This window comes from Carcharodon carcharias, chromosome 5 (genome assembly GCF_017639515.1).
Source record: "Carcharodon carcharias isolate sCarCar2 chromosome 5, sCarCar2.pri, whole genome shotgun sequence".
NCBI lineage: Eukaryota > Metazoa > Chordata > Chondrichthyes > Lamniformes > Lamnidae > Carcharodon > Carcharodon carcharias.
In genome coordinates this window covers 52,188,308-52,332,486 of record NC_054471.1, presented here as the reverse complement: position 1 = coordinate 52,332,486, position 144,179 = coordinate 52,188,308, and positions in this window count along the sequence as shown.

Here is a 144,179-nt window from a genome sequence, read left to right as displayed (position 1 = left end):
AAATATTTGAAGATATGTTCCCCAATTACTCTAGTGGAAACTTCCATGTCCACTTCCATTCTAACAGGTTTGCCATTTACTTTCACTGTGACAAATATTGGTTCTATCTTTCCAACTTTCAGATTAAACAATGAGTAAGTGTCGGTATTTGTTGTTTCAGGCTCTTCTACATTGTAGATTTCATTGGGCTTCTTCTTTTGTTTACAAGCCTGCTTGAACCTTTCCTTGCATTGCCTAACCATATTCCATTTCTGTGACAATAGTAGCATTCAAGTTTTTTAAACTGTCAGGACTGATTGTTTCCATCTCTATTAAAATTATTTTCCGATTTCACTGCTAAATTATTTTTCTTTATTCTTCAGCTAGCAGGGGCTGTTTCCTGCTTCTCAGCAGGGTCGCGCTTTATTGCACCTCTTTCGGCTGAGGTTTCCCACCTAATGTGGAGGATGGTTTCATTTTGCGCACCCTGTATTGCTTTTGAATCTCTTACTACATTTTTCATGACCAGAGCTATTTCTAGTGCTTTCTTGAAATCCAGATTCACTTCGGTCAATAAGCTTTTCTCAAAGTGTCGTCTTTCACACCACACACTAAACAAACTCTGAGCATGTTGTTCAGAGTCATACTGAACTCACAATGTTCCATTAGCTGCTTCAAATTTGCCATGTAGCAATTGTCTCACCCGTGGTTCTATTTTGTGAATTAAACCTAAACCTCTGCATCGTGACTGAGGGCTTTGGTTGAAAGAGACCCTTCACGAGGTCTACCAACTCATCAAAATTCTTTGAATCTGCGGCATAGGGTGCTGTGAAACTTTGAATCAGACTGTAGGTTTTGCTCCCCCAAGTACTCAAGAGGATCACTCGCCTCTTCTCTTCCCCTTTAATCTTGTCACTTAAAAAAAAAATGTGATGCATTCTATGTATTGAGACCAATCGTCTGTGGCAGGTTCAAAAGGATCAATTCTCCCAAACTGTGGCATTTTGAGAGAGGATAACTTGTTCAATTCTAATGGAGCTTGCTACTTACAATCACTGGGCTAGGTACAGTGCCGATTTTTCTCTAACTTGATTTCTTCTTTTCAATCCTGTTTTATCCTTGTTGCCAGTTTGTTGTAGGATGGCTGAATTGAACTATTAGTGATAGAGTTGGGCTGCAGACACTTCTTGGGTGGAAACTTCAGTTCATTTACAATTTACTCAGCAGCAACTACACATGGGCTTTAAACTCCAACTCCATCTCTACGCTGACTGCTGAGGTAGCCCCTGCTACACTCCTATTGGTTACTACAGACCATGTGACCTTGCCTAACAAGTATTATTATTAAAGGCACATTGCACACTAAATAAAACCATAATTACTACACGAACATGCATACAAACATATATATTAGGAGTGCGAGTAGGTCATTCGGACCCTCAAGCATGCTTGCCATTCATTAAGATCAGCCTTAAAATTATTCAATGACCCTGCCTCCTCCATTGTCTGGGGAAGAGAGTCCACACACTCACGACCTTCTGACAGAAAAAAATTTTCCTCATCTCCATCTTAAATGGGAGACCCCTGATTTTTGAACTGTGTCCCCCAATTCTAGTCTCTCCCACAAGGGGAAACATCCTTTCAGAATCCAACTTGTCAAGTCCCCTCAGGATCCTCTTTGGTTCAATAAGATTGCATCTCATTGCTCTAAACTCCAGTGGATAACAGGCCCAACCTGTCCAACCATTCCTCATAGGATAACCTCCTAATTCCCGGAATCAGTGGTAAACATTCTCTGAACTGCTGCTAATGCAATTATGTCCTTTCTTAAATAAAGAGTTCAAAACTGTACACAGCACTCTGCATGTGATCTCACCAATACCCTATACAACTGTAGCAAAGCATCCCAACTTTAATATTCCATTACCCTTGCAATAGACTACAACATTCCATCTGCCTTCCTACTCACTTGCTGTACCTGCATACTAACATTTTGTAATTCATGTACCAGGACCTCAGATCCTTCCGTACTTCAGAGTTCTGCAATCTCTCTCCATTTAAATAATATGCTGCTTTTCTATTCTTCCTGCCAAAGTGGGCGAGTTCACATTTTCCCACATTATACTTCATCTGCCAAATTTTTGCCCACCCACTTAACCTATCTGTATCCTTTTGCAGACACCCTATGTCCTCGGACAACTTACTTTCCTACCTGTGTCATCAGCAAATTTAGAAACCATACATTTGATCCTGTCATCCAAGTCATTAACATAGATTGTAAATAGTTGAGGCCCCCGCACTGATCTCTGTGGCACTCCACTTGTTACATCTTGCCAATCTGAAAATGACCCATTTATGCCTATTCCCTGTTTCCTGTTAGCTAAGCTAGTGAAAAAGTCAAACAGAGCATCTTATGAAAGGTCAGCGGCCTGAAATGTTAACTCTGTTTCGCTCTTCACAGATGCTGCCTGACCTGCTGAATATTTCCAGAGTTTTCTGTTTTTGTTTCGGATTTTCGGTATTCACAGTACTCAGCTTTTAACGCACAATGAAATGGCAGTATAGAGGATGATTCTGCCTACTACCACAAGGCACTGTATCCAAAGCTGATTCATGAAAGAATACTTGGAAGGAGGCAGATAAAGAGAACTTGATAGTGCTTTGATGGCGATGATGAAGGGGATGAGGCCCTCGCACTGGCCAGATGAGCCAGGCGTGCTCGGGAGGCCCTCATTAAGGCTAGATTTGTGGAGGATGATGACGACATGCAGTGAGGTGACCCCATTGATCCTCACTTCGCTTTGTGAATATTTGACTCCAGTCTGGCTTATGGCACCGCGAATACCCTCTGTCAGAATGCTCCTGTCATGGAGACACAGCGGAGGCCCAAATAGTCGCTCGATTGCAGGAGGATGATGATGACATGCAGTGAGGACACTCCATAGATCTTCACATAGCCTCTGAGAATGTCTAACTGCTGTCCGGCTTAGGGCAGCTTGCTTGCCCTCTATGATTAGGGTCATATCACATGGAGACGCAACCATGAAACTTTAGAAGTATCTGATCCTTTGTCTACATCCAGCATCTGAGCCCTTCAGGAGCACAACATCAGTGGTCACAGATGCGGAAGAGATGGGGGCCTGTCCCACCTTAAATGTACTGAGAGCACACAGAGAAAATGAGAGAAATTTGTGGCGCCTGCTCACTACATTCTGGCACAGGACCAGTCCAGACCATCGCCAGCTAGCTGAATGGTTGTTTTCATAGTCCATGAGGACCTTGATTTCTGGCATTCCTCCACCTGTCTGTGACCTCTCCCTGTTGTCGTGTGCCAGCTTGTCTGGCATGAACAGAGATAGAGAAAGTGTAAGCAGGATGCCTGCCAGGCCAGATGATGGTCTGTGTTGGTGCTGATGGGATGAGAATAATGACAGTAAGTGTAAGAGAATGAATGGTGATGTCCCATGAGCTGGCTTTGAATGAGATCCCTGTGGATGTGTGATGGGTTTAAGTGTGAGATGAGAGTGATGAGAAGAGTGAGTTACCCTGGAGGAACAGAGGAGATCATTCCTCCCCTTGCAGCACTGGGTGGCTGTCCTCTTTTGGTGCTGACCACTGCTGCCATCGCCTCCCAGCTGGACTAGTGAGGCTGCTTCCCATCCGGCGGCCAGAGCGGTAGAGGACATCCTGACAGGACTCCACAGCATTCAAAAGGCATTCCAGTGATGCGTCGCTGAACCTGGCAGCTGCAGTCTTGTTGCCTTTCAGGGCCATGTCTTCTTTGCAGAAGTCGGGGTCTGGAAACACTGAGATGTGTGTGCGCAGAAATAAAAGCCTTGGACCCGGGAGGAGTGAAAGACTAGGAGAAGTGTTAAGTGGGTCAACATCACTGTGAAGACACTGGGAGGAGCATGAAGCAGGTCAGCATCACTATGAAGACACTGGGAGGAATGTGAAGCAGGTCAGCATTACAGTGAAGGCACTGGGAGGAATGTGAAGCAGGTCATCCTCACTGTGAAGGCACTGGGAGGAGCATGAAGCAGGTCAGCATCACTGTAAAGACACTGGGAAGAATGTGAAGCAGGTCAGCAATACAATGAAGAGACCAGGACAAAATTAATAGTCACATGGACAAGTACGGATTAATTAAGGAAAGCCCGCACAGGTTTGTTAAGGGAAAATAGTGTTTAACTAACCTGCTGGTTAGTTAACAGATGAGGTAACAGAGAGGGTTAATGTGGGCAATGCTGTTGATGGGGTGTACATGGACTTCCAAAAGGCATTTGATACAGTGCCACGCAACAGACATGTGAGAAAAATTATTGCTCATGGAATAAAAGGGCCAGTTAGCAACATTATATGAAATTAGCTGAGTGACAGGAAACAGAGAGTAATGGTTAATTGATGTATTTTGGGCTGAAGAAAGGTTTGCAGTGGAGTTCCTCAGGGTTCAGTGTTGGGACCCTTGCTCTTCCTAGCAAATCTTAATGACCTAGACTTTGGTGAACAGGGCACAATTTCAACATTTATGGATGATATGAAACGTGGAAGCATTGCAAACTGTGAGGAGGATAGTGTAAAACTTCAAAAGGACATAGGCAAGTTAGTGGAATGGATGGACAAGTGACAGATGGGGTTCAATGCACAGAAATGTGAAGTGATTCATTTTGGTAGAAGAACATGGAGAGACAATATAAAATAAGGGTACAACTCTGAAAGGGGGTGCAGGAGCAGAGGGACCTGGGTGTATAAGTGCATAAGTCATTGAAGGTGGCAGGATAGGTTGAGAGTGTGGTTAATAAGGCATGCAGTATCCTAGGCTTTATTAATAGGGCCATAGAGTACAAGACAAGGAGCGTATGTTGAACTTGTATAGAACACTAGTTCGGCCTTGGCTAGAGTATTGTGTCCACTTAGGAAAGATGCGAAATCTTCGATGAGAGAATGTGGAAAAGATTTACGAGAATGGTTCCAAGGATGAGGAACTTCAGTTATGAAGATATATTGGAGAAGTTGGGACTGTTTTCCTTGGAGAAGAGCAGGTTGAGAGTAGATTTGATTGAGGTATTCAAAATGACAGGGTGGATATGAGAAACTGGTCCCATTCATGAAAGGATTGAGAGCGAGAGGGCACAGATTTAAAGTAAATGACAAAAGAAGCAAAAGCGACATGAGGAAAACGTTTCTCACACAGCGAGTGGTTGGAGTTTGGAATGCACTATCTGAAGAATGTGGTGGAGGCAGGTTCAATTGAAGCATTCAAAAGGGAATCGGACTATTGTCTGAAAAGGAAGAATATGCAGGATTAAAGTGAGAAAGTGGGGCAATGGCACAAAGGGAATTGTTCAATCGGAGAGCTGGTGCGGACACAATGGGCTGAATGGCCTCCTTCTGCACCGTAACAACTCTGTGATTCTGTGACCCGCTTTATGTGGTCAGGTAGATGACTGAACATTATATCAGATAGGAAGTATTGTGGACATCGAAATCGTGTCGCTGGGGCCGAATTTTATCATGATTATTATGAATTTTATTATGATTCTGACCATTTTCCTGATTGGTTAGATCTGCTTTGCACCTGTTAATTGAGTGAAGCAGATTGGGAAAACATTGCTATGGGCAGAATTTATCGCTTGGTGTGTGGGTGTGCGCCCGACCTGCCCGAGCGGGAAATAGCGCGTGATGATGTCGGGCGAGCATCCCGATGTCATCACGCACTCACTTGATATTTCCATCTGCGGGCGTGCACGAAAGTTGGCAGCGAGCCTGCCCACAATTAAGAGGCCTATTAAAGCTAATAACATAGTAATCAATGGTGATTTTTCATTGCCCATCCAATGTTACGGTTGGCGGGCGGGCCAATCTGCCAGGCGGCCTTTGACCTTTTGAGGAAATCTCACCCAAAGGTGGGATGAGGTTTCCAATATTAATTTGAAAAAAAAACGTTTGGACAGAATTTACATCAGCCATATGTTCAGGTGTCTGATTCTGACCAGTGGACATTTTTTTTTTGGCGTTTGAACATGTTTATTTATGGCTTTTGAATTCTTCAGCTCCCTGAGGCAGTATCCTCTGCCTTCAGGGAGCTTTCCTTGCATGTTCCCCCGCCCACGCTCACCCTCCTCCCGCCCCCACCCTGGCGGCGCTGAGCATTTCAGGGCGCCTTTCACACTGGCAGACCATTAACTGGCCAGCCAGCTTGAAATTGCGGCTGGGTGGGGGTGGGGGTGGGGGTGTGGGGGGTGGGGTGGGGGGGGCGGCGGGTGGGGGGGGGTTTGCGGGGTGTGGGGGGGGTGGTGGGGTGGGTGGGGGCTGATCGCGGATGGCGGCTCATTTCACGGCTGCTCCCGGTCCCGCTGACCGCCCCGGCCAGCCGAACTCAAAATCCTGCCCTTTGTTTTCTAGGGTCATGTGAACATGTGATCAGCAGAATGCTGCCTGTGCCTGTAAACTGCACTCAAGATGACTAAAATTAAACAGGAAAAATGCAGGGGTGGGATGGTGGAATATATTGTTACATTGTAATTTATTTTATTGGATTATATTTTTGCTGTATGCAAATTAGCAGCTGTGTTTCCAACATTATAGAAATGACAACGTTTTCAAAAATTACTTTATTGGCTGTAAAGCCTCCTGGAATGCTCTGAGGCCTTGAAAGCTGTTTTATACAAGTCTCCCTTCTTTTAAAGGGAAAAAAAATAAAAACTGCCTTCCAAAAGTGCATATAGTCCAGGAGCTGCAAAAATATTAAGAAAATAAACCTACAATTAAATATGTTGAATATCTAGGATACAATAAGTAATATTTTGCTTCCTTGTGCTTGCTGTTCAGCTAATTCATGGCTGCTCCCCTTCCCTCCAACCCTCTGCATTATCGCTGTGGGCTGAATTTGACGGACCACCCGTGGGTGAGGAAACAGGCAGGTGGACCCACAAATGAGGGTGCCTTGCCATCAGTGACGTACCTGCTGCAGGCCTGCAAGCTCTGCCATGATTTTATCAGTAGTGGGTGGGTTGCCCGCCCTTGGCCCAGTTGAGGCCCTTAAGTGGGTTGTTAAGGCCCAGTTAAGAACCCCATGCCGCCACTGCTCTGATTTAATGGGTAGCAGGGAAGGCCTGCAGCCCAATGTGTAGCCTGATAAGTTTAACCCTGGAGGCTGCTGGTCAGTGGGGATTGCATTTTGCCAGGCCCCCAGAAGCCCACACGAGAATTTTGGCTCCCCGTGCCCAAACTACACCACCCCCCACCCTGTCCAGCATGCCCCTGACCACCCCAACCAACATGGCCCCAGCGAGATCCCAAACTTAACTGGGTTTTAGGGCATCTAGTGGGGGAGACGGTGGCGTAGTGGTAATGTCACTGGACTGGTAATCAAGGAGCTCAGGGTTATGCTCTGGAGACAAGGGTTCAAATCCCACCATGGCAGCTGGTGGAATTTAAATTCAATTAATAATCCTGGAATGGTGACCATGAAGCCATTGCTGATTATTGTAAAAACCCACCTGGTTCACTAATGTCCTTTAGGGAAGGAAATCTGCCATCCATGCCATGTGACTCCAGACCCACAGCAATGTGGTTGACTCTTAATGGTCCACTTGGTTCAGGGGCAATTAGGGATGGACAACAAATGCCATCCTTGCCACGTCTCATGAAAAATAAATTTTTAAAAAGTGTTCCTCTTCCTCCTGGCCCTCCTGCACTACTAGCTGTGGCCAATGACCCTGGTGTGCCACAGAGCTGCTGGCGTCCGTCTGGCAGCTCTATGAGGTGGGACTTCTTCCTGGAGACTGACAGAAATCCTGCCTCATACTAATTAAAGGACTGCCATCCAAAAAAATTAAAGCAGGGTGAGCTCCCCCCCCTCGCCACCCCCTCCCGACATTGATGCTGGGGTGTGGAGAGCCTGCCCTCAGTGTATAATCTACCCCTATGTTGTGATTTCATATTCAAGCTTTGGGAGTGGTAAAAATGGGTACTTGCTGTGGAACTACACGGGCCTCCTTTACAGTAAAATGCTGAAAACCTTTGAACTTCTTGAGAAAGATGACAGGCTGGATAAGATCAGTTTCCCTCATTTGTTTTTTTTTTTAAACATAGGAACATTAGGCATTTTAATCCTGACTCAATATCTGGCTAATATTTCTGACTTCAGCTTTTGCACCCTCACCCCTCCCCCACTTTCCATGCGAGCATGGAATAATTTGGGGATCACAAAACTTTCATTTTAATAACATATTTAATTCAGAATTTTTCCACGTAAACAGAGTACTCAAAGCTGCACTAGGGCACAGTTCTTGGAAAATGACTCAGCCCCTGTTGCATGCACCATCTCCACCAGGAAGAGAGTCACAAACATCAAACCTAAACTACTCTTCTGGTATCATATTACCCAATTTGCTCAAATTTTCTTTATCGCCCTTCCCACTTTGTTCTTCGCATAAGTTTCACTGGGTCACGTATTTTTCTCATGTTGATTATGTTCTGGACTGTCCACTCAAAGATAGACCTGAGGTTCTGCCTAGCTGAATCTAAAGCCCTCTTTTGAATTTTCATTTAGTTAGGCCCAAGTAAATGTGCTGTTTTTGTTTCTTCTGCAGCTTTCCTCCTCAGACGCAAAGCAGTTGTGCCATAACCTTTGTAAATCACTGGTTAGGCCCCAGGTGAAGCATTGCACCCAATTCTGGGCACCACACTTTAGGAAGGAAGTCAAGACCTTAGAGAGGATGCAGAGGCGATTTACAAGAATTATACGAGGGATGAGAAAATTCAGTTATGCAGAAAGACTGGACAAGCCCGGATTGATCTCCTTTGAGCAGAGAGGGCTAATGAGCAATTGAATAGAAACCATGAAAGGTTTTGACAGAGTAAACAGGAATAATAAACAGTTTCCACTCCGAGGAGGATCGGCAACTGGAGGACACCGATTAAAGATGGTTGGCAAAGGAACCAGAGGGGAGGTGAGAAGACTTTCCTTTTGGAGTGAGTTGTTACGATCTGGAATCAATTGCATGAAAGGGTAATTGCAACAGATTCAATAATACAGTAACTTTCAAAATGTGATGGTATGTATATTTAAATAAGAACAACTTGCAGGGCTATGGGACAAGAGTAAGGAGGTGGGACTCACCACATAGCTCTTTCAAAGCCCTTTTGCTGGCACAATGGGCTGAAAGGTTCTCCTTCTGTGAGGTATCATTCTATAAATCTATTGCATGTTGAAATTCAACTTCGATGTCCCACGGCCTTACTCCCACCTACAAAACCTCCTGAAGAGTTACAACATTGGCCACCTTGGATCACTTCCCTCATCTGCTTAAACAACCTGAGAACAGTATATGTTAAAAGAACAGTATAAGTTGCAGCTAATGCGATGTGGGTGGGGGAATGGTGGAGTGAAGCAGTGCATGGGTTTAGCAGAGATTGGGGTGGGTGGTTTTTTAAAGTGGAAGGAAATGCATTCACGTCCAGAAGCCATCGCCAGCACCTAACTTGCCTGTTTGTGTGTAAATACCTCCGGAGAAGAGAGTTAAAAATTTGAATATGTTAATCGCTCAATTCTAACAATATTTCAACTACATTCAAAGTTAATAGAGCACCCATGGGTTTCCTGGGCTTTCTGAAGATTGCCATTGAAAACAAGAAAGAACACAATGGTTCGTCATTAAAAATCAAGAAAATGCAGCAATAAATACTCATTGCTCATTGCTACTCACTACCTAGTACTCGAAAAGAGTTCATTCAGAGTATTTGTGGTGATAAGTTCATTGCCGTGCTTTGGACGTTTTGAGACTCAGACCAGGATGGGTGCCATCTTGGTTACCTTATATTGAACCTTGAATGAGGAGCAAGATGACTATCACAAGCAGCAACAACCTGTTGTGGTGAGCAATGAAGGGAGCAACAGAGGGGTCGAACTCACAGGAGGCGTTGCCCATGTTACAGGGTGAACAAGTAGAGGCTCAGTTTCCTTCAGTTCTCTGAACTGCAGTGCTTCCAGAGGCTGAACGTGCTGCGCCAGGTGGTGGCAGACAGCTGTAACCTTCAGATCTGTAACGTCTACTCTTTGCTGGATCTGCTGACCGTGCATTAAAAGTGACCACCGCCATCAACCTTTTTGCTATGGGGCATATCCAGGATCTCTCAGTTGACTGCATATAACTACATAAAGCAGTTGACTGATCGCTTGTTCACCAGGGTTGGCAATTATGTCAACTTTGCCTGTGATGATGCTGATCAAAGGTTTGTATTGCAGGTTGGCTACCTATAGTTACAGGGCATTATCAGTTGCATGCCCAGATCACCCAGGAGTTCTCATAAACCACAAGGGATTTCATTCAATCAAAGTGCAGCTGGTGGCCAACCACAAGAAGAGGTTTATGCAGGTGTGTGCCATATTCCCAGATAGCTGCCATGATGCTTCCATTCCACAGCAGTCTAAGTTTCCTGACCTCTTTGTACCAGGAAGAAGACTTACAGTCACTTGGTAGTACAGAACAAATATGGCTGAAAAGAGAGACATGTTGTCAAAGCTTTCCATCTTGCACTCAACAGGACAAATGCAAGAATATCAAATTTCAAATTAACAGAACAATTATCCCACAGGTGAAAAGCGCACTGATGGGTTAGAAAGTTGACTCGGATTAGTGAGGTGTTGACATAGAGAAAGTAATGGGAACTACATGCTCGCCAAGCTTCCAAGTAGTTTGAAAAAGGTGCCATGCTCAACTTGTACTTCAGGTGCCTGAAAAGGTCTGGAGAAGCTTTTCAGTACCCACCAGCCAGGGTCTCCTGAATGATCATGGTACGCTGTGCTCTGCACAACTTTATGCAACAGTGAGGATTGGAACTGTAGGAGGAACATGGTGCTGAGTGTGCATCATCTGTGGATGAATCCGAGGTGGAAGAGCAGGAAGAGCAGGTTGATGGCCCCAATGTGGCACCAGCCATTCACATAGCTGCCTGGGATGCCAGGAATCCAGTTATAACTGTGATGTTCAGTTAGTTGCCACTATGAAACAACCAAATCCAACGGCTGCTCTCATTCCCGCCCTCCCCAGTCGCACTGACACAAAGCAGTTCTGCAACCAACCAACCCTATTGCTGCCAGTCAATTCATGTTTCCTCAGTCATTACCAAGCACCTGAACAGGTGATTAAGTACCCAGCAGCCAAGAATGGGAAAAGTGGTGCAAGATTATGGCTTTTATGTGGTTCTACTAAAGAATGGAAACTTAACAACATAACGTCTCTCAGACATCCATTTGTATGCCCTTGTGAAACTACTAAGCTTTACCCTTACTTTTCCTACTTCTCTTATGTGGTGCAGCCCCTGTGGCTTCAGCAGAGGCTGCTAACATTCCTGTTCTGATTTCTCGAGGGCCAATTAAACCAACTGGCCTATTAATGGCCACTTAATGTCCCTGCAGGCATCAGAATGGCCCCCATCACATGGGGAGACCAGCAGGTACATCGCTGCAGTCTCCCAGCGACTTCTCAGAGGGAGCCTTCCTTTCTGGATTCTCTTCTGTGAAGAGACTCCCAGTGGCAATATCCACCCTGATGGCTCTGATACCACCGCTGGGGAGTTCACCCCTTGGATCACCAGGACCTGCCTGCTTGCCCTGGCACATTAAGAATATTTCTTCTCTACCCTTTGAGGAGGTCTCCATAAAGAGGCGACCTCGCCTTCCTGCAGCCTCAGTCGTGACCATCTCTATTGGTGGTGCTGCTGAAGCTGCTGAGCTGCAGGCCCTCTGATTGGGCCAGCAGCTCAGAGAGGCAGGACACCATCCTTAATGGGATGGCAGCCCTGATGTTGACCTCTTAATTCACTGCCGCTGGTAAAATGCCTTCCGTGGTCCCGCCATTTGCCAGTGCGGACTTGGGAGCCACATTTGGTTGTGGCGGCGCGATTCATGGCACGCTGGTAAAATTCCAGTCTATGCCCAGCTAGACAGAGCTTGGAAAGGGTTATGCCCTCCTTGGTTGTCCCACCACCACCACGTGCTCTTGCTTACTTGTGAAACATGAGTTAACAATTGAAAACCCAACTATCAATGGAACCACCGAAGTGTGAGTATTTGAGCAAGTGCATGGTATGCATGAGTTCTGTTATAGTGCATTCTCAGAAGGAATCTGCTCCACCGAGAAGTTGGCATCCACGAGATCCAGGGACTTCCACTGCATTCATGAAGACCCTGGCAGAGAGGAAAGATATGGATTAATACAGGCAAGGTATGAAGATAATCATGTTTCATTTGTTTCTGAAATTCAGTCAAGATTACTGAGTATGACATGTGGGTCAATAATATTTAATACTGTCACCACGTAGCTGAGAAGTCCCCATCTCTCCATATCTGATGGCCAGGGCTGTTGATATGCCACTGATCTCCAATGTTTCAGCTGTGTCTTCTGTGGAGGGCCATCACAGGGCCTCCCCTTCTTCCTTGTGTCTTGTGCTCTCTTCTCCTGCAACATGGGAAAGAGCAAACATCTGAGTGACTGGAGTGGCATTTGAAGGATGGAATGCATTTGGTGAGGGTGATCATCAATGAGAGATATCAAATTGCATAAGGCTGAGGGTGTGTAGCAGTCATGGATGGATAGTTGGGATTTGAGGAAATGCTTAGAAAGAAATGGATGGTTGCACCAGCAAAGTAAGTTGATGTGAGGAGTGATGTGATGGGCTAAGCTTGACAATGCAGAGTGCAGAGTGTGGGGTGGGGTAAGGATGGTTGGGGGTGATTTGCACAACAAAATGTAGGTGAATGTGCAAGTGTAGTCACCTTTCCTGACCTGGTTAGGTTATTAAAGCACTTTATGCACTGAATCATCGCACAGCGCTGCCGATCTCCTTCAAATCCAGTTGCACCTTCTTTGTGGCAGCTACGGGTTTCTTCCTTCCATTGCTGGGGGAGGGTATCTCTTTCCAACTCTTCATTACCCCTAGCAGAACATTAGAGAGGTAAAAGTGGGGGTCTGGTTTTGAGCAGCCTGAGCTTTTCTTCCATGGTTGCTCTTTACATTCCAAACCTCCCAAACTTGTCTATATTTTACCTTTGAATTAGCTCTTTAAATTTTCAAATGGAGATCACACCACACCCACTACCACGCAGTCAATGCCAAACCTGGAAATAAAATTATAATGATGTGGCTGCATTAACATACCACAGACACACACACTGAAATTGCTCCTGGATTTCCTACCTGACATTAGGCCACCCTCCCTCGGACTTAATGCTGGGGCCATTAATTCTACAGCACAGAAATAGTCCAGTTGGCCCAACTGGTCTATGCCAGCACTTATATTCCCTGCAAACATCCTTGCACTTCTCTTCCACCTAATCCTATTGGCATATCCTTCGATTCCTTTCACTCTCATCCTATTATCCAGCTTCCTTTAAATCCATTTACGCTAGTTGCCTCAACTATTCCATGCGGAAGCGTGTGCCATATTTGTAGCACTCTTTGGGTAAAGTAATATGTGCAAATTTAAACAGGATTGCAGAGATTGAAGGCATTGGAATTTGACCTGGCTTGAATGAAGTATAGTTTCGGCATCAATTAATGCCTACTCTACAATCAGCTCTGGAAAAAAGAGAAAGAGACTGTTAATCTACAGATGCTAAGTTAAAACTCTGCGTTAAAGTGGAAATAAAACTGTGGCCAGGGTTTTCCACTGGACGATAAGTTACCAGCCAGTTCTGTAATTCATTAGTAATTTTGTACCATGCGCCCACGTAAGTGATGATAGCTCATAGCTTGTGTGGGTGAAGTATGTTGATCAGGGTTGGGTAGGTAGTACTGCCACCCACTCTTGATTCTGCCTGTTGAAAACATGAGCTGTGCTAAGGAGGGAAAAAAACTGCCCTTGTGATCTCAACAGGATGGAACAAGCCAGAAGGACACAAGAGTGGGTCACCAAGCCAAAATTCAAACCCGGTCACATGCTTCAATGTGTCAGGGATCCTAGCATCTGTAGAATTGAACTTGGAGCATTTTGATGAAAACGTTTAATGTTTGACTTTCAGTCCATAAATCACAGGTCTACTTTGTTAATGTTGCCTTGAATAGCTTAATGACATTTACCATCGAGAATCACAAATCATGAATAGCTGCTTGGGTGTATTATTGGAGAGGAACTGTCAGTGAAGGACACTATCAGTGACCATCTTCAGGAAATCAATAAGGGGAGAGAAAGAAATTTCAAAAAACTGAAGCCTCTTCGCCCATGCAATTCACACACAGCTGAAAAACAATATGAGTGTTTAATTTTGGCACTACTATTTTAGCACCTACTGCACTATTAGGGCGGTATTTTATGGGGCACGTAGGAGTGGGAAACGTGGCAGGCTAGGTGACTTAATTAGGCAGGAGCTGAAATTTTGTTTTCGACGTCAGATTGAGATGCAGAGATTAAGTCAGCAGCATGGCAATGGCGGGCCAGGCTTCATGCCATCCTGTGCGGGGTGGGTTCTTACATGTAATAAATTTGTGTACCATGAATTCGCAGCACATTAAAACATTTTGTAATTACATCCTTTCTTCAAGGTGAAGCCAGTGGTGCATGAAAATCTTGTGGCACCTGGTTCATTTGAAGCTAGACCGCAAGTTTACTTTGTGCAATTGCGTCTGAGGTCAGCAGGTTTCTTTGTCGAACTCCATGGCATAAGGAAGGCAGCAGGAGAATGGCAATTTGGGTGGAAGCTCGGGATAAGCAAGGGCCTGTCAGGGTTGAGCATTCGGGGAGGATGTGGAGTGGGGTAGGGGGCATGGAAGGGTGGAAATGGGAATCCAAGGGAGGACAGAGGATGGGGCTGGTCTCTGTCTAGTTTTAGGCATATGTTGGATGTGATGTGGGGGTTGTGAATGACTGTTGATAATAAGGTAGGGAGTGATGGGGGGTGAGAAACTTGAAGGGCGGATGAAGGTCATGATCTGTTGAACCGAAAAAAGTCAAGATTTCTGAGGCAATGGAATTTGGCAGGAAAGTTGTGGGGCTGTGAAGTAGAACCCTGTTTTTCCAGGAGGCTCTTTTATAGCCTGCATGGTACTGCTGACGGTGGGTTTCACTAATGAAAAGCTCCCCCCACCTGGTGACAACACGTATCTCCCATGCACATCACTGGCACTTTAAGTTTTAATTGAAATCGTGTGGGAGCTGGCTCCTGACATGAGAGCAGAGGTGCCGTCAACTTCTGGTTCCGCCATCAAGAACAGCGTGCCACAGATAAAATGCCTCACCTACCGCCTAATTAAGTCATCCCGCCAGCCACGGTCCCCGCTCTTACAAGCCCCATAAAATACCACCCTTAGTGCGCTGATCCCAGTTGATTTTAATTTACGTAGCGTAGGTGAGCTGCAGCCCCATTTTGAGAGCTTGCCAGAGATCAGTGAGAAATGTGATGTAAACATACAGGTAAGTGACTGATGGTCTGAGGATAAATTTAAGGGGTGTAACCACTTAAAAGTAAGTGACCACATACGGGATAAGAATGCTGGTAGCAGTTTCATATATATTTCAGCTTTCACAAAAATGGCCTGACAAAACTCAATGCTTGGCAGAGTAAATGCAGAGGTAGGAAACAGTGCCTGTTACCAAGTGATGGAGTGGAACAATCTTCCAACTTGTTGTATGGTGGTTGGGTGAAGGACAGGTGGCACACAGTGCGGTAGGAGCAAGGAGATGCTGATTTACTTTCCTGGATATTGTCCCCACAAGATACAACTTCCATGTGCCAGAGAGGAGGCAGGAAATGAAGATTTGAGGGTGCAGCTGATCACTTCGAGCAGGATCAGTTCTGTGGTGCCTGATAGCTGCAAATGTCCCTGCAACAAATAGCACAGCCTTGCTTCTAACCAGCTGCTGACCTGTAGCCCGTATAGCCCATTCTACATGCCCATTTCCAGGTACATAGGAACATAGGAAATAGGAGCAGGAGTAGACCATTTGGCCCGTTGAGCCTACTTCTCCATTCAAACAGATCATGGCCGTTTTCCCCCACTATCTCCCTATCCCTTGATGTCATTAGCGTCCAGAATCTATCAATTTCTGTCTTGAACATGCTCAATGATCGAGCTTCCACAGCCCTCTGGCGTAGAGAATTCCATAGATTCACGACCCTCGGAGTGAAGTAATTCCTCCTCATCTGAGTCTTAAAATGACGTATCACTTACTCTGAGACTGTGTCCTCTGGTTCTAGACTCACCAGCCAGGGGAATCATCCTATCCACATCTACCCTGTAAGAATTTTGTAAGTTTCAATTAAATCACCCCTCATCAGAGAATACAGATCCAGTTTCCTCAATCCATCCTCTTAAGACAATCCCGCCATCCCAAGAATTAGCCTCATGAACGTCCATTGTACACCCTCTATGGCAAATATATCCTTACTTAGATAAGGAGACCAAAACAGTACATAATATTCCAGGTGCGGTCTCACCAATGCTCCATACAATTGCAGCAAGGCGGCTTTGCTCCTGTACTCAAATCCCATTGCAATGAAAGCCAACATTTGCCTTCCTAATTGCTTGCTGTACCTGCATTCTAGCTTTTAGCTTCTAGCCTTTGCGACTGTTAAAAGTAAACATGATTGCGCGTAAAAAGTGTATACTATGAACAAGGACACCATCAACACTTCCTAACATCACACCATTGAAGGAAATACTCTGTTGTGTGTTTTTTCTACCAAAGTGGGTAACTTCACGCTAGTCACATTATGTTCCACCTGCCATGTTCTTGCCCATTCACTTAGCCTGTCCAAATCCCCTTGGAGGCTCCTTGCATCCTCCTCACAACTTACATTCCCACCCAATTTTGTGTCATCAGAAAATTTGGAAATATTACATTTGGTCCCCACATCCAGATCAATTATATAGATTGTGAAGAGCTGTGGCCCTGGCATGATGCTTGCGGTACCCCACTTGTAACAGCCTGCCATCCTGAGAATGACCTGTTCGTTCCTACTCTCTGCTTTCTGTCTGTTAACACATTTTCAACCCATAGCAGTCTATTACCCTTATCCCATGTGCTTTAATTTTGTTTACTAACCTTCTGTGTGGGACCTTATCAAAAGCCTTTTGAAAATCCAAATACACCACATCCACTGGTTCTCCTTTATCTATGCTACAAATAACATCCTCAAAAAAAACTCCAATAGGTTTGTCAAACATGATTTCCTTTTTATAAACCAATGTTGACTCTAAGTGTCCAGTTATCACATCCTTTATAATAGATTCTAACATTTTCCCTGCTACTGATGTCAAACTAACATGCCAGTAGTTCCCCATTTTCTCTCTTGCTCCCTTTGGTGCTGTAGCTCTCTCTGTAAAAGTAAGTAAGAAATCTCCAGCTGATGGGTGATGTCACCGGTACAGCCTGATAGACTGCTATTTTTAAAAATTAATGCATTCCTGTTAGAAAGGCCAGCACTTATTGCCAATTCCTAGATGCCCTTGAGAAGGTGATGGGTGCTGCAATCCGTGTGGAGAAGGTATTCCTTCTTGTTAGGTAGGGAGTTCCAGAATTGTGAGCCAGCAATGATGGCATATGACTTAAAGGGGACCTTGGAGATGGTGGTGTTCCCAATCACCTGTTCGCCTTGGCCTTGCTGCTGGTGGAGGTTTTGGATTTGGTAGATGCTGTTGAAGCAGGTTTGGAAAGTTGATGCAGTGCATTGTAAATAGGACACACTGTAGCTATGGTGTGTCAATGGTGGAGGGGGTAAATATTTAAGGTGATGGTGCCGATCAATTATGTTGCTTTGTCCAAAATGGTGTTGAGCTTCTTGAGTGCTCTTGATGCTGCACTCATCCAGGCAAGAGATTATTCAATTCCTGTTTTCATAAAATCATAAGAAATGTGACCTTAACTTCACTTTCCTGCCTGCCCTCCATCATAACCCTTGACTCCCTTGTCAATCAAAAATCTGTCTAACACAGCCTTGAATATTTTCAACTGCAAACCCTCCACTGCTCTCTGGAGGAAGAGAATTCCAAAGTCTAGCAACTCTCTGAGAGCAGAAATTCCTTTATATCTCAGTCTTAAATGGGAGACCTCTTATATTTAAACTGTGCCCCCTAGTTCTAGATTCCTCCACAATGGGAAACATCCTCCCAGCATCTGCTCTGTCAGGTCCTTTACCTGGGGCACCTTTGGGAGAGGGAAGGCACCCTTTGGGAGAGGTAAAGCATCCTTTGGGACTGTTAATGTGTGTAAAAAGTGTATAATCACTTTGGAACTGTCAATGCTATCAACTGACTGTCAAGCTGTCAAAGAACTGTCAGAGCTGTCAAAGAACTGTCAAGCTGTCAAAAACTGTGAAAGTTGACAAAGCTGTCAAATAACTGTCACAGGGTACTTGGTGTGTTTGCATGGAGAGAGAAAAGGGGAAGGATGGTAGGTGGGAGCATAGGTTGGCATGCATTGGCATAGGGGCTATAAAGGGCCATGGGTTGTGGGGGGCATGGGGGTATGAGGGGCCATGGGGGTGGGTATAGAGGCATGGGGTGACAAGGGTCCTGAGGGGCCATGGGGTGGGTGGCACATGAGGTGGCGCAGTTTGGCATGGATGGGGCATGGGGAGTGCGTGGGGCTGAGGCCTGGAGAGCTGTTTTCTGCTTTAATTTTTTTAAACATTTAATTCAACAAAGTGCAAGAGTCAGTCCTTCCTCCCAGCCCACCTCTGTACCCGGCAGCTCCACGCTCATCCCGGGGGCAGCAGGCCCAATTCCTAATCCAGCCTGCCCCACCAGAATGAAAATTGGAACTGTGGGCCACTATTTTTAAACATCAGGTTCACAGAGCTGGGAATTGTCCCACCTCTGCGCACCTGACCCAGAGCAATAATCTGGGTTTAAGTCTTACTAAGTCCATGTAAGGCTGTAGCAACACTTGCCTACTTTTATGCTCCATTCCCCTTGCAATGAAGGCCAACATTCCATTTGTCTCCCGAATCACTTGCTGCACTTGCAGACTAGCTTTTTCTGATTCATGCACCAGGACACCCAAATCCCTCTGTACTACAAATTTCTGCAGTCTCTCTCCATTTAAATAATATTCAGCTTTTCTATTCTTCCTGCCAAAGTGGACTAGTTCGCATTTTCCCACATTATATTCCAACTGCCATTCACTTAGCTATTGCTATGACACAGCGGTTGGTAAAGGCTGAGTTGTTTAAATCCCAGAGGGAAACATGAACAACTGTCATAACCTATATTTTCAATTGGTATGTTTGAGATGCAGCTCTGAATCAGTAATTAAACCACCAAACCCCGGGATTTTTTTATATACAACTAAATTAAATATTTATTAATTTAACAACAAAATTAAACATATACACATATCTACAAATTACTACCATATTAACTTTTAGACAAATCCCCAAATTAATCACTTCCAGGTAAATCTTCACCAAGTCAACAATAACACATAGACTTTAAACAGATGCCAGTCAAAGCACAATTGACCTTATGAATTCAAAATGTGGTCCATTGCAATTTGGTTCCTTTGCAGACACGGTCCTAGGCCTACAGACTGGTTAGATCTTACATGTCTCTGATTCACACACACACAAACTCCTCTCAGTCTATACCTAGCTTTCCCTTTGAATGTAAATTTTCCATTGTATTACTAGGTTTTTAAATTTTACCTCTCCTAACAATAATCCTTTCATTCCACCAATTTTGTTAGTAAAATAAATACATTGCTTGGTGTCTCCTAGCTGGGTGCAAGATTTAACCCATTCTTTTGACTGGTTTATTCAACAAATGCAAATGTACTATTACATTTATCTAATTAACATCTCAAACTACTATACATCAAAGCACCCAGACTAGCTGGCTTTAATCCAATTAAGCGACACACATAGGCACACACATAGACACAGATTCTACTACAAGACCAATTTAAAAATAATTTCCAATAACATCATACACAGTAATGTCTTCATGATACTATCCATGTCCCTTTGCAGACTCTTTGGGCAGAATTTTCCATGCCCTTTGGTGTTCGACAGTGTGAGTGGACAATATGGCGAGAAGGCCAAAATTCAGTTTCATGACGTTATGAAACCAGTTTGCAATCATTTGCTCTACCCGTCAATGGCATGGTTGGATGACGGGAACTTCATTGTAATATCATTATAAGCCCAGCTCACCAGAATCATCTCCCCACGCTGGATCATCTGAACATGCCACAGTGATTGCATGTTGATGTGTTTCACAACTGTACATAAGTGACCTGCACCTAGTGAGCTGCGTTTCACTTGGGACTTCGGGGTTTGTTTGCCTATATTGCTTTGGGCAGCACTCGCGGTCATCAGCACCAGTCTTCACACACAACACTGCAGCACTTTTAGAGGGTCTGACGAGCAGACCAGCCATTAGGCAGGAGTGGCTTTTCAATAGCTGCATGGCTAGGGCTTGCTTGAGGAAGGGTGAGAAGTGGCCTCAGGCAAGGGAAGAGGCTGCAGGGCGAGAGCTGTACTAGAAAAGAGGGACACCCCAGGGTGTGTGGGGGCACATGTTGACCTGTGCAAGTGGCCTCAAGACGGTAAGTGCTGAGGAGGCAGTCTCCAGAGGAGATGAAGCCAGATGGAGATGTGAGGGTGTGTGTGAGAGTGAGTGGTGATGTCCCTCGAGTTAGCAGTGAGTGAGATGCCAGTGAATGTGATGGGCTTGAGTGTCTGAGTTTGGAGTGATGAGATGGTTGCCTTACCCTGGTGACATGGATGAGATAATTCATCCTCCATCTGCACTGGATGGCCAACCTCTTCCATGCAACATTGGCACTGATCACCACTGCCATAGCCTCCCAAGCTGGAGTGGTGAGTTTGCTGGACCTCGTACAGCCAGAGCCAGTGTACAGGATATCATGCCGGCCCCCCACGGCGTTCAAAAATTGCTCAAGTGCCGTGTCGCTAAACCTGGGGACTGCAGTCTTCTTGCCTCTCGGGGCCATGTCTTCTTTGCAGCTGTCCTGGGCTAAAAGCACTCAGAGGTGTGCACGCTGCTGCACTTTAAGTATGATGGCCGACATAATGAAGCAGCGAGATGACGGCGTAGCAGGCAAATCGGAGCCCACCCGCCATCGAAACGCTGTTTCCCGGGAATGCATGATTAATGAGGTGGGATTGAGACAGCTTAAAAAACCACCATTGCAGCCAGCGGGTAAAATGTTCTTTTTCCCGCCTGCTACTGCACTTTGTGCAAATCTGGGACAATTCCGTCCTTCGCGTTTTGTAGATGGTGAAGAGGCCTTAGGGAGCCTCTCTGCAGAATACTCAGCCTCTGACCTGCTCTCATAGTCAGGGCATTTATGTAGCTGGTCCAGCTGAATTCCTGCCCCATCATTACTCTTCCCTTCTTGGTCTCAATGACCTAGGGTAACCATTGGCCCGATATTGTGGACATTACAAAAAAAGGTGGTGCTGGAACTTTTGGTACAAACCTTCTACCCTACTATGTGGAAACTGGAAAGGAACCGAGAAAAAGAAAGAATTAGAAATAGTTTTAAATTAGTGTTACAAATCTTACAATGTGGCTCTATAAATGTGCTTCCATAAAAACTACACTCAGCAACACTGGACACTGATTTTGAGCAAGTGGGCAGGTGACTGAACACTATTAATAATATAACTACTGGAAAATTGTGTGGATGTCTAAATGAGATCATGGTTGGGACGGCGGGTGTGCTGGGGGGTAATATAATTAACTGAAGACTGGCAGGTGCTTCTGGTGACCAACCAGAAAAACAGACAGCTATTCAATAGTGGAAAATCTGCCAAATATATGTCCACTTTACACCAGTAAATTGTATGTAAATAATTGGAGGAAAAAACACCTTACTCATTCAGTTCGGTTAGGCTTAGGTGCTATTTTTTGCACACAACATCCGACAACACCACTGAAATTTAAGTTTGAGTTAAACCGACCTGAGGTGTATTGTCAGAAGGCATGTAAAAAAGAGAGAAGTGAACTGACTGACACGCCAAGCAACTATTTCCCTTTACATGATAATTTAAATTAAAAAAGAACATGCATTTCGATTTCACAACCTTATGACATCCCAAAGTGCTTTACAGCCAGGGAAATACTTTTGAAGTGTAGTCACTGTTGTAATGCAGGAAACGCAGCAGCCAATTTGCACAGAGCAAGTTCCCACAAGCAGGACTGAAATCAATATTTTTGTTCAAATCGTTCCATGTGATCTTTTACGCCCACAAGCAAAGGCTGATGGGGACTGTGGTTTAATTTCTCAACCTACGAGGGCACCTTCGATTGTGTAACAGTCCCAAGCTACTGCAATGTCGCCCTAGAGTACATGCTTAAGACTCTGGGTACATTTAGTTAAGACTAAAACACTTCAGGTTAATTTTGCTGAATATGCAATTTTTCCTTTTGAGAATTTGGTGCAGCCACAACTCTACGGGGTAATTTTGACTTTGTGTAGTGAAATTAAATGGGTAATAATGAGTCAGATGTAAAAACTGGGAAAGACTTAACATGGGCTGTCAAATTATGATAATTTTAAACTATTGCACAAAGTCTAATGACTCCTTTTTAGACACAGGCAGGGTATGCCACACAAGACTTTCCCCTGACGTAATTGGACATCACTTACGTTATTGACATTAGCCAATTTTTGGACTCACGATCAGTTATACTTTTTAAGTGGAATCCACATCCTTCCCCAGGGAGCCCATAGCTGGCAGGGTCAGAGCTTGGCTGTGGTAGGCTCTTTGATCAGTTGCATAGGCTTTTAGACTTTTTTAAATTTTAAAAGGATCTCTGCTGCCTGTAGCATTGCTGGACGCTGGAGATAAATAGGAAGATGTTGTTCCTCAATTAACGTCATCAAAAATGATTAACGAGCTGCCGTTTATGGAATATTGCTGTTGCAGAATGGTTGTCATGTTTGTCACAGATCTTCAAAAGTATTCCATTGTATGAAGCGTTTTGAAATTTTTCAAAATGATAGGATACAAGCATTATCCATTATATAAAATGTCACATTTTCAGAACATGAGAGAAATGTGAAAGATTTATTTTAGGAGAGTTAATTTTCATGTAATGCTTTAGCTATATGAGTTTAAATGATGTCAGACAACCATCAGTCAAACAGATGCCTGAAATTTCTGTGTGCGGTTTTCTCCATTTACTTTCCGTCTTGCTGCTGTTTTCAATCAGGATGCCAGAGGCCTGCAATTCCCAATGCTAAAGTGAGGGGATGTGGATCACCACTTCAATAATTAAATGAAGATCCAATGACAGCTCAAAAAAAGCCATCACAACACAATGCAGTCAGTTTTCCTAAATATCAGTGGCATCCAAGCTTTTCGTCTTGGTGCACACCATAGAGACTTAGGGACCACATATGGGCCTAGAAATATGATTGTCATGTGCCCATTTTTCAGGCATGAAATGACCTCTTAAACCTCTTAAATAAGGCGGGTAGGAAGTAAACTCTCATTACAAGTGCAGTCGAGGTCACAATGGAGTAAGTAAAACTTTGGGCTTCCCAAAAGGTTTAAAACAGGCCTTTCCATACATAAATAATGGGTCCTCCAGTTTAACAGATGCATCCCCTCCCTTTTTGTCCCTGTGCATCCCTCCCAATTGCCCAGTCTTCCCCAGTCACTGTCCTCCCAGTTGCATCTTTTTCTCCTTTAATAACTTACCTGAAGGCTGCTTAAGTCTCTTTAAGGCAAAGCTTTAAATGAGGCCTGAGGTCCAATATTGGGTGGGGACTCAGGTTCCCAGTTCATTAAGTCCAGGCCATGTGCTGATGCTGACAGATCTTTGTGTGGTGATCTAGGACTTATCCACCAATGGCAACAGTGCAGAGCACAACCCTTCACAATCTTCCTGCTTTCGATTAAACAGTGTTGTTCACTATAGATATGCCACATGTTGAGTATCAGCAGCACTCGATTCATGTAAACCACTTAACTGAATGCTAATTATAAACCAAAGGAAGCTTCCTTTAGCTGGTTTCCCTAGCATAGGTCTACTATGGCTAGCAGCTATGTCAAAGGAAGCCTTTAGGAATACCCTAGCTGTGCAAATGAGGAACAGCCACTTGCATTGGTTTTCTTTGGCTGCCTCTAACCTCATTGAGGCTCATAAAATATGCCACAACTATTGCTGCAGGGTGTTTCAGAGACGAAGATTTGGAATTATCATGTACAAACTTTTGCCACAGATTATTCCTTTTCTTTCACCATCAGTGATTCTTTATCTTCAATGGTTTCAATCTTGACCTTTGCGCTCTTTTCTCTATGTCCCCTGAATACATTATCCTATGTCATTATTATTTGATACACCTTACCATTATATCTTCCTTTATATAATCTCTCCTATCAATAGTAGTGGCCACTTTCTTTACCTCACCCTCTCCCAGGGCCTTTCCACTCCTGCTGTCTTGATCAATGAAAAAGCAAACCCTGGCTATTTCTCTGTATCCCTCGCCACCCATATCCTCATTTCTCCATCCAATTCCACCACTTTTTATTTCTGCCCCTAGGGAAAGAAAACATCCCAGGTCAATTATAAATGCACTTTCAAACTCCCAACTGCCTAGTCTTCAGTCCTCTAAGACTTGGAGCTACTGACTTGTTCAACATTTTCCTCACTTCCATCTTGGATGTCTTTGTTCCCAGAGAAGCCTTCAATTTTCCATCACAGCTGTTCTAATACGTATAGCATCCGCACACATTCCCTCAGGTAGAAGGGCCACAGACTTAAGCATATATGGCACACAACTGACTTAGACATGTCACTGGATCGGCTGGTCCACTAACAATAACTTTGCTTCTATTCTCCTTTCCTCGCTCCAAACTCACCTGTGGCAAATAATGCAAAATCTTCATGGGCATCTTTGTTAATTAGAGAAAATCCATTTTCTCTGCCTCTACCCCTTCCCTTAAAGGACTGTGGGGTAGACCATGGCCAGAATTTTACGTGCACCCGACATGAATGCATGTGAAATTGAGCAAAATGACATCGGGCATGTGTCCCAACGTCATCGGGCATGCGAGCGATATTGAGGTTGGAGGGTGCGGCTCCGACCCCCTCATGCACCCGCTGACAATTAAAGCGGCGATTAAGGCCATTAAAAACCCTATTATCCATGATTTTACGTTGCCTGTGCGATTTTGCGTTTGTCGCACGGGCAAAAAGGGAAGACAGCAGCCAGTTTTTAACAAAACCTCATCCAAAGGAGGGATGAAATGTCCGGGGTGAAATATAATTAAAGGAGATATCTGGGAACTGATGTTTTTTTGTGTTCTGTTGTCAGGTGTTTGAATGTGCTGCATAGACACAGTTTGCTGCATTTTTTTCTTGTCATTTAATCTGTGCAGGTCTGCAGCTGCCTGACACAGGTCTGCAGCAGCTCTCTGCCTTCAGGGAGCTCTGTAGAAGCGCCCATCCACAACCTCACATATATTGGCGCCCACCCTATTCCCGCCCCCCCTCAGCAGCACTGAGGCTTTCTTAGCGCCCATTTCATGTTGGCTAGCCATTAGTTGGCCAGCCAGCGTGAAATTGCAATAAGGGGAGTTTGCAGGAGGAACGGCATTTCGTGTCCACTTCCAGACCTGGCACATGTCAAGCATAAAGTTCAGGCCCATGATTTCCGAACACAGCCTAATTTTGCAAGAGGCCATCAAGCATTTTTTTTTAATAGGATCTGGACATCACTGGCTAGGCCAGCATTTATTGCCCATCCCTAATTGCCCTTGAGAAGGTGGTGACGAGCTGCCTTCTTGAACCGCTGCAGTCCATGAGGTGCAGGTGCACCCACAGTGCTGTTAGGAAGGGAGTTCCAGGATTTTGACCCAGCAACAGTGAAGGAACGATGATACAGTTCCAAGTCAGGATGGTGTGTGGCTTGGAAGAGAACTTGCAGTTGGTGGTGTTTCCATGCATCTGCTGCCCTCATCCTTTTAGGTGGTAGAGATCACAGGTTTGGGAGGTGCTGTCGAAGGGGCCTTGGTGAGTTTCTGCAGTGCATCTTGTAAATGGTACACACTGCTGCCACTGTGTGTTGGTGGTGGAGGGAGTGAATATTTAAGGTGGTGGATGGGGTGCCAATCAAGCAGGCTTCTTGACATGTAATAGTAATCCCTAGAGATAGTCAGGCCAGAGATCAAATTGAGGATGGTGCTATCCTTTATCACTTAATGTATTTGGGATAAAGGTAAATTTTAAATCCCAATTTCCTCCTATTTTTACCCAGTGGTGATGGGATATTGTTCTGTAGATACCCACAGTCCTTCAAACAAGTGGCCATTGCACTCACTGAATCAACATATGGACCCATAACTTCCCGAGGTCCTAGGGCAGAAGAATGCAGCAGAGGAGGAGAAGGAAACATTCAGACTTTGCCCAGATGAGGAGCTAAGCAGGAATTCCCTGGGGTGGATGAAAATTCACCCCATCCCACACAATTCGGCATGACATGTTGAAGAGGCAGAGCCAGTGGGAGGGCCTCGCTGGCAGAATTTCCACAGTGTCTACTTGCTTTGCACCCCGTCACTTGGACACCTGAAAAATTAACGGGATCTTGATTGGAAGACTTCCAAATTGTGCTTACATTTTCTTTTAATGATGGTCCAATAAAGGGGCTCAAAATCTGGACAACAACTTATTGAACACTGTCTCCTGCACCATCCCATTGCCCCACCAATGCATCACATCTTCGTCCCTCATCCCCAAAACGTGCCTGTGATAGCATAGCTGCCCCGCAGATATATATATACACATATTATATATATATAAATATATATATTCACCACATCAGGGTCATGATCAGAGAGTAATAGAGAGGATAATTCCCACTCCATCACACTTTCAGTGTCATAATGCGGCTGAGGATGTTTTTGGCCTTGTGAATATTTTAAGCATGTAACATAAATTGTTTTTGATTTTTAAAGTTTGGTGCATTATTCATTCACATTCTTTTGGCATACAAGCATGTAAATTAGGGGGCAGGAGTAGGCCACTCAGCCCCTCAAGCCTCCTCTGTCATTCAATAGGATCATGGCTGATCTGATTGTTACTTCAATTCCACATTCCTGCCTTACCCTGATAACCTTTCACCCCCTTGCTTATCAGGAATCTATCTAGCTCTGCCTTAAAAATATTCAAAGACTTTGAGGGAGAGAGTCCCAAAGACTTATGACCCTCTGAGAGAAAAAAAATCTCCTTATCCCTGTCTAAAATGGGTGACTCCTTGTTTTTAGAAACATAGGGCTGAATTGTCTGCCTGTTGGGCAGACGGAGCTGGAGTGGGCGTGGGTGGGCGTGGACCTGATTGGCGCCTGCAATCGGATCCGCGTCATCATTTTGCGCGGGCGGGCCAATTAGGGCCTGCCTAGCGTAATTACCGACCCCCGTGAATAGTGGGAGTGTGTGGGCAGCAGCAGGTGTGCATAGACCGCTGGGTCCAATGGCGACCCGGCAGCCTGTTTAAAGGAAGGCCTGGCAGTTTCCTGTAGGCTGCTCACAATGGCTAGCTCCAGGTTACACCACAAGGGGTCGGCTGAGTAGGGCACACTGGAGGGAAGGGCAGAGGAGCAGGCCAGGCTGCAGGGTCTGCCACAGGAGCAGGGCAGGCTGCAGGGTAGGCCCTCAGGGGGGGCCAATGCACCCCTTGCTTTTCAGATGAATGCCTTGCTGCCTTTCTCGAGGAGGTGGCAGCACAGCAGGAGGTGTTGGTCCCCCAGGATGGGAGGAGGAGGCCCCCCCACACGTGACGAAACATGCCTGGGAGGAGGTGGCGGAGGTGGTGAGCTCCCACGACATGGTGCGGCGCACCTGGATCCAGTGCTGTAAGCACTTCAATGATTTGTTGTGCTCTGGAAGGGTGAGTACCATGTTGTCATTGGGCATTTAACCCAGCAGGTAGCCTTAGCCTTTGAGGCCCCCACCACCCCCCCCTCAAGTCTTACTGTCGTGACTGCATTGAATCATGTTGGGCATTTCTCATATGCTGGGTGGGCAAGCAGATAGTGCCCATGCTTAGATCAGCCTGAGTGATTCGTGAGGAGATAAGTTCTCCCCCGCATCATGTGTTGCTCTTAGTCACACATGACTAGCCTGGGGGTAACCTGCAGCTAGGCGCATCCTCATAACTCCAAGACGTTCTATTCACGGTGATGAGATGGTGGAAGGGAAGTCTCAATGTGTCGCGGCCAAGAGCCATCTTCTGCCCTCGATGCTGCACGTAGTTGTGCTTCCTTGCTATGGAGCAAAGACTGTGTGTTTCCTAAAGTGATGGATGCAGAATGTGTCCATGGTTGCCATTGGGGGCGGGGGGGAGCGGTTGGGAGCAGGCGTACTATCCTTGTGTGAATGATCAGCAGTAGCAGGGAGAGGAGGCACTGGAGGCCTGATATGGCCCACTGTGGTTGGGGTGCGGCATGCACGTGCAGAGTCTATATGCAAATTGCCGCAATGAATGGTCTTCTCTGTTTTTCAGAAGAAGAATCCTCATAATGCGTCTGAGCGTTGGAGGACTGGAGGCGGCCAGGCTCACCTGATGATGTTAATCCGCTTCAGGCAGGAGGCCCTGGACCTTGAGAGGCGCCATGCACCCAGGTCAGCTGGTCGGTGAGGCTGGTGAGGCACGGCTAGGTATTTGAGGCCAACAGTGAGATCGCTATGTCCTCCCAACACCCATAGCACAGATGATTGTTTAATTTGTTATTGTTGCAACATTGCTCAGTCACAGGCTCTTGTTAGAGTCAGAGGTGTGGATCATAGAAAATGGTCCTTCAGCCCTTCAAGGATGCATGGGTCAAACCTGTTCCTAAGTCCACTAATCCCATTTCCCAGCTCTATCCCCATGGCTTTGCATGCTATGGCATCGCAAGTGCACATCCAAATACTTATTATATGTTAGGAGGGTTTCTGCGCCCACCACCCTTTTAGTGCGTTCCACATTCCCAACACTCTGTGTATGCAAAAGTTCATCACATCCCCTGTCAACCTCATGCCCCATACCTTAAATCTATGCCACCTGGTTACTGATCCCTCTGCCAAGGGGAAAAGTTCTTTTCTGTCGACCCTATCTATGTCCCTCATAAGTTTATACACCTCAATCATGTCCCCCCCCCAATCTCCTCTGCTCCAGGGGAAATAACCCCAGTTTATGCTATTTCACCTAAGTCAAATTCTCCAGGCCTGCCAGCATCCTGGTCAACAACCTCTGCACTCCAATCACATCCCTCCCATGAAGTGCATTTCAGAATTGCACGCAGTACTATAGCTGTGGCCTAGGCAGCGTTTTCTGCACTTGGAACACTACCTCCCTGCTCCTATAATCGATGACTCGGCTAATAAAGGCAAGTATGGCATTTACCTACTTAAGCACCTTTTGTACCTGTCCCTCTACCTTAAGGGACCTGTCGACATTCACAGCAATGTCCCTCTGATCCTCCTGACTTTCCACGGTCCTACCATTCATTGTGTATTCCCGTGCCTTGTTTGTCCTGCCCAAGTGCGTCACCTCACACTTATCCACATAACATTCCATTTGGCATTCATCAGCCCAACTGACCAGCCTGTCTACATCCACCTGTAATGTAAGGCGATCCTTCTCACTATTTGTCCATTGGTTCTGGAAGGTTGAGTGGCATAATGAGCCAGGGGAAAAGTGTCAATGTGTGCAAGCTAACTGATCCACAGTCGTTGTTGTTCATTTCAGCATCATCAGAGCATGGCTGCCAGGAGGAACTGCAGATGCCTCCTCTCATATCTGAGGGTCCTCAAGTCTCACCAGCATCACACCATTTCTACCAGGGAGGCACCAGCGCAAATATTAGCACCTCGGTGGGCATTGCAACGTCGGCTAGTGTCCCGGGGCACAGTGGAGAAGGCACTTCACAATCGCTGCAGGAGCTAGCAGAGACAGAAAGTGTCGATGGCACCAACAGTTGGAGGACTGCAGGGGACCAGGCTCATGCTCAGTCGGTGTCTGATGATGTGCCTCTGGAGTCGTCCACGACGCAGCAGCGGCAGGAAATGCGGCTGATACATGGAGTGATACATGAGGCTGTGCTTTGCTTGTGATCGTGGCAGAGGAGTCCACGTGGAGCATTACTGATGCAATGAGCCTCATGTCAGAGCGTCATGCTTCCTCCATGGAGAGAGTGGAGACTCTCGTGGAGAGGTGCCTCCAGGAGAACAATCAAGTCTTCCTGGGGTTACGCTCGGACCTGCAAGCCCTCACAGCGCCAGTGGCCACAGCTGGTCAGTGCCAATGTGGGAGATGCTGTGAGCTTCAAGCTTCCCAGCTCGTTGCCCATCCATCCACGGTGAGCAGGGAGGTCTGAGGCGACTGTTATATCTGCAGGCTCCTGTCATGGCGCACCAGATGAGGGCACCAGCTGCTCTGCCCCTCTCCCAGTGACCGCTTCATCGGGTGAGGCTGTGATGACTGGGGAGATGCCAGCTGTGGAACTGGCAGCTTCCTCCCAGGCGGGGCCAGCACAGGCTCCACGGGCCATAGGAGAGCTGCCAAGGTCATCAAGGCCAACAGGACAACAGAGTCAGCAAGCTGTCTCAGATGCCACTCCGAGCAATGGGGCGGCACCAAGACCTAGCACCCGCAAACAAAAGCATAAGGCACTTTAGGCTCATCATGGGTTTCTCACTGGTGCTTTTGTGTTGGCTCGAGATTAGGTACTTATAATTTTTTTCTGCTTGCATAATGTTTTGTTTTGGATTTGTGAGAACTTCAGATGGTTAAAATTAAAACCAGGTGTGTTACCATGGCTGAGGGTGGCTCCCTTGTTCTGCATTTGTATGTTTAAGATTAATGTCATGAGTGTTTATTTGGACATTCAAGTTTACGTCCAAAGCCCTTAGTTCCTGCTGATGCCCTGGCAGATTTAGCACTTAGTATGGAAGTGCCAGGCAAGGTTGGTCTTGCTGATCCATTTGTGTTGAGCTAGCTGAAGGTTCATTGGATTAAAGCCTCCCGGATGTTCCTGCCTCCTTGGTGTAGTCCCAGGTTTAGGCCCTCAGCATTCCCCTGTGCTTCCTCATCCTCAGACTCACTGCTGGGCTCATCGTGAGCAGCTGCATCCACTGCGTCAACGTCTTCATCGTCCACTGAGCCCTCCCCACCCCCCTTTCCAGCGCAAGAGTGTGGAGAGCACAGCATGCAACCACTATCACTGAGACACAATCTGGGGGGCACTGAAGTGCGGCCCCTGAGTGGTCCAAGTATCGGAAGCACATCTTGAGAAGGCCAATGGCTCCCTCCACCACAGCCCTTGTGGAGGCGTGGCTCCTATTGTACCGCTGCTCAGCTTCTGGTATTGGATGGCGGAGAGGCGTCATGAGCCACCTTTTGAGAGGATAGCCCTTGTCACCCAGCAGCCAACCATCCAGCTGGGCTGGAGCACTGAAGAGCCTCGACACCTGGGAGTGTCTGAGGATGTGGGTGTCGTGGGAGCTGCCTGGGTACCTTGTGCAGATTTGTAGAATCAGCATCCTGTGATCACACACTATCTGCACATTCATGGAGTGGAAGCCCTTCCTGTTGATGAAGGCACTGGGCTCACCTGCTGGCGCCTTGATGGCCACATATGTGCAGCCTATTGCACCCTGGACGCGGGGGAAGCCAGCAATGGCCGCGAAGCCTCTGGCTCGCTGTGCCTGACTTGCCTGGTCGCAGTGGAAGTGGATGAAGGTCAGTGCACGTCTGAACAGAGCGTCTGTAACCTGCTTGACACAAGTGTGGACAGCTGATTGGGAGACACCACAAAGATCATCCGCCGAGCCCTGGAAGGACTCCCTTGACAGTCAAAGCCTCCTTCGGCACTGCACCTCAGTCATATTGAGGTAGCTGCTTCTCCGCCTGCATACCCTGGCAGAAGGATAGTGGCATCTTCTGTGGCCCCTTCCACCTTGGACTACCTCTTGGCCCTGCACCCCTTGTGTCTGTGCCTCTCCTCCCAAAGGTGACTCCCCTGGAGGCTGATTGTGCACTCCTGGCCTCCTCCTTATTCTATCGCTCCCTTCCTCCTCAGAGGACCTGCCTCCAGTGGACATGTCAGAACCCATACCCAGTCTAAGGGGAGGCCTCCGGAAAGCTGCAGGCCCAATAAAGATTACTGACTGCAGAGCGCTGACCTGAAGGTTCAAAGTACAGAGAAAGCTGCTGGAAATTGACCTGAACTGTTGCAGATCACGCAGGCAAGTTTAAAAAACTTTCTCCAATAAATACTTCACAGACCAGGTTCACGACCCCACTGAGCCCTCCTATACCGCCTGTGGATGAGGTTCATTAAAACGTCGCTCACCCGCCTGCCTGTTGCACCCATGCGCCGACTCGAAGTTCGCATGGGCACCTGAAAATCGCCATCGATTGACGAATTAAGGGCCTTTTTAATTAATTAATTAACTAGCTCGGTAATTAATGGCGGGCGCGCGTCGAACTTCATTACCCGCCCGCCCAGCGAACTATCACGATGGCGCGCAGTGACCTCGGGACACTTGTCCGACATCACCACGCGTTATTTTACGCGCTGATGTGCAGGGCCCGTTCCCTGCATGTCAAACTGAAAATTCTGCCCATAGAAACATAGAAAACAGGAGCAGGAGTAGGTCATTCGGCCGTTCAAGTCTGCCCCGCCATTCAATATGATCATGGCTGATCCTTTATCTCAATTCCATACTCCCACTCTCTCCCCAAACTCCTTTATGCCTTTAGAGTCTAGAAATCAACCTATTTCCTTCTTAAATATATTCATTGACTCGGCCTCCACAGCCTTTGTGGTAGAGAATTCCACAGGTTCACCACCCTCTGAGTGAAGAGGTTTCTCCTCATCTCAGTCCTAAATGGTCTACCCTGTATCCTGAGAATTTGACCCCTTGTTCTAGACACTCCAGCCAGAGGAAACATCATCCCTGCATCCAGCCTGTCCAGCCCTGTCAGAATTTTATAGGTTTCAGTGAGATCCCCTCTCATTCTTCTAAACTCCAGTGAATACAGGCCTAGTCCGCCCAATCTCTCCTCGAATGACAATCCTGCCATCCCAGAAATCAGTCTGGTGAACCTTTGCTGTATTCTCGCTATGGCAAGTGTATCCTTTCTTAGGTAAGGACACCAAAACGGCATACAATACTCCAATCTCACCAAGGTCCTGTACAGCTGCAGTAAGACATCCTTGCTCCTGTACTCAAGTCCTCTCGCAATGAAGGTCAACATACCATTTGCTGTCTTAACTGCTTGCCACATCTGCATGCTTGCTTTCAGTGATTGATATACAAGGACACCCAGGTCCCTTTGTAGATCAACATTTCCCTATCTATCACCATTTAAATAATACTCTGTCATTCTGTCTTCCCTACTGGTGGATAACTTACATGTATATGCCCACTCACTCAACCTGTCTAAATCGCCTTGAAGCCTCTTAACACTCTCCTTACCAATCACATTCCTACCAAGTTTTGTTTTGTCAACAAACTTGGAAATATTACATTTGGTTCCATCATCCAAATCATTGATATATATTGTGAATAGCTGGGGCCCTAGCATTGATCTCTGCGGTACCCCTCTAGTCACTGCCTGCCATTCCGAAAAAGACCCGTTTATTCCTGTCAGCTAACCAATGCTCAATCCATGCCAATATATTGCCCCCAATCTCATGTTCTTTAATTTTAAGCGCTAACCTCTTATGTGAGACTTTATCAAATGCTTTCTGAAAATCCACATACACTACATCCATTGGTTCTCCCTTATCTATTCTGCTAGCTACGTCCTCAAAAAATTCCAGTAGTTTTGTCAAACGTGATTTCCCTTTCATAAAATCCATGTTGACTTTGTCTAACCCTGTTGATATTTTCTAAGTGTCCTGATATCACATCCTTTATAAAGGGCTCTAGCATTTTCCCTACTACTGATGTTATGCTAACTGGTCTGCAATTCCCTGTTTTCTCCCTCCCTCCTTTTTTTAAATAGTGGGGTTACATTTGCCATCCTCCAATCTGCCGAGATTGTTGCAGAATCTACAGAATTTTGGAAGATGCCAACCAATTTACTATTTCCATGGCCACCTCGTTTAATGCCCTGGGATTTAGATTATCAGGCCCTGGGGAGTTATTGGCTTTGAGTCCTATTAATTTCTTCAGCACTATTGTTTTAGTGATACTAATTTCCTTCAATTCCTCCTTCTCACTAGGCCCTTGGTTCCCTAGCATTTCTGGGAAGTTATTGGTGTCTTCCTCCGTGAATACAGAAGTAAAGCAGTTGTTTAATTCCTCTACCCTTTCCTTGTTCTCTATTAAAAATCCTCTTTTTTCGGACTGTAAGGGACCTTCATTTGGCTTCACTAAACTTTTTATTTTCACATACTTATAGAAGCTTTTACAATCCGCTTTTATGTTCCTTGCAAGTTTACTCTCATACTCAATTTTTTCCCTCTTAATCAATCTCTTGGTCTTCCTTAGCTGAATTCTAAACTGCTCCCAATCCTCAGGCTTGCTACTTTTTCTAGCAACTTTATATGACTCCTCTTTGGATTTAACCTTTTCTTAATTTCTTTTGTTGGGCATGGTTGGGCCACTTTTTCTGTTGTGTTTTTGCTTTGGAAAGGAATGTATAGCTCTTGCAATGTATGCATATGTTTCTTAAATATTAGCTATTGCCTATCCGCTGTATTGCCTTTTAATGAATTTCCTGAATCTACCTTAGCCAACTCATGCCTCATACTTTCGCAGCTTCCTTTGTTTAGATTAAGGACCCTAGTTTCAGACTGGGCTTCTTCACTTTCCATCCTTCCATTCCTTATTTCTATACTCATTCATGGGACGTGGGCATCACTGGCAGCATTTGATACCATCCCTGATTGCCTTTGAGAAGGTGTTGATGAGCTGCCTTCTTGAACACTTCAATCTTTTTTTGTTGCAATATTTTATAACTACGCCATTTCAGAAAACAGTTAAGAATCAATCACGTTGCTGTGCACCTGGAATTGCATATAGGCCAGACTGGATAAGGCTGACAGATTTCTTTCCCTGAAGGGCATTACTGAACCTGATGGGTTTTTAATGATAATCTGCTAATTTCAGGTTCATTATTAATGATACCAGCTTTTTATTCCAGATTTATTTAACTACCTTAAATTCCCCTCTGGTGGGATTTTAGTTTAGGTTTTCTGGGTTAGAAAGCCAACATAGCCTTTAGGCATCCATACCCACCTTGCATTACCTGATTTCTGCTTGTTTGTGAATCACATAATTATGAGATGACTCAACAAGCACATCAGACCTCAGATTATGGAAAAGACATGGTATTTTTAAACTTGTTTGTGATACCTGAAAACCTGCTTGATTGGTTGTATGATGTTACATGTGTCATTTCTTACCTGATAAAATTTCACTTCGGAAGAACGTATTTTTTTAAATTCATTCACGGGATGTGGTCATCACTGGCTAGGTCAGCAATTATTGCCCATCCCTAGTTGCCCTTGAGAAGGTGGTGATGAGCTGCCCACTTGAACTGCTGTTATCCCTGTGCTGTAGGTACACTCACATTGCTGTTAGTGAGGGAGTTCCAGGATCTTGAGCCAGCAACAGTGAAGGAACGGCGATATATTTCCAAGTCAGGGTGATGAGTGACTTGGAGGGGAACTTCCAGGTAGTGGTGTTCCCATGTATCTGCTGCCCTTGTCCTAGGTGATAGCAATCATAGGTTTGAAAGGTGCTGCCTAAGGAGCCTAGGTGAGTTTCTGCAGTGCATCTTGTAGATGGTACGCACTGCTGCCACTGTTCATCAGTGGTGGAGGAACTGAATGTTTGTGGAAGGGATGTCAATCAAGCAGGCTGATTTGTCCTGGAGGGTGTCAAGCTTCTTTAATGTTGTTGGAGCTGCACTCATCCAGACAACTGGAGAGTATTCCATTAACACTCCTGACTTTTGTCTTGTAGATGGTGGACAGGCTTTGGGGAGTCAGGAGGTGAGTTACTTGCCACAGGATTCCTAGACTCTGACCTGCTCTTGTAGCCATAGTATTTATATGGCTAGTCCAGTTCAGTTTCTGGTCAATGGTAACCTCCAGGATGCTGATAGTTCAGGATTCAGTGACGGTAATGCCATTGAATATCAAGGGTTGATGTTTAGATTCTCTCTTGTTGGAGATGATCATTACCTGGCACTTGTGTGGCATGAATGCTACTTGTCACTGGTCACTCCAAGCCTGGATATTTTCCAGGTCTTGATGCATTTGGACGTGGACTGCTTCAGTATCTGAGGAGTTGTGAATGGTGCTGAACATTATGTAATCATCAGCGAACATCCGCACTTCTGACCTTATATTGGAAGGAAGGTCACTGATGAAGTAGTTGAAGATGGTTGGACCTAGGACACTACCCTGAGGAACTCCAGCAGTGATGTCCTGGACCTGAGATGATTGACCTTCAACTACCACAACCATCTTCCTTTGTGCTAGGTATGACTCCAACCAGCAGAGAGTTTCCTGACTTCCATTGACTACAGTTTTGCTAGGACTCCTTGATGTCACACTCAGTCAAATGCTGCCTTGATGTCAAGGGCAGTCACTCTCCCCTCACCTCTGGAGTTCAGCTCTTTTGTCCATGTTTGAACCAAGGCTGAAATAAGTGACCCGGGCAGAATAATGGAATAGGATCCTGGATCTATTTCATTGGTTTTTGGAATTGAGACCATGATTGAGAGGGAAGCTGGGGGCTGTATTATGCCGCTAGAGGTGAAATTCTTGGACTGGCACAAGACGAGCAAAAGCAAAAGTATATGCCAAGAATGTTTCCATTAGTCAAGTACGAAAGTCAGATGTTTGAAGATGACCCGATACTGTTATAGTTCCAACCATAAGCGATGCATACCAGCGATCCAGCGGCAGAATAATAAATGTAATGGACTACTTATTATATACACAGGTCTTCTGGAAATACATTTTAGTAAGTTGCAAAGTTTTATTGATTAAATCTGATTTTTTTTTTATCTGCAATGCAATGCAACTTCTAAACCTACAGGCTCTACGGGAGCAATTTTCACCTAATCCACGCATTCTGATGGAATTGAGTGCAGTTCTGGCTTTACACCATGCCTCATTTCACTCTTCAAATGTACACTATTATTGGGCAGATAATGTTCCACATGATCCCATGGGTTTCCCAACTGACAAGCTTGGTTAAGATGAGTTCCCATTCCTGTTTCTCTCGCCTGCTATGTGGCGTAATGTGCTGGGCGTAGTTCAGTAATTCTTATTGAGGCATTCGTAGTTATAGGTATTTATTAACTACTAGAAACTATATACTTAGGTACAGTAAAGGTCAAAGCCAGGATCTGTCTCCATGTTTGCTTCTACATATGGCTCTGTCCGACACTGACTCCGAGATGTGGGTCATGTGTTCTCTTACATCACAGTGTGGGTGGTACTATACTCTGTCCCATGTTAACCCTTTATGCGCCAGACCCTTTTACTAAACTATGCATTGTTCCCACTGCAAACTGCCTCATATTCCACACACCACCCGCCCCCGACCCCCCAATGCTTTAACACAGCCCCTTCAGCTATGTCATTGGTACCCTCTCTTTGACCCAGTTCTAAGAAATTTCACTTAACTATACCACTGAGAATTGGGTCAAAAGGTTTGGTTCCTGGGTGCCGCAGGTTCTAACACTACAGGAGTGGGGAGATGTGACGAATGGCAGAGGGTCTGCTGCAGCACTTGAGTCATTGGATGGCTTCTGCCTGTGTTTCAATGGAAACTGAGACTAAGCTCATCAGATGCTGCCTTATGGTGGGTCTGCAAGTGCCCTCATCGCGTTGACCACCGCTTCAAATCTGGGCTTCAAGGTCTGCATGAAACCTTGTATTATGTTGGAACCAGACTCCTCTGTGTTCCTTGACAGTGACAGCAGAACCTCTGGAAAGCCTGTCAATGTACCATGTATTTCTGTGTGCAAGCCCATTAGCCTTTATTTGTAAACTGCATTATCGAAGTCCTCATCTGAGTCCTCTGCAGAAGAACTTATCTACACCCTTTCCCTCTGGGTAACTGGCACACACACTATCCTTTCCCCTGTATTGCTGCAGTGGACTTATGCCAGGTGTCTCACAGATCCTCTCTTTACCATCCAAGGTATGCACAATGCCAACATCTGAGCTAGTGCTTGTCAGATCAAGTGATGGTGCTTCTTCCTCAGAGGTGTGCCTTTCCTCTGGTTCTTCTTTCTCAGACACGAATAGATGGCCAGGCAGCTGGTTTTGGGTCTCTAAAAGCAAAAGTGCATGAAGGGAAGATTAGGGTGTGGAAAGCATGCTGGATGAAAAGCAAGAAATGCATGGTTTCTACATCATATCAGATCACAGATGAGGGCGAACTGTGATCCAAGAAAGCACATAAGGCAGGAAAATACCATTACTCTGGATAGCTTCAGTGAAGCCAGTTGCCACTGTCTCTGTGACAACCCCACCCATAACGCCGAGCACCATCTCCCCTGAGGGAGTGTGGGCATGAAGCCTTGTCAGTTCCCTACCAGTTCTTTGCTGTTCCATCCTGTTATATGCTACCTTGCCTTGCAAGAGAGAGGTAAGAATGTCAGTAGATGTATCGCACTGTGTTTGGGTGACGTGCCTGCCATAGCTTCTGCATACTGCCGGCTATTCCGCTATGATGTAGGTGTGAATCTGGCAGCTTTGTGTGAGGATGAGGCAGAGCATTTGAATGGTAGATATGAGTCCTGACTATGGGCGATTGTTGATGGGTGAGTGATGGGAGTGTGGGAGAAGATGACATTTGAAAATACACTCATTGACCTTGACCACTTGTGAGAAGTCATAATTTTTTCTGACACTATATCCAGGTTCTTGGGACCACCTGAAAACATGCAAGCCCTCTCCCTGGCCTGCTCCATTGCTCCCGTTTCTTCCTGCTGAGAAAGTCTTTCTCATTCACTTTCAGCCCCTGCTGCAGCCACCCTTTAAGAGATGCAGGTTGGCTTTAAGCAATATGCGTGCTGCCTGTATTATTTTTATTAGTTGAGCTGTCATCACACAAAGCAATCCCCGCGCCTGATAAAGGACCTTATCCAATTTTTAGCCCTTTGTTTCCTCTTCTTTTTCCTTTCTGTTCTCTTTAGGAATTGCACTTTATATATGCAAGTTGTTGTTGGTGATCTTAAATAAGCCAACAATGTTCCAATATCCTAATCTGTGTTTTTAATTATTGCGTTAGAGGGAAGCCTGAAGCCAAATACTAAGTTATAATTTGCCCACCATTTAGGAACTACTTTCACCATATATTCAAAACTCAATCGAATTGAGCTACTGGCTCTTTTAGCACATGAAGGTTTCCTGTCTACACATGGAGAAAGATCATTCCAAAGTTATGCTGTAAATCAAAGCAATTTAGATACATTATTGATTTTCAAAATTGCAGTTAGTTGTTTATCGACTACAATTCCTCACTTTGTTGCCACCCACCACCACCCAACCCCCTCCCAACCCCCATTTTGTTTTATCTCATGCTAATTCACAACAAACACAATGCCCTGGGAGTGACCAACTCTTGGGCAACGACCAATTCCCCTTATAACAGGCTAGAAGATTGTACATAAGAGTAGCCTAAGGTCTGTTGCTGTTCACTCATTTCTTCCTTTCCCTTTATCTTTGCTCAGACTGTTTCATACCTTCTTCAATAGCTTCAATGACGACAGAAAGCAGCCGGTAGAGCAGCAGGCTGTATCACACGGCTATGCTGGGAACTGACAGCTGTTGTTACTATCCATTGTATAGTATTTATTGTTCTACATGTTCCTGTGCGGCCTGCTTTTCAATGTTTTCCTGAAGGATGTTGATTAATGTGGTACGTGTTCATGAGTGCCTCATCCTGCGCAGTAAGCCCTACTCCCCAGTTGACTTGTGTGTGACTGAAAGTGAATGAATAAAGCAAAAACAATGTCAAAGGAACACAATAGGAACAAGGCAAACATGGATCAGCCTGATAGACCATGAAATCCATACGTCAGATAAAATGGTGCCAGCTACACATCTCCCTTTTATAAAATATGTAAGTCAGCAACAGAGGCTCACATCCTGGTGCAACAATTGAGGAATGATTTCTCAGAGGTCAGGGAAGCACCTGCCAGTTTTGAATCCATGGTTATTGTTTCAGACTTGGATGGAGAGATTTTTCCAGTGTCTCAAAGCTCTTCTATCACTTGTGAAATATAAACTTATCTTTGCCAAATCAGAATTTGCTGATTAGATGGAATCATCAAAGCTACATTGTGTGACTATTTTAAAGGACATTTCATGAATTCTATGTTTCATTAACTATTTAATGTATCATTGGCTGTGAGTAGCAAGATTTACTTTCATTCCACAAAACCTGTTCCTGGATGTTTTGAATCACATAACATTGGTGCTGGGAAGAGAATCGTGCATGGAGGAATGCATTATGATAAAAGAAGTTGTTTAAACTACCATCCATTCATATTAATTGGGTGGATTCCTTAATAGTTGCTGCACTCAAGTAATCCAATACGCCTGGGCACAGGAAAGGAAAAGTTTGCTCCGTTCGTCATATAACATTTCAAAATGAATGAATCATTCATGAAGAAATTTCTGAGAGATGTGATAGGGCACCATTTAAAAGCAACTCTTTTGTTTTGAATAGATTCATACATAGCAACCATAATAATATTTGCCCTGAACATTAAATTGATGTTTTACACTTAATGAATTTCATCTACTTGCCTGGTCTGCTGGGGACTTGGCAATTTGCTGGGTACGCTATCAGAGGCATTGGTCAGCCTCGGGTACCACACCACAGTAACCCTTATTCATCTACAAGCCTTAACAAAGGGTAGGCAGGCTATTCAACTGGAGCAGGCAGCACAGTCGACTCTGTTCTCTGCTGCACCCTGTTTAGCCATACGCATCTCCAGTAAGTATCCTTGGAAAGGAATCAGGAGCCAGATCCCTGGTTGAATTTCGCTGTCAAAATTGGGGATGTTAAGGCCTATTGTGATAACCCTACACTTGCTTCAGCTAACCATTAACTCAGCATGGAGCAAAAAAGTAATCCTTGAACCTTCCTGGTCTGTGGGGCTCAGCTGGGTCCTGATTAATTAGAGAAGCTCTTAATTAATGTTTGATGCAGATGCCAACAATTTGAATGTGCATTCTAATCATGTTTCATTGCTCTGTAATGCACCACTAACCACCATTTGGTTATTTATTCTTGAGTCACATTGCAGCAAGTGAACTGATCTTTTCACAATAATCTATTTCCTTGTCAATAATAACAACAACAAAAACAATAAGCGTTTGTATTGTGTCTTTAATGGAGCAGTATTTGGGAGATTCAGGTGAGCTGACCAAATGTGTAGTAAAATAAATAGATCTTCCGAGGACTTTTAAAGTCAGGCAGCAAGCTAGCGAAGCAAGGGAGTTTAAGGAGGGAGACATAAGGAATAGACCTTACTCAGGTCGAGCCCAAATTCTGCTTGCTAACAGATCAAAATGTTGCCTGACTTGACCCAGGTTGTTGAGAGGTGCAGAGGCTTACCAAGTCTGGTGATGTGGCAATAAGTTACATCACTATCATGATGTCTATTATGTAGAGATTCTTGCTTTACAAACAGACTTCTGATTCTCTCCAGGTTGAATCTGGAGTAGGAACATCCTTAATTGCTGGTGTTTTGTTGGCTTATTTACTTTTCAAATTTAGTTTGAATCCCAAAGCTCTGATTGCCACAGAAATATTTGTGTTTACAGGAAATATGAATCTGAGTTGAGGATGGCAAACAGTTAAAGTTATGAACTGCCATTCTGAGTGGTGTGAAAGAAGCTAGATTCAGAAATAGCTGCATTTTATTTTTGGGAAGTAAAACTGCAAAATTTGAAGTCCCGTTTAGACTGAGACTAGGAGAAATGTCTTCGCTGAGATGGTTGTGAATCTTTGGATCTCTCAAAGGGCCTTGGATGCTCAGTGGCTGAGTATATTCAAGACTGAGATCAATAGGTTCTTGGATTCTGAGGGACTCAAAGGGTATGGGAATAAGGCAGGAAAGTGGGATTGATGTTGAGGATTGGCCATCTATTAAATGCCAGAGGAGGTTTGAGGGATCGTATTTCTTATGTTCTTATGTTCATCTCCTCAACAGGCTTTGAATACGTTCATTAATCTACAAACCTTGACAAAGGGTATGAAGGCTATTCAACTGTGTTAGGCAGCACAGTCAACCCTGTTCTCTGCTGCACCCTGTTTAGCCATACGCATCTCCAGTAAGTGTCCTTGAAAAGCAATCAGGAGCCAGATCCCTGGCTGAATTTCACTATCAAAATTGGGGATGTTAAAGTCTATTGTGATAATCCTACACTTGCTCCAGCTAACCATTAACTCAGCATGGAACAAAAAAGTAATCCTTGAGCCTTCCTGGTCTGTGGGGCTCAGCTGAGTACTGATTAAATATAGAAACTCTTAATTAATGTTTGATGCAGATGCCAACAATTTGAATGTGCATTCTAATCATGTTTCATCGCTCTGTGATGCACCATTGAATCAAAATGCAATATTAATTATGTGATAAAACACATAACACCACGGTTTTCATACTTAGTCGGTTTCCACTGGTGCTAAGGACCAGCTAGCCTGATTCTTTACGGATCTTTGAACAATAGCTCTGGTACTGGAATTGTTTCCACTTGACAATTTTTCAAAATTCCCTAGATTCGGGGAAGGTTCCATTAGATTTGGAAAATAGCAAATGTATCTCCTTTATTCAAAAAGGGAGGGAGACAGAAAGCAGCAAACTACAGGCCAGTTAGCTTAACTTAACTTAAATGTCTGAGGGAAAATGTTAGGAGTTATTATTAAAGATGTTATAGCAGGGCAATTGGAAAAAGTCAAGGTAATCAGAAAGGGTCAACAGGTTTTGTGAAAGGGAAGTCATGTTTAACCAATTTATTGAAGTTCTTCGAAGAAGTAAGATGTACTGTGGTTAAAGAGGAACCAGTGGATCTACCAAATTTAGATTTCCAGAAGGCATTTGATAAGGTGCCACATCAAAGGTTGTTAAGGAAAATAAAAGCTCATGGTTTAGGGGGTAGCATATTGGCATGGATAAAAGATCGGCTAGCTAAAGGAAGCAGAGAGTTGGCATAAATGGGTCATTTTCTGGTTGGCAGGATGTGACGAGTGGTGTGCCACAGGGATCAGTGCTGGGGCCTCAACTTTTTACAATTTATATAAACAACTTGGATGAAGGGACCAGAGGTATGGTTGCTAAATTTGCTGATGACACAAAGATAGGCAGGAAAGTAAGTTGTGAAGAGGACATGAGAAAGCTACAGAGGGATATAGATAGGTTAAGTGAGTGGGCAAAGATCCGGCAAATTGAGTATAATGTGGGGAAATGTGAAATTGTCTATTTTTACAGGAAGAATGAAAAAGAAGCATATTACCTAAATGGTGAGAGATTGCAGAGACCTGAGATGCAAAAGGATTTAGGGGTCTTAGTGCATGAATTGCAAAAGGTTAGTATGCAGGTACAGCAAGTAATAAGGAAAACTAATAGAATGTTATCATTTACTGAGGGGAATTGATTACAAAAGTAGAAAGGCTATGCTTCAGTTGTACAGAACATTGGTGAGACCACACCTGGAGTGCTGTGTACAGTATTGATCTCCTTATTTAAGGAAGGATGTAAATGTGTTGAAAGCAATTCAGGGAAGGTTTGCCAGACTAATACCTGGAATGGTGGGTTGTCTTATGGAGAAAGGTTGGACAGGCTAGGCTTGTATCCACTGAAGTTTAGAAGAGTAAGAGGCTACTTGATTGAAACATGTAAGATCCTGAGGGGTCTTGACAGGGTGGATATGGAAAGGATGTTTCCCCTTGTGGAAGAATCTAGACCTAGGTGTCACTATTTACAAATAAGGAATCGTCCATTCAAGTTCAAAAAAATTTTTTTCTCTCAGAGGATTGTGGGTCTTTAGAACTCTCTTCCTCAAAAGGCAGTGGAAGCAGAATCTTTAAGTATTTTTAAGGCAGAGGTAAATAGATTCTTAATAAGCAAGGGGGTAAAAGGCTATTGGGGATAGGCAGAATATGGAGTTGAGGTTACAATCAGATCAGTCATGATCGTATTGAACGGCAGAGTAGGCTGAAGGGGCCAATTGGCCTACTCCTGCCCCTAATTCATATGTTCATATGAGGCCTTAAAGTGGCCATTGATTGGCCACTCAGGACATTAATTTGTCCAAGGCTAGGCAAGTCACTGGAGGTAAAATCGTGGCAGGGGTGGGTGGGCATTAGGGGACATAATGCCCTTGGGATTTTACACAACACCACCGCGCACCCCCGCCCCCCCCCGCCTCCAAACTGGCATCACCCCCTAACTCCCCCACCTCCTGTCAACCAGCCACTGGGGAGCCGTAAAAGACCAAACATCATCTTGAGAGGAATGGAGAAATTGAAAAAAAAATTATAAAATAAAATAAAATTTGAATGGCAGTGCAACCTCAAGGGACAGAGAAGCCTACTCCTCCTGCCAACACATTTGTTCGTATATTCAACTTCAGATAACTCATGAAGCCACTACCGGAGCCACTTGCATGATTTTAATGAGTTAAATTTTGGTCTGGGTTCCCCATGCTATGATTGTTTAGACCTTACCATTGTCTGGTTTCCTGGCAGCAGGTTGGCTGCCCATTCCTTGTTCGCCTTTGTAAATCTTGAAATGCATGGTTTAGAAGCTGATTGGTGACAGGGTTCAGATTTTTCAAATTTTAACACCAGTCCACCTATTTCACGTGTTGGAATCCCACCTCCCCCACCCCCTACCAACCCACCCACCACCCCCACTCCATTGGCACCATGTCTGTGCACACTGGACCTGTTGGAAACGTTCTTTTGGCGGGAAAATGTGCATGCTATCTTTGGCAAACAGGAACGCAATATAAATTTCCTAGGTAACGTAGTTTGGAAACTCTTTAGTCTGGCAATGATAGTGATCAATTGTTATGTTGTTTTATCAGGCAGCTAGCAGTACACATGTGTGGCCAACCAAAACAAAATTCAGTTACTTGTGTACGCAACAAGTCATAAAGGAAAATGACTAATGAAAAGGCACATGCTCTGAAGGACAGGTTTGCAATGGTATACCCAGGACACAGTGCTGGGTCCAGTTCGGTTCTCTCTCTTTCTCTCCCTCTCACTTGTGTGCATATATTTTGAAAATATGATTCTTCAAATTTCAACTGATTGCAAATTTTGCAATTTGAGCTAAGATAGAGCAAACTGCTTTTTAAAATTCATTCATGGGATGTGGGTTTTGCTGGCTGGGCCAGCATGTATTGCCCATCCCTAGATGCCCTTGAGAAGGTGGTGGCGAGCTGCCTTCTTGGATCACTGTGGTCCACGTGTTGAAGGTACACCCACAATGCTGTTAGGAAGGGAGTTCCAGGATTTTGCCCCAGCAACAGTGCAGGATATTTCCAAGTCAGGATAGTGAGTGGATTGGAAGGCAACTTCCAGGTAGTTGTGTTCCCATCTATCTGATGCCCTTGTCCTACTAGATGGTAGTGGTCGTAGGCTTGGAAGTTGCTGTCGAAGGAGGTTTGGTGAATTCCTGCAGTGCATCTTGTAGATAATACACACTGCTGCCATTGTGCATCGGTGTTGGAAGGAGTGAATATTTGTGGATGTGGTACCAATCAAATGGACTGCTTTGTGCTGGATAATGTCAAGCATCTTGATTGTTGCAGGAGCTGCACTCATCCAGGTAAGTGGTGAATATTCCATCACACTTTTGATTTGTGCCTTGTAGATGCTGGACAGGCTTTGGGGAGTCAGGAGTGAGTTACTCATTGCAGGATTCCTAGCCTCTGACCTGCTCTTCTAGCCACAGTATTTATATGGCTAGTCCAGTTCAGTTTCTGGTCAATGGTAAGTAACCCCCAGGATGTTGAAAGTAGGGGATTCAGTGATGGTAATGCCATTGAACATCAAGGGGCGATGATAGGATTGTCTGTTGCTGGAGATGATCATTACCTGACACCTGTGTGGCATGAATGTTACTTGATACATGTCAGCCTAAGCCTGGATATTGTTCAGGTCTTGCTGCATTTGGACATGGGCTGCTTCAGTATCTGAGGAGTCATGAATGGTGCTGAACATTGTGCAATCATCAGCGAATATCCCACCTCTGACCTTATGATGGAAAGAAGGTCCTTGATGAAGCAGCTGAAGATGGTTGGATCTAATACAAGGACAAAAATGCAAGGTTGTATTCCAAGGTGAAAGTGAGAAACAAACATATCACCCTCAGGGGAGTATGAATAGAGGGATGTTTCCTATAATCCAGACACACATCAAGGCTCATAACTGTCCAAGTTGAAGACATTAGAAGTGCAAAGTATTGGATATTGAAGCAATTGTTGACACAGACAGAAGCAACCATAACCTCTTGGAAATACACAATGAGCTTCAAGGCAAGGCTGCCAGCCACTAGATAGAGATCACAAGTGACATAGGCAGTGTCAAGTAAGTCTTCTGCAGGGGAGCAGGCTGAAGGCTGCTCTCTCTTTTCCTCCCTCATTTGGAATAAGTGTGTCGCCCAGTGTGAGAAGTGAACTCTACCAGAAACCTACCAGCGAAGCGAGACCTTGTAACAATTGTGCATCTTCTACAACTGACCGTATCCAAGAAACCAGCTAACCCAAATTGGCTGCAGCATTTAAAGCCTACACCTCAAAGACAATCAAAGGACACTTAACCGTATATTCTTTCACCTTTTTTTTTTGTTGGCCTCTAATTCCACTTATTTCTGATACATATATATGTGTGTGTGTGTGTGTGTGTGTGTGTGTGTGTATATGAGTGTGTGTGTGTGAGTGTGTGTGTATGTGTGTGTATGAGTGTGCATGTGTGTGTATAAGTGTGTGTATGAGTGTGTGTGTGTGTGTGTATGTGTGTGTGTGTGTATGAGTGTGTGTGTGTGTATGTGTGTGTGTGTGTGTGTGTATGTGTATGAGTGTGTCCAGATGACTGCATGAGGGCTGAATGCTTGATGTTGTGTTTTTATTATTTTTCTTGGGTTTAGCAGTAATAAATTTGCTCTTTCTTTGACTCAAGAAAACCTTGCTTGATTGGTTACTTATTGCTCAGAGCTTAAATAGTTAAATACATTCTGATTTGGAAAAGGCATATCCTCGTGATAAAGAAAAGTAAACCTTTGTTGTGACCAACCGAGGAGGTTGAAGAGAGGGGAGCCAGTTCACTCCTTGTCACCTGGTTGTAACAAAATATATGATTTGAACTTGGGCATAATGTAGAAGAATTTCTATTGAGATTTCCTGATCTACGGTTGTAACTAGGATCACCTTTAGTTGGTTATGCCATTACACCAGGGCTTCTGCCAATCTTCTGACAGAATTATGAGGCTGAATTTTACAGTGGGTGTACTGCAGCACCGCACCCGCACCCCCACCAGAAGATAAGTTGGTTCCAAACGGACCGACTTTAAAGAAGCCTGCCCCTCAGTGATAACATGCTCTGGATGGCCTAAACAAGCTGAGAGTGGGACTCCCGCCCCTCAGTGAGAGGAAATCATGCCCTGGAGAGCTGCTGGCCAATCTGATTGACTGGCAGCTCTAGCAGTCCCAGCAGTGCCAGAAGTCAGTAGTGGGACTTCAAGGAGGCTCACAGAGTTTGAGGTGGAGACTAGACCCAGCTAAGTCCTGGGCTTTTTGGGCGGGCACCCCAGGAAAGGGTGTAAGAGTGGTTTGGAGGTGGGTTGGAGGCCAGGTGGAGAGGCATAAAGTGGGGGGAACATCTTTGTGAAGGGTATCCCTGACATGCACAGGGCACCCCCTGAATGATGTACCTCCCTTCCTTCCTTACTTTCATCAAATTTGTTAAAAAAAGGCCTTCCCACACTTGCTCGCCTTCCATTGTAATACAGTGGAAGGCAGGCAAGAATGGAAAGGCTGTGGTCAATAACTGGCTACTTAAGGCCTCAATAGGCCTAAGAGCAGGCAGGCTACTGGGTGCTTCACCCACTCCCCAAATTATGGGAACGGGTCAGGGGTGGGTCGGAAGGTCGTGGGCTAGCGACCAGATTAGGGCCATAAAATCTAGTGGAAATTTATGGCACAGGAGTACAGTCTCAAGGAGTTTGGCATACGGAGTGGAGAACTAGAAAGAAAACTTAGGAAGACATAGAGAGCTCAGTAGGATGGGCAGGCAGGTGGCTAATGCAATTTAATATAAAAACCAAGACATTTCAGAGAGGCACTAGCTATACTTAGATATGATAAAATGTCAGGTCTGGATTGCATCTGAGTATTCTAAGAGAAGTTAGGATAGAGATAGCAGAGGGATGGAATGCTTTGCACCAAAAGTGGTTGAGACAAAGATCATTATCTTTTAGGGGAAAGGTGGGTTATTATTACACACAGTGAAAGATACAGAGCTAAGGGAGAGCATGAGTCAAACACAATATCCTTCTTCTGTGCTGTAAACATCAGCTGGTCAATGTTTTGGAGATTGGCTGATTATGCTCTGGGACAAAAAAGTTCTCTCATTTTAATTCTACATCCGTCCCCTTGCTTGTTTGATGCAGTTACATTAAACATTACATCGTTTAAGAAGTCTGTTGTGCGATCTCTCTGCAAACTCATTCATGCTCATTCTTTCATCAGCTAATGTGATAGATTGTTCCATCAAACATCTCAGTGAGTAGATGTATTGTCCAGTGTGTTTTTTAGATTACAAAGCCCCAGATTCAATTTCTGGTTTGAGCTGAGTTAACTCAGCCAGCTGCAAGATTCTGTGAGAAGGTGAGTGGGAGGCCCAAGTAAAATTGAAAGTGCACCCATTGGTAGGAGGGAAAATTAATTGTGTCAGTTCCTATCCTCCTCTTGAGTTGAAGTCAGTCACCATAAAGTGGTGCTGTGCAATTTAAATTCCATCTAATTAAGTACAAGCAGCTCTAATAGATAGAGTCCCATCTTGTTCAATACTTGATTCAGCCTTCACCATTGTGTACAAGAAGGTTATGACAAAAATTGTATTTATATGGAACCTGTAATGCAATAAAGTGCTCCAGGTACTTCACAGGAGCATCATCAAAAGAAACCTGACACCAAGCTACGTTAAAAATATTCGGACAGATGACCAAAAGCCTGGTCAAAGAGGATGTTTTACGGAGCGCCTTTTAGGAGGAAAAGAGGTAGGGAGGGAGGGAAGTTTGAGGATGGAATTCCAGAATTTAGAGCCCAGGCTGAAAGCACAGCCACCTCTGGTGGAGCAATTATAATCGGGAAAGCTGAAGGGTTCTGTGAGTGCAGATATCTCAGAGGGTGTGGGGCTGGAGGAGATTACCGAGTTGGGGAGGGGTCAGGCCATGGAGAGGTTTGGAAAGAAGAATCAGAATTTTAAAATTGAGGTCCTGCTTAACTGGGAGCCAATGTAGGTCAGCGAGTGCAAGGTTGATGGGCGAATGGGATTTGGGGTTGAATTTTACACTGGGGGTGAGGTCTTCTTCCTCACCCTTTCTGCCGCTTTAAAAGTCATCCAAGCATAGGTAGGCTCATCCCACAGCCATGTAACAGCTCTCAAGGCATTAATTATCTGGAAGCAGGACCACCACCCCCCCGCCACCCCATCCTGGATGAAGTCTCAATTTCAAGAGCTGTCAGCCAACCAAATGACCAGTCGCTCTCTTGTTCCAGCAGCGTCACCAGGAGCAGTGGCCATTTCTGGGGCGGCAGCCAGTTCCTGAGGAAAGCATGCTCCAATAGAGCCTAGATGAAGGAGGTGGGGGAGATGGGAGGGGGGTTGGTTGGTAGTGTGGGGGAAGCACAAAAGGAGAATACCTTGGTGTGGCCTCCAATGGCACAGGGGAGCCTGAAAAGGAGGAGCTCCCCTTTGCCTGGCCGCCAGTCCTCCAAGTTTCAACTGACAGGCTGGACCCCTGATGCAGGCCTCCCCCACGGTGGGTAAATCGCCAGCAGCAGTGGAGATGGCTCTTAAGTAGCTACCAATTGGCCACTTAAGGGCCTCAATTGGCTCACTGAAGCTGCCAACCATCACCCCCCCCCACCCCTCAGGTGGGGTTGGGTAGGTGCCAGGAATGACACTGCCCCATAGTGCCCAATTTTACACACCCCACCAACCACACTGCTGCCAACACCCGCCCCTCCACCCCAACCTCCACCGAGGCACCCCCCGCCCCCCCCACCCCCCCCCCCCCCCCCCCCCCCCCCCCCCCCCCCCCACCACCCCCACCCCCATCCTCCACACCTCCAGGTGTAAAATTCTGTAAAATTCCGGCCTTTGTGTGAGTTAGGACACAGTAGAGTTTGGGTAACCCTAAGTTTATGGAGAATAAAGCATGGGAGGCCATCCAGGAGTGCATTGGAGTAATCAAGCCCAGAAGTAGCAATGGCAAGGCTGAAGGCTTCAGCAGTAGATGAGCTGAGGCAGGGGTGGAGTTTGACGATATTATGGCAGTAGTGATCGACAAAATTAGTGATGCTGCATATATGTGGCTGGGAGCTTATCTCAGGGTCAAATATGACACCAAGATTGCAAAGAGTCTAGTTTAGTCTCAGACTGTTGCTAGAGAGAGAAAGGGATTTGGTGGCTAGGGAATGGAGTTTGAAGCAGGAAGTCACTGGCTTTGGTCTTCCCAGATATTTAGCTGGAGGAAATTTCAACACTAGCTGGTATTTATATAGCACCTTTAACATAACAAAATATCCCAAGGGGCTTCAGAGGGGTTTTATTAAAAAAGAAGATATGACACTGAGCCACATGAGAAGAAATTGGATGGAATTTTACACCCCACCCCCATCCCCGGGGGTCCATATGAAATGCAGTGCATCATCTAGCCACCGGAGGAGATTTTAGATGGCCAGCTCACTCATGGGCCAATTGAAGCCTTTAAGTGGCTAATTAATGTCCACTGAGGGGCTTCTGGTATTTTACTGGTGGTGGCAGTTACCCTGGCCCACTGGTGAAACTGCCAAGTGAAACCTCTCTGCCATGTGTTTGCCTCATTCATCCAGAATCTGCCCCATCATGTCCCTTGACAGGGCCTGGCCCCCAACTTGGACTTATCTTCATGTCTGGCTGCAAGCTTCCCCAGCGTTGGGAACTGTCTACAGTCCCAGCAATGGCCACCATTCCTGGTGACACTGCTGAGACTGGAGAGCTGCCAGCCATTTGATTCTCTCAGAGGTGAGATTTCTCCCAGATGGAGATGGAGGTCCTGCCCCGAGCCAATTCGTTACTTGACGTCCATTGAATTGCTGTGGGGCAACCCAGCCAAACAGAGGAGGTCTTGCCCCCAACCTTTAAGCCAGGTGGGGCTTCCAAGCTTTCCAACCACCCCCCCCACCCCTTGGGTCAGATGACCAAAAGCCCGATCAAAGAGTAGGTTTTAAGGAATGTCTTAAAGGAGGAAAATGAGCTGGAGAGGTGTAAGCAGGGAATTCCAGACCTTGGGATCTAGGAAATGAAGGTTTGGCCACCAGCAGTGGACTGATTCAAATTGGGAATGCTCAAGAGGCCAGAATTAAATGGAGTGCAGATATCTCAGAGGGTTACAGAGACAGAGGGGGACAAGGCTAATGAGGGATCCAAAAACAAGGATGATAATTTAAAATCAAGTTGATGCTTGACTGGGAGCCAATGTAGTTCAGCAAGCACAGGGGTGAAAGGTGAATGGCACTTGGTGAGTGTTCATCCAGAACTGGATGCAGGTCAAGCAGTGTGACAAACTAAAGGCAAGAAAAGGATCAAGAGATGTGGTCATGAGGTAGAGCTGGGTGCCATCAGCATATATATGCAAACTTACACCGTGTTTACAGATAATGTTGCCGAGGGACAGTGTGTAAGTGAGAAATGGGAGGGAGCCAAAGTTGGATCCTTGGGGTTCACCAGAGGTAATGGTGTAAGACCAGGCAGAAAAGCCATTGTTTGTGATTCTTTGGCTACAATTATATAGAAATAAGAATAAGCGAGTACAGTTCCACCTAGCTGGATGATGGAGGGGTGCTGAAGGAGAATGGTGTGGTGAATCATGTCAAAGGCTGCAGATGAGTTGAGAAGAATAGGGAGGGAAAGTTTAGCTTTATCATGTAGTCATATAAGCCATTTGTGACCTTGTTAGAGTCTTTTCGGTACAATGCATCTTATATATTTTTTTCATTCTTTTCACAGGATGTGAGCATCGCTAGCTGGGCCAGCATTGTGGTGTAGGTACACCCACAGTGCTGCTAGGGAGGGAGTTCCAAGATTTTGAACCAGTGACAGGAATGAAGGAATGACAATATAATTCCAAGCCAAGATGTTGTGTGGCTTGGAGGGAAATTTGTAGGTGCCGGTGTTCCCATGCATCTGCTGCCATTGTCCTTCTAGGTGGTAGAGGTAGCGGGTTTGGAAGGCACTGTTGAAGGAGCGTTAGTGAGTTGCTGCAGTGAATCTTTAGAAAGTACATACTACTGCTACTGTGCATCGGTGGTGGAAGGAGTGGACATTGAAGGTGGTGGTTGGATACTGAGGTATTCAATTTGATAAAGTGATAACTGACGATGGGATACAAGGTTTTGCTCAAAATTTGGAAAACTTATTTTATTCTTTGAACATTTAGAGCATGAGCAAGTTTTGTCTCCTACTCTTCTGAAGGTGTTGACAAATGTTGGAATATGATTAATACAGGCACTGGGCATCATTCTGTATCTCAGCTAAGTGGCCATTTATCAAATGTAAGATTTGACAGTGACTACCGGTGATCATAGGAGTATATCACATTGAGCCTGGTACTATTCTTGCTGTACACCAACATGTGCACTTTCTGCAGGATATCTGGATCTCAACTAAGGGAGGAATTTTCCGTGCCCACTGGCATTGGGTGTCATGGCTGGCATGAGTGGACATATGACAATAAGGCCAAAAATCAGTTTCATGATGTCATGAAACCAGTTTACAATCATTCACCGTGTCCATCAATGGAGGAGGGGGATGAAATTTTCGGGAAGGTAGTGAACACGCATGTTCACCTGAACATCCCTGAATGAAAAGGGTTGTGTTTGGTAGGTGACGGAGGGGAGGTGCAAGGTGAAACCAGAGGGCTCAACAATGATGGCGGAAAGGAAATGGGTGACTGGGGGAGGGGAAAGGACATGGGAGTTAGACAAACGTCACATGCACAATGCTTCTAAAACCGAAAGTGGCAGAAGACTTGTGCTGCGTGGGAGTGTGATCAGTGGGTGGACAGAGATGCAGGTCAGTTCAGATGGACAACTGAAAGAGAACCCCAGCTGGCAGCATTGAAAATGCTCAGGTCATTGAGAGTATGGTGGAGGAAGGATCCGCATGCACGGATAGTCCTTGCAGGAAGTTCCGAAAGGCACCTGTCAATGAAACTGAAACACGTGAATACACATAATTCAGTGAAAGAGAATATAGTTTCAGATTATAAAGTGACAAAATGTGTTCACCCATGCAACCAATTGTGATCAGACTTTCTTAACTTTTCTAGGCCTATCACTTCTTCTAGGTGCTGCCCTGACATCCGCAGCAGGGGTGAAGACAGCCTGTGCAATGGTTGGCTCTGTTGCCTCTGATGACTTTGGCATGGGTCCTCTGGAGAGCCGAGGCCTTGAGGGCCCCAGCTTTCTTTGGCTGTCCTCCTGTGGGCCAGCTGCTCCCTCTGCAGTGACGAAGTTGAGGGGGTCACAGGCAAAGGGGACTCAGAGTGAAAGGACAACCTCTGAGATTCCTGAGTGGATGATCCAAGGTATCCAGCTGCCGCACCTCCTCCCTTTGGGTGCCTGAGGGCTCCGGCCTGACTCCTTGAGGAGAAGGAGCACCTGGAGGGACATCGAGGTGCCCCATTTCCCTTTCGTGTTGCCACTGCAGGAACTCACTCCTAGCATGATGGAGTGTAGGTCCATGTGCATCTCTGCTTTCTGCTGGACCAGGATCCCCATGGAGTCCACCATCCTTCCCATGGAGACCTCCATGTGCACACATATGGGCACCACTTCATCAGAGAACAGGTGGACGCACTCCTCCGACTCACGTGCCACTCTGTTGAGGGCTTCCAATAGCTCTGCACGATGTTCCCTGCCTCCTATTGACTCTCCAGAATGAGTTGAAAGGCCGAATCCAGAGGCTCGTCACCTGACTCAGATCTCACAGTTGTCTCTTCCCAAGCAGTCCTACAACTCCAGAGGAGCTCGGCTGAACTTACCTCCTCCTGTTCTGGACATGTGTCCATGCAGTGAACTCCAGATTGTGCACCCAAGCCTGCTCTAGGTCTAGGTCCCACTGAGGTGTGTGTCTCGGCGCTGGTGGAGGGTGTGGGTAAGTGCTGTGACAAGTCTTCCAGGCTACTTATTTCCAGCTCTTCAATAGAGGAGGTGTTCTCTTGGCTGGGGGTGAGGACCTGGATGGAGCTGAGGGACTGGCTGGCTGAGGGTGTTGGTCACTTGATAGATCTCCCTGTGAACCAAAGTAGGGATAATTTGTGCATGGCAGCAGAGTCAAAAGCAGGAGAGAGAGAGACTCACATTTGCCATGAGAGAGAGATGATGTGGTGCAGGATTCTCACGAGGGTGTTCACCGCTGACCTCTTTGTCACCGCAGGCACGGTCCATGCCCTCAGCAGTCAGCCCAATGGCACGCTCCTCAAAGTGAGTGAGAGGCCTAATGTGGGCCACTCCACCCCCAGTCTGGGACCTCTCCATGCCGTTGTCAGCCAAATTCTCCTGCATGAAAATGGATAAAGAGAATGCGAGCAGGACATGGAATGTTTGTGTGGTGAGCGGGATGAGGACGCGAGCTCGAGACGATATGAGCCTGACAGAGATTTTTTTTATTATCCATTCATGGGATGTGGGCTTCGCTGGCTAGACCAGCATTTATTGCCCATTCCTTGTTGCCTTTGAGAAGGTGGTGGTGAGCTGCCTTCTTGAACCGCTGCAGTCCCTGTGGTAGAGGTACACCCACAGTGCTGTTAGGGAGTTCCAGGATTTTGACCCAGCGACAAGGAATGGCGATATATTTCCAAGTCAGGATGGTGAGTGACTTGGAGCGGAACTTCCAGGTGGTGGCGTTCCCATCTATCTGCTGCCCTTGTCCTTCTAAGTAGTAGGATAGTGGGTTTGGAAGGTGCTGTCTAAGGAGCCTTGGTGAATTCCTGCAGTGCATCTTGTAGAGGGTGCACACTGCTGCTACTGTGCGTTGGTGGTGGAGAGAGTAACTGTTTGTGGATATGGTGCTAATCAAGCGGGCTGCTTTGCCCTGTACAGTGTCAAGCTCTTTTGTCCATGTTTGAACCAAGGCTGTGATGAGGTCAGGAGCTGAGTGGCCCTGGCAGAACCCAAATGAGCAGATATTGCTAAGCAAGTGCCGCTTGATAGCACTGTTGCTGACCCTTTCCATTACATTACTGACGATTGAGAGTAGACTCATGGGGCGGTCATTGGACGGGTTGGATTTGTCCTGTTTTTTGTGTGCAGGATATACCTGGGCAATTTTCAACATAGCTGGGTAGATGCCTGTGTTTTAGCTGCACTGGAAGTCCTGGAGCACAAGTCTTCAGTGCTATTGCCGGAATATTGTCAGGGCCCTTAGTCTTTGCAGTATCCAGTGCCTTCAGCTGTTTCTTGATATCACGTGGAGTGAATCAAATTGGCTGAAGACTGGCATCTGTGATGCTGGGGACTGCTGGAGGAGGCTGAGATGGTTCATCCACTTGGCACTTCTGGTTGAAGATTGTTGTGAATGCTGCACCCTTATCTTTTGCACTGATGTGCTGGGCTTTGTGGACCCTCTCCCTAAGTGAGTTGTTTAATTGCCCACCACCATTTACGGCTGGATGATTCACGACAGGAACAACTGTATTTGAAAATAAGTTAGTTTCATCATATTCTCTATAATTAATTTTAACTGTTTGCTTCCAAATTTAAGCCACATTTGCACATGATGTTTAATCCAAAACTCCACGTGATATCAAGAAACAGCTGAAGGCAATGGATACTGCAAAGGCTATGGACCTTGACAATAATCCTACAATAGTACTGAAAACTTGTGCTCCCTAGCCAAACTGTTCCAGTGCAGCTACAACATTGGCATCTACCTGGCTATGTGGGAAAATTGCCCACGTATGTCCTCTACACAAAAAGCAGGACAAACCTAGCCCGGCCAATTACTGCCCCATCAGTCGACTCTTGATCATCAATAAAATAATGGAAGGGGTCACCAACAGTGCAAAAGTGGCACTTGCTTAGCAATAACCTGCCTAGCTGATGGCTAGTTTGGGTTCCACCAGGACCACTCAGCTCCTGACCTCATTACAGCCTTGGTTCAAACATGGACAAAAGAGCTGAATTCCCAAGGTGAGGTGAAAGTGACTGCCCTTGACATCAAGGCCATATTGACTGAGTGTGGCATCAAGGAGCCCAAGCAAAACTGGAGTAAATGGGAATAAGGGGAAATATCTCCACTGGTGGGAATCATACCTAGCACAAAGGAAGATGGTTGTGGTTGTTGGAGGTCAGTCATCTCAGCTCCAGTTCATCACCGCAGGAGTTCCTCAAGGTAGTGTCCTAGGCCCAACCATCTTTAGCTGCTTCATCAATGACCTTCCCTCCATCATAAGGTCAGAAGTGGGGATGTTGGCTGATGATTGCAAGATGTACAACACCATTTATGACCCTTCAGATACTGAAGCAGTCCATGTTCAAATGCAGCAAGTACTGGACAATATCTAGGCTTGTGCTGACAAGTGGCAAGTAACATTCACGCCACACAAATGCCAGGCAAGACCATCTCCAAAAAGAGAGAACTTAACTGTCGCCTCTTGACGTTCAATAGCTTTACCATCATTGAATCCCCCACTATGGGGGTTACCATTGACCAGAAACTGAACCGGACTAACCATATAAATACTGTGGCTAAAAGACCAAGTGAGATGCTAGGAATCCTGCAGCGAGTAACTCACCTCCTGACTCCCCAAAGCCTGTCTACAAGGCGCAAGTCAGGAGTGTGATGGAATAATCTCCACTTGCCTGGGTGAGTGCAGTTCCCACAACACTCAAGAAGTTTGACACCGCCCAGGACAAAGCAGCTCGCTTGATTGGCACCCTATCCATAAACATTCACTCCCTCCACCAATGACACACAGTAGCAGCAGTGTGTACCATCTACAGGATGCACCGCAGAAATTCACCAAGTCTCCTTTGACAGCACCTTCCAAACTCACGACCACTTCCATCTAGATGGACAAGGACAGCAGATAGTTGGGAACACGACCACCTGGAAGTTCCCCTCCAATTCACTCATCATCCTGACTTGGAAATATATCACTGTTCCTCCACCGTCCGTGGTCAAAATCCTGGAATTCCCTTCCTAACAGCACTGTGGGTGCACATACACCACATGGATTGCAGCGGTTCAAGAAGGCAGCTCAGGCACCACTTTCTCAAGGGCAACTAGGGACGGGCACTAAACGCTGGCCCAGCCAGCGAAGTCCATATCCTGTGAATGAATAAAAAAATTAGAAGACTTGGGCTTGAAACAGCAAACTTTTATGACTAATGTTGCCACTAGGGGTCTTGCTGCTGATGTGGCAGCACTTGAACAGTAAACATGATTTCTCTGATACTCCTTTAAAAGAATCATTACTTTGGTCAAATTTTCTCAACCCCACACGAACACACTTGGAGAAGCCTTGTGCTGTACACAAAAAAAGTTCACAGCAGAATTAGTGACAGGAGGGCAATTTTATAACATGTGATCTATTATCACAAGGTAGCTGGGGATCAGGAAAGCCATTTCTTTCCTCTGAGCTCACCCATTCAGAAAGTGCCTACAATCTGTTTCCACTGGATGGACAGTCAGCAACTGGAGGACACAGATTGAAGATAACTGACAAAAAAGCCAGGGGGAAGATGAGGAGAAATTATCTTATCAAAAGAGCAAGAGTAGAGGACACATGGGAACACCACCACCTGCAAATTTCCCTCCCCGTTTCACAACACACTGACTTGGAACTATATCACTATACATTCAGTGTCACTGGGTCAAAATTCTGGGGATCCCTCCTTAACAACACTGTGGGTGCGCCTACACCACATAGACTGCAGCAGTTTAATGGTAATTAAGGATTGGCAATAAATGTTGGCTTTGCTAGCGATGCTCACATCCCATGAATGAATAAATAAAACAAAAATGCAGTGAGCTGTTACAGCCTGGAGCGCACCACCTGAAATTGTGTTGGAAACAAAATTCAATAATAATTTTCAAAAGGGAATTGGATCTCTGTCTTAAATGCAGAAAAATGTTGCAGGGCTATGGGGAAAAAGCAAGGTTGTAAAACTAACGATAGCTCTTGCAGAGAGTGCAGGCACAATGAGCTCCTAGGCTGCAAGATTCTATGATTCCCCATGACATCACCCATGAGCATAAATATTACTCTTCCATTTAATTTGTTTTTCTGAGGAGAAAGACTTTAATTTCTATGGTCTTTAATATTTTTCCTATCTTTTTCCAAGGTAAATTAACCAGCTCTCCCCTATCCTGCATTCCTGGTTTCGTGGAAAGGATCATCGAGTGCAGACACATGTGCTTGGTTGATCTAACAGGAAGTATATTTATACAACGTGGGAAGGAATCAAAGAACCAACCCAGGCAAGGGACAAACTTACTGCACAGGTTAAGCCAGAGATTGGAATTTCTCCTGAAATCAATGTCTCAAAGATTGCATTTTCAACCCTCTGGAAGTGAAATTGCAGGGTCGGGCAGTCTCACCGACAGGAGGAGAAATAGCCACTTTGGGCCTGACTGCCTAAAATCTTCATGTGCACCCCATATACTGTAACTGAAGCAGTACCATTTGCTCAATAACAATATTTCTCAATGCACTTTTTAAAATTGTGCAAGTTATTGTCTACTGCTGGAGCTAGTCCAAAAGCAGATTTTTTTTTAGCTTCTCCCCATATGCTTTTCCAACTAATTTCCTCGCCCATTCCTGAGTCTTTGCTGGGCTACACTTCCAAAGGCACTGACACAATGGACTAGTTATCCCTCTTCTGTACTGTCCTGTGTTCCCTTGGCATTCAATGCCATTATCATCACTGAATCTCCTACTATTAACATCCTGGGGGTTACCATTGACCAGAGTCTGAACTGGACTAGCCATATAAATACTATGACTACAAAAGCAAGTCAGAGGCTAGGAATCCTGTGATGAGTAACTCACCTCCTGACTCCCCAAAGCCTGTCCACCATCTACAAGGCAAAAGTCATGAGTGTGATGGAAACTCTCCAGTTGTTTGGATGAGTGCAGCTCCCACAAAACTCAAGAAGCTTGATACTGTCCAGGACAAAGCAGCCTGTTTGATTGGCACCCCTGCCACAAACATTCACTTCCTCACCACTGCTGCACAGTAGTAGCAGTGTGTACCATCTACAAGATACACTGCAGGGATTCACCAAGGCTCCTTAGACAGCACTTTCCAAACCCATGACCACTACCATCTAGAAGGACAAGGGCAGCAGATAGATTGGAACACCACCACCTTGAAGTTCCCCTCCAAGTAACTCACCATCCTGACTTGGAAATATATCGCCGTTCCCTCATTGTCGCTGGGTCAAAATCCTGGAACTCCCTCCCTAACAGCACTGTGGGTGTACCTACATCACATGAACTGCAGCGGTTCAAGAAGGCAGCTCACCACCACCTTCTCAAGGGCAACTAGGGATGGGCAATAAATGCTGGCCCAGCCAGTGACGCCCACAGCCCGTGAATGAATAAAAAAATTAGAATACTTGTGCTTGAAGCAACAAAATTTGGTGAGAGGCCTCTTTAGCCACTATTAGTTCAGTCACAAATGGTGGCAAAAGACAGGTCATTTGGAAATTGACTAAAAAGGTAATCTGGTTTTAAAACAGATAGCTCGTAACTGTACTGTTCACAGTGGTAAAAAAAAGTGCAGGAATTCAATTTTTTGCCATATGGTAAACAAGGTCTGAGATTTAGACATGGATCTATTTACTGGGAATGTGATGCTGCAAAGCTGCTTGGCCAGTTACTATTTAAACCATTTTTAAATTGTGCACAGTGAATTCCAATACGGCATGTCACCCTGAGCAGGACTTCCATGTTGAATGGGAACGGATAGAATGTTACCAAATGGTTAAATCAAACCAGCTTCTCTACTTTATTGAATTGCTTCAGAAAGAAAAGTAATTTTAAAAATAAGGGGGTGGATAAATCCAACAATTAAATGTTTGACATTATATTTAGCAAGTGTTTGGCAAGTACTGCATTTTAAAAATAATTGTTATATAGCTGCCCCTAATCACACTGGAAAAGAACTCTGGACAAACCAATGTGTGGCTTTGGTCAGCAAATTATGCTATCAAGCAGCAATCTTACATTACACAAACAGTGCATAAATCAGCCATAACATAATGTTAAGGGCTCTTTAAGGTTAATAAGTGTTAACAAATTTAAAGATTACCTAATGAAGGGAAGGGCAGAAGGACAAGACCCACACTCTAAGTAACCTGTTGCCCAGGTGACATGGCATTATGAACACTGAAATTTCTTAGATTCGGCATATCAACTGTTACACATTAACTACTAGCCAAATGATGCTGATTGCTCTATGATGACATCCCACTTTCTACTTAATGGTACCAGCGTTAAAAGATAGCATATTAGTTTTATGGTGGCTCTAGAGAAAAGTGCTTATTGCTGTGGCCTTGTGCTTTGTTTCCTACCTGCGTGTTTTCGACAAGTAAATAGATTTGTTTTTAAACTTTCTAGACAGATAAGTATGAAATGGGTTAGTTAGAGATCCACAAGAGATGATTCATAGTTCACTGTGCATGTGATGAGTTGACTTATTTGTTTTCTTCTTGCTCTGCATTGTTTAATTTCTAGTGGTCTTTGTAACATGTTGGATGAATCAGAGTGCCATCTATCTATCAAAAATATAAAGTCTTCAAACAAGCTGCTGTACTGCTAGATCTGAAAATTAAATACTTTAAAGGCATCACCGAAATTAAACATCTTTGGTTTGATTTTGTGGGAATAACACTCCCTCCTCCTGTCCCCATTTTTCATCTTATTATCCCCCCCACCACAGTCCCAAAGGCAGTGTGTGTAATTCCAGAACATGCTAGTCACTCTGCAATGCATCTTCCAATTCACCAATCCTCATGTTTAAGTCAAGATGGTGAGTGTCAGCACCCTGTGTCATGGGGGACATCTGAGTCAAGTTTGATGCTGCCATCACCTCCATGTCCACCCACTTGCGCTTTGTCGGCAGGGAGTAACTCGAAGATGACTAGGAGTGGGAGCCCTAGCTGTTAGATCAGCATCTCGAATTAGCACTGTTAATTTTCTTCAGGGCCTGTCGAAAGCCTTGTGAATCACAGAATCACAGAATCACACAGTGCAGAAGAGGCCCTTCAGCCCATCGAGTCTGCACCAACACATGAGAAACACCTGACCTACCTACCTAATCCCATTTACCAGCACTTGGCCCATAGCCTTGAATGTTATGATGTGCCAAGTGCTCATCCAGGTACTTTTTAAAGGATGTGAGGCAACCCACCTCAACCACCCTCCCAAGCAGTGTATTCCACACCGTCACCACCCTCTGTGTAAAAAGTTTTTCCTCACATCTCCCCTAAACCTTCTGCCCCTCACCTTGAACTTATGCCCCCTTGTGACTGACCCTTCAACTAAGGGGAACAGCTGCTCCCTATCCACCCTGTCCATGTCCCTCATAATCTTGTACACCTCGATCAGGTTGCCCCTCCATCTTCTCTGCTCCAAAACCCAAGTCTATCTAACCTCTCTTCATAACTTAAATGTTTTATCCCAGGCAACATCCTGGTGAATCTCCTCTGCACCCCCTCCAGTGCAAACACATCCTTCCTATAATGTGGTGACCAGAACTGCACAGTACTCCAGCTGCGGCCTCACCAAGGTTCTATGCAACTTCAACATGACTTCACACTCGGTCTTAAGTACACTCAATGACCCGGCCTCCACAGCCTTCTGTGGCAATTAGTTCCATAGATTCACCACTCTCTGGCTAAAGAGGTTTCTCCTCATCTCTGTTCTAAAAGGACTTCCTTTTACTCTGAGGCTGTGCCCTCGGGTCCTAGACTCCCCTACTAATGGAAACATCTTCCCCACATCCACTCTATCCAGGCCTTTCAGCATTCTGTAAGTTTCAATCAGATCCCCCCTCATCCTTCTAAACTCCATCGAGTATAGACCCAGGGTCCTCAAACGTTCCTCATATGTTAAGCCTTTCATTCCTGGGATCATTCTCGTGAACCTCCTCTGGACCCTCTCCAGGGCCAGCACATCCTTCCTGAGATACGGGACCCAAAATTGCTTACAATATTCTAAATGTGGTCTGACCAGAGCCTTATAAAGCCTCAGCAGCACATCCCTGCTTTTATATCCTAGTCCTCTCGAAATAAATGCCAAGATTGCATTTGCCTTCCTACCTACCAACTCAACGTGCAAGTTAACCTTAAGAGAATCTTGGACTAGGACTCCCAAGTCCCTTTGGATTCCAGATTTCTGAATTCTCTCCCCATTTAGAAAACAGTCTATGCCTCTATTCTTCCTACCAAAGTGCATGACCTCACGCTTCCCCACATTGTATTCCATCTGCCAGGTCTTTGCCCATTCTCCTAACCTGTCTAAATCCTTCTACAGCCTCCCCGCCTCCTCAATACTACCTGTCTCTCCAGCTATCTTTGTATTATCTGCAAACTTAGCCAGAATGCCTTCAGTTCCTTCATCTAGATCATTAATGTATAAAGTGAAAAGTTGTGTTCCCAACACTGACCCCTGTGGAACTCCACTAGTCACCGGCAGCCATCCTGACCCCCTTATCCCCACTCTCTGCCTCCTGCCAGACAGCCAATCTTCTATCCATGCTAGTACCTTGCCTCTAACACCATGGGCTCTTATCTTACTGAGCAGCCTCCTGTGTAGCACCTTGTCAAAGGCCTTCTGGAAGTCCAAGTAGATAACATCCATTGGCTCTCCTTTATCTAACCTGCTCATTACTTCCTCAAAGCATTCTAACAGATTTGTCAGGCATGACCTCCCCTTGATGAAACCATGCTGACTTTGCCCTATTTTACCATGCACTTCCAAGTATTCTGAAATCTCATCCTTAATAATGGACTCTAAAATCTTACCAACGGCTGAGGTCAGGCTAATTGGCTTGTAATTTCCTGTCTTTTTCCTCACTCCCTTATTAAACAGGGGGGTTACATTAGCAATTTTCCAGTCCTCTGGGACCCTCCCTGACTCGAGTGATTCCTGAAAGATCACCACTAATGCGTCCACTATCTCTTCAGCTATCTCCTCCAGAACTCTGGGGTGTAATCCATCTGGTCTAGGTGATTTATCCACCTTCAGACCTTTCAGTTTTCCTAGCACCTTCTCCTTGGTAATGGCCACCATACTCACCTCTGCCCCTCGACTCTCTTGAACTTTGGGGATGTCACTTGTGTCTTCCACTGTGAAGACTGACGCAAAGTACCTATTCAGTTCCTCCGCCATTTCTTTGTTCCCCACTACTACTTCTCCAGCATCATTTTCCAGCAGCCCAATGTCCACTTTTGCCTCTCCCTTACCCTTTATATATCTAAAAAATACTCTTGTAATCTTCTTTTATATTACTGGCTACTTTACCCTTATATTTAATTTTCTCCTTCCTTATTTCTTTTTTAGTTGTCCTCTCTTGGTCTTTGTAGGCTTCCCAATCCCTTGGCTTCCCACTGCTCTTCGGTGCATTGTATGCTTTCTCTTTAGCTTTTATGCTGTCCCTGCATTCCCTTGTCAGCCATGGTTGCCTCGTCCTCCCTTTAGTATGCTTCTTCTTCCTAGGCATGAATTTTTGCTGTGTTTCCCTAGTTACTCCCAGAAACTCCTGCCATTGCTGTTCTACTGTCTTTCCTGCTAGGCTCATCTCCCAGTCAATTCTGACCAGCTCCTCCCTCATGCCTTTGTAGTTATCTTTATTCAACTGTAATACTGTTACATCTGATTCCAGCTTTTTCCTCTCAAATTGCAGGGTAAATTCTATCATATTATGGTCACTTCCTCCGAAGGGTTCCCTCACCTTAAGCTCCCTTATTAAATCTGCCTCATTACACATCACTAAATCTAGAATTGCCTGTTCCTTAGTTGGCTCCACCACAAGCTGCTCCAAAAAGCCATCTCGTAGACATTCCACAAATTCTTTTTCTTGGGATCCCAGTCTACCTGCATATTGAAATCCCCCATGATCACTGTAACCTTGCCTTTCTTACATGCCTTTTCTATCTCCTGGTGTATCTTGTGCCCCACAGCCTGACTACTGTTCGAAGGCCTGTACATAACTCCCATTATGGTCTCCTTAACACAGTTACATGTAGTTTTGTAACAGTTCCCACAAGATATATATTTAACTAGACTCCCAACTACACACCCCTTTCAGGCAACAATCCAAATAGATTATTCATCTATAAGACATTCAGCAAGATTACCACAAGTACCTATTGTTTCTATAAGGGAGGTATTTCACAACTTCTTTCTCCCTCTCACTGGACAATGGACTTGCAAGGCTTCTAAAAAACCTTACACTCCAGAACAAGCAAGCACTGCTCTCTGAGGTAAGTAGAGGCAGCTTCTTCACAAGTCTATTTCACACAGCCAAGGTCTCACATGGCCACACATACAGCTTTCCATATGTGTTCTCCCTTTTGTTCTGTAAACCCCATTGTTTCAACCTTTCTTTGGGAGTTACTTACCCAGAATATAAAAATCTTTCATGTTGTCATTATGGCCAGCACTTTTGGGAGAAATAAAGGTAATGACTTTGCCTTATTTATCTTGCCAGTTGTAAACATCTTATCATGTCTCTTTGAAAATCAAATAACCTCTCAATTTATCTAAAAATGCAAATTCCATTCACATTGTATCTGCTGAGACTTCATCCTAGCTTACCCATCACCATTTCAAATGTTTTACACCTAACCCCTGTTGATGATTCAAATCTTGCAGTCTGACTGTCTGCAGTTTGATTAAACTAGACACACACACAAACATACCCACAGACACACACAGTCCCCATGAGCCTGCTTCAGTGTCTCATAGTAATATTAAAAAAAATGCTAGTTCCTTTACACAATGAATGACATTTTAAACTAAGATGAGTTTGAAAGAGTGTGGGTTGGAAACCTTTAATATATCACAGAGATCGAAAATAAACTCAGCAATTAAGAAGTTGAGGCCTGGAATATTGATGGCGCTACACGCACTTTCCTGGTGCAAAATGGGTGCCCTAGCATCCAATAATATGGATACACCACACGCACTTACACATTGGAAGTGCACCACAGCATAGCATATTGGTAAAGGCAGAAAATTAGACACCCAAGCAGCGATCCTAAATTTTCTTAGTTGAGCACAGCCTATTCATTTCAATGCAAGATACATTTAAAAAGTTTTGCACAGCTCTCCATACACAGTACCGTGAGCAGACTGCATGGTATACTTGCATGATTATTTGCCAATCACTTCCACACATAGATCAGAGGGAACATTGTATCCAGGGCCTGCGCCTAAACTAGGCAATTGGTCCTTTACATATGTTAGACTGGGGCCTTGGGTTTGAGGCCCCCTTTGTAAAAATTGGCCTGCCCTGAATGCAGTCAGGGCATAGCAACATTGTCCGTATGCTGTCTAACTAGCAGCCCTTAATAAGAGGCCACCAACAAAAAGCCAAGTACTAAAAAAGAACTTAGTGACCTGAATATTGAGGCACAAGGTGTATCGATGTTCCCTCAGCTTCATTGAAGGCAGGAACCCTGGTTATCCTCTTCCCATTGATATACTTATAGAATATCTTGGGATTTTCCCTACTTTTACCTGCCAGAGCTTTCTCATATCCTCTCTTTGCTCTCCTTGTTGCTTTCTTAAGCTCCACCCTGCACTGTCTGTACTCCACTAATGCCGCTGCTGATTTGCTTCCCTTGTAGCTGCTAAAAGCCTCTCTTTTCCTTCTAATTGTATCCTGAATATCTCTGGTCATCCATGGTTCTTTGGGCTTGTTACTCCTTCCTGTCACCCTAGAGGGAACATGTTGAGCCTGTACCCTCCCCATTTCCTTTTTGAACACCCCCCACTGTTCCTCTGTAGATTTCCCCACAAGTAACTGTTCCCAGTCTACCTTGGCTAGATCCTGCCTTATTTTACTAAAATTCACTTTCCCCCAATCCAAAACATTTTTTTGAAACTTGTTGATTTCTTTGTCCATAAAAAACTTAAACTGTACCATGTTGTGGTCGCTATCACTAAAATGCTCCCCCAACACTACCTCAGCCACCTGTCTAGCTTCATTCCCCAGAATTAGGTCCAGCACTGCACCATCCCTTGTTGGACCCTCTACATATTGACCTAAAAATTTCTCCTGTACACATTTTCAAGAAATCCACTCCATTCAAGACCTTAATGCTATGTCCATCCCAATTAATATTGGGAAAGTTGAAATCACCTAATATAATTACCCTATTGTTATTGTTTTTACACACCTCCACAAATTGTGCACATATTTGCTCCTCAATTTCCCACTGACTATCTGGGGATCTATAATAACCTAATAATGTGGTTGCCCCTTTTTTATTCCTAAGCTCTACCCACAAAGCTTCATTCGATGCCCCCTCCTAGATATCATCTCTCCTTACTGCTGTAACTGACTCCTTAACTAATAATGCAATGCCTCCTCCTCTGTTACCCCATCCCCTGTCTTGCCTGAAGATCCTATATCCCGGAATGTGGAGCTGCCAATCCTGCCCCTCCCTCAACCATGTCTCAGTGATGGCTACTATTTCACAATTCCACATGTCAATCCTCACCCTTAACTCATCCATTTTACCTGTAATACTCCTGGCATTAAAGTAAAGGCCATCCAGCCTTGCCTTACTCTCTTGAAGCTTATTGCAGCTGTATTCCCTCTGACTTGATTGTTTTACTGTATTATGATGTGTTCCTATTCTGCTAACATTTTGTGTCCCCTCCCCCTGCTGAATTAGTTTAAACTCCTCCCAACAGCACTAGCAAACCCACCCGCAAGGATGTTAGTCCCGCTCTGGTTCAAATGTAGACCATCCCGCTTGTACAGATCCCACCTTCCCCAGAAATGGTCCGAGTGATCCAGGAATCTAAAACCCTCCCTCCTGCACCAACTCTTAAGCCACATATTCATCTGCGCTATTCTCCTATTTCTGTGCTCACTAGCATGTGGCACTGGGAGTAATCCAGAGATTACAACCCAAGAGGTCTTGCTTTTTAAAGCTACTGCCTAACTCCCTGAATTCTTGATGCAAGACCTCATCCCTCTTTCTACCTATGTCATTGGTACCAACATGTGCTATGACCTCTGCCTTATCACCCTCCCCCTTCAGGATTCCCTGCAGCCGTTCAGTGACATCCTGGACCCTGGCACCAGGGAGGAAACATACCATCCTGGAGTTACGTTGATCGTCACAGTAGCGCCTATCTGTTCCCCTGACTATAGAATCCCCTATTACTATTGCTCTTCCTCTCTTCCTGCCCTCGTGTACAGACAGGCTGCTTGTGGTGCCAGAAGCTTGGCTCTGTCCGCACTCCCTGGAGGAACCAGCGCCCTCATCAGCCTCTAAAACGGAAAACCGATTTGCGAGCGGGATCCCAGGGACTCCTGAACTACCTGCCTGTATCTCTTGGACTGCCTGAAGGTCACCCATTCCCTTCTTTCCTCAAGTCCCTTCATCTGCGGCGTGACCATCTCTCTAAACGTGGTCTCAGACTCGCGGATGCTCCACAGTGTCCCCAGCTGCCGTTCCAGCTCTGAAACCCGAGCTTCCAAAAGCTGCAGCTGGGCACACTTCCTACACACATGCTGGTCCCGGGCACTGGAAATATCCCCGGCTTCCCACATGGAGCACGAGGAGCACACCACAGCTTTGAGTGCGCCTGCCATGACTTATCCCTTTAAATTAAACCTTTTAAGTCAATTACTTTAGGGCCCTTCTTTCCTGATCCTCGTTACTGCAGAATATACAAACTGTAAACCACAAAAAACTCAGTTACAATGTGATGCTTTAGAAATACCTTATGGACAGGGTTTTCCAGTCATCGGGCGGACGCAGCGGGCGGGCCTGGGAGCTGGCAGGAAATGGTCCACCGCCCACGGTCGGCGCCCGACAGCGATTTCACACTGGTTGACCAATTAACAGCTGGCGTCGCCGGGGTGGGGGCGGGAGGAGCGTGAGTGCAGAAGTCTGCGCATGCGCAGGGGAGCACGCACAGAAAGCTGCCGGAAGGCAGGGAGCTGCCTCAAGGAGCTGAGCAATTTTAAATTCAAAACTATAATCGATTAAAATAGTAAATACCTTACCCACTACTTACCGGTGATTCCTTTCCCTTGTAGCCTCTACTGCTGCAGCACGCTGTGAAGGTTTAAGAAGTTGGATAGCAAGGAAAAAATGCAAGGAGCACCTCATCCCCTATGCACTGAATTCCTGCTTTGCACCAAATTCTGAATACCTACTCTGGGCTGTGCTCCACTCAGGATGTGCTCGCTCTCCTGTTCGTGTGCAAGCACACTGTAGTGTGCTTCCAGATAGTCCCTTTCTTAAATAGAAATATAAAAGTAATAATTCGCATAAAACAAGCACCATGTTGTGGTTAATACTTCAGGCAGCAATTAATTGCCGCATTGAAAAACTAGCGGTGCTGATGGCAGTCCAACCGTAGAGACTCAGTTACAATGTGATGCTTTAGAAATACCTTATGGACAGGGTTTTCCAGTCATCGGGCGGACGCAGCGGGCGGGCCTGGGAGCTGGCAGGAAATGGTCCACCGCCCACGGTCGGCGCCCGACAGCGATTTCACATTGGTTGACCAATTAACAGCTGGCGTCGCCAGGGTGGGGGCGGGAGGAGCGTGAGTGCAGAAGTCTGCGCATGCGCAGGGGAGCGCGCACAGAGAGCTGCCGGAAGGCAGGGAGCTGCCTCAAGGAGCTGAGCAATTTTAAATTCAAAAGTAAAGAGTTTTAAAATCTGAAAAAAATGTCCCGACATGGGACCCACTCACAATAATATTAACAGAATAAAAATTCTGCCCAAAAATTTATATTTATTCTTTATTAAATTGCAGACACCTCATCCCGCTGATTAGCCCACCTGCCAACCGTAAGGTTGGACGGGCAGCAAAAGATTGCATTTAACTACTTAATTAAGGGCAGTGATGGGCCTCTTAATTGTCAGCGACTGTTATGTTGACTCTTGCCTGTGCCCGCTGACCGAAATATTGCGTGAGTGCGTGATGACACTGGGGCACTTGCCCGACGTCATCATGCGCTATTTTACACCCACTCGGGTCAGGCGCGCACCCGCCCGCAGGACGTAAAATCCTGCCCTATGTTATTAATAAACCTGTATGAATCAGACTGCACACAATATTATTCGTAAAAGAGCACCACAATTGCGATGTTTCCATACTTATTGTGACTCACAGAAAAAGCATCCATAAAGATTCCTAACGCTACCCGAAGAGATTTTACAGAAGGTTATTCAGGCGCCAGGGGACCAAAGAAGGTGTTGTCAGGAGTCTTCTCCGCAGAACTGTGCAAGGTGGATCCAAGCCAAATGGTTTTTGCTTTGAAGTGTTAGGAAAGGGACTGTGTTCTAAACAGGGATAATAATTATAAGCACTGTGAAATATACTCCCAGAGTATCACTGTATGGGCATACACAGGCCTATGTGGCATATGTAGTGCCATTTTATTGTTCTTGCAGGGTGCACCAGTGGGTCACTGATTCTGAAATGAAAGGCAAATGCCAGCACAAAAAAATTGACAGAAAACACTACATATGCTGGGAACCTGAAATCAAAACAGAAAATTCTAGAAATACTCAGCAGGTCTAGCAACATCAGTGGAGAGAAGAACAGAATTCAATGTTTCAGGTTGACGATCCTCCGTCAGAGTTCAGTACCTGATGAGTATTTCCAGCATTTTTATATTTTTATTTGTAAGCTTTTTTATTTGAGGGATAAATGTTGGCCAGGCCACCGGGAGAACAACCTTATTTTCTCCAAAGTGGTGCTGTGGGCTCTTTTATGCCCACATGGGATGGCAGGCGAGGCCTCTTATTGGTGCTTGCACAAATTGGCCGCTATATTTTTTACATTACAACAGTGACTGCACTCCAAAAGTACCTCACTAGCCTGAAAGCACTCTGGGACATCCTGAGGTTGTGAAAGTTGCAATTATAAATGCAAGCCCTTGCTTATTCAGAACCTTCAGTGGACTGTGCAACCCCCACCCTAAACCCCCTCAATTTCTCTACCTTTTTTCTCTGCCTTCAAAAACTTTCTGCAAATGTCCACTGCTCCTAACTCTCCCGCTAAAGCTCAGCATCCATTCATTTAGTTGTCTGTGAAATGCTTAGGGATGTCTTCCAAAGTTCAATTTCCTATACCAAATGTGCTGTATAAACACAAATCATAATTTTAAAATAATGCTGAAAATGTTTATTGAAAAAATTGTCAATTTAAATCTAATGTACAGTTTAAACATATCACCATAAAGGTGATGGACATGCAGCAAAAAGCCTCACAGCCCCATGCTAAAAAAATAATGAGCTGATTGTAAATTGTAATGCATGCTCAATGAAAGGGGACAAACAATCATGAGTAAAAAATTGATGAATCTGTGGTAAAAAGTGAACTCTCACATAAAATCTGCTGAACTCTAGCAGTAAAATATGATGGGCTCTCACAGTAAAAAGGGATAAACTCTTAGGGTAAAAAAATGAACTTGCAGTAAAAAGTAATGAGCTATCTCAGTAGAACCTGAAGAGTTCTGTCTGTCTGTCCTTTTCACCCTCAATATCTGATTTTAGGTACTGTATTGACTAACCTTAGGTAAATTGACAGAATTCATTTTTTCCTGGCTGCAGGAAAAAATTGTTCCATTGTCAGGCACCAAATATCATGGTCCCGGTGGAGAACCTCACCTGCTAGGGGAATATTTTTGGATTTCATAGAATTATGTAGCACAAAAGAAGGCCCTTCAGCCCACTGTGTCTGTGCTTGCACTTTGAAAGAGCTAGTCCATTAATTTCACACCACTGCTGTTTTAAATTTCTCAGGTGCACTCTTCACATGTTTACCATTTAGGTGTGTAATTGCATAACAATAGCCCTCTGAGCTGTAAGAGCACTCTGAAATTAACCAGGATATGCTATTTCTAATAGAAGTATGGGAACAGGCATTGTCCATTCAGCCCCTCCACCCTGTTCCACCATTCAATTAGGTCATGGCTGATTTCTATCTAACTCCACGGGTTCTGCAAAAATTCAACATTTTTTTCAGAGCACTGTCGACAAGCACCCTCCCCCCCCCCCACCCCACCCCCCAGAAATCCTGTGGTTAGCATATGCTGGGGAAAATGGGGAAGTGTCTTTTGGAACAAATGTTTCTAATGTTTCATTTTACTGCTCACACCCTGGATTACTGATGAGACCGTAAGCCAATCAATTCTGAGTTCTTCTGAATGCACATGCTTTACAGCCTTGTTTAAACGTGACTCTCAGGAAGCCCACATTTTGTTTGCAGCAACGGAGTACATGTACTAATGTTTGTTCCATTACACCGGCAGAACACTGATGCTAAACTGAGTTGCCTTTCTAACACACAAAAGAGAAAGAGCTGTCTTATGTCACACCTTTGATGATGGCAGGACATGCCAAATCAATTTACAGCCAATGAAATCAGTTTTAACTCACCACTGAGGTAACGTAAGGAAACCAATTTTCACACTGCAAGGTCCCATAAACAACAATGAGACAAATGACCAGATCTTATGGGATTTTTTTTAAATGGTGTTGATTGAGGAACAAATGTTGGCTTGGATAACTTCCCTGCTTTTGATTGAATAGTGCCATCGGATCCAAAAAAAATGTATTCCAAAAATACTAAATAATCAAGGAGCAAAAGGTGGGGAGGAAATAAGTACAATAACTATCACTAGAGAGAAACTATAAGGGAAACTACTGTGGCTAAAGGCTGATAAGTCCCCTGGAGCTGATGGGCTACATCCTAGGATATTAAAGAAAGTAGCAACACAAATAGTGGATGCACTGGTAGTAATCTTCCAAGAATCCTTAGATTCTGGATAAGTCCCAGAGGATTGGAAAACTGCCAATTTAACACCTATATTCAAAAAGGGAATGAGACAAAAAACAAGTAACTATCTGCCAGTTAGCTTAACATCTGTCATTAGGAAATTGTTAGAGACTATTATAAAGGATGTAATAGCAGAGCATTTAGAAATGTATACTATAACCAAACAGAGTCAGCATGGCTTCATGAAGGGGAAACCATGCCTGACAAATTTATTACAATTCTTTCAGGAGGTAACAAGTAGGATAGATAAAGGGGAATGAGTAGATGTAATATATTTGGATTTCCAAAAGGCGCTTGATAAGGTATCACACATAAGGCTACTTAATAAGGTAAGAGCCCATGGTGTTGGGGGTAGTATATTAGTATAGATAGAGGATTGGCTAACTAATAGCAGACAGAGATTTGGGATAAGGGGGGCATTTTTAGATGACAACCTGTAATTAGTGGAGTGCCACAGGGATCAGTGCTGGGGCCACAATTATTTACAATATATATTAATGACTTGGATGAGGGAAATTAATATACTATCACCAAGTTTTCAGATGACACAAAAATAGGTGGGAAGGCAAGTGGTGAGGATGACACAAAGAACCTACAGAGGGATATAAACAGGTTAAGTGAGTGGGCAAAAACATGGCAGATAGAATCTAATGTGGGAAAGTGTGAGGTTATGCACTTTGGCAGGAAGAATAGAAGAGCTGAATAATATTTAAATGGAGAAGGACTGCAGAAAGCTGCAGCACAGAGGGATTTGGGGGTCCTCGCGCATGAATCCCAAAAAGCTAACATACAAGTTCAACAGGTAATAGGGAAGGCAAATGGAATGTTGGCCTTTATTTCAAAAGGAATGGAGTATAAAAATGTGGAAGTCTTGCTAAAACTATGCAAGGCACTAGTTAGACCACACCTAGAATAATGTGAACAATTTTGGTCCCCTTATCTAAGGAGAGATATACTGGGCATTGGAGGCAGTGCAGAGAAGGTTCACTAGGTTGATCCTGGGTATGGAGGGATTTTCTTATGAGGAGAGGTTGTGTAGGTTCGACCTGTACTCATTGGAGTTTAGAAAAATGAGAGGTGAACTTATTGAAATGTATAAGGTTCTTCGGGGGCTTGACAGGGTAGATGCTGAGAGGTTGTTTCCGCTTGTGGGAGAGTCTAGGACCAGAGGGCATAATCTCAGAGTAAGGAGTCGCCCATTTTAGGCAGAGATGAGAAGGAATTCCTTCTCTCAGAGGGTAGTGAATCTGTGGATTTCTTTACCGCAGAGGGCTGTAGAAGCTGGGTGGTTAAGTATATTCAAGGCTGAGATAGACAGATTTTTAATCAATAAGGGAATCAAAGGTTATGGGGACAAGGCAGGAAAGTGGGGTTGAGGATTATCAGATCTCATTGAATGGCAGAGCAGACTCAATGGGCCAAATGGCCTACTTCTGCTCCTACATTTTATGGTCTTATGGTCTTATGGATCATTTATACCCACCTGAGAGGGCAAACAGTGCCATTCCACCTGAAAAGACTCTCAGTACTGCCCTGCCTGCGTTATGCGCTGAACGGTCGGAAGTGGTTCTTGCACAGAGTGCTTTCAGTGAGCCAAAGTCAAGCCTTAACACGCTGTAATAGTTTGCCTTTCAACAGGGGAAAGGACATAGATTTTGTTGTCTCAATGTGTTATTCTATAAGTCTGGCTAGTTACCATCTTGTAGTTTATTTGGTAAGTGCATTGTGCAGCATTAAATACCAGGAAGGCCCTAAGTGTGTGCTGAGCTGGCTGACCTTATTTTGGAGTATAGTAGAGGTATCATTATTGACCTCAGCAACACAGGTTTCTTGTACCTAATTACTAGCCAGTAGATGCTGGTTCAAGCACTTAGGCATCAGATAACAGCAACAATCTAGATTTATATAGCACCTTTATCGTTGGAAAAGATCCCTAGGCATTTACAGCAGGATTGGGATGAATTTGATGCCCACTCATAGCTCAGTAACCTGTTTAAACACGTGATCTAGTCTCAAGTGAGGAATAACCACTTGGACAAATGATCCTTCATTATTTGCAAGTGTTTTCAAGATTGATGATGATAAAATTCAAGGAGGAGAGAATATTATCTAAACTCAGAGATCAGATGACTGCCAGCAAATTACTCTAGGTTATCAATCACACCTCATAATGCAGATAAAATGAACATTAAGGAGTGTTTTTCTTTAAACTTGGATCATTGTTTATTCTTACAGATGCTGCACCCCTTGGGTGATTTTTAATGGCAGCAACAGGGGTCTCCCCCACTGGCTGAGGAGCCAGTGAGAGCTCCATGCAGCTCCTTTTGGGAAAGCCCCCTGCATTAGGTGCCAATCACACACTTAACTGAGCAGTGGCAGCCCTTTTCTGGGATCAAGGGCCCCACAGATGGAATAGCCACTTGGACAAACGATCCTTCATTATTTGCAAGTGTCGTCCTAATAGTTGCTGACAAATCAGAGGCTGGCACCTCTCCATTGCAGGGAGCACTACTGGGTGAGCGGTGGCAGCTGCCAGCAATGCATTCAGTCAGGGACCCAGGATCGCCAAGGGACCAAGGCCATAGGTGAATAATGGCTGGATGGAGATTGTGGGGTGGGGGTCGTGGGGGACAGTGGAGGGACATTGGCAGCAAGGGTGGCTCCCCCACTTCCCAATGCTGAGTTGCTTGATTAGGCACTGAGCGCCTTTCAATGAGTACTCTTGCCCACTCTCCCGGAAGCCCGCAAGGAACATGACGGGGTTTGCTTTTCGGGCTTCCTGCATGGTAAGCCCCCTGCCTGCCACTGGTTGAATAACAGCAGTGGCGGGATGAGGCCCTTAATTGCCATTCACAAACCTTCCTTCCCTGGAATTAATTGGAGCAGAGGTGGGAAGACAGTGGTCCCCACCATCCCCCCTCCTACCTACCACAAAACGCACCTCGGGGAGGGCACTAAATTCCGTCCCATGTCATGGGTAGCAGTCAGATTGAAAGATTCTTTATTGCCAAGAAATTCTACAATGAGTATCTATTTTATTAAAGACTAAAATATTAGGGTAGGGAAACCTCGGCCAGGTCTTGCTCTTGATTGCTATCCAGTGACCCCAATAAGAATATTAATTTGTGCAGAGGTCGGATGAAAGACTCAGCCTCTGCTGTGGTGTGATCCTCATGGTTGAACAAGCTGCCATCATTCAGTTCCAAAGCTCATTTAAAAAGCGACCACTTGAGTGATTCGTAAGAGGGTTAATAGTGTGTTGGGAACAGCGACCCTGTAAGAATTAACATCTTCAGGAGAGAGGATTTGTTTTAAAGAACTGAAATGTGTCAAAATTCATGAAGAGATATTAGTTGTCTTCCAATTCAACCATCCTGCAGCTAACAGTAGGGGTAATTTTATATGACAGATCATGGCGTGAAGCCTTGCTAAATGGGAGCATGGATCACACTTTGAATTTGTGGCCTGTACGTGCTCCCAACTAGTAAAGCTGCGAGAGAAGCCCTCATAAAGTTGTCAGTAAGTGAAGTGATTAAAATTAGCTACAATAAATAAGGATAATACTGTCATTTTACAAAACTTGAAAGGCTCATACGTACCATCAAGCACAATTAACCTGTCTTGATCTTACAAAGTTGCAGCTACTGAGAGGCCAGATCTCTTTGCATGGCTTTAGAACAAAGCTACCTCAGTGTGTGGCAATGATCAAAGGGTATCAAAGGAATGACAGTTAATAAAAATCCATAATATGATTCTGTGATTCTGAGCCATTTGTTTTTTTATGAGTGGGATCTTAATATTCTTTGCTGTTTCTCGGGTTTTGCTGTCTACAATTGTAAAATGGTACCTCTTCCTTGCCTAAAAGAAAATAGAGGTTGCCTTTTCTAAGGCCTGTCTAGTATTTGCAGCTTATCAGTGTTATCTCTTGAAACAACAGTCACTTCCAGGGCTTCTTCATCATCCTCAGTGTCAGCCACACCCCTTCGCTCTCGGGGAGATGTCCTTCAGCAGGTCTCTTGTTTCTTTCTCTCTCTCTGCTGCTCCAACAAGGACTTTTCTATTCTTTGTACTGAACCTTCAGAGTTACCTCCAGGAAGGTTAATTGTGGCATTCAATTTTAGTTAAAAAAAAAGTCATCAGCAAATATTGTCCATTCGCAGAGAATAGGGCACATTCAGGGAAGCAAAATCTTGTACAGTCCGGTAAGAATTACTAACTAGCTGTGTACATTGCAAATGGTTTGTAAAAGATCGGCCACAGCTAAATTGCTAAAAGAAAATTGTTTTTTTTTTCTATCTTTTTTAGGGTCAGCAGGAAAGGAGTGCTAACCACCCCCACCCTCGACTTCCCTACCTAATCCCCCACTGTCAGCCCCACAAGGAAGCCTTATGCCTCCTTTGCCCTGGACAACTCTCCTGTTCCCCAGAAGACTGCCGTGGGATACCATTTGGAACCTGATCCCTCTATGTTGTGTCAGCGGGCACCTCTGTGTCATGCTATGGTTTTCTGTCACTTCCTGTCTGGAATGTGTAGGAAATCAGCCAGAGGTATTTAATTGAGGTCTGGAAATTAGAGTTGTGTAGGCCTTCATTCTGGAGCAATGGGTGAGTTTCCACCCAAAATTTGCCTGGAATTAAAATTGGGACTTTAGATTTAACTAGGGGGGCTTTGGGTGGTGGTGGAGGTGGCAGTGGTGGGGCGGGGCGGGGTGGGGCGGGGGGGCGTGTCGGGAGCGGGGGGTCGGGGGGTGGTGGGTGTAGGTGGGGGTGGGTTGTTTTGGGTGGATGTGTGTGGCAGTGGTGGTGCAGTTGATTCTGGGGAGACAAACTGTGAAATACAAAATAAGTAAATGACCAAAAAATTGAGAGATGAAGACAGATTCAAACTAGTAAAAGCAAAATTTAGGACTCATGGTAGGAAGTTCTCCTATGCACAACATTTGGAATGGACGTCTAAATAATGTAACAGAGATGGAAATGCTGGAAATGTCTTTGAAATAATTATTTGCCACAATAGGGGGGGACTGAAGGATCTTCCTGAATGGATGGACTAAGAAGGAATGAATAATCCTTCCCATTTGCAATTATCTTGTGATCTTGTGAATGAACATGTTCTGTAGAGTTGCGGTATAAATAAAGTAGACCTGTGAATGTTTGCTACAATTATCTATAATACTGAGCTCTATTTTCTTTTCATATCAATTTATTTCTCTCCAAACTTCTACCTTTCATTCTTTATGGCTGTGTTGATGTGGCAGATCTCAACCGAGCTATGGTACAAATCTACAATTGGCCTCCACCAATTACCAAGGGTTCCTATTTCTGATCCCCATCCAACCAACCTGCTGGATGTGTGCCTTTTATGTTGTAAGGTGAGAACAGAATCGGGTTTGGTTGTGCCCAATAATCTAACCTGTTGACGCTCATCATCACAAACGTTAATGATGAACAGCCACTTGGCCAAGATGCTGGAGGGGGACTGGGATCATGAAATTGTAGCTCAGCAGTTTCTGGTGCTTTGAGGAGGGGAGTAAGGAGGGCAGATGAGTGAAAGAGAAAAGCATTTTAAAATGGACCATTCAACAGAAAGCAACCCTTTCTTACTTCAATTGTTGAATGAATATAGATTAAATCATCAAAAATACTATGGGTGGAATTCTTCGTCCCGTGGGTGGGTACGCGCCTGACCCGAACGGGAGTGAAATGGTGCGCGATGACGTTGGCTGAGCGTCCCAAGGCCATCGCGCACTATCACGATCTTTCAGTCAGTCACTCGTGAGAGGCATCAGTGCACCCATTGACAACTAAGAGGCCTATTAAGGCCCATAAGCAATTAATTAAGTTGCATTGTTCGCTGCCCGCTCAACTGTTTGGTTGGCGGGCGGACGAATAAACCAGGCGGCCTTTGCATTTTTCATGAAACCTCGTCCCATTCCAACTAAAAAAAAAAGTAAAACATTTTTTAAACATCCTTTTTCACATGTCCCTCTTCATGTGACTGAGTCACGTGTGGGGACATGTTTATGTCATTTGTAAAAAGGTTATTTTTTTTATTTAAAACTCTTCAGCTCTCTGAGAAAGCTTTGTGCCTTCAAGTAGCTGTCAGTGTGCGACCCCTCATTCATGCGCACACCACAACGCTCGCGCTCCTCCTGCCCCCACCCTGGCAGCGTTGAGTCCGGCTGGAGCCCGATCGCAGGCAGCAGTTGGTCTAGCGGCCATTCCCAAGGCCGACCACCGTGTCCACCCGACGATGGGAAAATCCTGCCCTACGTGATTGATATAAGTTCACTCGTAATCAGAATGCATGCACCACAGTATTTATCTGTGAAACAGGTACTATTGCTTAACAGAATACTAACAAACCAAGAAGTAATTGATGGATTTAATGGAATATTCCAAAAGGAGGCTTTGATAAATTGCGGGCGGAATCGTCCAGTCCTATTGGCGGAGAGTGTCATGGAGGGCGTGAGCAGACAGTATAGCGAAAAGGCCAAAAATCGGGTTCACGCCGTCATGAAACCAGTGTGCGATCATCCGCTCGGCCTGTCAATGGCAGGCTGCGTTTCCCACCATCCAACGTCGGGAACTTAATCTTAATGCATTTGCATCTCATTATTGTGTCCGCACACCTGAATCACCCCCCTCACATCAAATTTACTGCCATTTCGACGTGACTTCAGAATGGCGTGCTTCACGATTGCCTTTAAAAGACGTGCACCCATTGAGCTGAACTTCGAGGGGAACTCAGAGGTGAGCGCACACAACCTTTGCGCAGCGCTTGCCAGCATCGCCCGTAGGATGCCAAGGAAGAGGTGCCACTCATTCGGTGGGGGGCACAGGTGGCTTTCAGCGCGGTGTAAGGGCCCCAGTGAGGGTGAGGCTTAGGGGAGGTGGTGGGAGCAAGGCAGCACAGGCAGAAGGAAGCAGACAAGCACATACCGATATGTGGTGGGGATTGGTGGGGTGGGGTGGGGGGTGGATTAGGGAAGCAGGCACGCACTTGGAAAAGTTTATCAAAAGTGAGCATTCTCCCTCAGCTGAGGCCATTCAGCTGCAGCTCCATTGATGTGCTTGGAGTTGGGCCTCTGGAGCTTTGCTGCCCACTCAAGCAACGCAAAACCATGAAAGTGCCACCAAATGTTCCAGAACTTTTCACCCCTCGGGCGCAGACTGCAAATTAATGTGTATTTTAGGGGGCAGCAGAACAATTGGCCGAACATATGAACAAGGAGCAGGATTAGCCCATTCAGCCCCATGAGCCTGCTCTGCCATTTAATAAGATCATGGCTGATCTGAAAGTAACCTGAAATCTGCATCCCACCTAACTCGATAACCTATTTCTTATAACCCTTTCTTACCAAGAAACTATCCACCTCTGCCAACTGGGCAAGCTGTAGAATCCCCTTAGAAAAGGTGGCCACTGAGCAGTCACTGGTGTAGCTCCTTGTGATGTCTTTATTAAGGTTTGGACCAGTATCTAACATGGTTCAAGCTAACAGCGCAGCCTTGCAGTATAGGCTAGGAGAATGTCTGTGCCTGAGCTGAGAGCACAGCATGCAGTCCAGTGGCCAAAGCTGCTGCCAACTGGTTGAATTCGGTGGAAGTGGGTGAGGTTTTGGATAGCCATGAAGCTCACCACACCCTGGCCATCCAAGTGATGGCCAGCACTCTCCGGCAAGTGTGAAGGGGCCTTCAGACTTAACCAAGAGAGGTTCTTAGGGCACATATGCTAGTCCACGTGTCTCTCTCTTTGATCATTGATTCTTGAAGGCAGGAGGAGAACATCAGGATCATGGAGCTTCAGTGATTTAGTGGTATGCCTCATGGCTTACCAAAGAAGAGGAAGAGAGCGGCAGAGGCGCCTGGCTCAGCAAAGGGAGGAGCACCCTCCCTCAAGATGAAGGAGCAGCAGTGATTGCTATGGACCTAGCTGAAGATCCACTGAGAGGCATCACTCATAGGGGCCTCACTAGGCCCAGGGTCTATAGATGATGCCAGTCATTACCACAGATGACTGAGAAACAGTGTTGCAAAGATATATGCCACCTTCCGCAGGACTTGGTGCCACGGGGACATGGAGAGCATCCACTGAAGTGGTGGTTAAAGTGACCGTAGCTCTCAATTTTTAAGCCAGTGGCTCCTACCAAGAGTCCACAGATAACCTATGCGGGATCTCGCAAGCCTCCACGCACAAGTGTATCCAGGAGGTAACGAATACCATAGTTCATGGAATGTGGGCGCCACTGGCTAGGCCAGCATTTATTGCCCATCCCTAATTGCCCTTGAGAAGGTGGTGGTGAGCTGCCATCTTGAACCGCTGCAGTCCATGTGGTGTAGGTACACCCACAGTGCTGTTAGGAAGGGAGTTCCAGGATTTTGACCCAGCAACATTGAAAGATCGGCTACAATTTTCCGAGTCAGGATGATGTGTGGCTTGGGGGGAAATTTCCAGGTGGTGGTGTTCCCATATGTCTGCTGCCCTTGTCCTTCTAGATGGTAGTGATCGTGGGTTTGGAGGGTGCTGTCTAAGGAGCCTTGGTGAATTCCTGCAGTGCATCTTGTAGATGGTACACACTGCTGCTACTGTGCATCAGTGGTGGAGGGAGTGAATGTTTATGGATATGGTGCCAATCAAGCGGGCTGCTTTGTCCTGATAGGTGTCAAGCTTCTTGAGTGTTGTGGAATCTGCACTCATCCAGGCAAGTGGAGAGTATTCCATTACACTCCTGACATGTGCCTGTAGATGGTGGACAGGCTTTATGAGTACCAAGAGGTGAGTTACTCACCACAGGAATCCTAGAAACTAACCTGCTCATGCAGCCACAGTATTTATATGGCTAATCCAGTTCAGTTCCTGGTAAATGGTAAACCCCAGAATGTTGATAATGACAGATTCAGCAATGGCAATGCAATTGAATATCAAGGGACGATGGTTAGATCTTCTGTTGTTGGACATGGCCGTTGCCTGACACTTGTGTGGCGCGAATGTTACTTGCCACTGGTTAGCTCAAGCCGGGATATTGTACAAGTCTTGCTGCATTTGGACATGGACTGTTTTGGTATCTGAGGAGTCAGGAATGGTGCTGAACATTGCGCAATGATCGGCGAACATCCCCACTTCTGGCATTATGATGGAAGGAAGGTCGTTGATGAAGCAGCTGAGGATGGTTGAGCCTAGGACACCACCCTGAGGAACTCCTGCAGTGATGTCCTGGAGCTGAGATGATTGCCCTCCAACAACCACAACCACCTTCCTTTCTGCTAGGTATGACTCCAACCTATGGAGAGTTTTCCCCTGATTCCCACTGACCCCAGTTTTGATCTGGCTCCTTGATGCCACACTTGGTCAAATGCTGCTCTGATGTCAAGGGCAGTCACTCTCACCTCACTTCTGGAGTTCAACTCTTTTGTCCATGTTTGAACCAAGGCTGTAATGAAGTCAGGAGCTAAGTGACCCTGGTGTTACTCAGACTGAACATCAGTGAACAGGTTATTGCTGAGCAAGTACAGTTTGATAGCATTGTTTATGACCCCTTTCACCACTTTACTGATGATCAAGAGTAGACTGATGGGCGGTAATTGGCTGGGTTGGGTTTGTCCTGCTTTTTGTGTACAGGACATACCTGGGCAATTCTCCACATTGCCAAATAGATGCCAGTGTTGTAGCTGTACTGGAACAGCTTGGCTAAAGGTGCAGCAAGTTCTGGAGCACAAGTCTTCAGTACTATGGGGAAGGAGGTGACATAGTGCTATTGTCACTGACTAGTATTCTAGAGACCCAGACTAATGCTCTGGTGACTAGTGTTCAAATCCTACCACAGCAGATGATGAAATTTGAATTCAATAAAAATCTGGAAATAAGAGTCTGATGGTGACCATGAAACCATTGCTGATTGTTGTAAAAACCAAACTGGTTTACTAATTGTCCTTTAGGGAAGGAAATCTGTTGTCCTTACCTGGTCTGGCCTCCATGTGAGTTCAGGCCCACAGCAATGTGGTTGACTCTTAACTGCCCTCTGAACAAGGGATAGGTAATAAATGCTGACCTAGTCAGTGATGCCCACATCCCATGAATGAATAATAAAAAAGAAGAGTATTGTCTGGGCCTTTGCAACAGTGCCATCAGCTGTTTCTTGATATCACGTGGAGTGCATCGAATTGGCTGAAGGCTGATATCTGTGATATCTTTTGCACTGATGTGCTGGACTTCTCCATCACTTAGGATGGGGATATTTGTGGTGCCTCCTCCTCCAGTGAGTTGTTTAATTGTCCACCACCATTCACGACTGGATGTGACAGGACTGCAGAGCTTGGATCTGATCCATTGGTTGTGGGATCGCTTAGCTCTATCTATTACTTGCTGCTTCTGCTGTTTGGTATGCAAGTAGTCCTGTGGTATAGCTTCACCAGGTTGATACCTCACCTTTAGGTATGCCTGGTCCTGCTCCTGGCATGCCCTCCTGCACTCTTCATTGATCCAGGGTTAATCCACTGGTTTGGTGGTAATGGCCATTTTTGCGAAGGCTCAGAACTTTGTGGATTTTGCCTGGGATCAGGCGAGCCAGGAAGCAAGAGTGCTGGGATTTGCACAGATCTCTGACTTTCCACAGGTGCAGGGTGCCATCAGCTGCACGCATGTGGTGCTTAGGTCTCCGTGGCAACAAGCAGTCAAGTATGTCAACCGCAAAGGCTTCTTTTTGCTGACTGTTCAACTGGTCTTCCACCACCACAGTCATATCCTACAGGTCTGCTGATGATTCCCAGCGAGCATCCATGACTCCTATAGCTTTAGCAGGTCTCAGATCCCTGACAACTTCAAGAGTCCATAAAGGCTGCAGGGTCAGTTCCTCGGGGACAAGGGCTACCCACAGAGGAAGTGGCTGATGACACCCATGCGGCGGTAGCAGAGTGGCGGTATAATGAGGCCCATGCCGCAGCCCGGACTTTGGTGAAGCAAACAATAGGCATCTTGATAATGATGTTCAGATGCCGCAACAGATTTGATGGAGCACTGCAATACAATCCCCAGAGGGTGTTGCGCATCATTGTAGCTTGCTGTGCACTATACAACCTGGAGCTGCAATGCAGGGAGGACCTAGCTGAGGAGGAAATGGAAGGCTGCAAGTCCCCTCCGATGAGGAGGACTTCAAAGGGGATGATGGTGATGAGGCCAGAGATGAGGCTATCAAAGTGGCCAGATGAGGCAGGCATACTCGGGAGGCCCTCATAACTGCAAGGTTCGTGGAGGATGATGATGAGATGCAGTGAGGACAGTCCTGACATCCTCACATTGCATCTGTGAACATTTGACTCCTGCGTGGCTGATGAGAGCGCATACATACCCCCATACATACACTCAGGCTCATGTCAAGTAGACATGGCAGAGGCCCTAATAGTCAGAAGGTTTCAGGAGGATGATGACAACTTGCAGTGAGGACACTCTATAGATCTTCACATAGCATCTGTGAATGCCTGTGAAACTTTAAAGGCACTCATCCTTTGTCAGCCTTCAGCACCTGTCCCCTTCAGGAACACGGCATCACTGGTGACATGTTGAAGAGATGGGGGGCCAGCCCCACCTCAAAGATGCTGAGAGCACACAGAGAGAATGGTGGAACTCTGTGATGCCTGCCCAATACATTTTGGCAGCAATGACAAGCACCAGCATGGTGCAGGGATCAGTAATGGTTCTCGTGAGCACAAAGCCAGACCATCGCTTTGGCCTGAAGGTTACACACTGCACAGGGAAGAGACCTTGGACTGAGACACCTGCCTTTATCTTCTGAAGGAACCAAGGTTTCACATTTGAGTGTCACGAACATGGCACATCATAACAAGGAGATCTAGGAAGGGAAACATTGTTGGCAGTTTATTAAGAAAGTGAACCTTATGTGCAAGTGATTAACACCCGGGCCCAAGCTTTGCAACTTACATCTTCTTAACTTTCCTAACCCTACCACCTTGGTGCTCCCCCGACGTCCATAGTGGAGGTAGAGGCAGCCTGCTGACTGCCATGCCCTGTCTGTGAATACTTTGGCATGCATTCTTTGGAGGGCCCAGCCTGCTTTGGGTGTCCTGCTGTGGGCCAGCTGCACCCTCCTCAGCCTGTGGAGCTGGATCTGAAGAGGTCACAGGAAGAGGGGATTTGGACTGGCTTGACATTCCGGGAGTCACCTGGGTGGATGGCCCTGGGGTGTAGAGCTGCTGGTTTTCCTCCCAGTGGGTGCCTGATGGCCCTGGTTGACTCTTTGAGGTAAAAAGGAAGCTGGAGCAAAATCAAGTTGCCCAACACCACTCTCATGTTGATGCTGCTGGAGGTCAACTATGGTGATAGGATTAGTCCGCGCAGCAGTGCAGGACCAATGTCCTTGACCAAGGTCTCCATCTTACCAGTGTTGACCTCGGTGCATTGGCATGCTGATATTATCACCTCAGAGTTAAAATGAAGGGGCTCTTCCACCATCCCTTACATTCTGAGCAGTGCTGCGGACATCCCTTCCTGACGTTCCCAAGCTTGCCTTTGCAGCTCCAGCAACTGTGACATGACCGAGCCCAGAGGCTCATCACCTGACTCAGACTTAGCAGATTCCTTGCTTCCAGCAGCCCTCTGAGTGCCAGCGACCAAGGATGTCCCTGCTTCTGCCTGCTGTGGAACAGATTATATGCTGAGTTCACCAGATTGTGATCCTGAGGCTGCTTGAAATTTAGGTCCTACCGAGGTTTGTGTCACTGTGCTGATGGATGGTGAGGGTGGGCACCATGATGGGTGTTCAATAGGGTCCTCATCCGAAGTGCTTTGGGAGCTGGGTTCAGGGTCATGGTTCCCTGAGGGTGAGGTGTCAGATGTGCCTAGGAGAGAAAGTGTAGATTATTAGTGCTTGGCTGATGTGTTGAACACAAAACAGCGAACTCAGAGTAGTGCTGAGAGAGGGATGATGTTGTGCACGATCCTCATGTGGGCACTCACTGCCGATCTCAACATCACCACAGGAACAGTCCACGTCCTCTTCAACCAGCTCCAATGTGCGACTCTTGAACGGAGTGAGGACCTTGATGTCCGGCACTCCAGCCCCGGTCTGGGACCTCCCCCACTGATTTTGCGTGTCTTTATGCAGGATATAAAGACAGGTGGAGAGAGTTCGAGTGAGGCGCTTGCCTGGCCAAGTGGCAGGGATGCCAGGCATGCATGTGAGCTGATTGGAGCCATGGACACGATGAGAAAGCCATCTCCAGAGATGAGGCCAGACGGAGGTGTGAGAGTGTGTGTGAGAGAATGAATGGTGATCTCTCTTGAGCTGGCAATGAGTGAGATGCCGGTGAATGTGTGATGGGCTTGTGAGTGGTTGAGTTGAGATTGATGAGGTGAGTGGGTGAGTTGAGAGATGACTTACTCTGGAGGCATGGATGAGATCATTGATCCATTTTATGCACTGCAGTTTTGGGGGAGGCCATAGCATAGTGGTATTGTCACTAGACTAGTATTCCAGAGTCCCAGGGTAATGCTCTCAGGGCACACATTCAAATCCCACCATGGCTGATGATGTAATTTGAATTCAATAAAAATCTGGAATTAAAAGTCTGATGATGACTGTGAACCCATTGCCAATTGTTGTTAAAAACCCATCTGGTTCATTAATGTCCTTTAGGGAAGGAAATCTGCTGTCCTTACCTGGTCTGGCCTACATGTGACTCCAAAACCACAGCAATGTGGTTGACTCATAAATGCCCTCTGAAGATAGGCAGTAAATGCTGGCCTAGCCAGCAATGCCCCCATCCCATGGCACTGACCACTTCTGCCATTACCTCCCAAGCCAGAGTGGTGAGACTGTTGGACCTTCTGTGACCAGAGCAGGGGTAGAGGACATAGCAGTGGGCCTCCATAGTATCCAGAAGGCATGCCAGGGATGTGTCACTGAATCAGGGGGCTACACTCTTCCTGGCTTTTGGGGCCATGTCTTCACCAGAGCAATTCTGGGCTGCAAGCTTTGAGAGCTGTGTGCGTGTCTGCAGTTTAAATATGCCGCCCAGAGTGAGGAAGCAGCAAAGTATTGGTGCAGCGGGCAAATCCGGGGCCAGCCACTGGCGATACAGCGTGTTTCCTGTGACTGCATAATTTATGAGGTGGGTAGGGAGAATAGAGTGAGAAAGTCCACCATTGTGGCTGGCGGGTAAAATGTCCTTTTTCATGCCTGCTACCGCACTTAGTGCAAATCTGGGACAATTTCACCCTATGTCTGTAAAGTTTTTCTTATTCACAGCCTGATACAAGAATGAAACAATAAAATCATTTAGCTGTGTGCGCTTAAGTGACTTGATGGGTTTGTTCTGTTTGTGGCTTTGCGATCTCATGCAAGATAAATATCTAGTTTGCAGCAGGGCTGGGTTTTAATCTGTAGATGTTCCTTTTTCAAGGCTGTGGACAATGTTGCATTGATAGGGTGAGATGAAGTAAAGTGAGAAAGTTTGTGTGGAACACACACCCCGGTATGGAGCTGTTGGGTTGAGTAACCTGTTTTTGTGCTATGCATGCAATGTAATTCTAGGAAACTAGAAACTCTTGGGGAAATTTGCATACATTGGTGGTAATTTTACTATTTATTGACGCCTGAAAAATAGGTGATAGTGAATTGGCCTCATGTGAGTTTCTTCTCCAATGATGTCAATATCCTCAATATGTGAGAGATAGTCAAAATAGGAAATGAATGCTCAAAGGCCATTTGACCTATTGGGAATCACAGCTGGGCTTGAAATTATTCTTAGCCAACATCACACACCTGCGCTTTCTAGTGGGCATTAAGACTATTTATCAGGGTTGGGAATACTGGCTAGTTTTTCCTTTCCCCAGCCTAGAGGAGATGCGGTCAATTGTTCTTGACAACCCTTCTCTTCTTAGACAGAATCTTGGGACTGAGGAGGACTTTCTCACACTCCAGGGTTGTGGGTCCTGAGGTGACTAAAAAGTCCATTGCTGGATCCACACACTCTACCACAGGTGAGGCAGCTAATGTTTGATGAGGCTGGTGGGCGGGATGTTCGGGATTTAGTACGCACCTTCCAATGTTTGCGCTTGGCCTCCACTTGGGCCTGTCAGAAATGTTCAAAACGGTTGCCAACTATTGGTAGCATAACTCATTGCCAGCTGGGTGCAGTTCCAGACTGAATGGCTAGCAACATTCTTGGAAAAATACCCTGGCAAACCCTGCCAGCTCCAGCTAATATCAGCAGGACAATTTTTTGGGAGGTGGGGAGAATAAATCGAAATTGTGCAGTTCATTTACACTGAGCAATACTTTAACAAAATATCTTTCTGATATGCATTTTAAGCAGCGGTGTATACAGAGTTTTTAACTGAGCGACAAGCAGGCATCTCAGAACTCGAGGAATGTTTTTTTTTAAATTATCCACTGGTGCTGTAAACCCTCCAAAAATGTTTAACAATCCTGATCATTTCCTGGGATTGCAGGAATTGTCTATGGGGCTGCCATAAGTTTTATGTGTAAGGAAAAACAGATGGATGATGAGGTAAGAATCAAGCCAAACTTTCTTCCAAATGCAAGAGAAAGCTGCAGCAAAGTTACAGGTGAAACATACGTTTGGAGGGAAGACCAGAAGACTGCTGTATCATTTGAAGAATGTTAATGTGGTGAAACATCAACACAAGGCTATTCAGGAAAGGAATGCAGTATGAGGAAAACAAACTACACGTCTGGAGAACACCTCCTTCACCTAAGGCTCTTTATAAGGAAGGATCTCTCTTTTTTTTGTTTTAGTACCTCTTTCCTTATTCACTATTCTATTCCTCTTTCTTCTGAACCACTCTCTTACATACCCTCAAGACACCTTCAGCAGCTAAATAACACTAATTTAAGCCTCCTCATTGTAAAACGAGTCCCCACCACCCTACTGAAGCTGTTTCATGAGCCAAGTTTCATTAATGTGATGGCACCCAGGATACTTTATAACCTAACAAGAGTTATTTGAATGCTGTTAACTGCAGAACAGCTTGCCTGACACTTTCCAGTTTACTGTGATTGGTGTAAAAGTATAAGCCTGGACCCAAAGCATGACCCTGGCAAAGAATTTTCAGCCTGCAGGCAAGAGTTAACTTTGCTGTTAGGAGACTAATGACTATTTCGGGCCAGGAAAAACACACTAACAAATCGGAGGGTTCAGGATTTACAAAGTAGAGTTCACACCAATGTGTGCCAATAGCCTACAGGTCAGGAAAGGCCTAGGAGCAGTGGTCAAATAGGGTGATGAATGAATGTGTGACCAGCACCAGGCATGCATGTATATTGTTAAATGGGTTGAGCAGTTTTGAAAAGAAATTAATTTTAAATGGAAAAATTTACATATACTATATAGGAACTGAGGGTAATTATGTTATCTTTAGCCTTTTGCACCACATCACAATACATTTAAATTGCACAACTCTTATGTGTTACTTTGCATCTTTAGTTCTGGTAGATAGTTTTGATAAAACGTAATTTTTGTGAATGTGCCTCAGGGAGGTTTTTCCTATGTGCACCTGCACGAACTTTTGCGCTCGCCCTCCTTCCCTCCCAACACAGGCAGCGCTGCCATGTGTGTTTCATGCTTAACTGGGCCCCCAGTGTGAAATTGCGATTGAGGCCCGATCGCCGGCGGTGGTCAGCTTCCCCACAGCTCCCGTTTGTCCCCGCCGAGCCCGCCTGACAAGGGCAAAATCCTGGCTCATGGGTCAGACTGTAGGCCCATTTAAAATATTAATTGGGGTCCCATGACATTCATGGGGTCCTGATTGCCACTTATGGACTGGACTGGGCTGATTGTGTGGAATGCTCAATCCCTCCATTTTTTTTATTGTACATCATCAAGAAAATATTGAAAAGTGGAAGACAGTTTTTTGCTAGTTAATGCAGAGGCTGTTCGAAATAAATAATCCCATTCTGGCATTGGCAAGTGGCTGTTTTCCACTTTTCAACATTTTCTTGCTGATGCATAAAGAGGTAGGAAGATTAACCATTCAAAGCAGTTGACTCAGTGTTATCAAGCATGTAAACTCCAGAAATAAATGCATCTTCATTGTTCTATTGATTGATTGATTGATTCTTTTGATGCGATTGAAAAGCTAGTCAATACAGAGAATGCCAATGATAAATAATTTTACCTAATTGGTAGTGCGGTGAATGTTATGAAGAGACATGAATAAGATTTCACAATAGCTGTTTTAATTTTTGATCTGACCTAGTTTTTACTACAAGTTGTAACTAAGGCATTTTGATCCATAATCCTTTTTTGTTATCGTTTCATTGGGAGATGGGCGTTGCTGGCTAGGCCACCATTTTTTATTGCACATCCCTAATTGTCCTTGAGAAGGTGGTGGTGAACTGCCTTCTTGAACCGCTGCAGTCCATGTGGTATAAGTACACCCACAGTGCTGTTAGGGAAGGGAGGTCCAGGATTTTGACCCAATGACAGTGAAGGAATGACAATATATTTCCAAGTCAGGATGTTGTGTGGCTTGGTGGGTAACTTACAGGTGGTGTTTTCATGCCTCTACCACCCTTATCCTTCGAGATGGTAGAGGTTGCAGGTTTGGAGGGTGCTGTTGAAGCAACCTTGGTGAGTTACTGCAGTACACACTGCTGCTACTGTGTGTTGGTGGTGGAGGGAGTGAATGTTTGTGGATGTGGTGCCAATCAAGTGGGCTGCTTTGTCCTGGATGGTATCAAGCTTCTTGAGTTTTGTGGGAACTGTACTAATCCAGGTAAGAGTATTCCATCGCATTCCTGACTTGGTGGACAGGCTTTGGGGAGTTAGGGCATGAGTTACTCACTGCAGAATCCCCAGTGCCTGATCTGTTCTTGTAGCCACAGTATTTATATGACTGGTCCAATTCAGCTTCTGGTCAATGGTAACCCCAGGATATTGATAGTGGGGGAATTCAGTAATGGTAATGTCATTAAATGTCAAAGGGTGTCAATCTTATTGGAGATGGTCATTGCCTGGCCCTTGTGTGGCACTAATGTTATTTGCCACTTATCAGCCCAAGCTTGAATGTATCTGAGGAGTAGCGAATGGTGCTGAACATTGTGCAATCATCAGCGAACATCCCCACTTCTGACCTTATGATGAAGCAGCTGAAGAGTGGTTGGGCCTAGGACACCACCCTGAAGAACTCCTGCAGCAGTGTCCCAGGGCTAAAATGATTGACCCCCAACAACCACAACTATCTTCCTTTGTGCTAGGTATGACTCCAACTACTGGAGAGTTTTCCCCTGATTCCCATTGGCTGAAGTTTTTCTAGGGCTCTTTGATGCTACGTTTGGTGGAATGCTGCCTTGAGGTCAAGGGCAATCACTCTTACGTCACCTAAGGCTATAATTAACTATTCTATATTAAACCAACTAATGGCTTAGATGTTCCATAGCCTGCTATTCTTGATAGGCTAATTTGCCACAAAACATCAACTGATTGAATGAGCGGACCTTCTAATTTTTGTGGTGTTGATTGAAGAAGGAATGTTTGCCGGGAGGCTAGGAGAATCTCTCTCTTCTTCAAATAGTGCCATGAGATAGTTGAGATCCACCTGAGTGGTTAGACACGGCCTTGCCCTAATATTGCATGAGAAAGCTGAAATTTCCAACAGTACACACTTAGTACTGTACAGAAGTTTTGGCATACATGATGTTCTCAAGTGCCATTTGAGCCTCGAATCCATATTCTTCTGACGTAAAGATGAGAGGTACCACAGTACAAACTGAGACAGGCTGCCACAACAACCAATGTTCTGTCTGATATCAACTAGTTCAGTACAGGCAAAGGATTAAGCCTGACATTTATCTGGTGGTATCATTCAACATTTTAGAAGACGTATATACCCACTGATGAGCTGAAGGCTATCAAATGCAAAGCAGCTTTGGTGCTTAATCTTTTAACACCAAATAGTCACCACTGCTTTATGAAACAAACATTCATGTGCACCCTCACTGCACGATTTTTTATTTCTTAATTTCTATTTTTACCTACTGTAATTTCCTGACAAGTTAGAGAAGTTCAAGGCAACGGATGCTGAAATTTGTCATGTGGGGCGGGGGGAAGAAATGATATGACAACTGTAAACAGATGGTGCTAAATGTAAGTTAATGTACATTCGTAAAACAGAAATAACTGAAACTAAAATATTGCTCTTCTTCCCCGTCTGTTTATGACTGCGGCTGAAGGTAAAATGAGCAAGAGAGAAACTTACCAAAGCCAGAAAAAACAAGTGAACTGCAACTTTGCTAGTAAAATATTTAAGAAAACAAACTTTTTTTGCTGCCTTGCTGATTAACACTAACATAGCTTTAGGCATAGGAATGAGCAGTAAATGCAAATCTTTTCAAACATCCAAATGTTCCAAAATGAAAATGTGCTCATATGGTGTGACAACAAACTATTCAGCTATTAATGTGGTTAACCCTTAACATATTATTATCAGGATATATATATATATAAAATCTGCTTGCCACTTTTATTTACTCACCCTCTACCAAACTAATAGCGATTATACATACTGCATTTTTAAGAGCTGAATTTTTGTGACATAATAGCCTTGTAGGTTAAGTATCTCAGTGCCTAATTAGCATCAAGAAAGCTGTATCTGCCAATGCCATTACTGTCACTCAGCCTTCTGTGGTTTTTGGAAACTCACCAATACCTTGACAAGTGGCAATTTTTTATTTGTGGGACTTGATGGTGAATAACCTGAATGTCACACCCGATCCTCTCTTACCTAACATCCATATGCTTGCACTTCTTCAGCAGGCCTTGCTAGATGGTGATTGTGTCAAAACTCTTCGTAAGTTTTTTTTGTTATTTCACAGGATGTGGGCGTCTCCGGCTAGGCCAGCATTTTTATTGTGCATTCCTAATTAGAAAGGTGGTGGTGAGCTGCCTTCTTGAACCGCTGCAGTCCATGTGGTGTAGGTACACCCAGAGTGCTGTTAAGGAGGGAGTTTTAGGATTTTGACCCAGTGACAATGAAGGGACGGTGATATAATTAGCTGAGATGTAGAATATATGCGACTGGAGATTATGCTGGAACTATGCAAAACATTAATTAGGCCACAACTTGAATACTGTGTACAGTTCTGGTCACCTCATTACAGAAAGAATGGCCTGTAAATTCTGGGATTCAGGGTGTCGTAACTACTCCAAAGGTGCGCTGGAGAACCCCCACCCCAGAAGCCCCCAGGTAAGTGTTGCCCAACAATTGCCTGGAAAGTTCAAACTCACATTGGGAATAGTTACTTATGAAAAAGTTAGAAGGATTAAAACCACTTCTAACTCCTGGGTAACTATAGTGCTAACACTCCTGACCTCCCACGGGACTACCCTGTCCCATTCATGGGACCCTCCTCATACCACCTGACCACCCCCCCTCCCCCACTGGCCATTCTCTCAACCATCTGGCCCCCACACCCTCACTGACCACCCCAACTAACCACCCGATCCCACCTCAGTGAACCCCCCCCAAATGATTCCCTTGACCAACTGACTCCCCCCAGCTGACCAACCAACTGATCACCTCCTGACCACCTGAACGCCTGCCAACTGAACCCCCTGACTCCCCTCTGACCACCTAACTGAGCCCCATCCATGTTTGAACTCCCCCTCCTGACCACAAGACCCCCGCCAACTGAACCTCTCTGACTGACCCCCCTGCACTGACCACCTGATTCCCACCCCCACCTCACTGATCATCTGTCCCACAACCTGTCCCACTGACCACCCGAAGCCCCAGTGACCAACCGACCCCCACACTGACCACTCAACCTCCCCACTGACCACCCGATCACCCCCCTGACTGACTGGCCGCCACCCCCCCCCCCCCCCCCAACAGACCCCCCCCCCCCCCCACCCCCCCCCCCCCACCACCAACTGACCCCAACCTGCTACTACCCACCGATACCCCCCCAACAACTGCAACCCCCCCCGACCACCTGGGCCCCTGGCAACACTACCCCCAAACAACGCCCCCCCCAACTGTGCCACACCCTATTGATCATACAACACCCACCTTCCCACTGACCACCTGACCCACTCCCGACCACCTGAACCGAGCCCTCTAACTGACAGACCGTTACTGACTGCCAGACCCTCACTCTCCCACTGACCACTTGACCCCCACGTCCCCACTGACCACCTGACGCCGCCCCAACAATCTGATCCCTCCCAACCATCCGCAACCCCCCCCCCCCAACCAACCATTGCCCCCCAGTGAACTGACATCCCTGTCTGACTGCACCCATAACTGACACCCCCCCAAGACCGACCCCCAGAACAGACCAACCAACCCCCACATTCCCACTGACATCCAACTCTCTCACAACCAACTGACCTTCTTTACCATTAGACAACCCGACCAAATGACCCCACCCCACCGGGCCAACCCCACTCCTCCACCGACCACCCGGCCCACCCGACCAACCAATCCCCCACCCCTGACCAACAGACCCTGCACGACTGACCAGACCCCTCCCGATTGACGCCCCCCCCCCCCCCCCAACCCAAACCACCCAACCCACACAACCACACTGACCTGCTGACCAACTCCCCAAACAACCGACCCCACCCTGGCAAACAACTGAGATCCCCAACCTACCCCATTCGCCTTGCACCCCACCCCCACAACCTCCAATCCTACCCACTTACCTTACAAACTTACCTTTTCTCTGGTTTCTGAAAGTGGCTGAATCTTTAACCTTACCTACTTTACGGTGGCTCGTGCTGTAAAAAGGGGGTGTGGTTTCCCTACCCCCGACTTTGCAGCCCTCGACTGAAGGCCTCGGGAGGGCGCTGTCCTACACAGTTCTCGCCCGGCCTGAATCAGAAGGTCAGGCTACAGAGGATCGGCTGGATTTCCAGGTAGGAAACTCGGGGCAGCAATTTTAGCTCAGCATGCGGATGCACGCCCAACCCGATCGGCGGCAAAATCGGGTGAGATGGCGTCGGGCGAGCGTCCCGATGTCATCCCGCACTTGCAGGATATTTTGGTCGGTGACCGTGCGCAAAAGTCAGAAGCGTGCCCGCCGACAATTAAAAAGCCAACTAAGATAATTAAAGGAGCAATTGTCCAAGGTTTCTCGTGGTCCGTTCAACCTTACGGGCGAATCGGCCAGGCGGACTTTGCATTTTTCATGAAACCTCATCCAAGGGCAGGATGAGGTTTCCATTATTTAATGAAAGAAAAATAAATATCTATGGACAGCCTTTTTACCATGTACAAGTTCAGGTGACTGATTGTGATGCTTGCACATTTTTTTCCTGATTTTAAAAAACTTTATTTAATGCTTTTCAGGTCATCAGCTCCCTGAAACAGCTCTCCACTTTCAGGGAGCTTTCTGAAGGCACTCACCCGCGCCCACGTTGATGTCAGTGCCCGCCCTCTTCCCGCCCCTACCTTGGCAGTGCCGAGCTTCTCAGCGCACGTTTCGCACTGGCTGGCTGTTAGTTGGCCAGCCAGCGTAAAATCGCGGTTGGGGGCTGATTGTGGTCGGCAGTCCGTCCCCCCGGCTGATCCCGGGCCCACCAGGGTTGCGCCCACCCACTAATCTAAAGATTCTGCCCTAGGAGTGGAGTGGCATTCCGACTCTGCTTGCCACTCTGTGGAAGTTCAGGGTTCGATGTAATTGCACTAGGGAAGGTACAGAGGAGATTCATGAGGATGTTGGCAGTACTTGAAAATTGCAGCCAGGAGGGCAGATTGGGTAGGCTGGGGTTGTCCTCCTTGGAACAGAGGAGGCTGAGGGAAGATTTAATTGAGATGTACGAAATTGTGAGGTCAGTCACTAGGGGGCATAGATTTGAAGTTTTTGGTAGAAGATCTGAGGGGAGATGAGGAAAAATCTTTCCACAGAGTAGTTGTAGGCATTTGGAACTCACTGTCTGAAAGAGTAGTAGAGATAGAAACTCTCAAACCACAACCCTTGAATGGTTGGCAAGAATATCCTCAGTTCTCATGTGCAGACTGGGTTGGTGTATGTGTTTGCAAGGCACTTGTCCAACCACATGCCTGGACCAAATATGTGGTCCTGAAAAAACTACAATCTCTGGATCATAATATTTCAGAATTGAAATATATTGTCAGTGTGAGATGAGGCAATGTCAACAGATTCATGACCACATAAACACTGGCACTTGTCTTTTTGGCATTGCAGAGGGACTCTGAATCCTCTGATCTTCACGGATGATGCATTTTTGAGTGGTCTACAAGGAAATGCCGCGAAATCCAGCAACCAATTTTCTCACAGCAAGGTCCCACAAATCAGCAAATTGATAGCAGCCACCTAATCTGTTTTAGTGATGTTTGTTGAGGGACGAATATTCATCAGGGTGGGGAGAACTCCCATTGTTTTCTTCACAATAGTGCCATAAGATCGTTTATATCCACTTGGAAGGGCAGGCAAATTAAGGTCTCATATGAAAGATGGAACCTCCAACAGTAACCTGGATATTTGGTGAAAATGGGATTTCTGACAAGCTTTCACCAAAGGCATGGCTGACAATCAGGAGAATACACGAGGGAATTCTTGGCAATCAATGGAGAACAGAACTGAGCTCAGCAGTAATGTTTTAACACAGGCACTAAAATGGAATAAAATGGAGAGTGACAATGAGGAAAATGGAAGAGCTAAGTTTTTCTGAGAAAGACATTATAATAATACAGACATGTTCTTAGCTTCTTTATTTATTTTGAAATGTTTCTTTCTGCCAACATTCTATCTTTCTTCTTGCTAAAGTAAAGCTCTCTAGTCACTCTCCATTACCTTGACCAAATTGTTATTCTATTTGTGTGAAGCGAGACTGACGTTAGCTCAGACCCAGTTTCCTCTCTTGCACCTTGAAGCACATACATGCTTTCTGAATTTTGTATGAAAAGCTTACTGATGCTGAAGATTGAGTTATCTACAAGCTCGGATTCAGGTAAAGCTATGAGCTGCTCTGATCATAGATGAACTTTTACATCAACCCCACTCTTTAGCCCTATCCCCAGGACAGGGTAGATAAGCAGGAACAGTTTCCACGGAGAGGAGGGTTGTAATCAGAGGGCACAGGTTTATGATAACTGGGAAAATAACCAAAGGGAAGATGATGAGCAATCTTTTTATGGAGCGGGTTTTTGGAACACAGTGTCTGAAAAAATGGTGGAACCTGATTCAATCGCAACTTTCAAAAAAGGATTTGCATTTATATAGTGCTTCTCATGACCACTGGACATCACAAAGCACATTACAGCCAATGAAGTACTTTTTAGTGTAGTCACTGTTGCAGTGTAGGAAACGTTGCAACTAATTTGCCTCAGCATCTCCAATAAGCAGCATGATGAACGGGTAATCTGTATTTTGTGATGTTGATTGAAGGATAAATATTGGCCAGGGCACAAGGGATAACTCCCCTGACCTTTGAAATAGTGCCATGGGAATTTTTACATCCATCTGAGAAGGAAAATGGGGCCTCAGCTTAACCTTTCATCTGAAAGACAGCACTTCTGACAGCACAGTGCACCCTCAGTGCTGGACTGCAACGTCAGCCTTGTTTGCCTCCTGATGACCTGTTGAGCATTTGGACTGCAGCGGCTCATAAAGGCACCACCTTCTCATGGGCAGTTAGGGGTGGGCAATAAATGCTAGCCGAGCCAGCAATGCTCACATCCCATGAACGAATTTTAAAAATTGAAAAATTTCCATCATTTTCTGTTTTTACTTTTAAACAGGGATTGAGCTGATATTTTAAAAGGAAATGTTTGCAGGGCTATGAGGGAAGAGAGAATGGAGTGTAACTGCTCTTTCAGCCCTTCTATGCTTGGACTCTACAATCCAGTGTTTAAGTCTGAAGTTTCAATAATGAAGATGGCAGGTCAGCAGAAGAAAGTCTTCACCAGACAAGCAGGAACTCAGAGATTACGACCCCCAGGCAGAGTCCAGAAAAATACCCAATAGCCCTCCTAGGCTGCCTGGAATCAGACATCCCCACGGGACCACAAAGGAAAAAAATGGATATAAAAAGTACAGACCCAGATACCTAAACAAATGGAAACTAAAGATAGAAACCAAAGATCTCTGTTTAACAAGGCCACAAAACCCACTTCCACTATTACAGTATTTTAAGAAAAAAAAATTAAAAACACCTAAATCTGCAAGTCACTCCCAGGAACAAACATCCACTCACTTCAGAGACAAAAATGTCTTTAGTGACGCAAGGAAAGGCACTGTGTATGTACGTGCAGGAGGGAATTAGGGGATTTTGTCCCAAAGCCACCTATTAAATAAAAACAGAAATCAGACATCCCAGATATATTTATACTGATAGGGCACTGAGAGTCTTGTGAAACAGTCTAAATCATTCCTGTCTAAATTAGCTTGATTTCAATCTTGCAGTCAGGCTTAGTTCCTCTACATACATTTGTTACGGTTAAGAGTAATGAAAAAAACTCTGCAGAAAAAAAAAACCATGCAATTATTTGTATGCTGACAATAGAAGAAAATATCCTTTGTGTGCTAGTTGCACTGAATGTTCAGTCTATATAGAAGGAACAGCTCGCTGATGTGCTACATACTTTAGAACATAAGAAATAAGAGCAGGAGTGGTCCATATGCCCCTTCAGCCTGCTCCACTACTTAAAGTGATAGCTAATCTTCAACTTCACCTGCACTTTCCTGCCAAATCCCCATATCCCTTGATTCCCTTAGAATCTAAAAAAATTGTCTATCTCAGCCTTGAATGTACTCAATGATGGAGCACTGACAACCATCTAGGGTAGAGAATTACTAAGATTCACGAAAGAGTCATTGAAGAATTTTCTCCTCACCTCTATCTGAAAATGTCGACGTCATCTCCTTATTCTCCTAGTTCTCGACTCTCCAACAAGGGAAACCAACTTATCCACATCGACATGTCAAGCCTACATCTTATATGTTTCAATGGAATGCATAAGGAGGGGCTTAATTTTCACTTTGGGCACTGGTGGTCCTGGGCTGGCTGCCATCCACACGATTTTCCTTGCCATTGACTTCAAGGGCCAAGGGTCAGCCAATGTGCACCCACCAGATTTCTGCATGTGCCTAAAGTGAAAACAACAGCCCAGGAGTAATATTCTGACACAAAAATAAAAATATCTGGAAAAACTCAGCAGGTCTGGCAGCATCTGCGGAGAGGAGCACAGTTAACGTTTCGAGTCCATATGACTCTTCACCAGAACGAAGGAGAAATAAAAGAGAGGTGAAATATAAGCTGGTTTAAGGGGGAGGGGACAGGTAGAGCTGGATAAAGGGCCAGTGATAGGTGGAGATAGCCAAAAGATGTCATAGACAAAAGGACAAAGAGGTGTTATCGGTGGTGATATTAACTAAGGAATGTGCTAATGGTGACATTAAGGGTAGAAAGCAGGACGGGCAAGGTACAGATAGCCCTAGTGGGGGTGGGGGTGGGGGGAAGGGGTCGAAATAGGCTAAAAGGTGGAGATGAAACAATGGATGGAAATAAATTTAACAATAATGGGAATAGGTGGGAAAAGAAAAATATATTGAAAAAATATAAATTATTGGAAAAATGGGGGTCGGAAAGGGGGTGGGGATGGAGGAGAGAGTTCATGATCTGAAGTTGTTGAACTCAATGTTAAATCTGGCAGGCTGTAAAGTGCCTAATCGGAAGATGAGGTGCTGTTCCTCCAGTTTGCACTGAGCTTCACTGGAACATTACAGCAGGCCAAGGACGGACATGTGGGCATGAGAACAGGGTGGTGTGTTGAAATGGCAAGCGACTGGGAGGTCTGGGTCACGCTTGCAGACAGACCTGACCTTGTGCCCTTGTGGCTCTTAGCAGGTGCCTCATCCACTCAGCGTGTATATATCAGAAAATAGTTGTGAAAAATTCATGTGCAACCTGTGCCACAATTCCCATTTAGTGAGGCTCCCGGTCAAGAGGCCAAATGGAAAATTACCCCCACGGATTTGAGGTACAGATCAGTCAGGATCCAACTAAATGGTGGGACAGGCTATAGGTGCTGAATGGCCTATTCATCAGCCTATGTTGCGTATGGCACACAAAGGAAAACTTCATCCATTGTTACTTAACGAGTAGTTGGATGTTTTTCAATGTGATTTTCTGACTTGTGCAAAAATGTCCTCTACTAACTCTGACATTGTTTGGATTTAACATGCAAAAGTGACCTGTACTTGCTGAGGAATGTGATTGGTGGCAGGGAGGTTAGTGAGAATGGTTTACTACTTCATGAGGCCTCCTTTAAATTAACATTCCTCTTATAGGGTGAAGGATAGGACAGATTAATATGATAGTTTTCTTTCACTAAACAGTAATTTATAAGGTTGATACATAGGCAGACTGATGTCATAAAATGCAGATCTGATAGCATCGCTATGACACTAGCAGCTTTATATCCCCTCTGTGCATCATTTTAATGGTCATCAAATAGGTGCCATTTGAACAAGCGGCACTTTAAATAACTATGCAGTCTATCATATTCCAGTAATAATTACCTTTTTGGACTTTAAGAGGCCATCCTGAAATGGGTAGTTTGTGCAGTCAAGTTATACAGGCAAAAAGTAAGTCATTAAAACTTTAAGTAGCAGTTTTCTTTCAGTACAACATGTTGGAAACAAGAATTGAAAAAACACCTTAAAATCTGACGTTAACATGGGAAAAATTTCCAAAGCAATCATATTGTACGCAAGTTAAATAGTCATGGTAGTCTGTACAGTGTTGCTGAATTGGGAATATGTAGGTTGGTTTATAGAGTGAAACTGCAACAGCCCTTTGTTGAAATGCTCTCTTAAGTCCTTCAGCATGTGCAAATTGAGTTGATTGCAATGAGATCAATTTCTGCTCCCAGTTGAGCTGTTGCTTTGTCTTTCTGGCAATCTACAGCTCTCAGAAATTACTGTTGGGACTCAGATACCAATGGACCATAGAACCATAGAAAGGTTATGGTGCAGAAAGAGGCCATTCAGTCCACCGTGCCTGCGCCGGCCAGTAAAGAGAAAAAAGAAACTAGCCACTCATTTTAATGCTGCTTTCCAGCACCTGGTCTATAGCCTTGCAGGTTACAGCATTTCAGATGCAGATCCAGGAACCTTTTAAATGAGTTGTGTATTTCAGCCTCAACCATCAACTGAGGCAGTGAACTCCAGACGCCAACCACCCTCTGGGTGAAAAAGGTTTCTTTCATGTCTCCTCTAATCCTTCTACCAATCACCTTATATCTATGCCCCCTGGTAATTGACCCCTCAGCCAGTGGAGGGCATGTGACTTGTCAATATACTGAATAACCAAATAAAGAATGAGCATGTATTCATATGGCTCTTTCATATTCTTGGAGGGAGGTCTTCTGTGCAGTGGGCAGCATCCCTACCGCTGGGCTAGAGGCTCTGGGTTCAGTTCCACTTCAGGCCTTGATGGCCATGGAAGATGCATTCATAATGTGGCCAAGCAAGTTGATCAGCCTGTAAATCTTTCTAATATGGTGATGGCTGGCAATAAGAGCAGGAGAGTTTCCTGGTCAACCATACTGCAGAAGACAATAGCAAACTACAGCAGTACTTTGTCAAGCGTGATCATGGACCAATCCAGTGGTTGCCAACATCCTCTTAAGGCATGGTACCTGAAGAAAGAGGAGGATATCCTTGGAACATCTCCAAGTGCTTCACAGCTATTGGCCCTGACAATATTTCAGCAACAGTACTGAAGATTTGTGCTCCAGAATTTGCCGTGCCCCTAGCTAAGTTGTTTCAGCACAGGTACAACACTGGCATCTACCCGGCTATGTGGAAAATTGCCCAGGTATGTCCTGTGAGCAAAAAGCAGGACAAATCCAACCCGGCCAATTACCTCCCCATCAGTCTATTCTCGATCATCAGTAAAGTAATGGATGGTGTCATCAACCGTGCTGTTACTTGACAGTTGCTAAGCAATAACCTGCTCACAGATGCCCAGTTTGGGTTCCACCAGGGCCATTCAGAGCCTGACCTCATTACAGCCTTGGCTCAAACATGGACAAAAGAGTTGAACTCCTGAGGTGAGGAGAGGGTGACTGCCCTTGACATCAAGGCCATCCATTTGACCGAGTGCGGCATCAATGAATCCTAGCAAAACTGGGGTCAGTGGGAATCTGGAGGAAAACTCTCCACTGGCTGGAGCCATATCTAGCACAAAGGAAGATGGTTGTGGTTGTTGGAGGTCAGTCATCTCAGCTCCAGGATATCACTGCAGGTGTTCCTCAGGATAGTGTCCTTGGCCCAACCATCTTCAGCTGCTTCATCAATGACCTTCCTTCCATCATTAGGTCAGAAGTGGAGACGTTCGCTGATGATTGCACAATGTTCAGCACCATTTGCAATGCCTCAGATACTGAAGCAGTCCATGTCCAAATGCAGCAAGACGTGGACAATATCCAGGCTTGGGCTGACAAATGGCAAGTAACATTCGCGCCACACAAGTGTCAGGCAATGACCGTCTCGAACAAGAGAGAATCTAACCATCGCCCATTGACATTCAATGGATTGCCATCACTGAGTCCCCTACTATCAATATCAAGGGTGTTACCATTGACCAGAAACTGAACTGCGCTAGCAAAATAAATACTGTGGCTACAAGGGCAGCTGAGAGGCTAGGAATCCTGCAGCTAGTAACTCACCTCCTGACTCCCCAAAGCCTGTCCACCATCTACAATGCACAAGTCAGGAGTGTGATGGAATATTCTCCACTTGCCTGGATGAGTGCAGCCCCAACAACACTCAAGAAGCTTGACACTGTCCAGGGCAAAGCAGCCCCCTTGATTGGCACCACATCCACAAACATCCACTCCCTCTACCACCGACGTACAGTAGCAACAATGTGTACCATCTACAAGATGCACTACAGGAATTCACCAAGGCTCCTTAAACAGCACCTTTCAAACCCACGACCACCGCTATCTAGAAGGACAAGGGCAGCAGATAGATGGGAACACCACCGCCTGGAAGTTCCCCTCCAAGTCACTCCCCATCCTGATTTGAAAATATATCAACGTTTCTTCACTATCGCTGAGCTAAATTCCTGGAACTCCCTCCCTAACAGCACTGTGGGTGTACCTACACCATATGGACTGCAGTGGTTCAAGAAGGCAGCTCATCACCACCTTCTCAAGGGCAACTGGGGATGGGCAATAAATGCTGGCCCAGCTAGCGAAGCCCACATCCCGTGAATGAATTAAAAAAAGCCAAATGAAAGCTTTTAAGGTGTGGTCATGCATGTAATACAAGCAATTGCCTCAGCATGTTTGCACACAGCAAGATCTCACGAGCAGAAATGAGATAAATAACCTGTTCTGGTGGTGTTGACTGAAAAATAAATATTTCCCAGGAGACCTAGTGAACTCACCTGCATGTTTTCCAATTTGTGTCGTGGGGTATTTCACATCCACCTGACAGATCCTTTCTTTAAAAACTCATCAGAAAATTGGCACTTCTGCCAGTGCAGTAGTCCCACAGTGCTGCAATGAAATGTGTATTGTGCTCAATTCTCTGGAGTAGAGTTGCAGGGGAAATTAGTTGACATATTGTTACATATCGGATTGTCTTCAATTAGTTATAGTTTCAATTGCTCCCAATGGCCTCTCTCACATCCATCTCAATGTGTCCTTGGTTTCAGTTGAACTGTTGCTGCGAAGTGTTGAACAATGGAAAAGCCGCAAGGGAACAGGGAATTCAGAAGGAGAGCTGTCCATGGGTTGCTGTCATGGATCTCCAGTAGCATTTGGGAATGAGCTAGGCTGCAGGGCTAGGGCTTGCTTGGGGAAAGGGGACAAGTGTCCTTAGGCAAGGGAAGAGGCTGCAAGGTGAGGGCTGTACTTGGAAAGGGGATTTTCCCAGGGGGTGTCTGTGTGTGTGTGTGGGGGAGCACATGTTGACCTGTGCAAGTGGCCTCAAGATGGTGAGGGCTGAGGAGGTAGTCTCCAGAGGAGATGAGGCCAGATGGAGATGTGAGGGTATGTTTGAGAGACTGAGTGGTGATGTCCCTTGAGCTGGCAGTGAGTGAGATGCCAGTGAATGTGTGATAGCTTTGTGAGTGTGTGAGTTTAGAGTGATGAGATGGTTGCCTTACCCTGGCGGCACGGATGAGATTATTCATCCATTTTCTGCACTGGATGACCGACCACTTGCGTGCAGCATTGGCACTGACCACCTCTGCCACCGCCTCCCAAGCTGGACTAGTAACACTGATGGGCCTCCTGAGACCAGAGCAGGGGTAGAGGACATCACAGTGGGCCTCCAAGGCGTCCAAAAGGAATCCCAGGGATTTGTCACTGAATCAGGGAGCTGCACTCTTCTTGGTTTTTGAGGCCATGTCTTCACCGGTGCAGTCCTGGGCTGCGAGCATTGAGAAATGTGCACATGGCTGCAGTTTAAAAATGGAGCCCAGAGTGAGGAAGCAGTGAAAAAACGGCGTGGCAGGCAAAATGGAGGCTGCTCGTCAGCAAGACAGTGTGTTTCCTGTGGCTGCATAATTAATGAGGCAGGAATGGGATGATAGGGCATGAAAACCAACCATTACAGCCAGCAGGTAAATCGACTTTTCTCCTGTCTGCTGCCGCACTTAGTGCCAATCCGGGATGATTCCGTCCTATGGTTCTATGGAGTTGAGGGGGGCATGGTGTCAGATATAAGTGTCAACCAGCCATTTGGCTGAAGGAGGACAGCGTGGGACTGCCCAACATTCCATACTTGCACATGGTCCAGTGTGATCTTTTGTTTGGCATCAGTACTCAATAATGAGATGGTATGAGAAAACACTGCTGTATCTAAGGATTGTAACTAACATGACAGCCATTGAGAATTGGATTCATGACTGATGTTTTGTCGGCCATAACAGAAGTACCAAGGCCAATTTTAGCACCATGCTGAGATTAACTAACATTTCATAATTTGGGAGTTCAGTCTTCTGATATTATGGCTTCATGCTACAATAGGCAGTGCCTTTATTCATGAGGGAAATAGGCAATTTTACAGGATCCAAATTTGGCAATTTGTGATATTTTCAATGGTTAAGTCAAGACAAATGAGCAGAGAAATTACCACGGGTGATATTAGTGGAACAACGCTGAGCCTATGCCAGGGGAGCTATAAACATACAGAAAATAAATAGGTTAATGGGTTAAAATAGCAGACAAAGTAATTTCATATGGAATGCCTTAAGCATTTGTCCAGTAATGTCATATACAGTCATTTTTAGGCTATAATTTCAGTACCCTGATGCAATCTAGCAAAGCAGCAGCTTGTATCCATTTCCTTGTTTCCTCTCACTATGCACATGATTATACTGATGCCAAAAGGGATCTTTTTTGCATGCAGTGTTTTTTGAACATAGCAAGATAAAACGACTCAAAATCTTAAAGGAAACCAGGAAAAGATATGTGGATCTAACAGTGAGCTGAGAATTGCAGAACTTTAAATAGCTTTGAAAACTGTTATTTCCATTTACATGTCTACGAAAATGAAAATCAATGGCATGACTTAGGGCAGAATCTTCCGTTCTGGAGACTAAGCCCTGTGGCAGGCGGGAATGTCACTAGGATTCCTGCTGGGTGGTGGGAGGGATGAACACTGCCCAACATTCCATACATGCACATGGTCCAGTGTGATCTTTTGTTTGGCATCAGTACTCAATAATGGGATGGTATGAGAAAACACTGCTGTATCTAAGGATTGTAACTAACATGACAGCCATTGAGAATTGGATTCATGACTGATGTTTTGTCGGCCATAACAGAAGTACCAAGGCCAATTTTAGCACCGTGCTGAGATTAACTAACATTTCTTCCACTGTTCTGCTCATCAATTGCGCATCCATGAGGAGTACAGCGTATCTTGCAGTGGGATGGGCAGGAAGTTGCTTGCCCTGCCATTGACTAATGGGATCGAAGATCCTGGCACCATACTTAAAGGGAACCTAGATAGGCCATTCACTCAATGCAGGACAGGAGCTCCATATTTCTCCTCCAGAGCCCTTGTCGTTGCAGCACATACTGGAGAAGCTGGCAGATGTGAGCAACCACATCTGGAGACATACGAGGGCGCCTCTGACATTGCTTTTCATTCATTTCTAGATAAGAACACTGCCTGCGATACACCCATAGTTGGACCAATGGTCGCTGTTGCAATGGACCCTGTTCACCAGCATCTTGACCTTCTTGAGGCCCTGCTGCACCTTCCTTTCAGGCCCTTACTCCTTCTGGCTCTGTGACAACCTGCAATAGGCCATCCTTCCCCTCACCTGGATGAGAGCCATTACAAAGTCAGGGTCACCTGCAGTCTGCATCATCGATACCTCAGTGGACCTGTGAACAGATTGAAATGATAAATTTAGTGAGCATGTCCTGTACCGGTTTCCCTCCATCTCAAAGTCAGCAGGCCAGTGCTAAGCCCTTGGCCTGGCCTCCAACTACACATGGCATCCCCGCCCTACCCTTTCAGGATATAGGTGTTCCTCCTGTTCATACATGACTGCTTATGCAGACATTGCTCTTTGCAGCTTACAGGGTATGAGACCCATCTGCGAGAAGCCTTCCTCTGTCAGTATTCCGCTTGCCTCCACTATCCTTGAGGCTCAAGAGAGAGGCCATTGCCTTGGCAGCATGGAAAGACTAACCAGATGTGCCCTTGTCAGCCATGACCATTCACCCAGGAGGATGGAGGTTTGGAGTCAGCAGTTTGCTGCTGTTCACCAACCGTGCCCCTTGGAGGCATCAAAGTCCATCCCTCCCTTCATTCATCCCTGCCTCTGATTGCAGCAGATGGCAAATGACACCAGAACGAGTGGCAGCTTAGCACCTTTCTAGGATCTCGATGTTTTGAGACCCATGAGTCGGGATCGAACCTGCTGCTGGGTGGGCTTCACCATAGAGAGGGGAACAAAGCTGAGCATGGTTGGCATTCAGTTGCCTCTTAATTATTAGGGTGTCCCTTTAGTCGGCCACTTGTGCTGACCTTGAACACCACCCACCCGACAAGAGCCTCCTCCCACTTTGAGGGATCTCACTTATTAATTAACCATGTGACCAAGGTTAGAGTTGAAAAATGGTGCATGTCACATTCCAGACTCACTCCACCACTTTCTACCCTCCCCTGTGACCCACCAACTTTCTCCCATCACCCTTGACCCACCCAATATCACCATTCCTCCCCGCTTTGTCACCCTTGAACCTCCTCTCCCCAGTTATCCTGGACCCTATTATAATCCACCTCCAAATGCTGTCCCTCCCCTCTACCGTTACCATCCCGCTGACCCTGCCCCCCCTCGTTATCTGAGCCACCTGTCTAATCCGCATCCGTGAACCCCCTCCTCCACCATGAGACCTTCACCTACTAAACTCTCAACCTGGGCTTGTCACTCTACTGCATCCCACTCCCTGCTCTGACTGTGACTGTTCCCGCTTATCACTAGTAAATTCAGTTCATCTCTCAGGACTCCACAGTTGACACCTCTGATCCCGTCCTCTTAGAAGCTCTCTTCCACCTCCCCACCTTCATCACACACTGTCTCTGCCCCCTTCCCTGGACAATCTCTCCCCTGCTCCTTTAATGCCTCAGTGAGTTGATCCAGTTGTTCTCAGTTAGGTCAGTGGCCTCTGAGCCCTCGCTGGAAGTGAAAATTTGGGTACGTTGAATAAAAAAGCAATATAAGTGAGATTTTCATTACTGAGGCGGATAGCTTGAGTTGGGAATTCTCTGTTAGACCCAATTTACAATCCAGAGAGGCAGGGTCAGAGTGGAATCAGGCCCGTTGACCCTGAAAGCAGATACTAAGCAGCTACAGAGCCGGGTGAGCACAGAGGCAGGCTGGTTAGAACGTTGCCTCGGTTTTCTGGAACTTTTTTCCAGTTGTTTTAGAAGTTGTTTGGCCCTCTAGCCCTCACCCCTGACATCCCTGTCACTGCCCTACCGCTCAAAGACCCCTCTATGCCGACTCATGCCCCACACCCACCTCCCATGCCCCTCACACTCCATGCCACCTCCATTCCAACTCATGCTCCCCACCACCCCCATGACACTCCCATACCCCCATGACCCCTCATACCCCCATGACCCCTCATACCCCATGTCACCTCCATAGCCACTTATCCAGCATCCACAATGGGTAAACATCAGGTACCATGTGTACATGAAAAAAATCAACTTCAAACAATCTAATACAGCTCTCAGTCATACACACTTGATAATGAAAAATCTTCTGTTCGTGAAATAGATTCAAAGCTATTATGTTTCCTCAACCAGTTAATCATATAAGAACAAAATAACTTCTATTCAGGCCCCAAATCAGAGGCAGATAATCCTTTTCTTGAAAATATTTTTTTAAAATTCATTCACGGGATGTGGGCTTTGCTGGCTGGTCCAGCATTTAATGCCCATCCTTAATGGCCCTTGAGAAGGTGGTGGTGAGCTGCCCTCTTGAACTGCTGCAGTCCATGTGGTGTAGATACACCCACAGTGCTGTTAGAAAGGGAGTTCCAGGATTTTGACCCAGCAACAGTGAAGGAACGGCAATATATTTCCAAGTCAGAGTGGTAAGTGACTTGGAGGGGAACTTCCAGGTGGTTGTGTTCCCATCTATCTGCTGTCCTTATCCTTTTAAATGGTAGTGGTCGTGGGTTTGGACGGTGCTGTCAAAGGAGCCTTGGTGAATTCCTGCAGTGCATCTTGTAGATGGTACACACGGCTGCTACTGTGCAGCATTGGTGGAGGGAGTGAATGTTTGTGGATGTGGTGCCAATCAAGTGGGCTGTTTTGCCCTGGACAGTGTCCAGCTTCATGAGTGTTGTAGGAGCTGCACTCATCCAGGCAAGTGGGGAGTATTCCATCATAGTCCTGACTTGTGTCTTGTAGATGGTGGACAGGCTTTGGGGAGTCAGGAGGTGAGTTACTCGTTGTAGGATTCCTAGCCTCTGACATGCTCTCATAGTCATAGTATTTATATGGCCAGTCCAGCTCCTTTAATAGCCTCTTTAAACAATGAATCAAATTGTGAACTCAGAACCCCCTGCTGAGATAATTGTAGATTTGAAACTCATGACATAATAATATCCCTTGGGGAAATGTCAACAAAGAACTCTACTGAAACTGCACAACCAAATGTAATTTTTTTTCTAACCTACACCATATGGCCTGTCAATCAAAGTGGCCCAGCAGCGTTTTAAAAGTTTTCACTGAGAGCTGCAGCCTATTTTCTTCACATTTATAGAGTGGGGTTTTCAGAAGACTTCAGACCATGACACTTAAACAGGCCTTATCCACTCTTGAAGAGTGTTTATGTCTACTCCATTAATTGGTGCCTCCGACACTGGCTTAAGGCCCATGCAATAGCAAAAACGGGGTCTGTTTGAACTCAGCACTAAGTTCAAATGGCCCTGCTGAATTTTGGTTTCCCTCCTCCGTGAGTCATGACCTACCACCTTCCCCCCCAACCCCCCGCCATCAAAAATTGGATCTGTCCGAAATGTGGGTGAGACCTCCACACCTGGGTCCTGCCAGTATTTCTAAAGGTCCACAGAGTCTGCTGCACTCCACAAAATCCTGGCTAGTAGACCCTAGTAATTTCCTGACAGCAGATGTCAGGCTTACTGGTTTATAATTCCCTCTCACCTTTCTTAAATAGGAGAGTGACATATGTCATTTTCCAATCTAAAAGAATGGTTCCTGAATTGAGGGAACTTTGGAAGTTTACGGCTCAGGCATCTGCCATGTTCTTGCCTACTTCCTTTACATCCAGGGATTGAAACCATCTGGTCCTGGGGATTCATCATCCTTTAATGCCATTATTTACTTAATTACTATTATTTTCCTATGCTACTTTTGATCAGTCCCTGTCAATGATTTAATCTTAGTTTCCTTGGGGTTTCTGGCATGCTGACCCATTCCTGATGCAACATGTCTGCCATTCCTTTATTTTCATTGACCCTGTGAATCAATGCCTCAATGACTGCAGTAATATTAGCTGGTCAAGCAGTGGAAGCTTATCAGGGCAGCTCATTTGTTTGAGCTGGGGGGTCACAAAGCGTTGGACTTTGCCAAACTAAACCTAAGTTTTCTGAGTTTAGATATTGGGAGGTGTCCCTATAAACAGAAACTCTGCACTTGTGGATTCCTTTGTTGGGCATGATTTCTGTAGGTGTTGGGCAATTGGCTTACCAAAACAAAATTCACATTGAAACATGAGCATTGACGATGCACAGACAGCTCAGGTAACTTCAACAGATCTCAACTGATGGCCATATGTATGCCCTTCCCAAGAGAATGTTACTTGATCAAATAAATTGGGCGGGACACCTGATTTGGTTTATTTCCCCCTTGGTAATTAAGGGTACCTGAGGCCAATTGTAATGTCCAATTGCTATTTCAGTTGAGATTTGTGAACTCACCACAGAGCTGGGAGGAATCCGGGATATCTCCCTGGTCTCTGTGACTCAGTGCCACACAACTACAATGCTTTTGTTCTGAATTATTGAATCTCACCTGGGCCTACTTCTTTGGCATGGATATAACCAAACAGAATGCCAAACAGCCGCAAACCAGCTCTGGCCAGGATACCTCTGCAGTTCCCGCCCAGCACCGCTGGCTAGAATGTCAGAAAGACCCCAATGAAAAATATACTCAGGAAACAGTTACTTTTCCCTTGTAAAAGTCTGGAGCTTCTTAAGGCCCTCAGCGGCACTAATGATTTAAGATGAAGGACTGACTGTATTGCAGCCACATTTGCAAATGATACAAAGATAGGCAGAGAAGTAATGTTGTGAGGATGATACAAAGTTCACTAGGTTGTTTCCAAGGAGGAACTGGTTGTCTTAATGAGGAAAGGTTGAGCAGGCTGAGTTTAAATCCACTGGAGCTTAGAAGATGAGAGGTGACCTTATTGAAACACATAAGATTCTGAGGGGGCTTGACAGGGTAGATGCTGAGAGAATGTTTTCTTTTGTGGGTATATCTAGAACTAGGGGACATAATATAAAGATAAGGGGTCTCCTCTTTGAAACAGAGATGAGAAGGGATTTCTTCTCTCAAAGGGCCGTGAGTCTTTTGAATTCACTTCCCCAGAGAACAGTTGAGGTTGGGTCATCAAATATATTCAAGGCTGATTTCGACAGATTTTTGACTGACAAAGGAGTCAAGGGTTATGGAGTCAGGCAAGAAAGTGCAGTTAAGGCCACAATCAGATTAACCATGATCTTATTGGATGGCGGAGCAGGCTCAATGGACCGAATGGTCTACTCCTATCTCTTATGATCTTATGTTCCAATGCCAGTTCTCAGTTGAAAGCAGTTTTGAAGGGAGAGAAAGGAATCAGCAGTAACACTAGACAAAATCTTTCTGTCCCACCAGTAGTAGGAATCCTTGACAGGAGGGGCAAATTAATTTGGTGGGAGGCAAAAATCAGTTTCTTGACAGCGAGATGAAATGTTGGAATTCTCTTCTCCCAACTTTCAAAGTAGGTTAAAGGTATGTCAAGCTTTCCGATGAACAACGTTGGGAACCCCATTTCCATTCATTAGCATCTCATGCATGGTCATAGTGGTGCGCACCTGCCGAGCTTCACTTCTTCCATGACTTTGAGGTCAGTAGATGCTGCATTCACCTTTCTGGGTCCCGCTGAAAACTTCATTCATATTGGGTGCCAATAACTCAAGATTGCGCCAAGGCTGAGCACAGGAGGCAGGACTAGCGGGGAAGTGCAGGATGGAGGCAGGATTTGGTGGGGGAGGACCAGCAGGGAAGGGTGGGAGACTGTCAGTGGGAGGAAACCAGATTGTTTGGGCCATGTTTGAGTGCTCAGCATAGCATGCATGCCTTGATCCTGTTTTTGAACTGGGGAATGCCTCTCTGGTCATTGACGGTCTGAGAGAAATGTGTTGAAAAGGCTGGTCCATTAGTTATTGCATTTGGTCCTGAGGTTGGAAGGATGATACTGAGACTCAGGGGGCACAGTCACGGTCAGAGGAGGCAATTGGATCTAGTACAGTGGTAGTTTAATTCTCATGTGGGGGTGCTGGTCGTGAATGATCTCATGGGGTGGTGGGGGGGGGCTCTCTGAACGTGAGGCTGCAGCTGGCCTCGAGAACATGAGGGCTCAGGGTCAGGAGGGGTATGGGTAGGTCAACATTGAAGGGAATATTTACATATAATCTCCATATAATAATCGGGTCAAGGGGAACGGACGGAGGCTGAATGGTGATGGGGGGAGGGGAATCAGGAGGTAGTGACTGTCGGGGAGGATGGAGGAACTTGGGTGACAGGAGGAGGTTCAAATGTGCTGGAAGCAGTCATAAGTAGTAGTCACACTATCTGCAAGTCTTGAAAGTTATGGTGCTGTTTTAAAAAACTATTGAAAAAAATTATGTGGGAAGGGCTCAAAGTGGGTGGGAGGAGTTAATGACTCCTCTTTTAGCCTGAGAGAAGGGGCACTCATTTACTATTTGCTCAACTCATGGAGAACCAACCTCAGCTGAGTACTGTTCTCAAGGTTCAAATTTCTCCATGACTGATGGGTTGTCTTCCTGCAAGAATCCATTGATGTTTGGGGCTGACATTGAGTATGTGTGATTGGCCATCTTCTCCTGTCAGAGGCAGGAAAGAAGGGATGGGGGTAATTTCCTCCAAGGGACCTAGCTGCTGAGCAGCAGCTAGATGCACACTCCAAACCTCCTTACTCCCTGCTAAATGGTCATGGCTGACAAGGGATCATGCCGAGTATCCTTCCATCACGCCATGGCTATGTATCTCCATACACTGTATAGGGTCATGGAGGCAAGCTAAAAATTGCCTAATGGAGGATTCTCGCACATGGCTGTCATCGCCCAGTCAATGTGTAATGTTTCCATGCGCAATCTTATATGAAGTGGAGGAGCACAAATCTGTGTTTCTCCAGGATGTCCTTCACCTGGAAGGGATGAGGTGGGGATGCCATGTCTAGTGTTATGACCAGTCCCTGGGTGAGGTCCCCTAATTTGTTATGCTCCCAAGTGAGGAGGAATGAGCTGTCTCCCCTTCTTTATTCAACCCCCTTGGTTAGTTGTAACAAGGTTAATTTAGAAAGGATCCTTTCCCTTGTTAATGCCTTTTCCCAGTCCAAATGCATTTATGTTTTAGAAGGAACTAATTTAACCACCCTTTCTTGAGTCAAAGAAAAAGTAAGTTTATTAGTTAGTAAAAAGCTGAGAAAAAATAATAAAAATGCAACAGCCTTACACACAGATCAGAAATGAGAGGTTGAGTCAAAAAATAAAAGTTAAAAAAAGTTATGTGAATCAGTCTTTGGCTCTCCATGAAGAGTAGATGACGAAACATTGCGGCCATTAAGTTGGGTGATTCCAGTGGTGCTGACTTTGGCAGTTGAGCAGAGGCTTGGAGAAATTTGGTTCTGCAGGTTAGCTGAAGGAGTTGTCCTGTTTCCTTTTTGACTGTGGCTTTTTTGACTTGCATCTAGCAACAGAGGGAGAGAGAGAGAGAGAGAGAGAGAGAGTGAGGGAGAGACTTTTACCTGCAAGCTGCAGGATATGCCTAGTTGATTTTTTTCCACTCTGATCCTCACAGCCCACACTAGCACACCAGAACTAGAATACAGAGACCAGGTTGGCAGCTGGCTTTTTAACCCATTCCATTGTGTATTCCTGGAAGGGAAAAAGCAAACATGTCTTTCACCCAGAATTTTCTTTCTTTCAACTCAGGCCATTTCTACATTCTGAGATACAACTCAATTGGAGATAGTTGCTGCTAAGATGTAGTAATCAGTCTCCATTGTCTCTGCAGCCACAGGACAGTAAAGTTTGGTCTTTTGCATTGCATTTCTTCCTTTCAGTGTCTCTGTCTGAATTAGGCCTTGACACCTTTTTTAGGTGCGACATTCCATGTTTTCTCTGAACCAGTCAGTCAATTTTAGGAATTTTCCAGAAAGTAGTTACTTTACATTCTCAGCCAGCTTTTTTTTGTATGTCTTCTTTTAAAAAAACACATTTTCCTTTAAAAAGTTCAATATACCTGTAAGTCATTCAGGCTGTGATCCACTGTCATGACACTAGACAGAGGCCAGACCAAGGGCTTAGCACTGACCTGCTGGCTTGGAGATGGATATGCTCACTAAATGTATCAAATCAATTCAATTCATTCACAGGTCAAAAGAGGCATCGAGGATTCAGGCTGCAGGCAACTCTGGAAAAACTCAGCAGCATTTTCTGTTTTCACTTCAGATTTCCAGCATCCACAATGTTTTGCTTTTCTGCAGGCAACTCTGCCTTGGTTCCGGCTCTCATACAAATGAGGGGGAGAAGGGCCCAGCATAGATTGGCACAGGGCCAGGAGGAGCAGTGCACTGAGCAGCAAGAGGGAGCAGGGCCCCAAGAATTTCAAGATACTCCCGAAGAGGGGCAAATGCAATGGTGAAACCTGGCCTGGCCACAGGTATATAGCAGGTGGTGTTCATATATGGAAATGTGCAAAAGGAAATGCCTTCACTTGCAGGCACTGCAGGTGCCCTCACTTGTCCAGTGATGTGGTAGATCACATTTGCCAGCTTCGATAGGATGAGCTTTGGTCGCAAGGATTTGGAGGGCATCCCATGCGAGTGGCATTGAAGGCTACTGCCGCAATGAACTTTTTTGTTTGCAGTTCCTTCCTTGGGGACCTGTGTGACATCTCCACATTGGCAACACAGAAATGCATACAGGTACGCTAGAGCTCACCAGTATGTCCAATTCCACATGGATGCCGAAAGCCAGGCTACCAGAACTGTGGTATTTGCAGTGATATCTGGTTTCCAACAACTGTATGGTGCAATCAGCAACACACATGTGGCCTTGAGAGCTTCCTGGCAGCAGCCTGTGAGATTTATCAATCTTTGAATATCCAGCTAATTTGTGATCACAGAAGGCAAATCTGGCATGTTTGCACTTGGTACTCAAAAAATTCTCACAACTCTTATATTTTGAGCCTCTCACAGGTGCCACAGGTTTTTGAAGGACCTCGGAGATTATAGGGCTGGCTCCTCAGGGAAAAGGGATACTCCCAGAAGACATGGCTGATGACACCAGTTCACCATTCACAGAGTGCTGCTGAGGAGAGGTACAATGCTTCTCATGCATCACTAAATCCCTGATTGAGCAGTTGATAGGCCTCGTGAAGATAAGGTAAAGATGTTTGCATTGCTCAGGCGGGGCTCTCCAATACTCATCACAGAGAATGTCATGCATCATGGTTGTCTGTTGCACCTTGCACAACTAGCACTGCAAAGGATAAATGTTTTGCCTGAGGGAGGCATGGAGGAGCAAGATGTCCCCTCCAATGAGGAGGATGTTGAAGGGGGTGGCACTGACAAGGGCCAGGATGTTGCCGAGCTATATGAACAGGCCTTAGCAAGTCAATGATGTGGCAGACGTTCCTGTGACAATCTGATAGCTGCCATACTCCAGGGAGAGTAAGCTGCTTACACACGTTTTGAACTGTTTGGCTTTTTCACCTTTGCTGGCTGGAAGGCCCCAGCAGCTTTTTTGTCTACAGACGTTATTTCTCTCCTAAGTTCCATGTTTTCTGAGAGCTTAATTAAAGAGCACTACTCACCATCTGCCATGATGTTGGCTTGATCATTTGAATGCACTAAAGCACAGTTAAATGTGAAGCCCTAGTGAAAAATCGCTACTGAATAGCATTCCCTTCTCCCAAGACCTTAGGCAACTTTAATTAGAATAATAATTTCATTTATGCCCACGCCAAGTCCATGTGCATGGCAGCTTATTAGCGGATGGACATAATAATTCACTGGGGATGTACTCCTCTCACCCTGACACCTGTGTCCAAAGGAGAACTGACCAGGCAGATCACTCTTTCAGGCACAACCAGATAGATGGGTCAACATGGAGGAGCAGCAGGAGAGCACCATCTGTCCCTTCGGGAGCGCTCCTTACTGCAGATTGATGAAAGATGATTGTGCTCCTATTCTTCAATTGCCACTTGCACATCAAATACATCTTGACATCTTTATCATGCCGAGAAGTTTTGAGGGTTCTTTGTCGTGTACTCACTGAGATTGCCTCACCTGGACTATGGGTTGCTGAGATGCAATCGTGGAGACCCCTAAAAGTCTCTTTCCTGGATGGCCTTAGCATTAGTGCAAGAATGATGCAGAACCATTATTCTGGACACATCAGCCAAGATCAAAACCTTTCCTTCATGGACCCTGCAGAGGCCTGATAGAGCTGGTGATGCATTACACTGAAAGCATCACAGTTCTCGAGGCCCATTCCAGATCTCTCCTAATTCACTAAAAGCCCTGTCATTCAATGAATTCCAGATCAATCTGAGTGCTAAGCCTTTATCCAAAATCTAATTACATCATTGATAAGGAGGCTAGCAGGACTCGCAACTCCCTGTGTGAGATCTGACAAAGGCTTCAGCTAGATGCACACACATCTCTTAAATCCTACACTCAAATCTCCCATGCAGTCAAGGCTAATGTGCCCGCGGCCTCATTATGTGCTTCGTTCAGCTGCACGTTTGCTGAAATTGACAAGGAAGGACATTCATGATTGAACGTGCCAAATGCATTTTCCTTGAGGCAGTTAGGGGAACCCCTGGATTTCAAATGTAACGAAGATAGTGTCCAAGTCTTACCCTGAAACTTCATTTACAATGAACCTTGGCAGTCATGTAGCTGATTTAAGTCCCCTTGAGTAATCGTGCCATTCACCCACAACTGACATCAGGGCAATGGCAGCAGGAGATGCAGTCACCTAGATGAACACATTTTCCAAAGTCACAGCATGGCAAGCTGCAAGAAATTGATGATATGAGGAGTGCCAGGCAGCACACTTACAATTGATGGCCTGTGCTTGATCTTGCACGTGTGGGATAACAGACTAGTCACTCTGGTAATAATGTGGGAGAACTGAATCAATAGAAGCTCCTGATTCGACTCAGGCGGGGACCAACATTCTAGACCCCTACTGCCCGCGGACATTGCAGCAACTATTAGCAAGGTGGAATCCATGAGACCAGTAAACAGTTAAATTTAACATATATTTGCAATTACCCAAACTATGTACAATGAGTGTACACATGTGCCACCTGTGTGCATTTAATACTTAATTTTTCTTACTCTACTGCTACGTCTAGGTGCATCCCTGACATCTGCAGCAGTGGTGGAGGCAGCCTGCTGACTGCTATACCCTGTTGACTGAGATGACTTTGGCAGATGTCCTCGATGGCCTGAGGCCATGAGGCCCCTGGCCAGCTAAGGGCCCTTTCCTCTGGTACAGATTCACATTCCATGGCCGGACCAGATGGAGGTGGAGGGGCCACTGGCAGAGGGGAAATGGAGCAGCAGGGCACCCTTGTAGTGTCTGGGAATGATGCCCCCGGGGTCCATGGCTGGTGGTCCTCCACTCTGCAGGTGCCCGTTGGCACCTCCCTGATTCCTTGAGGAGAAGAGTAACCAGAGGGAGGTCTAGGCGCCCCACCTCACCCCTCCCCCTTCCACGCCTAGCCATTGTTGTACTGCACCCAGGGTAAGAGCGATGGAGTGCAAGCCCGAACGGATATCCAGCAGCCACTGTGTGTGTTCTGCTGGACCTGGGTCTCCAAGGTGGCCACCACCCTTTCCATTAGACTATAAGACGTAGGAGCAGAAGTAGGCCATTCGGCCCATTGAGTCTGCTCCGCCATTCAAAGAAATAATGGCTGATCTGATAATCCTCAACTCCATTTTCCTGCTTTTTTCCCATAACCCTTGATTCCCTTACTGATTAAAAATCTATCTCAGCCTTGAATTTACTTTCACTTCCCTCATCTAAGTCATTAATATATATTGTCAATAATTGAGGCCCCAGAACTGATCCCTGTGGCACTCCACTAGTTATAGGTTGCCATCCTGAAAATGCCCCCCATTTCGCAACTCTCTGTCTTCTATTAGTTGGCCAATCCTCTACTCATGCTAATATAATACCTGCAACACCATGGGCTCTTACCTTATTATGTAACCTTATGTGCAGTACCTTATCAAACACCTTTTGGAAATCCAAGTGTATTACATCTACTGATTCCCTTAATCTATCCTGCTTGTTACCTCCTCAAAGAATTCTAATAAATTTGTCAGGCATGGTTTCCCCTTCATGAAGCCATGCTGACTCTGCTTGATTAGATTATGTATTTCTAAATGTTCTGCTATTACATCCTTTACAATGGACTCCAACATTTTCCCAATGACAGATGTTAAGCTAACTATTTTATAGTTACCTGTTTTTTGTCTCCCTTTTTAATAAGGGTGTTACATTGGCCATTCTCTAATCCTCTGGGACTCTTCCAGAATCTAAGGATTCTTGGAAAATTACGACCAGTACATCCACTATCTCTTTAACTACTTCCTTTAATATCCTGGGATGCAACCCATTAGGTCCAGGAGAGTTATTGACCTTTAGCCCCATTAGTTTCCCTGGTACTTTTTCCCTACTGATAGTTATTGTATTTATTCCTTTTGCCCCTTGATTATTTAGTGTTTTTGGAATGCTATTAGTGTCTTCTACCGGGAATACTAAAGCAAAGTATTTATTCAACTCCTCTGCCATTTCCTGGTTCCCCATTATTATTTCCCCAGCTTCATTCTCCGAGGGCCCTATGTTCACTTTGGCCTCTCTCTTCCATTTTATATATTTAAAGAAGCTCTTACGGTCCATTTTTATATTACTTGCTAATTTACCCTCAAAGTTTATTTTCTCCCTCTTTATTGTCATCTTTTAGTTGGTTTTTAAAACTTTCCCAATCCTCTGGCTTACCACTAATCTTTGCCACAATGTATGTTTTTTCTTTTAATTTGATACTGTTCTTAACTTCCTTGGTTAACCATGGTTGGTTTATCCCCTTCCTTGAATCCTTCTTCCTCACTGAGATATATCTTTGTTGTGAGTCATGAACTATTTTCTTAAACTTCTGCCATTGTTCATCAACCGTTTTTTCTGCTAAACTGCTTTGCCAGTTCACCCTAGCCAATTCTGTCCTCATTCCATTGTAATTTCCCTTATTTTAGTTTAACACATTTGTTTCCGACCCAAGTTTCTCACTCTCAAACTGAATGCTAAATTCTATCATATTACCGTCACTGTTTCCTAGGGGATCCTTTACTCTGAGATCATTTATTAAACCTGCCAGCCAAGCACTCGCCTGCCAAAGACATGACATCAGACAGAATGTGGACGGATTCCTCCAGCCTTTGGTCCAGTCTGTGGATGACCTCTGATAGGTCTGCCTGATGTTCCCTTGCCTGGCTCTGCATCTTCATCAGGTCACTGAGGGAGATGCAGAGCCTCTTCTGAGGATATGGAGGCTTCCACTTCTGAGGTGGGCTTGTGACTGGGCCTGCAGCGTGTCCTGGTTGATGTCCTCCCCTATTTCTTGCTGGTACCTGGAAAAGCGGCAAGGAAGATTTAATGATTGGCTAAGCAGGCTTGTAAGTTAAAGATCAATCGCAGTGAGAGGGTTCAAATGAGAACTGCAGACTGGATGCATCCTCACTGCATTCCTTGGGGTGCCCTTCCACACAGGCACAGTCATGCTTCTCCCCGCCTATCTCTGTGGCTTGTTCCTTGAAGGTGGTCAACAGGCGGTGTTGGCTGTACCTCCACCAGCCGTGGCCCACTCACACTTGTTATAGGTGTTCTTGTCCTGCAGAAAGATAGAATGATGGATTGTGATCCCAATGGGTGAATGAGCAGTTCAGAGCATGCATGCCTAGTACCACAGCTGAGCCCTCTCCAGTAAGTGATTAAGAAACCGTTTGTCCTACAACTAATATGAGATTGACAGCTTAAGGAGGCTGGTACACATTCATGTCCCATCTGCTGGTAGTGTGTGACATCCCTGTGCACTCTAATCCTTAGCCTGCCTGATGAGAGTATCAGTTTGCAGTGAGGAGACAATGTACTTACCCTGGCAGAGCACAGCAGATCATTCACCCTTTTTCTGCACTGCAGCCTGGTACTTTTTTGGAACCCATGGCAAACTCCTTCCAAGCCACCGTAGTCAGACAGTGACTATTTCCATCCCGGACTGCCTTTCCTGGAAGGCCTGTAGAAGAATCTCCAGGGAGGCATCACCAAAACTGTGGGGCCACAGGTTGCTTATGAATGGGAGAGATCCTTGACGAGCTACCCTGAGCTCCTGACCTGCATTGAGTGAAAGGCTGTCTGGCTGCCTTTTAAGTATAGTGCCCATGCCTTCAACCTCATGAGGTAATGGTGGGCTGGTGACTTCCTGCCCTCCCTGCCCCATGCTCCTTGCAGATGCATAAATAATGAGCTGAACAGTGCAAGATTGCGCGTGTTCAGCTGTCCTGCTACCCAGTGGGGATCACTCTGACTTCCGTGCCTGCCACCGAACGTAGACTTCAGAGCTTAGTTCTTCTCCCATTCCCAATGAGTGGGGGAGGGAGAAGAACCAAGACTGAACTGAGTTCACCATAGTCTGTAACTTGCTGCATTACATTAAGGAGCCCTCTCCTCCTCCCAACGTTTGCGACAGTCCTCTGCTGTACAAGTGTTGGAAAGCTTTTTTTAAATTCATTCCTGGGATGTGAGCATTGTTGACTTAGGCCAGCACTTATTGCCCATCCCTAATTGCCCTTGAGAACGTAATGGTCAGCCACCTTATTGAATCATTGCAGCCCATGTGGTGTGAGTACACCCACAGTGCTATTAGGGAGGGAGTTCCAGGATTTTGACCCGGTGATAGTGAAGGAACGGTGATATATTCCCAAGTCAGGATGGTGAGTGACTTGGAGGGGAACTTGCAGGTGGTGGTGTTTCCATGAATCTGCTGCCCTTGTCCTTCTAGGTGGTAGAGGTCAAGGGTTTGGAAGATGCTGTTGAAAGAGTCTTGTGGAGTTGCTACAGCGCATCTTGTAGCTGGTACACACTGCTGCCAATGTGCATTGGTGGTGGAAAGAGTGAATGTTTAAGGTGGTGGATGGGGTGCCAAATCAATTGGGCTGCTTTGTCCTGGATGATGTCCATCTTCTTGAGTGTTGTTGGAGCTGCACTCTTCCAGGCAAGTGGGGAGTATTCCATCACACTCCTAACTTGTGCTTTGTAGATGCTGGACAGGCTTTGGGGAGTCAGGGGGCGAATTACTCACTGCAGTATTCTCAGCCTCTGACCTGGGTGTGCCTACAGTGCAAATGATGACAGGGCCGGCTGTACATACATTTCAGAGGACCATCGTCAAGGCTGTTTTTAGGTTATCAGCTGTGTTGAAGCTGTTGTTTAGCTTTAGTGGATTTTCCAGATTTGCCTACCACTAACAGGTTGGACAGTCAAGGTCAAATGGAATTGAAAACCAAACTTAAGCTAGATTGCTCATCGCTGTCTCTGATGGTGCTGTGTTATTAAACCATTTTACACCAGATGTTTTGTCTCACCAAATGCTTGTCAAAAGTTTATTATAATCAGTCAAATTTCCAGAGTCATCCAAGCTGACACTGCACTGGCGTGGGTGTCTCCGAGGTAAAATATGCCACTTGTGTGGACGGCTGCCTGAACTGGCAGTCGCCAAAAAGTCCTGGATTAGTCAAAGGAAACAGTTCCGTTTTGTGGGAAAACACAGGTCGTTACCAAGGTAACGTACCGATGTATTCACAAAGGGAGCACCTGCTTCCCAAAATCCAATATACAATAGTGATCTTTGGCTCCTCCTTTTTGGCCTGACTCTCACACCATACGCTATTCCCCAGGTATTTAACCTGTTCCCAAGTTCTTAACAATACAGTTTCTCATTTAATTGCACAACAAAGCCTGTGAGAATGGCTGGGGTTAACTTTGTTGCCAATTTGCTTCCAAAGAATGTATCAGAGAACAGTCACCACAACACCAACTTTCATATCACAAGGGCTAACTGCTGCTTTTTTAAAGTTGTCAGAAAATATAATTTCTTGTAAAGAAGTGGTGGAGACACTACCTTCCCACAAGGACTACTGTAACTGTACTTTGGCACGCCTGGATTGTTTTAAGTGGAAGGATTTCCTCATTTGTTTTATTTCTCAAAGTCTTTTTCCTGTGCCTGATCTGGATATCCTCTTAGACATCTGACCTGCTTTCAAAATATTTTGGCCTTCTGTTTTCCTCATTCCTTTCTCCAGCTTGCTTTCATTTTCAGCTGAATTGCGTTGGGAAGCAGTTGTTTCCCATTTCGCAGGCACGTTATCATTGTTGCTTCTTGAGAAAGGTCCGGTCCCCATGTGACATTTAACTGGAAGCACTGTTGTTGCAAAATTGTTTTCATTCTGCCTTTTCTTCCATTTCAGTTTGTGCAGTCATGCAATCCACTCTTATGTAATACAACCTATTATTAAAATTGAATTACATAGCTTATACACTTCAGCAAAAGGCCATTTGGTCCCACTGTCTCTGCTGGTATTTATACTCCACACGAGTCTCTGCCCACCTAACTTCATCCCGCCATATCGGTTATTCCTTCCTCCCTCACGCAATTATCCAGTCACCTTAGACACATTCCAACAGCAACTTACATTTATATAGCATCGTTATATAATGAAACATCCTAAAGCGCTTCACAGGAGCATTACAAAATGAAGGGTGGCGGGCAGGAAAGGTGGCATGATTCCCGCTTGGTAGCGGGGTAGGTGAACATGCGCAATCTTCCACTTCTCAGCTCATTAATTATGCATCCGTGAAGTTGCCCGTCCTGCTGTTGCCTCATGGGGTCAAAGGCCCTGGCACTATATATAATGGGTACCTGGACAGCCATTCACTGAGACTTCTCAAGCCAGGAGATCTGTTACGCCTCCAGAGTCCTTTGAGCTGCAGTTCGTACTGGAGAAGCTGGCAGATGTGAACAACCACATCCCGGGACATACAAGGGCACCTCAGGCATTGTTTTTGGCTCATCTCTAGATAAGAGAACCACCGGCGATACATCCATGGTAGGGCCAATGCTCACCATTGCAGAGGTCCGTGTTCGCCAGCTTCTTAAATTTATAGAGGCCCCGCTGCCTTTTGCTGTTCAGGCCCTTGCTCCTCCTGGCCCTGTGCCAACTGACAATGGGCCCTCCTTCTCCACATCTGGATGAGAGCCATTAACAAGGCAGGGTTGCCTGCAGCCTGCATAATCAGCACCTCAGTGGATGTGTGAACGAATTAAAGTGATAAATTTAGTGAGCAAGACTTTTACAGGTTTCACTCCATCTCAAAGCCAGCAGGCCAGTGCTAAGCCATTTTCCTGGCCTCTATCTAGACATGGCATCACCACCCCACCGCTTCCAGGTACAGGACATCTTGGACGACCAGAGATGGGCGCTCCTCCTGTTCATACATGAATGCGTATGGAGACATTGCTTCATTGCTAAAGAAAAGCAGAAGAATGATCCCTGGAGCTCCTGGCCCATGTTTATCCCTCAACTAATGTCAGGGAAAGAAGATTGTTATGGAAGAATGTGGCGCACAGATTGGCTGCCATGTATCCTCCATTACAACAGGGACAACCCTTCAAAAATGTTTTGAAATGTCTGATGGTCGTGAAAGGTGCAAGCCTTTCATTTTCCTTCTTTTATTAATGCCAGGTTAAATAAGTTAAAATTAACCCCAATGCTTCGCTACCTTGTAGTCCACATGAAAGACAAAGTGGGTGATCTGTGAAATTAATTCAGATTACAATACTTGATCTGCTTGGGCATTACACATTGTGACTATGTAGAAACATATGTAGGTAAATGAACCTTTTTTCGAAGAAAGAACTGAGTGACTGTTAACATCTGCTAACATACTATCATTGTTCATCTACAGACAAAACCTGATGGGATGACTCCAGAATGTCTGTGCAGTAAAACCACATGAAATTAACATTGCCGGGCACTAGCTGCATTAAAGTTGAATCATACTCATTGTCAAGGACAGCAAGTCAAGTCTTGAGCGTTCCTCTTCATTAGTGCCACTACACCAACCCTTTGCACCTGTGTTCAGCTGGTATTTAGGTGGTAAAAATGCTTACCATTGTCAGAACAGACTTATTCATCCTTTCTTAAAAATAAAAACAAAAAACTGCGGATGCTGGAAATCCAAAACAAAAACAGAATTACCTGGAAAAACTCAGCAGGTCTGGCAGTAACGGCAGAGAAGAAAAGAGTTGACGTTTCGAGTCCTCATGACCCTTGAAGAAGACTCAAAACATCAACTCTTTTCTTCTCCGCCGATGCTGCCAGACCTGCTGAGTTTTTCCAGGTAATTCTGGTTTTGTTTATTCATCCTTTCCTCTTGTCTGGCCTTCGATCTGTCATCCATTGCCCCTCTTGACCTGCTCTCTACCTCCCCCTGTTTCTATTTTTCAATCTTTTCTTTCTCCACAGCCTCCACCAGTGTCCCTCTCATCATAAAACTCATTTCCTTCTCCCTCAATCCTCTTGCAACACAATTCCTGGCCCTGATTTTTATCGAACACTTTTGGAACTGAAAAGAGATGACATTATTTGTGTTCAAAGTTCCAAAATCGATCTTGATTTTTTTTCTCTCATTGGTGCTTGTTTTAAAGCTAAAGAATATAACATGAAGATTGGGAAATTTGTAGCCAATACAGAAATTCAGGCAGAACTATTTCCCACAAAGTCTGCTAAGTATATGAAATAAAATACCAAGGACTCCTAATGAAGTAAGTTAGTTTTAGATGCAATTAAGCATTTTCAGGACAATTAAGAGATAGGGGTCACTATATGTTTGTGAAATTGCAAATGAAATGGAAAGATTCCATATGTGCTTATTTCTAATGAAATCATAAGCATATTCTGAAAGAAATGTGCTGTTTACAATAATGTCAACGTGCAACAACTGTGCTGTCTGGCTTCAGCCAGGCAGGGATGCCAGTTGGAATAGTTTGATCGAGAGGCTTTAGCACATTGTACATGCAGAGTGAATTCTGTACTTACACTGTGTTGATCAAGAAAAAAATCATAAAGGTGCGGTCCTTGATGTTCAAAATAGTTCTCAACGTGCAATGGCAATTAATCACCTAGGCTGCTTTAGTTACCTTAAAGTGTGATAAATACAGACATAAAATTGCACCATGCAGTTTCTTGTCCTTCTACTTACTGCAGTCCACTCTGCTCTAATCCTTTATTTTCTCATTGTGGACCAGATGCGATGGCCTAGAAATTGGACTTGTTGCAATGGTTTACTGGGCATAAAATAGGTATAATGAGGGTCAATTTTGGGGATCACCATTGCTGTGCTTCAAGGGCATCTGGAAGGCATCTTGATCTAATATTGAGCCAAGGCATTTTTTGGGTGTCTGGGAAGGATGCTGAATTAGCATACTCAAGGGTAGTGATGCCCCTTAGTAGCTGAATCCCTCTGGAAAATTCAATAGTCCTGAGCTAAGCATATCTCAGTGCTGCCCCATTCAGATTTTGCTAACATCAATATGATTCAGCAAGTGACTAGCATCAAAAAGATTAATTTAAAAGAATGTTTTTAATCTTGCTGTGTAATCACAAAGAGCAGGAGTCCTGTTGTCTTCTCCAAAATCCACTTTCCCTCCCCCCAGCCCCTTTTTCCTCAGGACTTATCTGAGGCCACTGACTGTGGTGCATAGAGGCCTGAAATTTGATCCTGCTAAAGGAACAACTCCAGGGGAGGCGGAGCAGGTATTGGCAGCTTGCCCAGGTTACTGAGATGAGGTGCAAGGCCTCATTCGAGCTAATTTCTGGCCTCCTGGTTTGGGCTGTGTTTGTATTGCCGCTTTCATGCCCAAAGCCCAGCGCCAAAGAATTTCTACCTTGATGACTTTAACAATGCTCAACAGGAGTCACTGCTTTCAGGAGAGGATGGAATAGGGTAGAAAATCAGAGGGAAATTGGAAGGGGAGCTCAAATACCCAGGCCCAGTGTGTTTCAATGCAATTTGGCAAAACTAGTGGAGAAGGTCTCTAAAATGGGTTTGGAAAAAAAGTAAATCCTTACTTCCATACTGGTAAATCAAGGATTTTAAAAGTGTCTGTATGCCACATATTGGCATGTTCCTGGAGCAGAGCTTTAGGGATCCTGTATTTCTGCTCACATGCATCTAGATTTATGGTGCCAACAGCTGAAGGCTGTGTAAAAGGGAAGAGATCATCTGATCATTTGCGTGATTGTGGCACCCAAACAGGAAAAGCAACAACACAACAAAAGACTTCTGAGCATGATGTGTGCTTTAAAGCATTGTTCATCAGAACTTGCATGATCGAAAGTACTGTATTTCTGGTCATGGGGCGTGTACACTGCCAACTTTAAGTGTGTATGTTCTGCCTCTCCTGTGAGTATTAAGCAATTACACCATAAACATGAAGGAATGCTTATAAAGGGTTTTGCTATGATCATAAAACTACAAACAGAAACAGTCAAATTATAGGGCAAAAGAAAGACAGTGGTAATTAAATTAAAGGATCTGAGCCACTAAGCAGTGAAGCATGCAATTTACAGTGACTGGAAGGTGTCTGCCCTTTCAACTAATCATGTCTGTTATAAGCTAATCAAGATCATATTGATATTGTGTAACTCCACAGCCCTTGAAATCAATGAGACTCCCCAAAATATATTCTTGCAAGCACTGACTAGTCACCATGCTCTCTTGAAAGTCATTGGAAAACATAATTCCTCCATAGTGGAATTTTCATTTAATGTGGGCAGAGAATTATCAGCACAATAGTTAGTCAAATGATGAGTTGTCTGGTCTGAGAGCAATTAAAAATCTGCCCGTCTGGACCACTGGAATTGATCTCACAATTCACTTATAGAGTTCCCAGAACAGATTTTTTGGCAGAAACACTGAATGATCAGAGCAAAGTGTTATGAAGCAGCTTCAAAACACTTGTGTTGTGTCCTTCACTCATTGGGAATTAGCCTTTATTTTCCCTGTGCAATGAAGTGGTAAATAACACATATAAACAGAACACAAAGATTCTGTTGAAGAGTCATATGGACTCGAAACGTTAACTGTGCTCCTCTCCACAGATACTGTCAGACCTGCTGAGTTTTTCCAGGTATTTTTATTTTTGTTTTGGATTTCCAGCATCCGCGGTTTTTTACTTTTAACAAAGATTGAATTGTTATTTATGAAATGGATGCAGTGTTCCAATGGTTTCCTTTTCTCTCCCTCTTCAGTCCTGAAGGCATTAATGTTGGTAATGGTACCATTCCATGACTTCCTTCAAATGGCCTATTCTCCACGTGCGAATCCTGATGGTGGGGTAATTTTGATCTTAAGTGATAGGCGAAAAGGGGGTGACATCAAATCACTGCCCATCTCCTGAAAATTACCCCAGCAGGCATCAAAGCCAGCCAGATCAGCCCACACAATAGCTACTTTGCAGGTGGCCATCACTGGATAACAGTACTGAATAGCATCATTGGAGCCCTGATAACCAAAATGTTGATGTTGGCCAAGTGTAGTACAATTGCTGCCGCCACAGATGACATCAGTTGGTTCAGAATGAATTAAAAGTCAAACTGTGACCCCTTGTTCCCTATGGATCAGTTACCCATTGACCTTAGCAAGACAGCTGTGGGGAGAAGAATCAGTGGATGGGTAATTGTAGGGCAACAACATTGTGTGCTCCCATCTCAGAGACCCATGGTGGAATTTTCTGTTCTGGAGACTACCAGTTGTGTGTGGCAAAGTCAGCATGGTACCTGATGGGTGGCGGGGCAAGTCCTTAAACCGGATTGTCTACTTTCAGGCCATTATTTATGCATCAGTGAGCAGCTCGTCGAATCCCGTGGTGGGGCAGGCTGGGATTCATACGCACCGCCGTTACATCATGGGGTTGAAGATCTGGCCGCCGTATTTAAACAGCAGCCACACACGCATTCCCTGTCTGCAGCCCAGGACTTGCTGTGGCGAGTGATGGCCCCAAGAAGAAACAAGCCCTCTGCTATCAAGTGCAGCAACAGCAAACTGGAGAGACTCCTCCAGGCAGTCCAGGACTGGCAGGAGGTCCTCCAACCAAGAGATGGCAGCAGGAGATCTAGCAACCTCACCACGCTGGCTTGGGAGAAGGTCATCGTGAAGGTGAGCGCGTGTGGGCCACAGAAGAGGACCACCCCTCAGGGCAGGAAGAGGATGAATGATCTCATGGACACCACCAGGGTAAGTCAACTTCTCCTCACTCCCAGCTCACACTCTCATAAGGCCAGCAGGCATTTTCAGGGTTACAGCCCACAGAGATCTCAAACACTACCAGCGCAAGGGACATCGCCACTGATTGTCTCACAGACACTTTAACATCATCATCTCCTGTAACATCCAGTAACATGGGGAGGTGGTGGCGTGGCAGTATTGACACTGGACTGGTAGTCCAGAGACCCAGCGTAATGCTCTGTACAGATCTGGAAAAAAATTCTAATGATTGTCGTTAAAAACCCATCTGGTTCATAAATGCCCCCTAGGGAAGGAAATATGCCGTCCTCACTTTGTCTGGCCTACATGTGACTCCAGATCTGCAATAATGTGGTTGACTCTTAAATGCCCTCTGAAATGGTTTAGCAAGACACTCAGTTGTAACAAACAACTAGAAAGTCAATTAAATGGAATGAAAGGGACAGACCACCCGACATTGACCTAGGCACCGCAACTGACAACGGCAAATCCAGCCCTGTCAACTCTACAAAGTCCTCCTTACTAAAATCTGGGGGCTTGTGCCAAAATTGGGAGAGTTGGTTCATAGAAAAGTCAAGCGAGAGCCTGACATAGCATTCCTCACGGAATCATATTTTAGAGATCATGCCCGAGACTCTACCATCACCAAGGGAGGGAGTTGCCCTGGGAGTCCTCAACTTCAACTCCAGACCCCATGAATTCTCATGGTATCAGGTTAAACATGGGCAAGGAAACCTCCTGCTGATGATTACGTATCACCCTCCCTCAGCCGATGAAACAGTGCTCCTCCATGTTGAACATCACTTGGAGGAAGCGCTTAAGGTGGCAAAGTTGCAGAATGTACCCTGGGTGGGGGACTTCAAGGTCCATCATCAAGAGAGGCTCGGTAGCACCACTACTGACCAATCTGGCCAAGTCCTAAAGGACATAGCTGCTAGACCAAAAGAGGGAAAAGCATATTGACCTCATCCTCACCAACCTGCCTGCCACAGATGCATCTATCCATGACAGTAACGGTAGGAGTGGCCATTGCACAGTTCTTGTGGAGACGAAGTCCCGCCTTCACAGTGAAGATACCCTCCATCATGTTGTGTGGCACTGCCACCATGCTAAATTAGATAGATTTCAAACAGATCTACCAACTCAAGACTGGGGATCCATGAGGTGCTGTGGGCCATCAGCAGCAGCAGAATTGTACTCAATGACAATCTGTAACCTCATGGCCCAGCATATCCCTCACTTTACCATTACCACCAAGCCAGGGGATCAACCCTGGTTCAATGAAGAGTGCAGGAGGGCATGCCAGGAGCAGCACCAGACATACCTAAAAATGAGGTGTCAACCTGGTGAAGCTACAACACAGGACGACTTGCGTGTCAAACAGCACAAGCAGCAAGTGATAGACAGAGCTAAGCGATCCCACAACCAACGGATCAGATCTAAGTTCTGCAGTCCTGCCACATCCAGTTGTTAATGGTGGCAGACAATTAAACAACTCGCTAGAGGAGGAGGCTCCACAAATATCCCCATCCTCAGTGCAAAAGAGAAGGCTGAAGCATTCGCAACAATCTTCAGCCAGAAGCACTGAATGGATGATCCATCTCGGAATACTCTGGAGGTCCCCAATATCACAGTTGCCAGTCTTCAGCCAACTTGATTCACTCCACATGTTATCAAGAAATGTCTGAAGGCACTGGAATCTGCAAAGACTATGGGCCCTGACAATATTAAGGCAATAACTCTGAAGACTTGTGCTCTAGAACTTGGCACACCCCTAGCCAAGCTGTTCCAGTACAGCTACAATACTGGCATCTACCCGGCTATGTGGAAAATTGCCCAGGTATGTCCTGTACACAAAAAGCAGGACAAATCCAACCCGGCTAATTACCGTCCCATCAGTCTATTCTCGATCGTCAGTAAAGTGATGGAAGTGGTCATCAATAGTACTATTCAAGCAATACTTGCTTAGCAATAACCTGCTAACTGACGCTCAGTTTGGGTTCTACCAGGATCACTCAGCTCCTAACCTCTTTACAGCCCTGGTTCAAACAGACAAAAGAGCTGAACACAAGAGGTGAGTTGTCATCAAGACAGCAATTGACTGAGTGTGGCAACAAGAAGCCCTAGCACAACTGGAGTCAATGAGTATTGGGGGGTAGGTGGAATCCTCTCCGCTGGTAGGAGTCCTACGTAACACAAAGGAAGATGGTTGTGGCTGTTGGACGTCAATCAGCTCAGTTCCAGGACATTACTGCTGGAGTTCCTTAGGGTTGTGTCCTAGGCCCAACCATTTTCAGCAGCTCCATCAATGACCTTCCTTCCATCATAAGGTCAGAAGTGGAGATGTTTGCTGATGATTGCATAATGTTCAGCACCATTCGCAACTCCTCAGACACTGAAGCAGTCCACGTTCAAAAGCAGCAAGACCTGAACAATATTCAGGCTTGGGTTGAAAGGGGGCCAACAACATTTGCACCACACAAGTGGCAGGCAATGACCATCTCCAACAAGAGAGAATCTAACAATTGCCCCATGACATTCAATGGCGTTGCCATCACTGCATCCCCCACTATCAACATCCTGGGGGTTACCATTAACCAGAAACTAAACTGGATTAGCCATATAAATGCTGTGGCTACAAGAGCAGGTGAGAGGCTAGGAATCATGAGGCGTGTAACTCCCCAAAGCCTGTCCACCACCTACAAGGCACAAGTCAGGAGTGTGATGGAAAACTCTCCACTTGCCTGGATGAGGGCAGGTCCCACAACACTCAAGAAGGTTGACACTCTCCAGGATAAAGCAACCTGCTTGATTGGCACCACATCCACAAACACTCAATTCCACCCCACCCCACCCGCCCTGCCCGCCCCCCACCCACACCCCCCCCACCCCCCCACCCCCCCACCACCGACGCACAGTAGCAGCAGTGTGTATCATCTACAAGATGCACTGCAGGAATTCATCAAGGCTCCTCTCAGCAACAGCTTCCAAACCCACAGCCAATATCATCTAGAAGGACCAGGGCAGCAGATAGATAGGAACAACACCATCTGGAAGTTCCCCTCCAAGCCACTCGCCATCCTGACTTGGGAATATACCACCGTTTCTTCACGATCACTGGGTCAAAATCCTGGAACTCCCTCCCTAATAGCACCGTGGGTGTACCTACACCACATGGACTGCAAGAAGGCAGCTCACCACCACCTTCTCAAGGGCAACTAGGGATGGACAATAAACGTTGGCCCAGCCAGTGACACCCACATCCCCTAAATGAACAATAAAAAAAATACTGCACAAGTCGCATCTTCCACCTTCACTGGGGAAGACTCAGCACAACAGCAGGCATGCATGCTTACACTCTGCTCTTTCATTGTGCTGCTCACAGTTTATCCACCCATCTTTATGCAGGACAAGATCACTGACAACAAAAGTGAGAGATCCCAGACCACTGGGGGGATGCGGGAGTTGAGGCTACTCATGCCTTTCGAGGAACAGGTGGCAGAGCTGGTTGTCTAGGACAGCAACCATTCCTGCACCGCAAATGAGATTGCTGCCTCCCAACAAGCCAGCGAGGGTCCATGCAGTAGTCATCAGCCAGCCGCGGACACTGTGAATGCTCTTCAATGTAGGCGACTCTGTAGCCAGTCACTAATTATCTCTTCTCTCAATTGCAGCTACCAGCAAGAAAAGGAACAGGGACACCACCAGTCAGTCCATCAGCCCCAGTCCCCAAAGCACTGAGGAAGCATCCAATAAAGACCCATCACTGCATTCACCTGCACCTCCACCAGCACAGAGATACAAACCTCAGGGGGGACCTAGGTCCCAGGCTCGGGGATGCTAATGGTGAGCACAGAACAGACACATGTCCACATCAAGCAGAGGCAGTGACAGCCAAGGTCTCTGACACTCGGAGGACTGCTGGAGATCAGGCCCTTGCTGAGGCCGAGTCCAATGACAAGCCTCTGGAATCGGCCCTGAGAGAAATGTTGGAGCTCCAAAGTCAGGGGAACAGCAGGTAGGGTTGTTAGATGCAGATTAGAATGAATGGGGGAGGAGTCCATCTAGACTCTCTCTGGTGTCAACACTCTGGCATATGGACTTGAAACATTAACTCTGTCTCCCTCTCCACAGATGCTGTCAGACCTGCTGAGTTTTTCCAGCTATTTTTGTTTTTGTTTCAGATTTCTAGCATCCGCAGCATTTTGCTTTTATCCATGTAATTACTGTCAAGTTTGGGTGTGGGTTACAGTTTAAGTAATCGTCAGGAACCCTAGCCTTTCATGCCAGCTTGCAGCTTTAACTCGTGATCCTTTATCACTAATGAGCAAACCCTGAATGCGCTTAGAGCCCTTGAAGATCTATGGCACCTGTGAGTGACTCAAGATGTAAGTCATGCGAGCACCCAGGGTACCTTGCACAAGCCTGCATAATCTGCTTTTGGTGGTCACAGATCAGCTGCCGTTGAGAGAGTGGAAGCCTTTTCTATCGCTGAATTGTAGTGACTGCTGCCAGGGAACTCTTAAGGCCACGTGTGTGCAATCAATGGCACCCTGCACTTGTGAGAAGCCAGAGATTGCTACAAATCCCATTGCACTGGCAGCCTAGCTGACTTCACCCATGGAGAACTGGATGTAATTGTGTGCCTTATTAAAAAGGGCATCTGTGACCTCCCGTATGCATTCATGAGTGGAGGATTGCGATATTCTTCAGAGGTCCCCAGTGGAGCCTTGGAATGAGCTGCTGGTGGCGGTCACCTTTGGAGCCACTGACAATGGATGGCTTCCCAATCCCGACTGCCAGATCCACCCAAGGAATGTGGCAGATGTGAGCCATCACATCCCTTGACAAGCAAAGGTGCCTACAGCACTGTTTCTCACTCGTCCTGAAATATGAAAGGCCCTGGGTCATGCCAAATGCCTCCATGGAATAGGTCTCTCCTCTTCAGCTTCTGTGTCTTCATGGGGCCCCGGAGGTCCATGTTCCTCAGGGCAAGGCTATTTCCTTATCACTCCCAGACAGTGACGGACCCTTCTTCTCCTCCTCAGTTACCTCAAAGCAATTGAGGAGCCAGCATTGCCTGCTGCCTGCATTCTGTACTCTTCCTTGCGTCTGCGGAAGAATAGATTTGAGACATGATTGCGCCTTACCCTGCAATGGTCAACTTCCATTGCCAAGCTAGGGAAGCCCTTGGGCTGCCCTCGTTCCAGACATTCCATCTCTAGGTCCTCCCTTGCAGCTGAGGGGCATCATGAAGGATAACAGCTAGCTGAATGTCCTCCCACCCCCCCAACCATCCCTCAACCCCTAAATTTGGCCCAAGCCCTAATGGATTCCAGCAAGACCATGCACACCACGAGTTCAAAATGGAAATGTAAGTCTAATGACAACCATGAAACCATTGGCAATTGTTGTAAAAACCCATCTGGCTCACTAATGTCCTTTAGGGAAGGGAATTTGCCATCCTTACCTGGTCTGGCCTACATGTGACTCCAGACCCACAGCAATGTGGTTGACGCTTAAAAATGCCCTCTGACCTAGGGCAAATAGGGAAGGGTAATAAATGCTGGCCTAGCCAGTGATGTCCACATCCCATGAACGAATAAAAAAAAAGTTAAGGTGCCAAGTCCTTCAATTGGCATTTGAACCTTCTGAACCGGTAATTATTAGGGTGCTCCTTCAATCGGCCCAAAAGTGCAATAGTCATCGACTTCTTCCACAAGCCTTCAGGCTCCTCCCATGGTGATATTTTCCTGGGGTTATTTATCTACTGCGTCATTCCATCGGCTGTTGAAAGGGTGCTGCTCCGATTTGGTTACGTGACCAGCTTCCAACACCCCTCTGTTATCATCCAAGTCCCTCCTATTGTCCTGGAAGAGCATCATGTGCAAGTTTCCCTCCCTCCAATCACTCTCCTGCCTCCCCCTTTAATCCTGGAGCCCATTGTCATTGTAGTTGATGCTCCTGTCCTCCCCCTGAGCCGTTTTCTGTCCATGTGCCCATGCCCCTTGTCGACCTGACCCCTCCCTATCTTGATATCCTATGCACAGGGACCAAACAGGATGCCACCCTGGCCCACATGACATGACTGACTGCACCCCCCGCCCCCCCACCCCCTCACCCCTCTTAGTTATCAGTTCCCCATTTACATGTTGCAGATGTCTCACTTGTCTGTGACAGTGCCATCCACTGGCCAGTACCAAGCCATCAACCCCCAAATAAGTGAGGGGCTGACCACACCCTGAACACCATGCTGTACGCGACAGACAGGCCCTCCCCCTCCATGGACTGGGACCAGGACACGCGGGCCAGGCATAGCCCAGTAGCATAGTTGGCACTGACCCAAGACCAGCTTTAAATTCTAGCCCCGACACTGCAGTGCACTGCCTCAGGACTGAGTCACACTTATCCTCCACTTCCTTTAAAAACCCCCATTCATGAGTCTCTGTCCACCCCTTCCCTCCCATGCTCCAGTCATTCCCCCCCTAAGTTATGTGTCTCCGCCCACCCTTTCCTCTCGTGCTATAGTCACTGCCCAACCCCTCACTCATGTGTCTCTGTCCACCCCTTCCCTCCTAGGCTACAGTCATCCCCCTCACCCCAAGTCAAGCGTCTCTACCCCTTCCCTTCCCTCTCGTTTGTCTGAGCGGCCTGGGCATCGAGTTGGAGCAGCCGCGAGAGCAGTGCAGTGAAAGGTAGGCGAACGCTGTGTGTACAAACCTCGAAGCTACGAGTAAAGCGCAGGTCACCAGGTGCAGGCCAGTTATATCTGGTCGTGAATCAGGCCGGTCTAATTATCCACTGGTGGGACAATTAGATTTGGAGTGCAATCATGATTCCTGCGAGCTGGGTTTTTAATGAGCATTCATGAAATGTGAAGGGGTTCCTGACGTGGATGAGCGGGAAACTCAAACCGCTGTGAAAGTCAGGAGGGGAAAGTTCCAACTTATTTTTCCACTGGCGAAAAACTGACTTTTGCCAACGTGCCAAATATTGGGCCCCCACTCGCCACGATTCCTGTCACAGGCCACAGTGGAAAATCCCACCTCAGATCTACAATCATAACATTCTTTATTCTAGTAGCAATCCATGAATCCTTTGGACCTGCATAATGAAACTAGGGTCGCCAACCCTCCAGGATTGGCCCGGAGTCTCCAGGAATTGGCGATTAATCTCCAGGGGCACTGCTGTGTGCAGCCCTGGAGAAAAATCATCGAGAGTTTAAAACGTTTCTTTTTTCATTTTTTTTTAATTTTTCGCTTTTCCAGATAGGAAAATATTGAAAATGGCAAAAAAGGCTGCTTCGCTGATAGTCGCCAATCATCCAATTGGGGAATGAGTCTTTTTGCTCTCTAATTGGCGTAGGAAGGCAGTGCGTCACAATGTGTTGGCTGACTAATGGCTGGAGTGTGGTGGCAAGTCATGTCATGAAACCTCCAGGGATGCATTTAATCGCAGTTTGCAACCCTAACTGAAACACAGAGATGAAAAGCGTCTGAAATGGCCGGTGAGCCTATTTTCAATTCAAAAAAGCAGCCTGTCTTACTCTGTAATGAATTATTGATGCCTTTTTATCAAGGGTAAATTTCAAAGGCACTGTATGCTTTCCCAGCAACCAGGTGTAAAAGGATTCAAGCTTCCATTAAAGCCACATTAATGAAATTGTTGCTGTAGTCAGCAGATTGGATAACATGGACCATTATTCAAAAACAACACCTTTTCACCTATAGGATGTACATTTGAATCCAGGCCACAAAAGAGATGAAGATCAATTGCATTTGACAGCTGTTAACACCACAGGCAGAATTATCGACTGTGTCGATGAAAGTCCCACTAAAAAGTGTATACTTAAAAAAATCCTTTTTTCCTTGTTTCCTCTCCTCCATATTTTGGAAATGTATTCTATTTGGTTTTTAGAAAAGAAAGGCTTGCATTTATATAACGCCTTTCACGACCTTGGACTTTTGAAGTGTAGTCACTGTTGAAATGTAGGAAATGCGAGAACCAATTTGCATAGAACAAGGCCTCAAAAACCAGATCAATTGCAAGATAATCTGTTCTAGGTGTAGATTAAAAGAGAAATATTGGTCAGGACACCCGAGGTAACTTCCCTGTTCTTCTTTGAACGTGTGCCAAGAGATCTTTTACATCCATCTGGGAGGAGATAGGGGGTCTCATCTGAAAGACAGCACTCTGACTGTGCTGATTCCCTCTCGTACTGCAATGGAGTGTTAGCCTAGATTAAGGTCTCCAGCCCACTCTATGATTAAAGAGCAGCCAAATAACTTTCACTCAATCGTCTGAACATGCTGAAGTGCACGAGGACTTTCCCTGATGACTTTCTTTCTCCCTATGCAACAATTTATATTACTTGGTGATTTTTTTTTATAAAGGCATAGCTGGTATTATGAGGGAAAATATAGAAGCAACACTGATTAGTAACACAGAGCCCATCAGCTGTTGCTTAGCTAATCGCACTCTCACCCCTAAGTCAGAAGGTTCTGGGTTCAGGTTCCATTCTAGAGACTTGAACGTAAAAATCTAGGCTGAAACTCCAGTGCTGCACTGAGGAAATGCTGCACTGTCCGAGGTGCTGTCTTCCAGATGAGACGTTAAGCTGAGGTCCTATCTGCTCTCTCAGGTAGGTGTGAAGGATAGAATGGCATCAAGGCCCCATCTGCCTGTTCAGGTGGATGTAAAAGATCCCATACACTATTTTGAGGAAGAGGAGGGGAGTTATTCCTTGTGTCCAAGTCAAAATTTATCCCTCAATCAACATCACAAAGAGATTGTTTGGTCATTATCACATTGTTGTTTGTGTGAGTTTTCTAAGTGCATTTAGCTGCTACATTTCCTACATTACAACAGTGACTTTACTGGCTATCAAGCACTTTGAGACATCTGGTGGTTGTGAAAAGCACTATGTAAATGCAAGTCTTTCTTTCAACATCACCAGAACAGATCATTTGCTCATTATCACATTGCTGTTTGTGGAATTTTGCTGTGTGCAAATTGACAAATGTACTTCCTACATCAAAAAGCTGATAATGCTCCCAACGCACTTCACTAGCTGTAAATCACTTTTGGATATCGTGATAAATGCAATTTATAAATGTAATAATTTCTTTCTTCTATCAGAATACAGAGAGGTAAACTTGTATCTTCAATGTATAAGTGGTAATAAGACCATAAGAAGTAAGAACAGGAGAAGGCCATTTGGCCCATTGAGTCTACCCCACCATTCAATGAGACCATGGCCAATCTGATAATCCTTAACTCCACTTTCCTGCCTTTTCCCTATTACCCTTGATTCCCTTACTGATTAAAAATCTGTCTATCTCAGCCTTGAATATACCTAATGACCCAGCCTCTACAGCCCTCTGCAGTAAAGAATTCCACAGGTTGACCACCTCCTGAGAGAAGAAATTCCTCCTCATCTCTGTCTTAAATGGGCGACCCCTTACTCTGAGATTATGACCTCTGGTCCTAGACCCTCCCACAAGGGGAAATAACCTCTCAGCATCTACCCTATCAAGCCCCCTAAGAATCTTATATGTTGCAATAAGGTTGCCTCTCATTCTTCTGAATTCCAATGAGTACAGGCCCAAAGTGGACAGTTTGCCCATTATAAAACCTATGTGGAGTCTGTACTTTGTGTGGAGTCTATAACCTGTGTGGAGTCTGTAATCTGTCTGGAGTATGTAATCTGTCTGGAATTTGTATCCTGCATGGAGTCTGTAACCTGTTTGGAGTCTGTAACCTGTGTGGAGTCTGTAACCTGAATGGAGTTTGTCACCTGTGTGGCGTCTGTAAACTGTGTGGAGTCTGTAACCTGTGTGGAGTCTGTAACCTGTGTGGAGTATGTAATCTGTCTGGAGTCTGTAACCTGTGTGGAGTCTGCAATCTGTGTGGAGTCTGTAACCTGCCTGATTTGTATACTCTGTTTAGATTTTGTAAACTGTCTGGATTCTATAACTTGTTTGAGTTCAATAACTTCTCTGGATTCTATACTCATCTGGAGTCGATATTCCGTCTGTCCTCTGTAACTTGTCTGGACCCTATAACCATCTGGAGTCTATAAGCTGTTTGTATTCAATAGTCTGTCTGTATTCTATATCATGCCTGGATTTCTAGAACAGATGGCTGATCTGCTCTGCCCATTTATCATTCATGTGGGGAAGTTGAAAAATTTACCCTACAGGCTATTAAAGATTAACAAAATGTTTGTGTGGGCGAAGAGATTTTCAAAACCTTTTACTTATGGATCTGTATGTTGCAATCTGGACCAACAATCCGAAGGTCTGGTTTCACGTGAAGAGCTGGTTGATATCCCACCTCACTATCCAGCTTTGCTGATTGTCACTTTTGACCATTTGCAGCCTCTCAATGTCAGGTGTATAGGATTACTCTTTATTTCCTCCTTTCCCCTGCGTGGCTACCGGTGAAAATTTGTTCAAATCCATTGGTCATCCACCTCTCCGGTGTTTAGTCTATTTTTTTTCCAAAAATATACTTTATTCCTAAAATGTATATATAATACCATAACTTGGCCATTCAAAGTTAACATTACAGCCGGGATTTACCGGCCCCGTCACAGTGGGACCTGCCCTGGGCGAGGCGGCGCCCCAGCCAGAAGTCCATTGACTTGTGGCGGGACCGGAAAGTCGCAGCGTATATAAAGCGTAAAACAAGTCCGTTTCTTTTACAGTAGGTAGCACCTTGAGTTGCCCCACTACATTTGCAGTTACAATTAACATTTGCAATATTCATTTCATGTCAAACATACTGGCATTCTGTATAGATAAACCTGGTCACTGAGTGTCAGTAGCTTATCCTTGTGGGGATGAGCAAACCAGAGGTAAACTCCACATTCTTTCCTCACAGCGACCTCGCTATTAATCCACCCCCATAACGGGCTGTGGGGAAAGGTGATGGGGGGGTGGGGGGGGGGGGGGGTGGGGGGTGGTAAGGTGGCAGTGGCGGTCGTTCAAGTGTTAACTATGGGAAATGCGCCTGCCATGTTTTTCAATATGGCTGATACCAGGATGTCTGAGTGGAGAAGCTGGACAGTTAATTAACATATTTTAATCTGGCTCCTTCAGTGCAGTTGGGAACTTGACTGAAAACCTGCTGCTGCTGCTGCTGCTGCAAGGGTTTCCCAGGAATTGGATAACTCAGCAGTGAAAGGAGGTGCGAGTTGTGGACTTTATGAGCACTTTCAGCACTCCTTGTAGGCCAGGAGGAACAGGACTGTGCCCCAGAGGCCCACAAGGAAGCCTCTCCCTCCACCAGACCTGATCACCAGCCTCCTTCTCCCAGGCCTGATCACCTGCAGCCTCCCTCCCCCATGTCCTGCTCCAGCCTCTCTCTCCCATGTCCTGCTCCAGCCTCCCTCCCTCACGTCCTACCCCAGCCTCCCTCCCTCACGTCCTAACCCAGCCTCCCTCCCCCATGTCCTACCCCAGCCTCCCTCCCCCATGTCCTACCCCAGCCTCCCTCCCCCATGTCCTGCTCCAGCCTCCCTCCCCCATGTCCTGCTCCAGCCTCCCTCCCCCATGTCCTGCTCCAGCCTCCCTCCCTCACGTCCTAACCCAGCCTCCCTCCCTCACGTCCTAACCCAGCCTCCCTCCCCCATGTCCTACCCCAGCCTCCCTCCCCCATGTCCTACCCCAGCCTCCCTCCCCCATGTCCTACCCCAGCCTCCCTCCTCCATGTCCTCCCCCAGCCTCCCTCCCCCATGTCCTACTCCAGCCTCCCTCCCCCACGTCCTACCCCAGCCTCCCTCCCCCATGTCCTACCCCAGCCTCCCTCCCCCATGTCCTACCCCAGCCTCCCTCCTCCATGTCCTCCCCCAGCCTCCCTCCCCCATGTCCTACTCCAGCTTCCCACCCCCATGTCCTACCCCAGCCTCCTTCCCCCATGTCCTCCCCCAGCCTCCCTCCCCCATGTCCTACTCCAGCCTCCCTCCCCCACGTCCTACCCCAGCCTCCCTCCCCCATGTCCTACCCCAGCCTCCCTCCCCCACGTCCTACCCCAGCCTCCCTCCCCCATGTCCTACCCCATCCTCCCTCCCCCATGTCCTACCCCAGCCTCCCTCCTCCATGTCCTACCCCAGCCTCCCTCCCCCATGTCCTACTCCAGCCTCCCTCCCCCATGTCCTGCTCCAGCTTCCCATCCCCATGTCCTACTCCAGCCTCCCTCCCCCATGTCCTACTCCAGCCTCCCACCCCCATGTCCTGCACCAGCCTCCCTCCCCCATGTTCAAAAGGCCCTCCTGTTAAGTTTAGCAAGGCCACAGCATCCCAGGCCTTGACTGGCTGTTCAGTCATTTCACCATCACCCTCCCATTCTCTCCTCCTCCCTGTAAATATTGGAACCTATGTATCAATGGGAACAAGCTTAGAAAGTTATCTTGGAAAAAGTATATATTTTTGAACAGCTTTAATGGCAGTTTCAATATCTTCATAATGAGCCACACATATTCAAAGCAAAGGAAACCAATTCCTGTCAGGCAGAATAACAAGGGTAGCTCTGGACAGGGGAGTGGAGGCAAACATCCTGAAATTATTGAAGGAATTGTTGGTAATTGTGAGCAAAGATTGTAGACCATTTCCTATTGGATGAGTTAACAACTTCTGTATCTACTTTGTGTAAGTGTGTGTACGTAAAGTGCTCCTAATGATACTATCACATTTTTCATGATAACATCATTTATGAAAATAGATAACACTGAGAGAAAATAATTTTACAGCATTGTCACCAGAACCATCTTATGCTTCAATTTGTGGGATATGATTTAACTTTGTAACATGCATTATCAGATCAACCCACTCAGGGTATGCGTCATATCCCATGACTCTGCATGTCTAACCAATAGGCTTTATGGTATGTCTCATGTCTATCAATGGATTTCAGGAACTCGTCTCAGTTCAGGAGCTACCACCAGGAGGCAAGTTGTCTGCCCATTACAAAACACACAGGCAATTTAATTCGTGGAATTTGAATATTAGTCAGGCCTCTCATCAATGGCATTGGGCAAGTTATGCCCACTCTCCATTAGACTTCTGTCAAACTGAGAATGATCTTCTTTGTGTTTGAGTATTAGATGTGAACAGCATGGGATTGGGCTGTATTAAGACTCTGCTGTTCAATCACTAGCCAACATGCTCCAGGCTCACACAGAAAGACTGGCCTTTTGGGCAAGGTTCTGAGGGGCACTGGTGGCCGTGGAACCATGACACAGAAAATGGTCAAAGACTTCTAGAGATGTGGGAAGCTGAGGGAAAAGGACAACAGAGAAGAAGTTGTAGGGAAAAAGCTGTACTGTTGCTTTATGATTCCCATGTTAGTTAAAATAATTTGGAAAATTCCTAAACTACCCATATATCCTTGCTGTCGGATAATCCTGGTAAACCACTTTCATGTTGCAATAAACTACGAGAAATTGTTCAACAGAAAAAAAAATGTAACGTTGAATGACCAAATCGACGTAAACAGGATATACTGTGAACTGGTGCCATGTGACACACTGTTCAATGTGTTGCAATAAAATAGGTGACTTTGACACTTTGATATAAACATGGCCAATCCAACAGGATATTTATTGTTTATAATCAATCTTAAACTCTTCCCCTGCTGAATAAACAGGAAATTCACATGGACAGCACAACAAATGTAACTAGCACTTTTAAGAGTTAATTTCATTCAATGGAGTAAACAAGGATAGTAAAGCATGAGATACTAAGTCACATTTCACTGATAAAAATGACCCCTGCACCAAGGGTCACAATTACCTTGTATAGATAGTCCTCATTAGTGCACAATAAAAATGTATTTACTCACATTTATTCATGACATTCTCTGTTTATACAAAGAAGGATGACTATTTTAAAGTAGAAAAGTTATTGTGTCTTTATTTTAGGGTGTTTATAACAGTAAAAATTTACCTCCATCCTGTTAGCTTAGTTCAGCTAAAGGAGCTGAATTGTTGATCAACTCTTAAGGTTTGATATCAGGCACTTTGAGCATATGTTGTAATAATAGAAGAAAAAAGCAATTCCTACTATCCTTAATTTAAATGATTAAAACTCTTGCTTCCCTGATGGCTGACTGAAACAGTAAAAGAAGGAATTTGCATTTTAATAGTCCCTTAGCGCTACTCCTATAAGTATTCCAAAGTTATTCCCATACACTGAATGAACAAGCAATGCTCAGAGATAGGAAACAGAATACTAAAATAACTTCCTGCCATTCTTCAATTAGTGTCACGGGATCCTTAAAGTCCACCTGAAAAGGCAGAGGGGTGTGCCTTTTTAATATCTCATCCAAAGAATGTCACCTCTGATAATGAAGTATGGCCTACCTGCTTCACTCATTAGCCCAAGTTATCCATTGAAGTCCAGGAATGAGGCTTCAACCTGCAACCCCCTATGTGCTAGCAAATGAGCCAAACAGAACTTGGACAGCCACTGGAGGTAGAACCTAAGAGACAGTAGTATTATGCAACCAGGACTCCAAAGAACGTAAGAAATAGGAGCAGGAGTAGGCCATTTGGCCCCTTGAGCCTGTTCCGTCATTCAATAAGATCATGGCTGATCTGATTATGGCCTTAACTCTACTTTCCTGTCTGCCCCCCATTACCATTGCTCCCTTGTAGATCAAAAATACGTCGAATTCAACCTTGAATATATTCAATGACTCAACCTCCATTGCCCTCAGCGATACAGAATTCCAAAGATTAGCAATCTTCATAGTGATGAAATTGCTCATCATCTCCACCTTAAATTGGAGAATACTTATTTTGAAACTGTGCCCCCTAGTTCTAGATTCCCCCACAAGGGAAATCATCCTCCCAACATCTGCCCCATCAAACCCCCTCAGAATCTTATATGTTTCAATAAGATCACCTGGCATTCTTCTAAACTCCAAAAGGTGCTCCTCAAAAGACAAACTCTTCATCCCAGAAATCAACCCAGTGAATCTTCTCTGAACTGCCTCCAAAGCAAATGCGGAGACAGAAACTGTACAAGGTGTGGTCTCAGCAATGCCTTGTACTGTTATACTCCATCCCCTTGCAATAAAGGCCATTTGCCTTCCTAATTACTTACAGAACCTGCATACTAATATTTTGTGATTCATACACCCAGATCCCTCTGTACTGCAGCGTTCCTGAGTCTCTCTCCATTTAAATAAATTTCTGCTTTTCGATTCTTTCCACCAAAGTGGGCAACTTCACATTTTCCGGCATTATACTCCATCTGCCAATTTTTTAACCCACCCACTTAACCTATCCATAACCCATTGCACGCTCATGGGGTCTTCCTCACGACTTGCTTTCTGACCTATCTTTGTATTGTCAGCAAATCTGGCTGCAGTACACTCTGTTCCTTCATCCAAGTAATTAATGCAGATTGTAAATAGTTGAGGTCGCAGCACTGATCTTCGTGGCACACCACTAGTCACAGTTTGCCAACTGGAAAAATGACCCAATTATCCTGACTGGCCTTAATTTTGTCAGTTGGGCAGATGGCCCAACAGGAAATGCATGTTGCTGGCTCACATGGGTGGCTGGCAGGCCTTCTCTCCTAATTTTACAGGTGGCAGCCTGTGCTTTCCTATTATGGATGACAGGCCGCTGCTGAGGGTTGCTGCACAATCAGAGGGCCGGCAGCTCAGCAACGCCAACAGGAGCAGTGGCTACTCCTGAGGCAGGCTGGGGCCCAGCAACCTACAGCAGGCAGGCCAGAAAATCTTTTTTTAAAAAGTCCAGCACCAAGTGCTGGAGCAAGAAACTCCTCGGGCGATATCATTGGAGACACGGGGCTTGGGGGGTGGGGGGGGGGGTCGGGGGGGGGGCGGTGGTGGTGCGTTTGCTGTCCCTGCCTGAGGCCTCCTCTTTGCTTAAAGAATCCATCCCTCTCCCTCCTGCCTTCCCTTCCCCCTCCTGCCCGGGGCTGCCGTCAGGAGGCCGCCTTCATTTAGCTGGGTGGGGTTGGAGGGGTTGATCTGTCGTCAGCCAAACGTTGACAGCCAGGATAAGTGGCCTTTACCTTTATTCAAGTTGGCTGCCCACCACCTTGGGGTGGGCTGCCTGCCCGATCTTGGCCCCGGCATTGTTAAAATTCCCCAGCAATGGGACATAGTAGGGGAGCCTTTCTGCCAAGGCTCCCCGCGATTTTACCAGCCCCCTCGCCTCCACTGCCGCCTCCTGGGGGCTGATAAAATTCTACCCTCTGTTTCCTGTCAGTTAGCCTGTGCTCTATCCATGATAATATATCACTCCCAACACCATGGGCTCTTATATTGTATAATAACCTTTAATGTGGCATCTTTAAAATGTCTTTTAGAAATCCTGGATGGAACGGTCCTCTTTATGCTTTTGCTCACTGTTATAACCAACCAGGAAGAAGACTCCATCCAGCTGCTCCTCCTTGTCATTGTCATTTTCCTCCCTCTCTGTCCCATGTTGAGGTGGATCTGCACGGAAGGAAAATTACAGTTAATGAGGAGTGAACAATGTGCCCTTAAGCTGAAAGAGACAAAGAAGAGGGTAGAACATTCTGTCTATGTGGTACTTTATAGGGAAACCAGGGTGGCACTGTTCAGTCATTTGTCTGGTACTGGCGATATACCACCTACTTGCCATCTCCCACTGCAAGAGCTAAATGTCTCCCCATTGGTTTCATGGTCCTTTCTTCAAATATAGCAAGGTATTAAGGGTGAGCATTGTGTGC